The 139,890-nt window shown below is 38.6% G+C and overlaps 1 protein-coding gene and 2 long non-coding RNA genes across 9 annotated transcripts; 1 reads left to right on the top strand and 2 right to left on the bottom strand.

Annotated features, from left to right (window-relative positions):
• Positions 1-56,520: 56,520 nt before the first annotated feature.
• LOC123651392 lies at positions 56,521-59,406 on the bottom strand. Its single transcript, XR_006740070.1, has 2 exons — positions 57,863-59,406; positions 56,521-57,631 (listed from the first exon to the last, which is right to left on the bottom strand). It is a non-coding gene; the product is annotated as an uncharacterized LOC123651392 (long non-coding RNA).
• Positions 59,407-79,435: 20,029 nt separating this feature from the next.
• LOC118705407 (WAS/WASL-interacting protein family member 1-like) lies at positions 79,436-104,502 on the bottom strand. Of its 7 annotated transcripts, none has more exons than XR_006740041.1 (7): positions 103,594-104,502; positions 99,985-100,038; positions 87,479-87,553; positions 87,196-87,255; positions 86,939-87,040; positions 84,505-84,624; positions 79,436-80,226 (listed from the first exon to the last, which is right to left on the bottom strand). XR_006740041.1 is itself a non-coding variant. In XM_045573008.1 (4 exons), exons 1-3 carry the CDS (start codon positions 104,302-104,304, stop codon positions 87,491-87,493), a joined length of 828 nt encoding a protein of 275 aa, XP_045428964.1. In that variant the 5' UTR covers positions 104,305-104,502; the 3' UTR covers positions 85,739-87,255; positions 87,479-87,490. The 7 variants fall into 7 exon arrangements, 1 of the variants encoding a protein (XP_045428964.1); XR_006740044.1 differs by having other exon boundaries at positions 84,505-84,567; XR_006740045.1 differs by lacking the exon at positions 84,505-84,624.
• Positions 104,503-104,614: 112 nt separating this feature from the next.
• On the top strand, positions 104,615-122,849 carry LOC123651376. The gene is made up of 2 exons (XR_006740047.1): positions 104,615-104,673; positions 121,575-122,849. It is a non-coding gene; the product is annotated as an uncharacterized LOC123651376 (long non-coding RNA).
• The last annotated feature ends 17,041 nt before the right edge of the window (positions 122,850-139,890 follow it).

Genomic DNA, 139,890 nt, shown 5'->3' with positions numbered 1-139,890 from the left:
TTCACAGAGAGGAAGGGAGAGGGACAGAGAGCCAGAAACATCGATGAGAGAGATACATCAACCAGCTGCCTCCTGCACACCCCCCACCGGGGATGTGCCCGCAACCAATACACATGCCCCTGACCGGAATCAAACCTGGGACCCCTGAGTCTGCAGACTGACACTCTACCCACTGAGCCAAACCGGTTTCGGCTAACCTCCATTCTTTATTAACATTTCTAAGAGAGGCTATGTTATATGCTCAGAAAAATATTTGAACTAAAACAGACTTTGTGAATAGGGTGGCTCCTTATTTTGTTTGTTCTACTTTAGCTTATGGTAATGAACTAAAATTATAAAAGTATAGTAAGTTCAGACACCTCACATAGCAATATGTTTACAGATACATCTCATAGGGCAAGTTCACAAAATTAAACTAACCTCAGATGTATAAAGAAAATATGGCACTTTTTCTTTTTCTTTTTTTTTTTAATAGGTTTAAGACTCTATTTTAAGATAATTTTTAAAACAAGAAAAATTTCTTGGGTTTCTTTTTTCAATTATAGTTGACATACACTATTGTATTAATTCCAGGGGTACAATCCAGTGATTAGACATTTATATAACTCACTAAGTGATACCCCGATAAAACTAGTATCCATCTGACACCATACAGCTCATCTTATCTTCCTCATGAGTTCCGCCTTGCTGATTGGTTGCAACATCTTGGAGTTGCCAATGGGAACTATTTCTATCACTTCATGTCTCTATTTACCCTTTTGGTTTAAACATTCTAGACTATTCAAAATGTGAATCAGGGTTGGACTAACAGCCTCTTTGGAACAAGTCTGTTTCTTTTGGAAAATTACTAGCCATTCAGCTTTTATCCTCTGCTCTCTGTTTTTTGCCCAATGTGATTTCATGACATATTGAGGTGGCTTCACGGAACATTTGTAGCAGTGGATGTTCTCTGGGCACAACTGTGGATTGGCCGGGCTAGGCTGCTTGTGAACTGGCAACTGCTAAAGTTCAACTGGTCTCATCTGGCTATTTGACTTAAACCTGATGGTGCCCGTGTGGAACTGACAGCCAGTCTTGAAGTTCCTACCAATTCAGCCACATTATTTAGACTCCAAGCCTCTCCAAGGTCACAATGTGGACTCCCCTGGGTCTCATGTCTATGGGAAACCAGAAATACTGATGCATGCTCATTTTTTGATCTACCTCCTAAAGGGTTACCCAAGGAAGTATTATACCTGCCTTCCTTATACATCTAAGGATATTCCTAATCTGAGTTGAAAAGGTCACTTCTATAGAAAATAAAAAAGAAAACAATATTACCCCTATAATAATAGACAATTTTTTTCGGGGGGGGGGGGTAGAATCTCTAGTTGGAATAGGCTTTAGAAATCATGAAGTCCAACATCTGCATTCAACTCATCAAGAAACACGTTTAAAAAGGTTTTTTTCTACTTTGTGGCAATTAGCTGTTTAGATTTAGATCTAATCTAGACCTCCCAGCTCCCAGTTCCCTGCTCTTTCTATGATGTACTAAGCAGGTATCTGTGTAGTTTCCTATAAGATGCAGGTGAAAAGATCTGTTAAACTATATGCTAAAGCAAACCTGTATAGTCATCCTTTGATCTGAATTAATTAAACAAACATTGTAGTTTTGCAGGCACCTGTGTGATAGAGAAAACTTAGGTTCTGTGATTTGAACCCCATCTCAGAGACTGAGTCAAGTGGCTTTGGCAAAGCTTACCTACACTCCATGAACTCCAGTTTATTTGTCTGTAAAGGGGAACCATAATATGTGCAGTCTGAAAGTTAAAGAATTGCCATGCTTATTCTTGACACAGAGTAGTTAATATAACTATTATTGTTGTTGCTATTTTTGAATATTTGTGGTTTCTAAGTGTTTCTTTTAAAGCTCAAAATTTACAAGAGAGGAGGAAGAAAGAGAAGAAAGAAAAGACACAGAGCCATATCTCTATATATCTTAGATTATACTTTGATTTTTCTTTTTTTTGCAGTTTTTTTTAAATTTAATAAGTCTTTATTGTTCAGATTATTACAATTGTTTCTCCTTTCCCCCCCATAGCTCCCCTCCACCCAATCCCCACCGCCCTCTATCATTTACCTCCCCCCACCCAATAGGTATATGAGTTTTGTCCAGTCTCTTCCCATACCCTCTGATTTTTCTTTAGAGTTTGTTTCCTGGTTAGATAATAATAACACCTAATCCTTCTTTATCTAACTTAATGGTTATGAGAAAAAAATTGATATATCACAAATAGAAGTTACTGTATAAATTAATATGTTATTATATTTATAATATAGTTATTTGGGGAATCTTGAATAATCTACTTTATTAAATAAAGAAAATCTATAAACTACCTATAAAGGATTTTAGTGAGAGAATGTAATATTTAATGGTTCAGAAATTTAGTTTCTTCTTTATCATCAATATTTTTATGTGAAAAGCAAAAAGATCAATAAGGTAGTTAGATTTCCCAAAAGTGTTTTTAAGAGAATTTTGTCCATCTAGGTCTGTGGTTGGCAAACTGTGGCTCTTGAGCCACATGCGGCTTTTTGGCCCCTTGAGTGTGGCTCTTCCACAAAATACCACGGCCTGGGCAAGTCTATTTTGAAGAAGTGGAGTTAGAAGAAGTTTAAGTTTAAAAAATTTGGCTCTCAAAAGAAATTTCAATTGTTGTACTGTTGATATTTGGCTCTGTTGACTAATGAGTTTGCTGACCACTGATCTAGGTAAAAGTCTGCTTATAAACATTTCTCTCTGCTTTTAATTTTTAGGCCTCCTACATGTGCTCTGTAATTACACAAATGTTATTGCTGATTTAGACTAAAGTATGGGAATTCTAATAAAAGAAATATCCTGCCCTAGGTAAAATTTTCCAAGTGCCCATTAATGTGATAAATCTGATAATATTTGATGGGAATTATATGTAGATCTGTAGACTGGGTAATCCATCATAAAAAAGCTGCTTTCAACTTTACCTAATTATCTTGTTAAGTAACTTCATTATTGTCACCAAGGAGACTTGTCAGTCTCCCTAGTATATGTATGCATTCTAGTCTCCCTAGTATATGTATGCATTGATATTCTTCTACAGTCTCCCTAGTATATGTATGCATTGATATTCTCGCAAGTTGGGTGCAGCGCCATTTCATCAGGAGATGTTTTCTTCTTATATGGCAGAGAATTATAACTGAAATGGTTTGATTTGGGAATTATTCCTCCCCAATTACCACTTCTCTTTCCACTACTACCAATTTAAATACATTGTTATTCTAGATATTAAACTAGTAACACTAATAAATAATAGATGAGATTGCTTTCTGCAGTAGTCAATTTCTAAGACAGGCTCTGAAATACTTAGGAATAAATTTAACATATTATGTGCAATATCTGTACATTGAAAACTATAAAATATTGTTGAGAGAAATTAAAAAATAAAAAGGAACAATACCATATTCTTAAATTAGAAAACTCATATTGCTATGATGTCTATTCTCCCCAGTTTGATCTGCAGATTCAGTGGAAGCTCAATGGAAGCCCCAGAACGTCTTTGTAGAAGTTGACAAACAGATTCTAATAGACATATGAAATGTGAAAGTTTTGGAATTTCAAAAATAACCCTTTAAAATAAAAAAATAAATTTGGAGGACTTATTTCCTGATTTTAAACCTTACTTGAAAAATACATGACCAAGACTGTGATCTTGGTGTAAGGATAAACAGGTCAGTGGAATGGAACAGAGTTCAGAAATAGACCAAAGTATAGAGTCAATTGATTTTTCACAAGGTGCAAGATAATCTGTTCAGGAAAGGATAATATTGCCCATGGATAGTGCTGAGATAACTGCGTACTCAAACAGAAAAAAACTTAGCCTTGACCCCTAACTCATACTGTACACAAAAATAAATTCAAAGCAGATGATAGGTATGAGCAAAATCTAAACATAAAACTTCTACTGTAGAAGAAAACAGAAAATTTTCAAGATTTGAAGATATGTTGGTAGATAAAACATAATCCCATCCATATTAAAATTAAAAACATTTACACTTTCAAAGACACCACCAAGAAACTGAAAAAGTAAGCTGTAAATCAGAAGACAATATCTGCAACACTTATATCTGGGAAGCTTGCAGCCAGGATGTGTAAAAAACTCTATAACTAAAAAACAAGAGAAGTGACAGGAAAAAACTCTACAACTAAAAAACATCTGAATAGACACTTTACAAAAAACACATACAATAGCCACTAAGGACATGAAAAAAAGATATGAGCAGATCATTAATCATTAGGAAAGTGTAAATTAAAATCATAAGATACTGCTAGAAATGTACTAAAATGTTAAAATTAAAGAAAACTGACATATTGAGTGTTCGAAAAGATGTGGAACAACTACAGTGTTTCCCCGAAAATAAGACATCCTTCGAAAATAAGACCTAGCGCATGGAAAGATAAGAAATCCCCTGAAAATAAGACCTAGCGCAACTTTGGGAGAAAAAATTAATATAAGACACTGTCTTATTTTTTGGGGAAACAGGGTAGAACTCTGATACAGTGCTGTGTTATATTTTTTGCTTCATCATTTTTAGATTGTGACATCTTTAAGCAATTGCATGATGTTCAACACGGAAATAATTTCTTGAACTTGTTCCTTATTGATAATCTCTTTCACATCTGTCCTTTTGCCCTGGCTTTCTAATTAGTTTCTAATTAGTCTCCCTAGCCAAAATTATTTTACAAAACCACCATGTGAATAATCCTTCTAATGTCTTTCCCTAATCAAATCACCTCCCTTTTCAGAACCCTTCACTCTGCTGAGTAACATCAGACTCATTAGACAGTCATATCCTATCTTCCCTAACAAATATCCTACTATTCCCTTGTGAATGACACATGTGCTAGCTATAACTGACCACCAGTCATTCCTTCATTATCTCCTTTGCTACTTCGACTCTTTACTTATGCCTTCTTTCCACTTGGGATGCTTTTCATTCCATCTTTGCCTTTCTAGATTTCAGTCTCATCAATCTTACAAACCAGTTTGCATGTCCCCTTCTCTACCATCATTTGCAACTGATGTGATCCCACCTACTTAAGCACTTGTCCTTTCTCTTGCAGTTGCTTCTATATTTGGTTATAAATTCTTAGAAGGCTGGGCTTGGTCTCTGACATCTTTATTTCTCTCACAACAGTGGCTTTGAATCTAGTAGGAAAAATACACAATTGAATGAATATGTAGAATGACTCATACAAGATGACATGATTGAGAAGAGTGAGAAAGGACTATACCCTTTATCTCCCTATTCCTTGCTCTATTACTTTTTATACCATGGGTGTTGGGAAAATCTCTCATAGGACTTTGAATTGCCTTCAAAGGAGAGAGACAAGGAGAGCACATTGCTCCAGACATTTACAATTGAATCCAGGAAGCTAGTAAAAGTTGCTGCAGGGGTTCATCTTCACAGAAAGATTAGCTTAGATGCATTTTCTACTTTTAATCTCATATAGTAGTAGGGCAAATGGACTGTAAAGCCCCCTATCGAAACTGTGACTATTCATTAGATCACATGTGTCAAACACAAGGCCCGCGGGCCAAATCCGTCCCGCCAGGCCTTGCAATGTGGCCCGCGCTGCGCTGTCATCACTGCACTCCACTGCGTTTCCATCACAATGACAGTTTATGACTGTTCAGTAAACCATTCGGCCCACGATTTAGGCTGGATTTTAGATTTTGGCCCCTTCTCTGATTGAGTTTGACACCCCTACATTAGATCTTTACATATATATTGTTTTTTTCTTTTTAAATGGAACCTGATTGTAGGCTTACAGAATATTTTGTATATGGTCAACACTTTATAAATGGGTCTTAAAATTTTTTGTGTGTGAGGAAATCTTTCACAAAACAGATGGCACTTTTTGAAGGCATTAGCTTCCACCAGAATTTATCATGGTACACTCCCTAGGACACTGTTTAGCACACATGTGTCAAACACAAGGCCCGCGGGCCAAATCCGTCCCGCCAGGCCTTGCAGTGTGGCCCGCACCGCGCTGTCATCACTGCACTCCGCTGTGTTTCCATCACAATGACAGTTTATGACTGTTCAGTAAACCATTCGGCCCGCGATTTAGGCTGGATTTTAGATTTTGGCCCCTTCTCTGATTGAGTTCGACACCCCTAGTTTAGCACCATAGTTCTGTTTAAGAAGAGCCACATACAATCTTGACCAGCTTGCTCAAATCATTGTTTTAATAAAAACAATCTCTCTGTAGACTGGCTTGACACTCACTATAAGATCTTAGACCTTTCATCAAATTGTACCTCAACAGTCTATCTGACACACAGTACTATAAAGAATATTGGCTTGGTTGTAGCACACATACATTTCTTGTATGAATAAAAATGTGAGCATTTGTCTATGACATGATACACATATGAACTTACGCGAATTCAAATGATCAAAGTGGAAGAGATGGACAAAACAAGCACACCAAGTGGTGGAGGCTGGTGGCTGTCTTCCAAATACCATTCTACTTTTGTTTCATTGGGATGAAGTTGTTTCTGGGCACATGGTTGTTCAGCCACAGACTCATTTCCCAGCCTCCTCTCCACTATGTGAGGGTTTGTGATTGAGTCCTCATTGGAGAATATGAGAAAAGTGACGTGCGAGGGGCTTTGTATAATAATATGAGTGTGTGCTCTTTTCCTTCCACAGGTGGAACTTAAATATGCCCACAATCCAGCTTCCACCACACAGCAAGGTCAATATAGACCAGAGGTGGGCAAACTTTCTCTGAAAATGTTTTCAGCTTCATGACTATACAGTCTTGGCTTTACAGTGTGAAAGCATCCGAAGATGACACATAAACAAATGGGCATGCTGTATTCCAATAGAATGTTATTTATAAAAGCAGGTGGTAGGCCAGATGGGGGTCACAAGCCTGCAGCTTTGGAACCTCCCTTTCCTATGGCAAAGACACTCTATGGGAAAAAAGAGGTGCCTAATTAAGTGCATGGAGCTGCCCACCAGACCAGACCAAACCACGCACCTCTAGACTATCAATGAGAGAGGAGTAAACTTCCTTTTCTGTAAGCTGCTGTATCCCAGGGCCTCTTTGTTTAGCAGTGGGGTTTTCCCCTAACCAGAACACATGAGCAGACATTGTTGTCCTTCCTCAGATGCAACTTCATATTTGAAAGCAGAAACTTTCAGCTGGACTCTAGCTATTAGAAATGGACTCACCACTGTGTCCTACTTCTCCCAGAAGACTCTACGTTTTTCATTCCTTCCTCCCCATCCATGTGAAAGACACAGTTTTCTCAGTGGCCATCTATCTATTGAGCCTATTGTCTTACATTTTCTTGAAACTGACACAGGTTTTCCCAGGGTCAATATTGACATCTCCAGAGCTGTCGGGGGAGCAGAGAGAAATCTAGATAGTATTATATGTGAAGAAGGTAAAATTTTAGCAGGAGTCATTTCTCATCCCTCCTCCACCCAAAGGCCTCTTTCCTCAGGTCTCTCTTCTATATCCTAGTCCTGGAGCATCACTTTTTCATCACTGAATTAAAGTGATAGATGTAAAACTTAATATGTATGTCCTTTTCCCCAATTTGTCTTGTCTTGTTTTGTTTTCCCAATCATAAATTACATGGCCTTTACAGAAAAACTTGAAAATATAAAGTTAAAAGTTTTGCACAGTACAACTCCCACACATAACCATGTCTAACAATTCTGGTGTATTTGCTATTTATGTTTGACTTGTATTTAGGCATAATTTAAGAAAACTCTTCAAAATCCAAGGGACAATATTCAGTAATTAAAGTAAATGGAATTGGTGAATAATAGGCAGCTTGGTCAGCGTTTTCTGCCTGAGGATCAGGGAGGGCTTGATGGAAGAGGTAATATTTCAGTTTGTTCTTATAGTATAAGCAGCATTTTGAAGGAGAGAAATAAGAAAAAAATCCTATGATTAAAAGAAAAGCATGAAGGAATTAAAATATACATGTGTATGAATAATTTAATGGCTGACTGTGTTCTTGAAAGATTAAAATTTTGTGCTCATTTCCTTGTTTATGCATTGGGGGTAGTCCTATTTGCCTTATTATCCTAGGAAATGGAATATGTTAAAATAATCCATTTTGAAAGATTTTGAACTCTTGAAAGGAAAGGTGCCTAAAAATCTATAGAATAATTGAAGTATCATCTCTTTGTCATTCTTACCATCTATAATGATTTTATTCACTATAATATGAACAAATAATTCTCAAAGTGGTTTCTATTAAAATTTCATAAGAAAAATATATTGCAAGTTTTAAATATCTGTATATCTTCTAGACTTTTATTTACATGGAAAAATTATCAGAAAAATCATACTTATTCTAGGTTGAATGAGAAGAACATTAACTTAATTTTTCTTATGTGTTTTTGGATGTTTCTGACTGCTGTAGTAGTGCCTCACAATAACTTACAAAATTAATTTTTAGTTTCAATCATCATTAATTTGGCTGTCTCAAAATCAGGTTATATATAATTCAAGTACCATTCTTTAGTGTCATAAAAACAAACCACTACTGTGTGTGTTGAAAAATAAACATTTCAGTTGCAGACCCTTGCAAATAGTTCAGAGTATGTGTTATTATGACAGCAGTTACACTTCCGATATTTCTGCTTCTCAGGTAAAAAGAAAATCTAAAAAGCAATAGGACAAAAACATATTAACAAGTAGTCTGCCTAAATACCCACATGAATACTTGGAAATGTCAGATCTTTACTCACTGTAATCTTGAATTCCCCATGTTTTATATGATGAATATTACAGCCTCTAGTTAGATACCATCTATACATATAAAAGGCTAATATGCAAAGTGTCCTGTCGGGAGTTTGACCAGGAGACTGGTTGTTCGATCACTCAACAAGGAAACAAAGAAGTGGTGGCTTGTGGGTGGTGAGGGAAGGAGGAGGTAGTGAGGAGGCGGGGAACCTGATTGCCAGCCAGGCCTAGGGACCCTACCCATGCATGAATTTCATGCACTGGGCCTCTAGTATCATATAAAATTGTACAGGATTACATTTAAATTTAAGATTATAGTCTAATGTTCATGTGGACTAAATAAAAAAAATACCCTATTTATGCATACCTATGCAAGAGTAATTTCACTGTCACATTGCAAGTTGAGTTGTATAGTTTCATTTATCAAAATGTTTATTTCTTAAAATTTTATTGAGAGTCTTACAGAGTTCCTCCCTTCTCTGCCTCCCCCACCTTATTATCCCCTTCCACCAGTTCCCATCCTGCCCCATGCCTTCACCACCCTATTGTCTGTGACCATAGGTAATGCAAATATGCATATAATCTCTTTATTTAATCTCTTCCCAAGTACCCCCAGCTCCCTTCCCTCTGAGATTCCTCAGTCTGTTTCATGTTTCTATGCCTCTGGTTCAATTTTATTCAGCAGTTTATTTTGCTCATTAGATTCCTTGTTCATTTATTTTGATTTTTAGATTCAACTGTTGATAGATATGTATTTATTGCCATTTTATTGTTCATATTTTTTACATTTTTTTTCCTTCTTCTTCTTCTCCTTCTCCTTCTCCTTCTCCTTCTTCTTCTTCTTCAAGAATACCCTTCAACATTTCATATAATACTGGCTTGGTGCTAAAGGAGTTCAACACCATCAAACCAGTATTACATGAAAAACAGGTTTATTTTTAAAGGGAACTCCACTTCAAGTATGACAAGTGTAGAAAATAAACTCAAGTGTACAAGAAACATCCTGGTTCTTATTTCCTTTAAATCAAATTAAACAGGCTCTGACTTAAACTTATCAGACTAAAAAGATATACACTGTCATTACTGGGGTCCTTGCTTCCTGTAGAATCATCTCAACATCTGGGAGGTCACAAAGTAGGATCAGGAAAAGGGCTTCTACTTGCTGGGCCATCATGATCCTTGCTGATATATCAGAGTTACTGGTAAGCTTCAAAATTGGTGCTTCCTTGAAGTTTCCCGGCCTTCTGTTCCATAGCAAGTGGGGGAATAGGGATTTTTGCTGAGACTGGGGCTGCCAACACCTAGGGTCTCTCCTCTCTAGGGGCACCAAGGAGCCATCCTTCTGTAGTCTTGCTACCTTTTTGCAGGGACACTGTGCACAGTGGTACACTTTTATGGCAAAAGACTAGATTGAGGGGGTGAGAGGACTCAGAGCCAGCCTGCATCCTGCTTACCAGGCCTTGTGCCTAAGTATACGGTGGATTCATTTTACTCTGGACCTAGTACCACCTGTTCATAAGCCATATTCCTTTTGGCCTGCATCTGCCTAGAGGGGCCCTTTCCCAGTGGCACAAAGGTTTCCTGAACAGACTAGCTACAGTCCTGTCCTCCTTCCAGCATTGCCATAGAACACAGCATGAGTTGCTGCCCCTTGTGGAGTCCTTCAATCTCGTCCTCTTCTCCCTTCATGAAGAGTGAATGAATCTCTGCTCTCAGCATGCAGCTGCTTCTTCTTCTTCTTCTTCTTTTGAATATTTTTTAAATTTTATTTATAATAAATCTTTATTGTTCAGATTATTACAGGTGTTCCTCTTCCCCTCTTCTTCCCCCATAGCTCCCCTCCTCCTGATCCCCAACTCCACCCCATGCCCTTACCCCCTGCCCCTGTCTTCATCCATAGGTGTAAGATTCTTGTCCAATCTCTTCCCTCACCTCCTGAGAATTTAGTCCAATCCTTTTCTATGTCCCTGATTCCATTATATTCACTAGTCCATTTTGTTCTTCAGATTTTTTATTCACTTGATTTTTAGGTTCGCTTGTTGGTAGGTATGTATTTTATGTCTTTTTGTTGTTCATAATTTTTACTTTTACTTTTTTCTTCTTCTTCCTCTCCTTAAAGAATACCCTTCAGCATTTCATGTATTTCTGGTTTGGTGTTGATGAACTCCTTTAACTTTTTCTTGTCTGTGAAGCTCTTTATCTGACCTTCAATTCTGAATGATAGCTTTGCTGGGTAGAGTAATCTTGGTTGTAGGTTCTTGTTGTTCATCATTTTGAATATTTCTTGCCACTCCCTTCTGGCCTGCATAGTTTCTGTTGAGAAATCAGCTGACAGTCATATGGGTACTCCCTTGTAGGTAACTAGCTGTTTTTCTCTTGCTGCTTCTAAGATTCTCTTTTTGTCTTTTGCCCTTGGCATTTTAATTATGATGTTTCTTGGTGTGTCCCTCCTTGGATTCCTCTTGTTTGGGGTTCTATATGCTTCCTGAACTTTAAGTCTATTTCTTTCACCACGTAGGGAAAGTTTTCTATCATTATTTCTTCCATTAAGCCTTCAATATCCTGCTCGCTCTCCTCTGGAACCCCAAAAATCCAGATGTTGGTACGCTTTAAGCTGTCCCAGAGGCTCCTTACACTGTCCTCACACTTTTGGATTCTTCTTTCTTTCTGCCTCTCTGGTTGGGTGATTTTTTTTCTTCCTTATATTCCAGATCTTTGGTTTGATTGTTGGGGTACGTTGATCTATAGTTGAGTTTCTGTATATTTTTTTATTTCAGAGATTGTATGCTGGTCCTTTTCCATTTTTTTTTTGGTATTCTCTTTAAGGTCTTTGGAGGTCTCAACAAGCTTGGAGCTCTCATCAAGTTTCTTAAAGGTTTTTAGAAGATTCTTGAGTAATCTTATAAATGTGATTCTGAACTGTGTGTCATCCATTAGTTTATTCTCCTCCATCTCTCCCATTTGTGTCATGCTTCTGTGTTTCCTCATTTTGGCTGCATCCCTGTGTTGATAGAGTGGCTTTATGTGGTTGTTGACCAATAGGGGTCAGTAGTTCAGCTTCCCCAATCACCTGAGGTGGTCGCTTTTGCTATCTCCCTTTGTGGGCTTGGTGCACAGTCTTGGTGTAATTAAGCATTGATTTTTGTTGGTACACTGGGAGGAATTGACCTCCAGGCCAATTGTTTGTGAGGATCCGCTGTGTCTATAAAGGAAGAACTGCTGCGCTGGACACACACCTTGTTTCAGTGGGGCTTTGGTGCTCACTGAGAAGGTCTCCCTAGTGTGTCACTTATGGGTGTGAGAGATTGAAACTGAGCACTAGAACTCTGGTTTCTGGATCTCAATGAGGTGCAGTTCAGCTACTGTCTGAGGCGAGTACTGTCACAGAAGCTACAGCTGGAACTATAGTCCTGTCCTCCTTGGATCTGTTTGCCTCAGGTTGCAATTTTGCTAAACTGCAACAGAGAGGGCCATTCATATGCAAAGTCCACTGCTTGGAGCTTGCATGTGCTGTGAGGGGCGGAGTCTCAGGGTGTCACTAGGCTGGGGCATGGCCAACAGCAATGGTGGGCTGGCCGCCTATCGGATGGTGTCCCCATGTCTCTCCGCATCAGAGTAAACAATCCACAGCAGAGTAAACAATCTCAGCTCTGCAAGCAAGCCAGCCCCACTTTCTGACCCAAGATCGGGTGCTTGTCTCTCTTCAGGTTGAAGAAAGCACCACCCCCTGTGCTAGGGACCCTCCACCAGCCCATGGCTCTTCCTCGCCCCCCCACCTCAGTTTTCCGGTGCTTGTGCCCTGGATTCTCCTCTTTCTCTTTCAGTCTAGATGAAAGGCTTCCTCTCAGCCAGCTTTCATTTGTTTTTTGGGAGAATGATGTTTGTTTTATTGTTTTTCCTTGGACTTGTTGTGCTCAGAGGCCTTTTAGGTGTGTTTACCTAGTGCCACCATCTTCCTTCGATCAGCATGCGGCTTCTTAAAGCAACTCCTCAACTCCTCTCCCATTCTCTTCCAGGTATCCCAATGAAACCTGAGGATTCAGGATTTTGCAAGAGTGAAAAGGTCTTTAGCTACAGGTGTTTTGGTTTTCTAGCAGAGCTATCCATGGGAAGAAATGACCAGAGCCTGGTGCCCAGCTTGAAACAGGAGAAAGGTGCCAGCTAACACCAATGTCTTAAAATCCCCCACCATTCAAATGTTAAGGGGAATTATTAAGTTATAACGTTTATGACCTGCCACTCCTCCCACCTCTAAGGAGAAAGGACCATCTATCTTGAACTTGACTGCTCTCAGGATAATGACTGAGGGAAAGAGAGCTCAGAAGTCAGCAGCTGGGCATGAAGAAAGGAAGGGAGATTAGGGCAGAGGGAGCCCCAGCAGAGAGGAGAACAGAAAGGGTTGTCCTGTGGAAGGAGTGGGGCAGCTGACATGATAGTGGGATATTAGAGACACGCTGTTGTAAAAGTATCCTTGGAAAGTTCTGCTGTGTATTACGTTATTACTAGAGGCCCGGTGCATGAAAGCACAGGGGGGAAGGGGTACCCTCAGCCCAGCCTGCACTCCACCCTCTCCAATCTGGGACCTCTTGGGGATTGGGCTTAAACTGGCAGTTGGACATTCCTCTCACAATCAGGGATCACTGGCTCTTAATTGCTCACCTGCCTGCCTGCCTGGTCGCCCCCAACTGCCCCCTTTCTCCCTCCCCCCGCTGGCTAGTTGCCCCTCCCTGCACCCTCTGCTGACCTGGTCACCCTTAATGCCCCCCTTGCCAGCCTGGTTGCCCCAAACTGCCCCCACCCCCCTGCTGGCCTGATCACCTCCAACTGCCCCCCTGCTATCCTGGTCACTCCTCACTGCCCCCCTTTGTCAGCCAGGTCACCCCACACAGTCTGCTGTTAGGTAATTTGGCTGTCCCTAACTGCTCCCTCTGCCGGCCAGGTCACCCCATGCAGCCTGCTATTTGGTCATTACTGTGAGGGCATCCTGATCAATTTGCATATCACCCTTTTATTAGTCTATATTTTATAACTGGAGGCCCAGTGCTTGGAAATTTGTGCATTTGGGTGTGTGTGTGTGTGTGTGTGTGTGTGTATATATATATATATATATATATATATATATATAGAATTGGGAAATAACAGTCCTCATCTTTTTAATTGTCATTTAAAGAAAATTGTTAAAAATTGAATAAACTATTTACATAATGCTTATTTTCTACTGTCTCCTCTCTTTGAAGGATGATAAAACTCATGGGCTTGAAATACAGGAAGTACAAAGGGGTTTCTGGAATGTTGATAATGTTTGTTATCTGGGTGCTGGTTATACAAATGTATTCAGTTTGTGAAAATACAATAAGCAATATAGTTATTGTGTGTGCACTTTGGGTACATTTCTCACACTTCCATACAAAGTAAAACAACAACAAAAATAAGATTACAATTGGCTACACTTTATAACTGGCTTTTCTTTTTTACAATAAGGTTGTAATTCTCTCATATAAATATTGAGTAAGAGGAGAATTGAATACTGAATTATTTTGTATTCATCAAACTCTGATACAAAAACTGAAAAATATCATTAGTCGAGGAATTTTGGAAATGGAATTATCTCTTCTTAAAGATATCAACACGAGTTAGCATTTTTTTGTGTGTTTGTTTCTCTCACAGAAATGCAAAGATAAAAAGCAAACATGACATGGGGTCAGGTTACAAATGACAAGCACAGTGCCTGGCATAAGGTAGCACTCAAGAAGTGAAGCTATCTTTATTTCTCAGGGCTGTAACTATACGGTTCAAGCAGACAGGCATATGCTTATAAAGATGACATGTCTACTATAGCCTGTTGATCACCTGTACCTGAGGGACTGGACTGGATGCTAATTCTGGTGTGTCTTGAGGTCCCAACTGTGATCTGTTTAAATTGATTTGCTTTTAAGGAATCCAGATGAGCAGCTGATGTCAGTCAACAATTATTGAGCATTTATTTGATGCCAGGCATTGTTCAAAATAGAACTGGTTGCAGGGAGATAAGTTCATACAAACCAGTAGGATTTAGTGGTTTGGAAGAAGGCCTTGGCAGTATTAATATTGTATATCAATGCAAGTCTTAGACAAAGGTTGTTTTTTTTTTTTTTCTAAATAACTGGATGGAGTCTCCCTTCCTTTTTTCCCTTCCCTTCCTTTCCCTCCCTCTTTCCCTTCCTTCCTTTCTTCCTCTCCTTCCCTCCCCTCTTCTTTTCCTTTTTCTTAACCTTTGAGATAGCTAGTACTGCATTTCACAGACGGGAAAATAAAGTCACAAAGAGGTTAAGTAATTAGTGCAATGTACCACAGCTAATAAGAAATCTAGCCAGGATCTGAATCCAGAGTGTGATTTCAGAATCCAAGATGTTAACAATAAAACTATGCTGAGTTATGGTTACTTGCTCATGTTTATGTCATCAAGTCCAAACAACACAGAGCAAGATGGGCCAGCCATAGTGCAGAGAGAAGGATCCGGATGTTAGAGATTAATCTGAACAGCAAATTATGTGTAGGCCAAAAAGTCCTGGAAATCTCTGGCAAATGTTTTGCTGGAGGTTTAAAGCATAATTCAGTTTATTTAAAAGTCTAAAATAAGTTTCTTACAAACAAGAAAAGCTCTATTCTAGTCAACTGGATGCCTATTAACATCAGTCACTGTAAGCTATTCTATCTTATTTGAAGGATTTTTAAATCAATATTCTGAGATAATATACTTAAGTTATCATAAAATTCCTTTTTGCATGTTTTAGTAATATAAAAGTATTTTTTTCCCTGTCAACCAACATTTAAAATACATTTTTTCACATTAGTGGAATTTTATGTGCCTGTTAAGTACCATGTGGAAATAATCAAGTTCCATTATGAACTCAGTACCAATTCAACACCAATTTCAAAGCAGTTTACCCACTTAGTAATAGCAGCTGTGTACTTTTAAATAGAGTTTAAATTTTGAAATGCCTTTGTTTTAATTTTGAGTTTGGTTATTGGATATAAGTTAATTACTCTGGCCCAATCGGGACCATGCCCGAGTCTGCAGTGCTGGAACCAGCACTCCCTGCAGCAGGTGGCCAGCTGTGGGCTGCATGGAAGATGTCTGGGAGGGAGGCTTTGAGTTTCCTGGCAGATGACTAGCTTTCTCTCTGTCATTATGGAATTTTCATGAACGTTTCCTGCTAACTTGGACTCAGGTTAAGGAGTTATTGCTGTTTGAGAACTAGTGCAGATTCCTACTACTCTCCCAGAGCCTTTGCCAGGGGAATCTGGCCCTTTGGTGTGTGTGGAGGTTATGACTCATGGCAATCTCCAGCTCACTTTCTTCTTCCATTCCTGACCTGGGCCCAGATTAAGGGACTGTTTGCAAATGAGACACTAATGAAGGTAACCCTGAAAGCCTCTCCGGGGCACCCCCAGTGAGCCTATGAAGGCTTGAGAAAGGAATGACTGAAAAGGTTTAGAATCACCCAGATTAGGGTCGCCTTTAGGTGTGTACTACTCAAAAAATAGAAAGCAACAATCTAAATGTGGGGACCTCACACCATAAAACACTATCTTTTGAAAAAAGGGCTCAATCACTTCATACCTTGTTTTTAGAGCAACTGACTTGCTTACCTTGCATAGAGGAAGGCTTGCTGTGCCGGGCACTGGCCTCCAGCCTGTCTTACTGGCTCAGGTGCCATTCTTTATCTTAAATTTGAAGAGCACTGTCATCACTTACAAAGCTCTTAACTTGCATTGTCAGCATGAGCCTCTTTCCACTGTTCTTAGTTCTCAGCCCAGAAGCCAGCTCCTTGTCTGCTGACATATGGTCTTTGTGACTTTAGCCATCTGGATACCTGCCCTAATGCTGTCTGTCCCCGCCAGCTGGCCTTCCATGCTGTCTGCACATTACTCTGCCTAGACTCTGGGCACACCTAACTTGGTCCTGCCCACATTATATTTTAGAAACGAGGTCTCATTTTGATATCCAAAGATGCCATCAAAGGGCAATAAATTTTCCAAGGACCTAGTGTTAGAACAGAAGAATTTTTGTTGTTAATCCTCACCTGAGGATATTTTTCCATTGATTTTTAGAAAGAGTGGAAGAAAGGGGAAGAGACAGACACAGAGAGAAACATCAATGTGAGAGAGACACATCGGTTGGTTGACTACCACATGTGCATGTGCCCTCAGGGCCAGGGATTGATCCTGCAACCTAGGTACATGCCCTTGACTGGAATCAAACCCAGGACCCTGCAGTCTGCAGGCTGATGCTCTGTCCACTGAGCCAAACTGGTTAGGAAATGACAGATGAATTTTTCAAAGAAATAATATTTCCTGGTTAAAGAAAAGTACCTTCTGTTTTTCCCTATTATAACAGTAATTCATGATCCCTGAATAAAATGAAGGAAATGCTGGAGAAAATGAAACTATGTTAAGCACTGCATGTGTTAATTCATTCATTTATTCAGCACTGGACATAAGAGTGGTAAACAAGTTAGACATGTCTCTGCTTTCATCTTATATGCTAATGAGGTAAATAGGCAAAAAACAAACTGAGAGTTATGGATAGCTATTAAGTAATTTGAGAAAATAACTCAGCATTAATGAATAAAGTGTGGTGGTCTGGGGTCTACTAAGGAAAGGGTCGCTAAGTCTGAGAAGGCAGCATTTAAAAAGACTGAATGATATGAAAAGGAGAATAGTGCCAAGATCTGGAGGAAAAGCCTTTCAGCAGAGGGAGGAGCAAGCAGGAAGATCCTGAGGCGGGAATAAACTTGGTATGTCTGAAGGACAAAAAGAAGGCCAGTGTGTGTGCTAGAGTTTGACTGGTGATGAGGATTAATGGAGGAGAAAGGAAAGGCAGGCAAGAGCAAGGACATGAGAAATTGTAACCGTTGGTATTTAGCTTCATTTTTACTCTAAATGCCTTTGGAGATTTTAAACAGGATGCAACTCTTACTATGAAAGATCATTTGGTATAGTGTACTATGGATTTTTATGGGGAGAAGAATGGAACTATTAGAAGCACGAGGCTTGGATTATCTTATTGAAACCTTATCAACACCCTCTGAGGTAGCTATTATGAGACTTAATCTATAGATAAAATTTAAATAACAATTAATGGAACTGGGGTTTTCACATTGGAAATTCCATCCTAGAGTTCCCATCTTAAAAACTGTATTTTCATTTTGAAAGCTCTGGAAGAGTATAGCGGGGCTTCTAAAAGTAATGAAATTCCAGAAAAATATAAACTGTCCTGGGAAATAGGGTTTGGAATTGAACCACCATCGGGAGCCATGCCAAGCCAGAGGTTTCATAATTGGGTGCCAAGCATAACTGCTTCTTTCTGTGATTCCTATCCCTTTTCTTACCCTGTGAGTCAGCCTCCTCTGTTCCTCCTTCTCTTTGACTGGTGCATACAAGCAGCCTACCCTCACTTTCTGTGCCTTCTCTGACACAGAGAAGGGATAGAAAGTTAGAAACATTGATGAGGGAGAAACATCTATCAGCTGCCTCCTGGATACTCCCTAAATACATGTCCTTGACTGGAATCGAACCTGGGACCCTTGAGTCCGCAGGCCAATGCTCTATCCACTGAGCCAACTAGTTAGGGCTGACCCCGATTCTAATGCATGACATCCTTTCCAACTCCACAGTACACTGTGCCCTCTTTTGGTGTTCCATTTCCTCATTTCTTACGTATTGGCCTAGCATAGTTGTTAGGGTGTGTTCCTTGAAAATAAAAGAGACTAATTCTATTAAGTTCTATTAAAAGTCAACTCGTAAGAAACTATAGGTAGATCACAAGAAACCTGTTTGGAATTTAGGGAACCTAGGTCTCTCTAGAAAGTGTCAGCAGGCTCTGACAGACATCCATGTATGTGCCAGCCCTGGAATGTTCGTGTGTTTTTCCTGCCTTTGCACAACATGGCCTGAAATACAATGCCCTTGAAGAGAGGATCTGATTGACGCAGAGCTAGTGATGTGTCGCCCCTTAGCTGTGCCCGGCAATAACAAGGAAGTTAGTTGATGCTTAGCCTCACTTTCCCAATAGCACTGCCGGAGATAATTACCTAGATGGATATTAGGAAGCTACAAGAAAGTGGGGATGAATGTCGGGCAGAGAAAATATCAGAAATGTTTCCCATGCCCCTTCATCCTTTTTCTTAGCCGGGCACACCACTCATCGTTTCCTGGCTAGTCTATAAACAGGCTATAAACTTATGGCTGGCCTTAATGCATTTCAAAGTTACAATATAAATGACTTTCCAATTATCTGCTGTTTTGAATTATTTATGCCACCACTTCCTTCTGTTTGCACATGCAAGATCTGATCATGGAAAATGATTCTATTATAACCATCTATCAGACAAAACTCTGGCACTGCATTTCTTTATTTACAAATATTTCTTTAGCATTGCTCTTTTATTTACTACTGTGGCAGGTGCTATGAGGAGATAGAGAGGCACTGGATGTGATTATTGCTTTTGAGGTGCTTAGAATCAAATGTAGGAAACATAATACAAAATAAATAATATAAAATAAAATGGTGCATAATAAAAAAATAAAAAGCATGCCTCTGTGTATAGAGGTACTTGGATGAGAACACAACTTGTGCTAATGTAGGAGTTAGGTGCAAAGTGTAATTTAAATCTTGAAAGAACATATTTAATCTGGGAAAGAGATAAATTTATGGTGCGGCAACAAGATGATCTATGTAGGCTGTGTTGATCTAAATTACGATGTTTGCTATTCATTTGTTTCAAAAGATGGGACACTTCTTCTGTGTGTTGTATACAGATTTTGTCCCCGGGTCATTCCTCTTGGCCACAGTCCTGCTACGCAGCCTTTCAGGGAGGTGCTGTTGTTCTGCCGTTTGTAAATGGCACCAGCCTGGGCTTCCTGTCTACCGCTATCTTTCTACTGGAATGTCATGAAATGCCTCTGGCAGCATAAATAACTTTATTACCAAGCTGTAAAGTAGAGCGAGTTATTAATATTGTATGAATTGCTTTCTATTCAATTTTTTTCTCTAATGGGAAAAGATCTCACTATATTCTGGAAAATACATCCTTAAAACTGCTGAGTCGCATGTATTGAATGAACTGAGTTAGGAAGCAACATTGCTGCTGGAAATTTTGACTGGAAGCTCCTTTTAATAAGTTGAGTTTGCTTCTGAGATGCTCATTTTCTTTAGGAATTCAATTGATTATGGCAGCCTAACTCTCAGCAGTAACTACAAGAAATTAGATTTTACTGTGAATCGCAGGCCTGCGATTGATGATATGACACTCTGAGCATTATCAAGGGGCTCATGGACTGCTTTGTTGTGGGAGGTAATTGACACTAAAAGCTTTTGAAAATTGAGGTTTACAGGAGCAAGTCCAAGTCAATGATGTTTTGTTTCATCCAAGGTATTTGAATAAGACATGAATAAGGCAGGCTCTAATACCACGTTACAAAGCCCAAGTTTAGGCAAGGTATTAATTTCCTCTCCAGCAAGCTAAAGTTAAGCTAGAAAGGATAAAAATTAAATTCCCTCCAGATCAGTGTGACTGCTCTTTGAGGAACAGAAGAAGAAAGGGGACTGCAGATATCACAGACTGAGCTCATTTGATACAGGTTTATTTCCCTTGGGCTGCTAATAACCACATTTCTCCTTTTTTGACGTTTAAAGATTGAGAGTCTGTCTATACTTTATTTTAAATGGATTTAAAAACAAAACCCTCTAGAAAACCTCAGGATGCTAGGTTCCAGTCCTAGATTCCCCACCAGCTCACATGATTTTCAGGTGTTATGTCCCCAATGTCAAGAACCACCTGACTCATAATGTTGACTTGCACACTCCTTCCCCAGAGAGTATGCAGGGTGTGTGCAATTCCTGGCTCACTAGCAGGGACTGGACTTTCTCTCCTGCTATCCAAACATCACTATTTTATTAGTAGTTAACTAACTACTATGACACTTCCAACCGACCATGACCTACTCTGTATCTTAATTCGTGGCTGGGATCTGCTGCACTCATAGTCCTGCTGTGAATGAATCACTTAGTTATTCTTACTTATCGGCCCCTTGTAGGTATGAAAATCTACAAACACCCCTGTATAGCAATAATCAAGTCAATGAGGCCTCTTTGTATATTGATATCATACTAACAACAACAAAAATCATCATATTTATTAAGTCGTAGATCTTGCAACATCAAATCCTGAATTTGACAGTAGCACAAGGAAATGATTTAGGATATGTAGTGTATTGTATTCTGACTGGCATTCATCTACAGGGTTATGGATACTTCCTTGAAAATAATCTTTCTTGAATATCTACATTGGATTTATTAGCCATTAATGCATAATGAATACAATCATGATGTTAATATTAGTGTAGTAAAGATGTATAATTTATATTTGCAGTCCATTCCAGTCATTGGGGCACTGATCTATAGGATCCATGAAGCCTGGCCTTTGGTCTGGTTTGTTCATATCCTCAGAGTCTGGCACAGAGGAGATGTCCACTGATATTTGCTGTCAACCAACAACTTCCATAGTAATGACAATATATAAAATAGTGATGTGTTTTATATTTTTTTTATCTGACTCTTTTTGTTTACATATGAAATACACCCAACTTAACTGAACTTAAGCTAAAACAAGATGCTGTTGTGTGACCAACCCCAAAATGGGAGGTGGCTGTCTGGCCTTAGGAGTAATACTCAGTGACCCAAATCAACATCTTTTTCCATCTCTCATTTCTTTTTTTTCTTTTTTTTAAAATATATTTTATTGATTTTTCACAGAGAGGAAGAGAGAGGGATAGAGAGTTAGAAACATCGATGAGAGAGAATCACCGACAAGCTGCCTCTTGCACACCCCCTACGGGGGATGTGCCTGCAGCCAAAGTACATGCCCTTGACCGGAATCGAACCCGGGACCTTTCAGTCCGCAGGCCGACGCTCTATCCACTGAGCCAAACCGGTGCCGGCTCCATCTCTCATTTCTGATTTGTCCAGCATCTTCCACAAGGTGACTCATGTCTGCAGACTCAGTTCAAATTTCAATTTTAGCATCAGAGAGGGACCACCTTCCTTAGTTTCAGTCTAGCTCCCATTTTTTACCCACTGTTACTGGCAAATAGGAGCAGGGCAAGGTTCAATAGAAGATCTTTTATCAAGGATTTGTTAGTTCATACATAAAAGAGTTTATAGAAGAGAAAGCTTAAGGGGTTATTTGTTAAATATTTTATTTTAACTTAAATTAATTTGCCAATCTTTTGATGTAAAGCCAAGACTTTTTCTTTAGTTTGGGACTAGTTGGAACTGTATTTTGTTCTGAAAAAATAAACAAACAACCAGAATGCATTGTACTTTCCAACTGTGATTTCTTTAAAACGGACCAAAGATTTAAAGGTACTATAGAATCCTTCTAGATGTTTAATATTTCTCCCTCAAATGTTTATAGTGGTATTTCTCATGATGTTCTTGACAGCTCTGTGTGTGTGTGTGTGTGTGTGTGTGTGTGTGTGTGCACGCGCATGCGGGCATCTTTACTTTTTCCAAAGATTTCTGGGTACATTTTACAAAATTAAAATTTTCATTTATGATGTACTCATTTTATGTTTAATATTTAATGACATTACATACTTACAATAACTAGTAAAGCTGGCATAAAGGTGTGGGAATAAGTGAGCTGACTCTTGAAGAGTGTTCCACTCCAAAGGGGCCACTGAAGTTTGCATATGTTCTGAGAGACGCCAAGGAGCCACAGCATTTTGTGTGTCCTGGGTGCCAGCTGCTCTGAGGAAGGGACTGAAGGACACATGTTGTTGTGGTGATGAACTTAGTGAAGGTAACATCTCTGCACTGAGTCCTCACAGTGGATGGAGGGATAGATATGCACATATAAAATCAGGTAAGGTAGAATGTGAGGGTCATAATAAAGATTAGTACTAGGAGGGCAAAGAGAAAGGAGTTCTTCATTTTGTCCAAGGGTTTGAGGTCAGTTGGAGTTGTTTCATTAAGAACCACCAACGGGCCGAAACCAGTTTGGCTCAGCGGCAGAGCGTCGGTCTGCGGACTGAAAGGTCCCGGGTTCGATTCCGGTCGGGGAGCATGTACATTGGTTGCGGGCACATCCCCGATAGGAGGTGTGCAATAGGCGGCTGGTCGATGTTTATTTCTCATCGACGTTTCTAGCTCTCTATCTCTCTCCTTTCCTCTCTGTAAAAAAATCAATAAAATATATTTAAAAAAAAAAAAAGAACAGCCAAGGGGAGAAAGCACAAGGCAAATACCAATGCAGGAATTTGTGAAAGAACAAAACAGAGCTTGTGTCACTTCCAGTGGCTGAGGGTCCTAGATTATTAAAAACGGAAGAAATGCCCAAATATTTTAATAAAAATTGTGATATATTTTAGTTGCTTACATTTAATAAATTAAAACTACCAACACACAAAATTATATTTACAAGGAATCACAGTAAGCCATCTAAGCCAGTGGTCGGCAAACTGTGGCTCGCGAGCCACATGTGGCTGTTTGGCCCCTTGAGTGTGGCTCTTCCACAAAATGCCATGTGCAGGTGCACACGTACAGTGAGATTGAAACTTCATGGCCCATGTGCCAAAGTTGGTTTTCGGCCTGAGCGAGTCTATTTTGAAGAAGTGGTTCTAACACCGAGCCACACTCAAGGGGCCAAAGAGCTGCATGTGGCTCGCCAGCCGCTGTTTGCCAACCACTGATCTAGGTCATAGGAGCTAGAAATGGGCGTGTTTAAACTGTATCATACACAGTTGAATGATGCATACCCCCTCGCTCACATGCACCTGGAGTAAGGTATATTAAAATGACTGCAAACTGACAGTGGTTAGGGATGGATGATGTGAGGGTATGCTTTAAAGAACTACATTAACTAAGCAATATTGGGAGACAAGAAACAAATCATGAAGGACCTTGCAGCCATGCTCAAGAATTTGGAATAAAAGTAACAGATAACTGCCCAAGCTGATTTGGCTCAGTGGATAGAGCATCAGCCTGTGGACTGAAGGGTCCTGGATTTGATTCCTGTCAAGGGCACATGCCCAGATTGTGGGCTCAATCCAATAGGGGGTGTGCAGCCAATCAATGATTTTCTCTCATCATTGATGTTTCTATCTCTCTCTCCCTCTCCTTTCCTCTCTGTAATCAATAAAAATATATTATATATATATAAAAAGTAACAGATAACCTAACAGATCTCACTTCTGAAAAAGAGCTCTTGGTAGTCAGAAGCCAATTCGTGCACTTTCCCATTCTTTACATCATTTTTCTTATAAGATTGTGATCCACTCCTAAAAATATTGAATGGGTTTAGAATTAAATACCAATTATTATGTACCTATGACTCTGGATAACAAAAAACTGAATAATACCCTTAATTGCATAACTGGGGACATGGAATGATAAACTTTTGGCTCAGGTTGAATATGAAAATGTTCAAGAAAAATACTCAACATCAGAGCTCTGCACTAAAATTCTGATCTGGATAAAGCACCCTAGAATCTCAGAGTTTCTGCTGTTCTTCTACAAGTTTGCACCATCATCATTTACTCTGACACAATCTACATAGGATTTGGCTGGCGATGTCTCTCCCTAGGACACCATACCTTTACCCTAGCAGGCAGGGCTGGTGATGATGGATGTCATAAACATGCACAGACAGCACGGACATGAAAAGGTTGTGGTGACTCAAGGAAAAAAAAAAAAAAAACAGTGGCAGAGTGATGCTATCTGTCAAAGAATGTGATGAGCAAGTCTATTTTCTCACGCTTGTTAATGACTCCACACTTTTAAAGAAAAAAGGAGTATGCTTTTGGAAACATTATCAGGGAGAATAACCTTTAATTGAAGGAAGTGTATCTGACAGTAAGTCATGGATGGACTTTTAAGAGGGACGGATACTGCTATAATGAGCACCCATAAACTGGAAGAAACCATGAGGTAGTTGACAGCTTTTCATGCATTAGAACTTTTCTTTTAGCCCTGAGTCAGAGTTTGATTTTTTCAGGCTTGACCAGGCACTGACAGGGCTAACATGTTAACTTCCAACACGATTGGCTGGATTAAGGAAGATTTTAAGATGTACTTGACATTTCTAAGAGTTATACAAACGTAAAATTGTTTGAAATTCTGATTGTTTTTACTTATTTATCTTAATTCAATTTCCATGTGGGATTAAAAGATCTAATTAAAGTGGTTAAATTACAGCATTTTATATTTCAGTTATTGATCAATAACATGACCGAATTTAGAAAGCCAGTACAAGATGGTAACTGGGGTAGAGGAAACAAAATGAGAAGGTCAGACTTTGGGATCTTTGCATTCATGATGAGATTCTGATCTCTAAATGGGCCCTGAGGTGATAATGTCTGGCTGTGGTTGTGAGCTGAAATTTAAGGATATGTTTCCATTTACAACTTCTCTGTTTTGAGCCTAGAGTTTTTAGCTCTACTCAGTTAAAAAAAGGAGAACATGTCTATTTTGTTTATTAGGCTCATAAATGGATTATGGAATGTCAAAAAATGGTATGAATGAAATGATAAACTCCCTGTTTATTTATACTTTTGTTTCTACCTTTTCTAAGTTGTTTTGATTTAGGTAAACTTTACCTTGTATTATTGTATATGTTGCTACTGCCATTTACCAACAGTGGTTTTACATATATTAATCTATTTTTAGGTAAAGGTAGTAGTTCAGCAAGGGCATTATTTTTTACTGAGCCACAGTAAGATATTACATATTAATATACATTTATAATATAAACTATATTTATAAAAACATTTGTGTGTTAAGATTATGTAAATAATATTTATACACTATCTATGAAAATTATGTAAGTATACATCTGAAACAAAAGTCTCATAAAGCAAATTTTATCCTTACCACTAACAATGCTCTCTGACAGGGACCAATGGGATGTGTAGGGCTCCAAGACCAGTGTATCAGCACCATCCTGGCAGCCCAGTCTCTCATAATTCCACAAAGGAAATGCTGTGTCCAGCGGAGTACCTCCTACATCAGGCCACCCACAGGAACCAGGGTCCAGCCCTGGGGCTCTGGGATGACTCCATGAGTCTCAGAACTCTTCAGGAACATCTGGTTGACCCTAGGTTGGGGGTATAGGACTATAGAAGGAAGAATCTCAAAGAGAATAAATGGAAAGGAGGTTGGGGAGGAGGGGGTCTCTCTATAGCATGGCAGGCCCTGGCTAGTCCACAGCACTCTAAGGAAACCACTCCAATGCGTGTGGGGAGGGGCTGAAAGTGATGTCCCATGAATTATTCTATTCTATAATTTCATTTTAAAAATGTCTTATGATGCTCTATTTTGCAAACCTTTGTGTCTCTTTCTGTGTCTCCATTTGGTGTCCTGAGAGAAAATTTGATCAGCTCCGTTTGAATGAAGTATCTATGTCTGTACTATTCAGCTCTAGGCAAACGGAATAAGATATGACCATTTTCTGTCCCAAGTTTTCTGCATCAAAGGGACTAATTCCAGTGGGTGGTGATATTTTGAGCCAGGGCAGCCACGCCAGGTGGAATTTATGAAAGATACAAATATCATTGGAATTTTGGACCCTAATCCTAAGCTGCTCAAGCTCTCTAGCCAGGAGATATAGACAAGTAGTAAGTATTGTTTGATTTTATGAGAGGAGAATACAAGAAATAAAAAGATGAGTGATTTACTCGGTTTCATGAGGAGTCCATAGAAGAGACAAAGCTAGATCCATGCATTCTTTCTCTCCATCTATGGCACCATGTCATGTAGCCTGTTTAATGCAATGGACTCAGAAACATGTTGCCATTAAAATGGCTTTGTTCATGTCTTTTCTTAAAAAACACCTATAGAATCCTAGTTACTATGTTGCTTTAAAAAAACTTATATTCACTATTACATATCTTATGCAGTATTATAATGGCTTGTTTGATCATGAGTACTCTGTACTCATACATGTCCAGCAGTCTGTAATTTCCTGTGGCACTTCTTTTTCTTTTTTATTAGATAGGGAAAGCATTTCACTTCTTTCATCTTCAGAGGTTTTCTTTGTGTCCTTTATAATTCCTCAGAAAGATTGAATAGTGGGCTCTGTAGTGACAGCAGTAAAGCAATTTGTGATCCTTCAAAAAGATGCAGTGCAAGTAAAAATTATTACTCTGTGTTAACAAAGTAACACATGACACCTAATAATTTTACTCTGGTCCTCATGTCCATAACTCTGGCTTTTCTAGAATTATGTCTATTGAAGTACACTGAAGTACATTTTTAAAATGTGCAATAGACATTGGTCAGACTGGAAAAAAAGATTTTTATTCTTTTTTTAAAAAAAAATTTAGAGCCAGTGGGATTTTACGCCCATGGTCATTTTGGGGAGCATTAACTACTTTTGATTGACTACACTGGCAGCCCCAAGCTGAGAATTTATAATCCTTTTTGGGTTTCTGTCAGGGTCTTGATGTAAATATTTCATAGTAAATAGATAAAACCCCAAAGAAGGACCCTCATGTGGTCAATCACTGTGATGAGAGCCTCACATCTTCTGACCAGCCCTCTAGACTTCTACATTGAAGAACAGTGCTCTCAGTGTGTGTATGTTTCAGAATAGATGTTTGAGGTCAGAATGTAGTGAGTGTTCCTTTTATAAAAAGAAGGTTCTAGTAGAGGAAGAAATATAAGTGAGGAACACAGCTAGTGGCCAGGAAGGAACTTAGGTTTGGATAACAACTCTGTTTTGTCAGAAGATAGTATCTGGTTGTTGTTATAGAGCACATGTGTCAAACACAAGGCCCGCGGACCAAATCCGTCCCGCCAGGCCTTGCAATGTGGCCCGCACCGCGCTGTCATCACTGCACTCCGCTGCGTTTCCGTCACAATGACAGTTTATGACTGTTCAGTAAACCATTCGGCCCGCGATTTAGGCTGGATTTTAGATTTTGGCCCCTTCTCTGATTGAGTTCGACACCCCTATTATAGAGGAATCTCTGGTTTCTGCGCAGGAATCTGAGCAGATATGTTTAAACTCTCCTCTGACATTTATTCCCACTACCTGACTCTTCATAGAATGGGTTTCAAATGATTCAATATTTTCTAAAACTTAGGGGATTCAATTCTCCCCTTGGTGACTGAAAAGATAGTCATCTATCTCTTCTAGTTTTCCAAGAATGAACACAAAGTGCTTTCTAAAATTAACATTCAGTACTACTGGAAACAGAAACTGAGCACAACTTTTTGTACCAAGGTAAGGGCCAAAGAACATTGCAAAGCAGAGGGAGCGTTCTGTATCTGTCCTGAGGCTTGGCTGCTCACGGATCTCCTCTTTCTTCATGGGAACTTGCTCTCTCCTCCAAAAGACTCATGAAGGGTGGGCTGCAGGGCTGTTCTGTATATCTGTTGGTTCTGGTTCTCTCTCTGCAGAAGCCTCTTTATCATATTTAACTTGAGCATCAAAACAACATAACCCCGCATAGGGAAGAATTCAGAGTGCCTGGTGGAAGTTGGTATTAGCAGAGCACAGCCAGCTGGGGGTGTCTAGACAAATTATTCACCCAACTCAGCATAAATACACTTGGTTCAGGGGTAGCGTTAGCACTTTCTGAGAATAGTTTGCTTTAGGGAACAGGCCAGGAGGGTTTGGCTTTTCATCGACACATATATTATTCTCCATGGTGGGCAGGAATGTCCCCTTAGGAAGCCATTACTTCCAGGCCCAGCTATCAACAAACCACTTCTTATTTTTGGTCTAATTAAACTACACACATTTTCGGAGGTGGGGAATGACATAGAGATGCTGACATGCCAGCATTTATGTTGCTGACACCAATGTTCTGAGCAGAGTTGGTGTAAGCGGTGCTGACATAAACCTTCTCCTTGAGAACAGCTGCAGGAGGTGCTTTTCCAGATCTGCCAACAGATAACCTTTCAGCACTGATTGGTCTGAGTGTTGAAGCATCTACTATTGAGATTTTAAAAAATTAACAAAAAATTAACCCATAGGAAGCTCTGCCCAGGCACGAGTGCTGTGGCAGATTCCAGGTGCAGCTGCTGGAGGCTGCCAGCCAAACAGGCTTCCCAGGCAGCCTTTCGGGAAAGGGGACCTAACCAGCAGTCTCATGGCCCCACAAAGGCATAAGAGGTCTTCACAGGTGCAGAAGTGTAAGTTCTTTTTTCTCCTATTTTCTTCCATTTTGATAAATGCTTCCCTTTGGCCAGTGTGACTCAGTCAAAGCATCACACAGGGACAGGTAAAAGGATATGTAAATTTGTGACAGAGTTTCTCGTCTTCATACAATACTGTAGCCATGTTTGTTTGTTTTTGTTTTGTTTAGTTTATTTTCATTCAAGCAATGTTTTATGCCTGAAAATAATATAATATCATATATCAACAATACTGGAATCAGTTAACTGTTCAGTAGGGAATGGGGTAAAGGGAACATTATCCACAGAGGTCCAATCTATTGGCTTTTTACCACAACCTTTACCTTTTGTCCTGGGGCAATAAACATCATCATCAAAGCAGCAGCATGCTGTTTAAGTAGAGTGCCCAGAAAGCTCACTAGAATCCTACAGAAACCATGCTAATATCCAAGGTCTTTCTCCGCTTGTAGTCCTAAAATTGGTGACTAGTTTTTGTTTTTTTTAGGTCCCTTCCCCTATCAACTAGCACCAGTGGTCTACAGGTCACCTCTCCTCATTTCTACAAAAGTCACGTGGAGTATTCCCCCACTAACCAGTGGAGCAGAAGACATATGACCCTCTCTGGATTGTGTTCTCCAGGGGAGGGAGATGTATTTGAAGTGCACCAGGTAGAAGGAAAGGGATGTTTCTGAGAGGGACAGAGGCAGGGAGAGGGTGGGGAAATCTGAGAGGAAAAGAGATAATAGGAATCAGAGAAAACAATTAGACTTAAGCATTAGTTTGTTGATTTTGTTCAAAGCTTGTTTTTAATTAGATGTAGGCAGTGAAACCAGTAATTCCAAACTGTCTATAGAACAAAACCCACACATCTCCTTGGAGACACTTCATGATCTGGCCCAACTCACCTTCCAGTCTCCTATCCTGCTACTACCTACTTGTCAATACCTTAGGATTGGGGTCCTGTGAGGAACAAAGTGAAATGCTCACAGGACTGAGGGATTCTTACATAATTGATTCACTCATGCAATACATGGTCATGGGACAGGTAGTGTGTGCAAGACATATCACTTAGGTGCTTAGGCCATATCACTGAACAAAAAATGCTGACCCCTTTGTCACTTACATTCTAGTGGAAAGACACTAACACTTACATAGCAATAAACAAAATATATGAATAAATTATACCTAATTAAATATATCACATAGAAAATAGAGCTTTTCTTAAAACTGGTTTCCAGCAGGAAATGCCTCCTCTGCTGTTACCGGAAGCAGCCCCTCCTCTCTGTTTCCACAGCCCCTTTTAGGTTCTTTCAACTTGGCTTCTTATTTCTTCCCCTGGGAAGGAGCCACTTCCTCTGTAGAAATTCATCAAGGGTAATTTCCAAGAAACCACTAAAAGAGTGAGATGACCTTGAATGTATTATTTAGTTAATATCTTTGATCTCTGAAAAGCCTCCCTTTTAACTAGGGTTATATTTCTTAAACCTGTTCAGAAAATATATTCAAATTATAATTGACTAACACCAAATTAAAACACCCAGGTCTTCAATTATGAATTCAGTGAAGTCAACCTACTGAGCTGTGCATGGCACTGGATAAAGACAGCCCAAGTCTCATTGATTCTGATTTAAACCCCACAGATCTCCTCAGTAATAAACAGGGGATGGGATAATAAAAAGTACTCAACTGTGAGGAAGGCAGACCTTTCCATTCTCCCTTTGCTACATTAAACAATACAGCCTGCAATCCAGAGTGACAGGAGGAGAAAGCCAAGTGAGAAGTAACGGCTTCAAGTGGATAGGACTCACAATTAAACCCTGGCCCCCTTTCAGGACCCAGCTCTGAAGTAGTTGAGCATACACAATCCCAGTTGTATTTAATAAAGCCCTTTTTTTTTTTTTTTTTTTAATAGAGCGTTTTCTTTCTTTTTTTCATGGAAGGGACTTTTTCAGGTCGTCTGGGTTCATCTTTTTAGAAAAAAAAAATCCATTGGTTCATACTTAGAAATAAATGTTATACTTTAAAACATTGTACATGAATAATCAAATTACTATGCCACCTCAACTCCAGGCCTATACACGGATTCTATTTTTACCTTCTTAAATTATAAAAGCAAAAATTATCCTTGTAGCCGTGCGCAGTTGAAGCTTTAATGAACCTGATTAAGCCAACATTCAATTAAAAGACAATGTAGGTCACACTCAGAAAAAAATTTACAGAATGTGTGGGAAGCACCCATCATCCCTGTTATGATTAACATTTTAAAGAGCAGGTCATACTCCCTTCCTCATGCCCTCGCCCCACTGGCTCCATTGACATACTGCTGCCACTTTTTTGGTTATTATGACAGTGGCTTCAGCAGTCCTGTGCCTCATCCTCAACATTCTGTGTCCTTCGCTCCTATTCCCTTTGAGTCATTCTCTTTTCTTGGCTCCTCAGACACTGTGCTTTCTTGGATTGGTTCAGCTGGCCTCTCAACAGATTCTGTCACTGCCTTCTCTTCTGTTCCTTGTTTCTTAAATAGAGGAAAATCCCCAAATTTAGTCATTGGTCCTCTTCTCTTAAATATCATCCACTCCATAGTTTCCACTCCCAAATCCTACTCTTCCCTTCATCTTACTCTTGTTATGTTTTCATTATCCTCTGTCCATGTTCTCAGTCTCTTGGGCCATAAAATTTGGTTGGAATCATCTTCAAGTCTTTCTTCCCTTTCACTACCTTTGTTTAATCATCTAATCTAGGGGTGTCGAACTCAATCAGAGAAGGGGCCAAAATCTAAAATCCAGCCTAAATCGCGGGCCGAATGGTTTACTGAACAGTCATAAACTGTCATTGTGATGGAAACGCAGTGGAGTGCAGTGATGACAGCGCGATGCGGGCCACATTGCAAGGCCTGGCGGGACGGATTTGGCCCGAGGGCCTTGTGTTTGACACATGTGATCTAATCTATCCTATTTTCATAACTTTGAATTTCCATTCCCAATGTCACTCCTCATATTTGGGCTTATGTGATAGTTTGTCTGGATTATTATAATAATTTCTTTACTGAAATTTCTCCCTCCCTTTCTTTAAGAAATATGTATGTATTACTTATTATATGTCCACATTGTGCTAAAAGCTTGGGAGAGAAAAGGAACTAGACAACACTCCTTCAAGGAGCTCACACTGCAGTGGGAAAGGAGGATGTTTATGATACTCTGGTCAGCATTACCCATGTGAATACAATTCTAAGTGGAACAGAGAGATGAGTTATTTTATATATATTTGCATGAAGTGGGCAGAGGGAGTTAAAAAGGGCTTTAAAAAAAAGGTGCTTTGAGGTTGGGATTTGAGGATGGGTAGGATTTCACCAAATGGAGACTCATAGGGAAGGATATTCTGGGCCAAGGTGACAATGTGCACAGACTTACAGAGACATCAGGTGTGGGTGTGTTTAGTAGTTGGGTGTCATTAAACATGGACTGAGGTGAGCAGTAACAGGGCAGGAGCTGGAAGATAGGTTTTGTCTACAGATGGTTTGGAACTATTGGTTTCATTTTCTACATCTAACTAAAAAACAAGTTTTGAGCAGAATCAATAAACTAATATTTAAATCTAATTATTTCCTCTAATTCCATTGGTACATTATTCCTGGCCCTATTCTTGGGGGCTCTAGGCCAAATTTTCCTTTATATGAATGAGAATGTCTCTGTACCCAATTATCACCATTTAATTACCGGTAATATTCTTTCTTATAGGAAACAAATGGGAGTTGGCAATTTGTTCCAATAGCAAAATCTATGAGCAAATCTATCTATCTATCTATCTATCTATCTATCCATCCATCCATCCATCCATCATTAAATTTTCACTACATTTTTTTTGAGAAATGTCTCTAGAAATTTTGCTTGCTAGTTGTTTTTGGCTATTAGAGAATGGAGAGATACTTCCTCATTGTCCAGCCTCAAATAACATCATGAGTGGCCCATCATTTCTGTCACTCATTCCTGCCCCAAGGGATGTAATGAAAAGGGACGGAGCACCTGTTCCTGAAACTGGATGTGCATGTTGAGCAGAGCCCTCCAGGTCAGCCTGAACCAGAGTATACCACCCTCATTGGAAGGTTTAAGATGCTTAGGCTGCTGACGTGTTCCACTGAGGCAGAATGCAAAAGCAGGGCTGCTAGTATCCACCGCTGCCCTGAGTAGAAAACCAACAGAATTTCAGAACACCTTGTCTAGGTTCAGAATGTCCCTTGGTGTTTGAAAATTCCCGACTCATTATATCACAGAATCAAAGTAGGCCTACCTTAGATAAGGAAACATCCTTAATATGAAAGGTTTTAAACTCGTTTTCACTATGCCTCATCCAGTTTATTGTGTGGACAGACTGACTGATGATCTCCCTGATTCCTGTCTTTTTCTCTTGCTTTTTAAATATTTTCTGTTTAAAATGCATAGCTTTTACTTCTATGTTTAAACACTTTAGTTTACTTCCTGTTGCTTATGGAAAAAGTCCAAAATTGGTTGGCATGACAAACTTCCCTCTCCTCACTATCCATCTTAACCCAACAACAACACAAACAATTTCCAGGAATAATTCCCAAATTATGTGGGAGCTCTATAACTTATGCCTCTATCAGAGATTCTGACAGTGTTTGTAGTTCACTAGAGAGCCTGTGGATTGATTTCTGAAGGTCTTTGAAATGATCTTACTCATTTTGAGTAAGCTATAAATTAGAGCACTTTTCAGAGGGATTTTAACATTACCTGTCAAATCTTCAAATGGGTCTTAACCTCCAGAAGGTTAAGAATCATGGTAAATACCTTGAGAGCTTGGGCACTAAATAACCAAATTTAACAGAACTCTGTACAGAAGAAAAAAAGAAAAAAAAGGATGACAGCATTTTAGTCAGATAACCAAGAACAGAACCCCATCATCAAATGTAAAAGCTGAGGCCCAGAGAATTATAATGATCTGCTGAGAACCCGTGCACACTGAATGTCACAATTTAGACTTAATTGTGCATTGTCTTCTCTATTGTTTGCGGTTTCATACATTATTCTTATTTTTTTCCCAACTAGAATAGAGGGGAAGTTACTTAAAAAGCAGGCACCTGTCTTTGAAATGCTGACTATGATGATGATAAAGATAATGTTGGAGAAAACTGTGATTAAGCAACACGACTGTTAGTAGGTATCAAACCAAGATACAAAAAAATATACACTGTTATGTAATGCTATTTCTTATATATTTAGGAAACTCAATCTACCTCTTTAAAATATTGGATAATGAGAACCTACTCATTTAAATAAAGTAAATTCAATATATCTATTTGCAAATAAATGTGAGTTCAAAAAGTAAAATACTCTGGAAATGATAGATCTACAAATTTGCAGATGTGAGAACACTTTTGTTTTCATGTTACCCAGTTGATTAATGGAATGATTGGAGAATGAAACTGCCATCTACCTGAGATCTTTTATTAGGTAATGGGAAGCAGAGGCACTTGCTTCACATTTTTATTTAACCTTTACCAGATCAAATCTCATTGTCTGTTTTACTGATTTACAAAAGGTCTTATGATGGTTTTATTTTATTAGAGAACTAAAGTGCCCTCTACTGTTTCTTTTCTGGCATTACAGTAAAATATCTATTAAAATAGTACTTAGTAGAAAGGTTGTCCATATAGATATAAAAGCAATAAACTAATTTCTGATAAAGCTAAATTAAAACTGTAGATTGTACTTATAAAAAAGAAATTATCATTGACTAAGCATTTCTATTCATTTACATATTTTATAATTTGATTAGTAAATAAAATCTCAAATATTGGTCTTAAAACTATTTTTGTCACTTCTGTTTTACCTTAAAAATGCAAATTTCATTTTATAAAGAATATTTTTAACTTTTGTCATTGGATTAAATTCATTTTATAAAATATACTTTTTATTATGTTAACTAATACTTTTAAAAGATGAATCAAACATATATTTCTCATTTAAATATCCAGAAGAATACATTTTAAAAGGCCAATCATGGTTTTGTTAATGTAATTAATTAAATTTGCTACTGAGAAAAAATTCCATCTTATTAAGATATCATTTGGTTAATATTTTGAATAAATTAAAAATAGAATCATCTTAAAAGTTTACTAGTAAATATTTGCTTACTAAAAACTTAAATTTTAACTAATAATTGTGCATATTATTTCCCTTTACTAAAAGATTTTAAATTAGGTCAAATTCATTTCAAACACTATTACTAATTGCATCATTAAAATAAGTAAGTAAATGTCATCTCCCTGCCTTAATATTCCAGTTATCTACATGCATAGAGGCCTGGAATCTGTAGAGAATACTTTTTCACAAGTTCCTATATATAAGCATTTCAGAAATGTTTCTCACTCTTTTTTGTATGAGACTGTTCCATCACTACCAAGGTTTTGTAAATTTTCTAGCTGTTGGTAGATGTTCAGTCCTTGCACAAAAACACAAATCCTGGCAGCTGGCCTTTGGCAGCTGCTAATATTTTCATAGACCTCAAATGAACTTTCAGTCTGTTCATGGAACTTCAGAGGCTGACAACAGAAACAGCTTCTACTTGTCTTTTTACCCTTCACTTTTAATCCTCCTTTCCATAAGCCACTTGAAAATATTGTGTTAGGCAATTCAGAAATCAAGAGAGAAAAGAAGAAAATCTATGTTCTCTCTGTATTGTTTAAGTATCCCTTCTCTTTTTATCCAGAGAAAAGCAACTTAAGCAAACATTAAAACTGGGGACAACATGGTTCATGTAACTAAGATTAATATTGGATGAGTCTCAAACATATAGCACAGTCATTTGAGCAGAATTAATCAGCAGCAGAAGCCATCAAAGCACATATGGAAAAGGGAAAATGGCTTCACAGTGTGGACCAGAAGCAAGAGGGGCTGCCAAAAGATACTACTGAGCTCGCACTTAACGAAGCTACACAACTCAGGCTTTCCTGGGCCCCATCAATAAAGCACGCTTGTCTTTTCTGAAGCCCTGGAAATAATAGTTTTCAGTTGCTTTTCCTCCCCCTCACCAACTCTTCTCCAAGGGAAGGCATGCTCTATTTGGTAGGTGACTGCTTTGCCCTTTCTTCTCAAAATTCAGCACATTCTGATTGGAGCTCAGAACACCTCAAGCTGAAAGGCCAGTCTGCGTAGCAGCCGTTTTGGGTGAGAGGACCTTCTTGCCTTCTCTCAGGTAGACTGCAACTTCAGGTGAAAGCACACCTGATGACATAGCTGTAGTCTCCAATAGAATCTAATTGGTAATAGAAAGTTCAGATGGATACTTGGAAAATGAAAAAGGGCCAATGAATTATGATCCAATTTGTTTGATGTATTTATCCTATGCTCTGAGGACAGCTATATTGTCAGCCAATGATCCTGGAGCACAACCTCATTACAAACTCTCTCAACATATAATATGGTATATGTGTGTACGTATTTATATATTTACCATGTGATACTAGATGCCTTCTGCAATGTATGCTGTTTAATTTACTGTGGCCAATCTTTCTGACATTTATGTTCTTTCTGGCAAACCTTTTAGACCTATAACGTCAAAGAAAACATATGGGAGTAGAAATGTGAAACCAACTGCAAATGAGGGAAGTTTACCAGGATAAAAATTAAAATCTGAGTTTTACATGGCCTTTAGAAAAATGTTTATAGAAACACAAGATAAAAATAAGAGTTTGGAACTGGTTGGAAGTTCTTTAACATCCTGAGGATCATTATAAACTTGACTAAAGGCCCGGTGCATGAATTTGTGCACCAGTGGGGTCTCTAGACAGGTTTGCAGGATAGAGCCAAAACCAGCTCTCTGACTTCCCTCAAGGGGTTCAGGATAGCAGATAGTGAGAGGGTGCAGGTCAGGCCAAGGGACCCCACCCATGTGCAACTGGGACTGGGGAGGGACATGGGAGGTTGGCCAGCTGTAGAGGGACCGTGGAAGGGTCCTAGGGCGTGTCCAGCCTGTCTTGCTCAGTCCCAATTGGCTGGAACCCAGCAGCAAGCTAACCTACCGGTCGGAGCATATGCCCCCAGGTGGTCAGTGCACGTCATAACAAGCGGTTGAGCAGCCTTAGCATATCATTAGCATATTATACTTTGATTGAATGGCTGACCAGACGACTGGACATTTAGGATATTAGGCTTTTATTATATAGGATGACATAGGTTGGTCATTCTGCGTTCCCTCCTGCCCTTGCTCTTTTTAGTATGGCTATGACTTTCATTTGAAATACAATACATTCATGTGTTTCAGTTTGTTTTAAATTTTAGTATCTCCTTATTCTTGATTTAATTTTATTTTTGGAATATATGGAATATCTGCATGTTTTCAAAGTCAGACTATAAAAGTTATAATCAGAAATGCATCACTCCTTCCTATATTCTTTCTACCCAATTTCCCCCCACTCCTGTAGGTAACTGACTTCATTGTTTTCTGGCTTGTGCTTCCTGTGTTCCTTTTTGTAATGATAAGCCATTATATGTATTTTTTTAAATTTCCCTTTAGGCTTTGGCCGAGTAACTCAGTTGGTTAGAGTGGCATCCCCATGTCATGCACAAAGTTATTCACAGAGTATCACAGTATGTCCTTGTCAAGTGTAGAGCACTGATTGAATAAACCATAGTTCATACACACAGTGGAGACCTGTGCAGTTATTAAACAGAATCAGGTGTTCTTGGTATTGATTGGAATATTTCTCAGAGATATTATCGATGAAAGAAAAAATATAAGTGGAAAAGAGCATATTATATGCTACTTTTGTGTACAAAATAAAGGGAAATTAAAAAATGTTTTGCAGTTGAAAACAAACCTTTTATATCATTAGTTGCTCTTTTAACTAAAAAAATTTTATTGTTTGTATTTATGGGCCCCAAAATGACCTCAAGGCAATTGCAGTCCTCTGTGTCTGCCTTGGGATTGGGGCTATGCTACAGTGCTCCTGCAGAAGGACAGAGAATATTAACCACTCCTGATTCTATTATGGTAATTCATACTGGTTTAAATCACAACAAGCAAAACTAAGGTCAATTGCAGCTGCTTCAAATCTGTAATTCAAAAATCATTTCTGCTGACAGCTCTGATTTATGAAACTTCATTATGTCTTAAAAATTCAGATCCTATAGAACTTATGCTTATAATCAGGGTACATTTTCTTTTATTTCTGGCATAAATTAATATTTAAAATTATATTTTCATGGGTTTTCTAAAAAGACAAAAAGAGTGGTTATTTCCATTAATTCTAAAAATAGTTTGTAATCTCAAGGTCAATCTCATATTATAGATGATCAATAGAATTTTACACTCTATTAACATAGTTCAAAGCTTTTAAAAATACAGCTCAAAAGATATATCACATACACATCAACTTAACTTGATTTTATGTGGTTCTGATAAGCCAATGGACCATCTTATGAAGTCTTAACTTTTTAATGAGATTGCCCTCAGTGTTTGAGAACTTTCATTTTAGAGCCTTTGTGATTATTCTTGATGTTGAAACTTTTAAGCATTTTTACCAGTCATTTTAATGTCTTATTTTGTGATTATCATTTAATACTTTTCCATTTTTATTTTAAAGTTTGTTTCAATTATTTAAGAGTGTCTCATATATTATGACATTATACTGTCATAAGTTTTACAGATATTTTCCCAAATTACATTTTCTCATATTTTGTTTGCACATTTTGATATATGATGTTTTAATTATTTCTTCATATTGTGGATTTTTGAAAATTGCTTTAATGCTTAGTTTTCTTCCATCTTCAGATCACATAAATAGTCACCTATTTGGCTTTTAAAAAGCATTTTAACTCTTTAATCAAGCTACAATTTATTTTGCTGTACAGTATGGGGAAAAGAACTTATTTTCCCCCTGATAACCAATTGTCCTAGTATTATTTAAAATTTTATTGGTTTATAATGACCTTATAATTACATAATTTTATATGCAGATTATCTATTTTATTTATGTATTTGTCTGTTCTTGAGATACTACTATCCCATTTTAATTATTCTGAAAAAATGTTAAATATCTGGGTAAGGCTAGTCTCTTTCATTATACTTCTTTCAAAATCTTCTTGACTATTCTCATCTATGTTTTAAAAGTAGATGAATTTAGTGTACCTTAATAATTTTTTTGGTCCTGACCAACCACATTTATTCATTCCCTGTTCCTCAGCAGACTTTGTTTTCTTCCTGGTGGTCTGCATGTAATACTTGTATGCTTCTGTAGGTCACGCATCTGGCAGCCAGGCTGGGTCTCTGCTCTGGTTTCACGGGGCTGACATCCAGGTGTCAACCAGGCTGCTTCCTTTTTTGGAAACTCTGGGGATGAATCAGCTGCCAAGATCATTCACTCCATTGGTAGAATTTAGTTGGCTGTGATTGTAGAACTGTCCTCATTTCCTTGCTGGCAGAAGATGGTTGTTCAGTTTCTAAGATCTGCCTCCATTCGCTGTTCAGCTACCCCCCAACCCTTTCTCCATCTTCAAAGACAGCAACCAGCAGGTCAGCCAGTCTAATGCTTTGAATCCCTCTGACCTTTTCTTCTCATTGTTCTTCTGCTCCCCATCCCCTAGATTTCTCTAACTCTGTGTGTTTATTTTGCATATGAAATTTAAGACCAACTTATCTAGCTCTATAAAAATATTCCAATAGCCCATTGGAATTTTTATTGGGATCATATTTGTAAATTAAATTAGGAAAAACTGACATGTTGATGATGTTGATACGTGTTAATAAAGAATAAGAGATGTCTTTCCATTTTTTCCAAGTATATTTTTTGGCCTTATAGAAATGTTTTAGTTTTCTTCATATAGATTCTGAACACTTCTTGTGAGGTTTGTTCCTAAATATTTAATTTTTTTTATTACCATTGTAAATGTTTGGTTTGTACATTCATTTTATCTTTTAGCTGGTTATTATTTATTTTACATGTTAATTTTCTTTTATTTGTTTAAATTAATTTTATCATTGCTTCTCTAAGATTTCCCATGTATTCTTACTTGTCACCTGCAAACAGAAATAATTTCTTATTACTCCTGTTCCTGTTTGTTTTCTATGGCCTGGAGGTAAGTACTATTTCTTGAAAATAAAAAAAAAATTAAAAAAGTGAAGACCTTAACTATTGTAAAGCAAATAGAGTGTAACAATAGAGAAGGTAAGAAACCCCCACCTCACTTTTTCATGATGACAACTTCTTACTCCCACTGTAAAGGGAACCACTAAACTGATTTCCATGATAGTCAATTTTTTTTCTTTAGTTTTACTTCTAAATCTTTCTAAACAATATAGTTTTGTTTGCCTATTTTTTATCTTTATTAAAATGCAATCTGTTTTTAAAATAAAATATTTCATTTTTAGATAATTGAAGATTCAAATGAAGTTTCACAAAATAATACAGATTCCATGTACTCTTTTTGCAACTTCCCATAATGGCAGCATTTTGTAAATGTATGGTCTAATTATCACAATCATAACATTGACATTGACACAATTAACTGGCCTTATTCAGCAAGATCTTTCATTTTCTCCTTTTATATTTTTTTCCCTCTACCACTTCATATCCAAGGAGCACAATCTTTTTTCTCTCTCTTTACTCCTCCCCAAGAAGCACTGCATTTCCTAGGCTGCCACTTCAGGCCCTGTACACTTCCAAGCCTCTTCCCTGTAGCCAGGTCTGTGAGCTACCAAATCCCAAACTGTATTTGATATTTTTGTGTTATTTCATTCCTCCTGGTCTCCTCACTCTGACTCTCCATACCCACAGGTGCACTGGGATGGTTTGCAGGTATAAGAAACATTAAAACTTACTTCTTTTGTTCTTCTAAGTCACTTGAAGGTTGTAGTGTTTTCTGTTTCCTAGAAATGCTTAAGTTACAGGTCCTGGCAGTTTTATTTGTTGATTGTATAGCTATTTTGGGACTGTGGGGAGATTTGGAACCAGGCTACTGCTATTGTTCTCCAACCTCATTTGATCTCTCTAACAGCTTAATAAGTTACCATCACCCCTAAGTCCTTTGAATAGGAGGAACTGAGGCCCAGATAAGTTAATGATACCCAAGAAGTTAAGTGGTACACCTGGGAATTGATAAACATTTAAAAAATTATAGAGTGAACAGATTAGTGGTTGCCAGGAATTAGGGATGGTGAAGGGAAATGGTAGGTGTGGCAATAGAGAGAGATTTTTATGGTGATGGATAGTCTGTATATTAATTGCAGTAGTGGTTACATGAATGTATACATGTTACAAAATGGTATAGAATAACCAATGTTAGTTTTCTAGTACTGATGAGATGCTATAACTTTGTTAGATGTAACTAATAGAAGAGACTGGGGGAAAGGTATATAGGATCACTCTGTATCTGGAAACTTCCTAAAAATGTACAACTATTTTAAAATAAAAAGTGAAATAAAAAACAACTATACAATCTATTCATTGTATAGATTATTCCACAAGTTCTCTCAGTATAATTTAACAGATATTTGTCTAGGTTAAACATATACATAATAATTTCCTCTAACTTCTGGAATAAGGTAATATTATAAATAAGTAAACAACTTAAAATAGCTCAAAAGAGCTTTTTAATCAAGGGTTAGGAATTTGGTGATTACATGAATAAAGTAACTTTACAAAGTTAAAGTAATCAAACTGTCTATTTTCAGCAGATAATAGAAAGAGAAAACCCCAAGTTTCCCAACAGGTAACCCTGCTAATTTAGGGGATACAGTTTCCTCCTTATCCTTCACATCTTACATGAACACCATGTGCCCCATAAATCATGAAGTAACTCAAGTTACGCAAAACGCAGGGTCCCAGGGACTTCTATCCACTGAGGCTTCAGGAGGAGAATCCTCAGAGAAGAAGTTCAGAATCTCCTGTGGTTCTCTGTTGTTTGTCATGGTGGTTAGCTGCCCAGCCAAATTTAGTGCATTCAGCTGGTGGATTTGGAAATCCCCAAACTCTGAGTCTAAAAATGAGAACCTGGACCGTTTGGGGTTTCCATATACAGACATGGCAATATATCCATGGATGATGGTATATTACAGAGTCACAGAGTTTGAGTGTAGTTAACCCGCAGAAGGCTGAAGTCGTGAAGTAACTTGCACAAAAACTGTAATAGTAAGTGCAGAAAGAAATTTGAATAACATTCCGGACAAATTTGCATTCTATAGCTAATATGCTCGCTGACAGTCTATTGCCAGAAATTAAATGTCAGAATTAACAAAGGCAGAAAATATTCGCAAGAGACAAGTAGATCAAAATATTAAGTTCAGACCAAATAGGTAAGGCAGAGAATGACACTTTCCTCTACGTGCTCTTAATCTTGGACTAACTGTAGACACTTTTTAAGCACTTTCAATACTACACATAATAAAACTAAAAGGCAAGGAAAAGAACTAAGTTTAGGATTCTGAAGGTCATGCAATACCAGGGAAATAATAAATGATCGAACCATGAACTGTTGGGTCAGAAAGTCCTGGATTAGAGACACACATCTTAACCCTAACAAGCCATGAGTTTGGGCAAGTTATTTAGGAAATTTTTCAAGATCTGGCTAGATTACGTTTTGGTTGGTTACACTCTCCTTCTCCATCTTCACCCTGAAGCATAGGCATTTACCAAAACAAAAATCCTCTGTATGTCTAGCACCCGTCTGGCAGAGGGGCACTCTCACAGCCGCTCAATGATCCGGGTGACAAAGGCTCTGTTTTGACAAGTATTTCACCAGGAGGGGGGGGGGGGGGGGGGGGGGGACGACGACAACGACGACGACGACGACGACATGGTATATGGTATTTGGGCTCTTAATGTTTCCCTGGCACTCCTGTTCCCATTTCATTGACTGTAGCAAGTCCCACCGTCACGCCTGCCTCACAGGATGTGGAGAAGTACAGCTTTTTCACCTGCCAGAGCAAAGAGAACTGGAATATTTGTAAAGAACTCCAGTGTCTACTATATTAACGCTTTCAACTTCCATTTCCTCCCCTGGAAAGTTGGGGCAGTCACACTTAACTCACAGGGTGCTTCCCATATCACTAATGGTTTGGAGCAGATCTCTGCCACCACACGGTCTAGGTTGCAGACCCAATTCTAAGGCTTGTTGGGGTAGCCTTGGGTAGTTTTCTTATTCTCCGTCATCTGAAAATTAACCGTGATGCTTATTATCTGTGAGGATTAAATCACAATATAAGCAAAGATTAAATAAAATCAATTAATATAAGCAAAATGTTTAGAATAATGTCTGGCATCTAGTAAGGGCATTAAGTATTTGCTTTTGGCCTCTACCATGGCTTCTGGAACCCAGAGACCCCCTTGGTGACACTTAGTAGTTATCGTGACGATGATTATGCCATCACAGAAGCTATGCTTGCTGTTGCCCAGAACTGACTTAATATATTTTTTGGGGAGGGGCGAGTCAGTAAATATTTAGTCAGATTCCACTGAATGAGCTGGAGTGGATTAGGTAAAATTTTAAAAGGTTCACTGAAGCACAAGTATAGCAGTTAGTGTAGCAAGCACAGTCCCACAAAATTAGAAGTTTCCTAAAGATGGGGACATACTGGTACATCCATTGCTTGCCACTCTTGTCCACTGCCATTGCAGCACTGGCTTGTTCCAGAGATAGGCGTGTGTGCATGGAGTGGGAGGGATGGAAAGGCCCAGCACTACTGCAGTGACCATACTGTAACGTAACTGACAATGTCCCATCAGCGCTCACAGGACGGGGAGACGGCCTCTTCAGCACTCTCACATGCCTGGGGTACAGCAACACTAAAACCAAACCCACTTAAAATTCAAAGGTGGTTTTAAAGGACCTTTGTTTCTGTGTCTAAGCCAGGTGCTAGAAGCTTTTTAGCATGTCTATAAATTCATGGTTTTCCAAAAACTAAGTGATACGTTGAAGTCCTGGATGTTGTCAGGTTCTCAACTAATGAGTATTAGCAAAATGCAGAAATAACTGTTTATCCTCTGAAACTTAGAGGTTAAAATAGGATGGATTTTCTCTCTGAGCCAAAAAGGAAGAACTTCAAGGCCCTACTTTTGGTGGCTTTTTGGTGACAAAGCTTTTGATGAACTCTGCATTACAAGTGTTTGGCAGTCACTCTATGATCAGAGTATTTCACTAGTCAGTCTGAGGTAATTTTTACTCTTTAATTATGACTGTAATTAAGATCACTCAGATTATCTGTCAGACTTGCAGGCTCCTAGGTAATGTGTTACACTAAGGACTCTAAAGTGTGTATAGTTCAATTTTCCTAAAAGTTAATTTCCTTTAGAATGTAAGTTTATCTATGAATGGGGACTGGTATTATTTTGGCCAAAACTATTTTTGTTGTTGTGTGGGACTGTCACAGGCCTCATAAGAATTTTTGTTACTGTGAAAATAAGAAATGCCTGTACACATTTCCCACACCCTCACAGGGCCCACTGAGTGAAGCTTGTTAACACATGCGACATGATGTGTGAGGGAGTCCAGGCTTTTTAGTTTGGATTGAATATTACAGCATCCTGAAGCTGAAGCCTTTTTCTTTTCTTAAAATAAATAAAATTTAAGACAATTCTAAAAACTACAATTCATTCTTTTACTCAAAAAAAAGACAAAAATTCAATCATAATAATCATCCTAAAAATAGAGAATAATGCTAAATTTGCAATCTATTTGTATTCTTCACTCTGAATAGTAGAGGTTCTGCATTTTCCTAGCCTAACCCTGGGTTACTGGGCTATAGAATTGCTTTGAGACATCACAGAGTGAAGGCAGCAGTGTTTCCTTCAGTCCTCATGTGGCTACTGATGTCTACGTAAGCTGAGTAAGTTGATGAATCTCCTTCCTGCACACATGTAACAAGCAATGTAACAACACAGCAATAACTGAATGCCTTTCAACATCAGCCTTTTGCCTCTGATCTTTCAGAAATTTGGTAATTTGTTGGAAAGCAAGGATTGAACTGGTACAGCTTTTGAGGGGAGTAGAGTTGTGTGAAATAGAATAGTATCTTTTTAAAAAGATGATGTTAATTTAAAAGTCAGTTTGCTATGTGAACTTATGAATGCTGAAACAGTCTGTGCCAGTTACAGAGAAGGTTCCACAAGATATGTACTGTTGCTGTATTTCAAGAAAAAAACGTGGGAGAAAGAACTTTTCTTAGTGACTGTTTGAATAAGAGTTCTATGTGCCTAATTAAAGACTGGGTTTTATAACTTTTTAAAAATATTTATTTTTTAAAACGTTTTAAGTATAACAATCAGAAAAGTGTTTGAATAAGTTTCAGCTTGAAGACTTCATAAAGCACCTGTGTAACCAATATTTAGACCCAGAATCAACACATTGCCAACACCCAAGAGACCTGAACCTCATGCTGATTTCCAGTCACTGGTCCCCCACCAACCAAGGTAACCATATCCTGACTTCTATCTCATAGACATTAATAAGACATGCCTGTTTGAAATTAACATAAATGTCAAACATATAGTATGCTTACTGTGTTCAACTTCATGCTCCTGAGATTCACTTATAATTTCATGTGACGTTGTAAATCATTCATTCTTGGTGCTGCATTGTATTATAGTGTAAAACTACACCACAATTTATAAATCCTGTTAATGGGTATTTGGATAGTTCTCAACTTGGGGCAATTACAAAGCATGCTATTATTCATTTCTTTTGGCGAACATTCTGAAGTTTATGTGGAGTAGTAAACAAGAGTATGGATGTATTCAGCTTAAATAGGTATCACCTAAGTTTTCTAAAGTGGTTGTCCCAACTAATTCTTCCATCTGCAGTGTTGATCCACATGTTTTTCATTTAATTTACCCATTCCAGTAGTCTTGGCATTGAGCTGTGATTTCAATTTGCATTTACTTAGTAACTTTTGAGGCTGAGCAACTTTTCATGTTAAATTGGTTATTTGCATACCCTCTTTTTGTTCAAGTCTTGGCCCATTTTTCTACTGAGTTGTCTGTTTTATTAATTTGTAAAATTATTTATATATTTCTGGGTACGTTTGCTAATATTTGTTGAAAATAGCTTCTCTTCCACGCAATGTCTGTGTATTTTTTAATGATGTCTTTTGATGAATAGATGCTCCTGATCTTATTTTTCCAAATTGTCATTTAAAATTTTTTTAAAAATTTTCTGCTTAGTGTTGTAATTTTTTTGCCCATTCCAAGGTCATAAAGATGTTCTTTATTCACCCCCCTTCCCCCCCCCCCCCCCCCCCGGAGCTAATTGTTTTACTTAATCCAGCACTGCTAATTGAAAAAACCATCTTTTCTCTAATGAACTTGGTGTCATCTTTTTAATAATATGTCTCTATTCAGTCACCTATTGTCTATCTGATTGCTGCTAAACAAATATCATAATATCCTTTTTTATTATTTTTTTTATAATATCTTAATATGTAGTAAATCTTGATATGTGGTAGGGTAATTCTCCATCTTTTCTTCAAAATTGCCTTGGCTGTTGTCATTTGACTTACCACATTTTATCAACATTAGGAATTATATTGAATCTACTTGATTGATTTGGAAAGAATTAGATCCTTAACACTATTGAGTCCTGTTCTCCCTGGCCATGGTATATCTCTCCTTTACATTCAAATCTTCTATTTCTTTCTATATTTAATTTCCAGTGTACAGGTCTTAAACAACTTTGGTTAGATTTTTCCTTGGGGTATTTGATAATTTCTATTGCCATTATAAATGGTATTTTAATTTCATTTTTATTTGTTTACTGCTGATATATAGAAATATTAATTTTTATAAATTACTCACATAGCTTTTCTTTTTTATAATTAAAAAAATTCAATTACAGTTCACAAATAATATTATATTAGTTTCAGGTGTGCAACATAATGATTACACATTTATAGAACTTACAAAGTGATCAGCCTGATAAGTCTAGAACCCATCTGGTACTACACAGTTACTACAATATCTTTTTCTTTTAAAAGAAATATTTTTCAATTACAGTTCACATTTATATATTAGTTTCAGGCATAGAGTATAATGATTAGATATTTATATAACTTAAGAAGTGATCCCTGATAAGTCTAGTAACCACCTAATACTATACATAATTATTACAATATTAGAGGCCCAGTGCACAAAATTTGTGCACAGGGGGGAGGGGGCAAGAGAGGTGTCCCTTAGCCCAGCCTACACCATCTCCAATCTAGAACCCCTTGAGGGATGTCTGACAACCTGTTTAAGCTGGATTCATTCAGGATTCCACCGGGATCAGGCCTAAATAGACAGTTGGACATCCCTCTCACAGTCCAGGACTGCCTGCTCGCCAGCTTCTGCCTGATTGCCCCTAACTGCTTCTGCTTGCCAGCCTGACCACCCCTAACCACTCCCCTGCCAGCCTGATCGACGCCTAAGTACTACCCGGCTGGCTCAATTGCCTCCAACTGCCCTCCTCTGCTGGCCAGGTCACCCCTAACTTCACTCCCCTGCAGGCCTGCCCCCCCCCCAACTGCTCTCCCCTGCAAGCATGCCCCCCACAACAACAGGTATGTAGTTCTTGTGCCCCCCAACTGCCCTCCCCTACTGACCTGGTCTCCCCCCAACTGCCCTCCCCTGCAGGCCTGGTCCCCCAACTGCTCTCCCCTGCAGGCTTGGGTCCCCCCCAACTACTCTCCCCTACAGGCCTCGTAACCCCCAACTTCCCTCCCCTGATGGCCTGATCGCCCCCCAACTGCCCTCCACTGCAGGCCTGCCACCCCCCCAACTGCCCTTCCCTGCTGACCTTGTCCCCCACAACTGACCTCCCCTGCAGGCCTGGGCTTTCCCCACCCCTCCCCTCTGCTGTCCCAACAGCCCTCCCTTCCTGGCCTGGTCTCTCCGGTCACCCCTAACTACCCCCAACTGTCCTCCCCTGCTGGCCATCTTGTGGTGGCCATCTTGTGTCCACATGGGGGCAGCCATCGTGTATCTTGGAGTGACGGTCAATTTGTATATTACTCTTTTAATAGATAGGATTATTGACGATATTCCCTATGCTGTTCTTTACATCCCCATGACTATTGGGTCGGCAACTAAGTAATTGCGGATTCCACACATCTATGGCTTCAGTTGAATTTTTAGGTTTGCAGACGTAGTACAAATGTAAAACACATTTTGTTATTTGATAGTTGGCTATTCAGCTGTTAATCAGTAAAAAAAGTTTTTTGATCTGTTTTGTAGTTTTCGTTTGGCATTCCTTGAAAAATGAAAAATCAAAAGGAACATTTTCGTCATATTTTGCTTTTTTATTTCCGCAAAGGGAAAAACGCATCGCAAGCTCATAAAAAGTTATGTGCTGTTTATGGTGACAAAGCCTTAAAAGAACGGCAGTGTCAAAACTGGTTTGCCAAATTTCGTTCTGGTGATTTTTCACTCAAAGATGAAAAACGCTCTGGTCGTCCAGTTGAAGTTGATGACGCCCTAATCAAAGCAATAATCAATTCGGACTGTCACAGTACAACACGTGAGATTGCAGAGAAGCTTCATGTATCACATACATGCATTGAAAATCACTTAAAACAACTTGGCTATGTTCAAAAACTCGATACATGGGTTCCTCACGAACTGAAAGAATCACAGTTAACGCAACGCATTAGCAGCTGCGATTTGCTAAAGAAACGTAATGAAAATGATCCATTTTTAAAACGACTGATAGCTGGCGATGAAAAATGGGTTGTTTACAACAATATCAAGCGGAAAAGATCGTGGAGCAGGCCAGGTGAACCAACTCAAACAACATCAAAAGCTGATATTCATCAAAAGAAGGTTTTGTTATCAGTTTGGTGGGATTACAAAGGAATTGTCTACTTTGAACTCTTACCACCCAACCGAACGATCAATTCTGATGTCTACATTGAACAACTAACGAAATTAAACAATGCAGTTGAAGAAAAGCGGCCCGAATTGACAAATCGAAAAGGTGTTGTATTCCATCATGACAATGCAAGGCCACACACATCTTTGGTCACTCGGCAAAAATTAATGGAGCTTGGTTGGGATGTTTTGCCACATCCACCATATAGTCCTGACCTTGCACCATCTGATTACTTTTTGTTTCGATCTTTACAAAACTCCTTGAATGGTAAAAATTTCAATAATGATGATGATGTCAAATCGTACCTGATTCAGTTTTTTGCTAATAAAAACCAGAAGTTTTTTGAACGTTGGATAATGATGCTGCCTGAAAGATGGCAAAAGGTCATTGATCAAAATGGGCAATACATTACAGAATAAAGTTATTTAGTTCCATGAAAAAATTGTCTTTGATTTTCTTTAAAAAATCCGCAATTACTTAGCTGCCGACCCAATATTTTGTAACTACCAATTTGTACTTCACTAATGCCTTCCGTTTTTTCACCCATCCCCAAAACCTTAATCCCATCTAACAACCATCAACTTGTTTTCTGTATCCATGAGATCATTTCTGTTTTGTTTGCTCATTTACTTCATTTTTTAGAATCCTATTTAATAAAGAGGTAATATACAAATTGACCATCATTCCAACACACAAGAAGGCCACCAGAAGATGGCCAGAAGGGGAGGGCAGTTGTGGACGATCAGGCCTGCAGGAGAGGGCAGTTGGGGGTGACCAGGCCTTCAGGGGAGGACAGTTGGGGGAAACCAGACCTGTGGGGGAGAGCAACTGTGGGCGACCAGGCCTTCAGAGGGCAGTTGGGGGCGACTGGGCCAGCAAGGGAGGACAGCTGGGAGGGGGGAACCAGGCCTGCAGGGGAGGACAGTTGGAGGTGACCAGAATGGCAGGGGAGGGCAGTTAGGGGTGATCAGGCTGGCAAGGGAGAGCAGGTAGGGGTGACTGGGCCAGCAGGGGAGGACAGTTAGGGGCAACCAGGCAGGCAGAGGAGGACAGTTAGGGGTGACCAGGCCAGCAGGGGAAGGCAGTTAGGGGCAATTGGGCTGGAAGGGGAGCAATTAGGTATCCATCATGCTGGCAGGGGAGTGGTTAGGGATGATCCAGTTGGCAAGCAGAAGTGGTTAGGGGCAATCAGACAGGCAGGCAGGCAAGTGGCTGGGAACCAGCGGTCCCAGACTGGAGAAGGTGTAGGCTGGGCTGAGGCACACCCTCTCCTGTACACGAATTTCATGCACCAGGCCTCTAGTCCACATATAAATTATATGGTATTTGTCTTTGTCTTCTCTCTGCCTTATTTAACTTACAGTAGCTTTTCAATGACAGAGTTAAACACACTAATATCCAAGAACCACTGTTGTGGATTGAAGTCTTAAAATGAAGAGGAGAGGGGAACTATATTTAAATTCAGAGAAACCTAAGCCAAGTTGTTTTGTTTTATAGATCACTACTAAACATAAAAATATTTATATTATAATGACTTACTAATTTAAACAAAGAGACAAGGAAACCATGAATTTATAAATGAACTAGAGGCCCGGTGCACGAATTCGTGCATGGGTGGGATGCCTTGGGCTGGCTGAGCGGGGCCCATCAGGGCCAGCTGACCAGGTGGAGGGACTGCAGAAGGTTGGCTGTGGGAGCTCACTGACCACCATGGAGCAGCTCCTGCATTGAGCGTCTGCCCCCTGGTGATCAGTGTGCATCATAGTGACCAACTGTTCAGTTGTTTCATTGTTCAGTTGCTTAGGCTTTTATATTTATAGATAAAGTAATGCATATTAGACTTTTATTTCTGTTCAGTTTTTATAACATAATTAAGCTTTCAAAAATTATTGTTTAAAGTTTATGTTATTTCAAATATAAATAGATGTTTACATTTTAAAATAGCTTTTTCTTTTAAAATATTTGTATAGCATTCAACAAATAGGTAAATAGTGTAAAGATTAACCATCCTTATCAGTATCTGGAGAACTTTAAGCTTGAAAAGAGTAGTTAAAGTTAATGCATTTATTTATACTATGATAATTTGGATATATGATTAATGTAATATATAAGCATATATAAATATATATATACACTTAACCTTTTATGTTATATAAATGTTTACTGTCTTCTCAGTAAATACAAATACATAACAATGACCTCACAAGCATGTTTATTAATACCACTTACCCATGTCATCAAACAGGCTAGTAACAATAAGAACATATTTAGACTAATGCAAAATACAAGGCTAACAATATTATATGGGTTTATATCTAGAGGTATTTAATAGACAATAAAATAAGCATTCCATAATACTTAAATTCATTTAAAAACATTAAAAATATATAAAAAGGCAATAATACCATTGAATAAAATGAGGTATTTTGGATACTTGAAATGAATAAAGTGTTTATATCCTGACACATTATATATATTTATTGGTAGATTTGTGAGAGTAAGGATTTTGTTTCTGTTCCCTGCTATATCTCCAATGTCTAGAACTGGCACACAGTAGGTGCTCAATAAATATTTCTTGGAGGATGGAGTGAATATCAGCACATATTTTAATAACTGAAATAGCTACATTCATGACTAGGAGTCAAAAATCATCTTACATCAGAAATAGCTGAATGTTCTTCCTTGTCATTTAGGCAGAATAACTAAAGAACTATGGAAAGGCAGATGGGTCATTCTTCTCCTTCCACTTTCAGCTGCTTTTGTATTTACCCATAGACTCTGCACCTCCTGGCAGAAAGTAAAATTTCTATCCACAATAACTATTTCTTTGGGAAGATTACAAAACATTGTATCAAAGAGGTCTTCCTTAAGCCTGTGGGCAGAATCTAAAAGGGTTAAGGACTCACCCAAACTGGAGTTGCTCAGCAAGCACTTCAGCAGTGTAGCACTGCTGCAAGGCCAGGTTGTTCAAATACTTCCTAGAAATCATGAGCTAAGGTAATCATATTTATACACTTTTTTTGGCAAGAGAATCATGAAACAATTGTTCCTATTGTCTCAGCAAGCAGGTGAAATTAAAAGTTCCTTTAATACTTTTAAAACAGTAGTGTATTTTAGCTTAAATGACTGGCATATGTTGATATGCCAATATAATATAGGTAAGTCATTGTGTCCAGATTTGCTTAATATTCAAAGCAGGCATTAAGTTAATTATCTTACATTAGATTATACCATATTCAAATATCCCCTCTGAAAAAAAGAATTTTTCAATATTAATTAGAAAAAAATCAGAGGGATTAAATTTGGATAAGTCAAATTTTAGACAAATATTAAATAAATCTTCAATTTAATTATTTACACAAAAGAATAAATGAAGTGCTATGATTTTTCTGGTCAAGTTCTGCTGCATCATACCTACCTGCCCCATAATCCTATCTTTTCTCAGGATGCGTAACTATATTCTGCTTTTATATTGCATGCATTTATTCATACTGTTCAACATTATAATCTTTAACCATGAGGCTTTAAGTGGAATCTGATCTTCTGACAAAAAAACAAGCCCTAGGACACCAGACTTTTCTTTAAAAAATGCTAAACTCGGCGTGAAAATGCTATTCAGATTAATGGAGAACTGCTCAGCATATTATTTACATTCAATGGTTTTTTGCTTTTATAGACCAGGCTACAACAATTCATAAAATGTAGCCTCATAGAAGTTACCAGGACTTTCATCTGTTGCATATTTGGCAATCTTTTTTTTAAAAAATGATGTTAGTTCAAAGACAAGTGATCTTCCAAATTATTTTATATTTGTTAGCATGACTCAGTTAATTTACTTTCTTTCCTATTAGAACTGACCTCATAAAATACTAGTTAGGATCAATTATAAGACATATAAAACACCCCAAATCCATGTCTCTTTGGTTGATTTCCAAGGCAGACAGAGTAAACAGCCTTCTCCCAGCCTTTCTACTTTCCACAGCTGAGAGTGTAGGATGTTTACAGTATCTGTCCCTCAGTGCTCTCTAGGGTGGGGTTGGAGTCAGCAACACAAGCCTCAGGAAACCCAGCATCATTTAAGATACCACAGTGTGCTACAGGAAAGATCAGAGAAGTACACTTGGACTAGATTATGGCTCTTTCAGTATTGGCTGGGGGTAGGTAGGGAGGCCACATGACACTACTTTCTCAGTTCTTGTTCTCTTTCTGCTCTGCACATCCTTGAATTTTCCTGGTGTCTCTAGATTTGGCCTTGCACACTTATGGATTCTGTTAATGTTGGATTTTCAATATTCTATGAGTGTCAAAAGATTCACCCACCACTTAAATGGCACCCCTTTCCTTTCTGTGTGAGTTGATGTGAAATCCAGCTTCACACACTCTGAGATTATATATTTTAGCAAGGCAAATATCTTTACTTCTGCACAGAAAGATGAACATGCACATGGTTTGGGAGCACAGGTGGTCTGCTCTGCTTTTTAATTCTGACTAACCTGTCTCTCACTCATGATTGGAGCTCAGACACAGTCTTTTGTGATTGGCTAATTCAAAGGGAGGGTTTGCCCTTTGTTGTTTCATGATAGTGGCCCCCAAGGAGCTGTAAGTCATGCAACCAACATGGTGGCTGCCAAGTCACATAGTCCAAAATGGTGCCTGCCAGGTCATGCAGTCCAAAATGGTGGCTGTCTAAACTGTTCTTTGACAGGAAATATGACCTGTTTATTCTCACAATTCCCACTTTTCTTTATTTAAACTCCTTTCTTCAAACTGAGTTGACATTCATTGACTTTTATGCTCTACAGCACATGTGTCAAACACAAGGCCCACGGGCCAAATCCGTCTCGCCAGGCCTTGCAATGTGGCCCGCACCGCGCTGTCATCACTGCACTCCGCTGCGTTTCCATCACAATGACAGTTTATGACTGTTCAGTAAACCATTCAGCCCGCGATTTAGGCTGGATTTTAGATTTTGGCCCCTTCTCTGATTGAGTTCGACACCCCTACTCTACAGTGTCTAGGAGAAGACTATTTTGCTGTTTGGTCAATGCGGTTTCAATTAGCCTTTGGATAATACATGGGATGATGTAACATCCCATCACTGCAACTCCTAATCAGAGAGATGAACGTGGATAAGGGAACGAATGCCTGGGTGGAATGGATAAATATTCTCTATGTGCCCTAACTAAAAGCGACTGTTACGCTTGCATGGCAGGAAGGCTAGAGGGCCCAGTGGTTCCATTTCCATTTGGATGGACCTCAGACAGTAATGAGATGAAATGTGTGCTTGCCTTGTACCAGGAGGAAACTGCCTGGAGAAACACTTCCTATAAGACTCTTGCCTTTATTCTCATCCAACAGAGATAACGAGCAAGAACCCCCAAAACGATCTGGCCCCATCCTCCGATGTAAACTATATCTCCTGCCTCTCAGGGGGGAAACAGTGCTCAGAGTTTATGAGAAATATATCCATATGCATAAATGGCCGAGTATCCTCAGAAGCCAATCATGCTGCACTGTCGCTACCCCCTGCTGGTGTCTGGTGGTGGTGTGGCCTTGCCCAGCAAACAGAGTGAACTTGCACTCTGGTACAACTGGCTATCACGTTGGCATATTGTAAACCTTTTTCAATGGACAGACTAGGAAGAGGAGAGACTCCAGGGGGCTCCTTTGATTCCCCATATACACACAGATCCCACTGGGGTTCCAGGAGGAGTGCCAAGGAGTTTAAGGCTAGAAATCAGATTGCCACAGGATTTGAATCTGTCCTGTTCTAGTGGCCCACTGTAAACAAGAATGAGGTTGGATTAATCATCCTAAATAAAGAACTAATATGCTAATGGTCATCATGCCATCACACCATAATGACCAATCAGCAGGAGGTTACATGTGCAGCAAGGCGTGTGAGGGTGGCAGCGCAAGAAGGTGGGAGGAGGCTGCCTCCTCAAATGATTTCAAGAGGCATGCTGGGCCTCTAGTATTTACTATAATGAGCTATATAACTTTGTTCCAGCTTACTCCTGCATGTAACTAAAAACAGTGGCTCAACTGTGCTTGCAGATGGAAGACTATCCGTCACTTTAATTCTATCAAATGAGCAAAAAAAGTAAATATGATAGGAAATAATTGATATGCATAAGATGGTACACTGCAAATTGCTAACATAATGCTGAAATCATAAAAATCTAATATTTGCAAGGAAGTAAATCTTTAATTAGAAGCATATACATGAATGGATTGGTTGATACCTAAAGTTATTTTCTCATGACTTACTCAAATGTTTGTGTTTTTTTTTGTTGTTGTTTTTTCTACTTCATTTGTTAAATTGATTTATGGGGCACAAAACACTTGGCTGAAAAGAAAGTTATCAATATTATACAATACAAGAGCATTCATGATAAGAGAACACTACAGTCTAAACCAAGTTGTACATAATTTCAAACTGTTACTGGACACTGTAACATTCCAATAAACATTTATTATGACTGTCCTATGCCAGAAAAGTTTTTAAGTTCTGATTGAGGAGAAATGAATGGTATCATTCTTGCCCTCAAGAAAGACATGGCCTAACCTGCAAGACAGGCACACAAACCATGGCTACAAATGTGAGAAGTGCTATCCTGAGCTGAGTCTTAAAGACTGAATAAAGTTAGCAGGGTGGAGACTCTGCTAAAGGGAGTTTGGAAGGGGTGGGAAGGGAGAGAATGTAGCTTGAAGTGTGTCAGGAAGAACAGTCACACACTTGGAGAAAGACAATGTATGCTGAGACCTTTAGGAATTTGGCAGAGTTTGAGCCAAAGATGCTTGAGGGTGAAGGGAGGTGAGCTGTGGGTGGGAGGGGGGTGGGGGAGACTGATAGAAGTGGTGAGCTGTGGGTGGGAGGGGGGTGGGGGAGACAGACAGGAGTGGTGATGGTCCTTATATACCAGGCTAAGAAGTTTGGAGGGCCTGGTTGAGGGGAAGGAGAAGTCATGGTGAGGTCTCCAGTCTGGCTTGGGTTAATGAGACTCTTCATGTAGGAGGGAATGGATTTGGAGACAGATGGTGAAGGAAAGAGCTCTGAAGAGAAGCAATGTAGCTTTTCATGGATCTGGGCTGGAAAGTCTGTGAACTTGTGTTTAAGGAAAATAATTTTCATAACTGAAGGGATGAAGACATTTTGAAGGACTACATCATACAAGGCCATTCTTATTTCACTGTTTCTGTGCTTCCACTCACCCTCTATCTGGCAAATGCCCACCCATTCTTCAAACTCTAAATCCAGTATTCTCTTTTCTGAAGCCTGCTCTGGTGTTCACATCCCCAAAACCCACACCTCTCCCACAACCTGGCAAGGAACTGTTCACTCCCCTCATTAACCATCAAGTTACTCTGCACATTTCTCTATCACAGCACTTATACATTATTACAATTATTTGCTTACCTGTCTCTCTATAAAAATACCATATTTCATTTCACTAAAAAAAATTTCACACATATAACCAGGGTTTGTTTGGCACCACAGGTTCCCAGGAAATGCTGAATGAATATGTCATGTCATCTACCACCTGGCAATTTGTTAATAATTTGAAGATGATTATTCAGGTTTTAAATAACAAGTAATTCAAAGTTAAACTGTTTTGCTTTTCTAAGGAACTCATGGTTAAAAAGAGAAATTGCTGCATCACAAGTAATCTTTCCTTAAATGGAGCAAAACTTTTTGGAAAGTTAACTTTTCACAAAGGCAGTTTTATTGATTTTATTTATGTAATGTCCTTGGTGCTGGATTTTAATTGAAGAAAAACCAGGGTACAAACTAAGTGCAGAGGGAAATGCATGTAAATAGTTTATAAAGGAACATGAAAGAAAGGAAATGGCCTTAATAGTTGGGCCTGACTATTGAAAAATCATTTAAAAGTTTAAATGTTCTAACTGGAAAGAACTGCACCATGACTAAATACAGTCATTAAAATAATTTTAGTTACATAAAACGATCACTTTCACCACTCAAAGACAAGTCTGAGAAGTTCATGTTGTAACATGGCATCTACTATTTTTGTTTAAGTAGGGCTTCTGATTTATTAGTCACATAAAACCAATCACATAAACTATTAATCTGCTTACTCTGGATGCTAAATGAAAAAATACTTATTTCAAGTGTGTAGTATATCTGATTATATTTGGTACATTCTATATTCAAAAACTTTTTATTTATTCTTATTTTAAAAAGCACATCATCTTTTAAGATATGCAGTAGCTTTCTTCAAATTTCAGTTTTTAAGTTAAAAATGTAGCAGCTTTATAGTAGCCATAAATGATTAGCTGGAGAAAAACCCTTGTTAAAAACTTAATGTATTTTGTGTAGTCAGGATTTTCAGCCTTCCCCAATCATGGGTGTTACTACTAATTATTAGTCAGGCTCCTGGTCACCTCCCATTGTTGTAGCTTCCTGGTGAACATGCCTGCTTGCATCTTATTCTAGGGGCGTATCTCCTCTAGCCACTTTGCCACCTGCCCTTTTCCCTCATCAAGGCTATACATTGCCATTCCACTTTCATTTTGCCCATTGTGCACCATGAATATTTAATAGGGAACCATTACCCTGTCCCTCCCTTAGATGAAAACAACATTTAAACTCTCACAATTTGACAAACATATTGTCAATGAACCATAAACTATATAGTAATTTTCAAGGAACAACTATGAGAAAATCACAATGAAAATGTGACAATACACACAGAGTGTAACTTTAAAGGTTCTCACTCTAGTTTGTATTTACCCCAGATTCCGATGGAAAACTGCAAGTATGGTGTGCCTCACAATAATGTTACAATATATAACCAACAATAATGTGACCTTGCCAAAACCGGTTTGGCTCAGTGGACAGAGCGTCGGTCTGTGGACTGAAAGGTCCCAGGTTCGATTCCGGTCAAGGGCATGTACATTGGTTGCGGGCACATCCCTGCTAGTTAGTGTGCAGAAGACAGCTGGTCGATGTTTCTCTCTCATCGATATTCCTAACTCTCTATCCTTCTCCCTTCCTCTCTGTAAAAAATCAATAAAATATATTTAAAAAAATAATGTGACCTTTACATAAATATAAGTACAGAATATGTTCACAAAATTCATGGAGCTTTACCCAGCTGAAAAATTCCATGGTTTTATTTGCAAGTAATTTGCTCTTAGAAAGTCCACTCCCTCTCTAATTAACCTTTTCATGGCTACCCTTGGGAAAAAGCTCTACTTCCTGACCTTAAAGTGCTGTACTTTAAATCTGTGCCTAAAGGGATTCTGTTGCAAGTACTCACTGTAGGCACAGATCAACATGCTTAAGTCTAAAACCTGATAAAATCTTTCATGTGAGAAATATCCAGAAGTCTGGGTTACCTTTGGGTAGAATGCTGTGAGGAGATTCAAAGGGAGTTAGGAGACCAGTATGATGTAACCTATTCAATCATGCTTTCCTTCGAAGTTCTTTGGGCTCTTGATTCCTTTGATCTTTTTTTTTTTGCTTACATTTACTATTTTGAATAAATTAATGTTCCCAGAAGAAAATAATATAACATGAATAAGTATTTTTTTTTTTTTTTTTTTTACTCCCTATCAGTATAGTTAGTTTTCTCTCTCAAAATTAGAGATAAGGTTCAACTGGAATTCTGGCTTTTCTGGAGATTTTAAAGTTGGTTAACTCTATGACCTTGGGTACTATCTAGAGCCCTCTCTGTGCCTCAGCTTTTCAAACTATAAAATGCTAAAATAATACAGTATATACCTTCTGGAGAATGCCAGGAACAGTCAATAAATATACATCTGCAGAAACACTTCATAACATGTCACTAGTCTTAATATTTCCAATTTTAGAATATAACAGTGTCTTTATTCTTTCTGCCTTAAATTAGTTTTCTCTTGTATAAGGACATGGATTTCTTTCTGAAACCCAAGGCAGAAATGTAAAGGACATTGGCTGCTCTTTCCAGCAGGGCTTTTGGCCCAAGTATTCCTGCCACATAAAGAGATGTGGGGCGAGGAAGGGAGAGAAGGCTCCCAAGGCACATTCTAGCAGATAAAATGATTACTTACAAAAAAGTTTGAGACAAAACAGTTCTAATCAGAAAATATTCTAAGAAAACAGTACCACCAGGTGTCACTATAACCCAAAGCATTGCTACTTGTTTCTCTTCAGTTGGAAATGTACAAACAAGTACTGTATTATTAGGCATTCCACACCAGTAATTTACACTGTCATAGTTAATATAGTTTTTGAATTCTAAGTAAACAAGTCACCACTAGCCTTAATTTAAAAAAACCTATACATAGTGACAATGAATGCTAAATGATTTAAAGTACAATAAAGTAGATCTTTGGTGATTGAAGATTATAGATTTTAAGTTTTGCTTTTTGGGGGCAAAATTGAAATCCATTATTATAGTGCTCTATCATTTGACTGAGGCAGATTTATTAATAATATGAAGATTACCAGTGTAAGTTAATTAGGTCAAACAAATTCATAAAAATGCGTAAGGTCAGTTTTGGGTACAATCAAAAACTTTAATTTTGCTTTTGGATATTTTAAAATATATTTTATTTCTATTGATTTTGGAAAGAGGAAGAGAAAGGGAATGAAAGATAGAAACATCAATGAGAATTATTGACCAGCTGCCTCCTGCATAACCCCAAATGGGGATCAAGCCTACAACACGAGGATGTGCCCTTGACCGGAATCAAATCTGGGACCTTTCAGTCCACAGGCCAATGGTCTATCCATTGAGCCAACCCAGCTAGGACATAAAGTGTTCTTTAATAAAACATATTCTTCTTCTTCTGAGATTCAATGAGGTTATTGTGAGTCACAAAGTGAATAAGTGATGAACTTCAGACTTGTGGGTCTGCCTGACTCTATAGCTCACACTCCTAATATATAGCAGGATTCCTGAATTATTTATTGCTTTTCAACCTCTGTGGTCCTCTATGGCTCCTATTTCATTTAATCTGTTCAGCTTATTTTCCAGCATGATAGTTTATCTCTTATTAAGTGGAGTCTCCTCCAGTTTATTCATTTCAAATTATCATAGATAGAGCAACCGTCTCTTTGTCGCTGTATTGCTTTCTAAGTTATAAAGTTATAATTGCCAACGTTCATATTTAATACATTACACTACCTACTGCACAGTTCTTCAGTGGATGGGCATTATGTGCATTTCATGGTGATAGCAGCATGCTTTATCACTTAGATTTGCTTTAAGAAATACATCTGGTACAACATGTTTCCTGCTGTAATGCCATCAATTACTGTTAACAGTCATATTATACTGAATATTACAAATTTTCCAAATAGAAAAATAAAATGCATTTTTAAAATTAATTACATCAACTTACCTAAATAGACCATATGTTTTAAAAGTTCTGGTTTAACACAATTGATCAGACTTCATAATAATAGTTAACATTTTGAATTCTTTTTATATTCCAAGTCATATGTTAAATGCTAATTACCATAATGCCATAAAAAAAAAACATACAGATGAGGAAATTGAGGCTTAAAGTTGCTCAAAATTATGCAAGAGTTAAGTCAACTCCAGTTGACTTTTCTCAGCATCTATGTAAACTCACATACTCTAAACAGAGAAAGTATTAATGAGTAGAAGTATTCTCTGTTTCTGACAACTTCATATTAATATTTATTAATACTAGAAAAGCAAAAGAGGCTCAGCTGTATCTGGATACTTTATAGTCTTAGAACATCATGGGGAGCTATATAAAATTTCAAGTTAATTCTCTGGGGATTATGCAATGTCTTGATCATTTATTGCCTATCAATGTTTCAATATGCAACAATAGTGTGAAGAAATGCCTACTTCCAAAGCTATGAACACATAATTAACATAAAATATAGAGATCACTGCTATTTTACAATGAAAAGATTCAAGAAAATAAATTTGAATTAGCACTTTACAACTACTAAATTAGCAACATTTAAACATTCAGGTGGGGCAAAGTAGGTTTGCAGTTGTGAGTACATGAAACAAGAGTTTATTCCTGTATTATTATTTATTAATGATTGTATTACTTTCCATACAAACAACTCTAAACCTACTTTTAGCCAACCCAGTATAGACAGTATAGGCATTGCTTCAGCAAGTGTTATAATCATGTATAGCTAAAAAGCCTTCATTGATTTGGTGATATTGCTTAAGGTAATTCTATCTAATAAAAGAGTAAGATGCAAATTGACTGTACTTCTACTACACTCACAAACCATGCCCACCAGCCAATCAGGAGCAAGTATGCAAATTAACCCAACTAAGATGGCTGTGGCCACAGAGAGAGCAGAAGGATAGGAGGAAGCCAAGCTTTCCTCCTGTCCTGGCCTACCTTGGTCTCTGCTTAAAGCTACAAAGTTTCAATTATAGAAGATAAATAAATCCCAACAGAAATGGCTGGGGCCATGGAGAGAGGAGGAGGCTTGGCTCCAATCAAGGCTACAAAGTTTCAATTATAGAAGATAAATAAATCCCAGATACCAGGGCCTCCGCTTGGGTCAACAGGGGGCATGGCCGGTCTGCAAACCACCACAGGCCCCTAGCCCAGGCCGCCCCATGCCCCAAGGGAACCCCCACACTGATCCAGGACACCTTTCAGGGCAAACCAGCTGGCCCCGACCCGTGCTCCAGGCCTATATCCTATCTAATAAAATAATATGCAAATTGAACATCACTCCAACACACACAATATGGCTGCCCCCATGTGGTCAAAGATGCTGCCCCCATGTGGACACAAGATGGCCGCCACAAGATGGCCAGGAGGGGAGGGCAGTTGGGAAGGACCAGGTCTTCAAGGGAGGGAAGTTGTGGGCATTCAGGACAGCAGAGGAGGGCAGTTAGGGGTGACCAGGCTGGCACAGGATGGAAGTTGGGGGCGACTAGGCATGCAGGAAAGGGCGGTGGGGGGGACTCAGGCCTTAAGGGGAGAACAGTTGGGGAGGACCAGGCTTGCAGGGGAGGGCAGTTAGGGGTGACCAGGCCTGCAAGGAAGGGCATTTAGGGGCAAACAGGCTGGCAGGGGAGCAGTGAGGCATCAATCAGGCTGTCAGGGGAGTGGTTAGGGGTTATCAGGTTGGCAGGCAGAAGTGGTTAGGGGCAATCAGAAAGGCAAGCAGGCAAGCAGTTGGGAGCCAGCAGTCCTGGATTGTGAGAGGAATCGGGTAGGATCAGGCCTAAACGGGCAGTTGGACATCCCTTGAGGGGTTCCAGATTGAAGAGGGTGCAGGCTGGGCTGAAGGACACCCCCCACCCCTGTGCACGAATTTGGTGCACCAGGCCTCTAGCATATTTTTAAAAAGCTTAATATGACTTTCAATGTATAAAATAATTCTCTCTGCACAAAAATAGGCAGGCACTCAAAGTAAAAGGCTAAAATATTTGGGTGTAAATAGTAAGGTAATGAATCATTTTTCTTTGGGGATTTTTTAGTTACTACTTTCTCAGTGTTTTAACAATTTTTAAGATAAAGAAGGACATGAGCATCTAGCTTCGTAAGGATGAAATTGAAATAATTGATGTAATGCTTCTTTTAGGCAGTTCAAATAAAATGTTTGCTCACCACACAAAAATATAAAAAGTCCTCAGATGGCTGATTATATTCATTGGAATCTGAGTAGGTGACTTCTTATATTTTAAGAAAATGTTTGAAAATGCTTTTTAGCAGCACTGAGGATGGTATCTTTATGCAGTTTTTGCTGCTATTGTATATTAACATGACAGAATGTTTTCTCATGATAGAAAACAGAACCCAGTAAAATAAGGCTGAGAAGAAAATGTGCTGAAAAATTTAAAGCAAATTGGTTTTAAAATATTTGAGGACTCTGTCACAGTACTTAATCTTTATATCTTTATAATTATGTTTACACACATAAATTTATCACAGATCTTTATTTTCCCATTATATTAAAATTGAAAATATGTTTCACATTGGAAAAAAAGAAATTAATAAAAAAAATCATATGATAAAAGAATATGTTGTCTTGTTAACTTTGCAAAATAAAATCTTGTAGCCAAGTCCACTTTATCTCCTTCCCATCAAGAAAATCTTTGATAAAAAGATAAAATGTTATTATGTAAAAATTAATCTGAGAACTATACATTTTCTTTCCAACTCATCTGAAGGCCGAGGAGTTTGCAAGAGAAGCAAGAAAAAGTCTGAATGCTTAAACAAAAATCTGGCTTGAAATCTAGTTGCTTAACCATCAGTGCTCAAGTGTCTCTAAGGAAGCAAGAGACATCTGTGGGGCTTCAAGGTTCATAAGTTATAAACGTGAAAGATGTATTTCTCCACCGTCTTTCTCATCTTCCCAAAAGAGAGGAAAATAAAGCAACAAGAGTTTTCAATCTTGAGGAATGAGCAGCCACTTTAGAATTAGGCAAAATAAATGAAAAATAAAATTGGCCATTTCTTTTTCTTAAAATTCCATATTAAAAAGTTTGCAGAGAAAAACTAGTGCACTTGATTGATATGCAACCTTCATATTAATTACAATTGATATTCTGGCCTTGTACATTCTTTTTTTTTTTTAAATATATTTTATTGATTTTCCACAGAGAGGAAGGGAGAAAGATAGAAAGCTAGAAACGTCGATGAAAGAGAAACATCAAACAGCTGCCTTCTGCACACCCCTTAGTGGGTATGTGCCCGCAACCAAGGTACATGCCCTTGACAGGAATCAAACCTGGGACTTTTCAGTCCACAGACCGATGCTCTATTCACTGAGACAAACAGGTTTTGGCTGGCCTTGTACATTTTGATAAGTAGTTAGCATGTTCTAATAAGCAGTTGCTTATAATAAAGTTTAATGCATTGCCTGCTATGTTCATTATGCTTTAACTATAAAGATATACTAATATATTTATAAAATTAATTTATCTTTATATTTTTGGTATTTTATAGGGTCATATGAATAAATTGTCAGCAGATTTGAGTTTGGATATTGGTTCCACTTACCACTTGTGTGACCTTGAGGAAGCTCTGAACTTTAATATACTGTACTAAGCTTTAAAAGATAAACTTCAAGGTTCTTAATTGGCATAATTGAATATGTATTTCTTTAATTAAATTTTTTTAGGGTTTACCCTGTACCAGACATTGTTCTTGACTATAAAGATGTGGCACTGAGGCCCTGGTCTCATGGTGTTTGTGAAGGATCAAAATCAATTAAGAAATTAACACATAGTTGACAAGTATGATGAATGTTTCAAGGGAAAGTATAGTATGTCAAGTGATCATTTGGGAGAGAAAGCTCTTTGAGACGAAGATGGGGTAAGGTACAGCCTTTCTTAGTAAAGTGATGTTTAACCAGGAAACTCAATGAAGCAATAGAGTGAGTCATGTGTATATCTGGCATGACATATCTGCCTAATTTCATTTAGGCAAGATTTCCATCTAAGCGGAATACACATTTGTACAGGAAACTATCATATAAACAGGGATTTGAAAGAAGCCTGGGAAGTAAAGAGGCTAGCAAGAAAATATATAAAGGAAGGGGGAAGGGGGAGGAAACAGCAATAGTGAGGAAAGGAAACATTTCTTTCTCATTGTTCAACTGGAGAGGTCTTGTACAGAGTTTCTGGGTTTGTGCACCAACACCCTGGCCTACTAGATCCTTACAGGGTGGAAGGTACCTAGAAAGAAGTAAGTTCCTGCAGGGAGCGAGCTCCAAAGGAAGAATGAATACTGCTTTTCTGGTCTTTTCAAATGAGACTACTAAACTTTTCTCAGGAATAACCCTTCATGGGAAAAAGAAAAAAAGGAACCGAGCTAGGATTAAATAGGGTCCCTGGGCCAATTATATACAGTTGTTTTGATATTTGTGCATGAAGTATAGTTAATCTGGAAGTCTGTATAAGAATCAGCCCAGGTGTACACATACCTAAACAAAGAAATACTTTCAGAAAATGATTAATATGAGTCCTCTGAATAAACAGTGGGAGACATGGATATTGCATATGCAATTCTCCAAAGAACATTAGACTTGAGCAATGTAGTAAAAATTGATTCATTGTTCTGCTAGGTCTTTTTTTTCTCCCTGTGGCAAAAGAATCAAAATTCTCATATGGCAGTTCTAAGTTCAAAGACAGTTACTTCAGATGAGAGTGCCAATTTTATAGCATGCAAACTAGTGTGTGTGAAAGCTATTGCTAGTATGCACTTGAGTTACTGGAGTGAAAGTCTATTAATACCAAATGTTTTATAAAACAAGCTGTGCCAAATTTAAGCTTCTTTGGGTTTATTTGTTACATAGTTCAACCAGTTTCCCAACCTATCTAGACCTTGACACCATATTTTTATGTTACAATCTTAGTAACTTGAAAAGCTTCCACTTCTACACATGCTATTTCCTGGCTCTGGTCTATTCATTACAACAGCTGCTTTATGTTCTAGCCCGCCCTTCAGCCTTTGACAGCAGCCAGGCAACAACTGATATATCTAGTGAGGGCAGGGATGATGGCTGGCTTGTTCACAGCTATAGTCTAAACTCTTAGCACAGGGTCCAGTTCAGAGTAACTGCTTAAGAAATATTTAATAAATGAATAAATGGATATCTGAGATCTTCTGTCTTAGAGCTTCAGTGATCCTTTATCATTTCTGATAAGGATCTGGAAGAGAAGGCAGGCAGGAGATCATATTTATACAATATGGTATTGATGTTTATTTCTGCCTTTTTGATAGGATTATGGACAGGCAGACAGAAAATGTGTTAGGCATAGTATACTTGACCAAATCTCTCAAGATGTTCTTATGCAGAAAATTAGACTGGATCCCAATAGAATTAGGAAGATTCACAACTTGAACAATTGTACCAAAAAACAAACAAACAAAAAAACAAAATAACACACCTACAAACAAACAAACAAAAAAAAACCGATGAGCAAACAAATATCAACTTGGAGGAGAGTGTGTCCTTCCTTGGACCTTTCCATGCAATAGCTTTATTTTAATCTTTATCAATATCCTCAATTAAATTAGTGAATAAAAGCTTTCTCAATGTGACCAAAAAAAAGTCAAGAAGTTAGTAATTATGTTGGATAACTGAATCAGCACCCAAAAGGACTCTGACAGATTACTGCAATGGGAACAATCTAACTTAAGAATTAGGTAGTTGCCCTAGCTGGTTTGGCTCAGTGGATAGAGCGTCAGCCTGTGGACTGAAGGAGTCCAGGTTTGATTCTGATGAAGGGAACATGCCTGGGTTGTGGGCTTGATCCCCAGTAGGGGGCGTGCAGGAGGATGCAATGACTCTCTCATCATTGATGTTTCTTTCTTTTTCTCTCCCTATCTCTTCTTCTCTGAAATCAATAAAAAATATACTAAAAAAAAAAAAAAAAAAAAAAAAAAAATTAGGTAGCATTTCTAAGAAATTTCTTATGGAGAAAAAGGTGAAATAATTGCAGCTCTTATAAAGTCTTCAGGATAAATGTAAATATCTAGTTAAATTGAGGTGATGGGCCAAACAAAAGAGTAATTCATGTGAAAAAGGAATGAGTTTTAATTGACATCAAGTCCAACTTAAATAACACTGATGACTGCCCCCAAAAAAGATAATGTGATTTTAGCCAACTTTAAGATACTTGTTCTATCTTTAGAAATCAATTAAGTACTTATGTATGGGTCTTCTATCTGCATTGTTCTAGGCCAGTGGTCAGCAAACTGCGGCTCGCAAGCCACATGATGCTCTTTGGACCCTTGAGAGTGGCTCTTCCACAAAATACCACAGCCTGGGCAAGTCTATTTTGAAGAAGTGGTGTTAGAAGAAGTTTAAGTTTAAAAAATTTGGTTCTCACAAGAAATTTAAATCATTGTACTGTTGATATTTGGCTCTGTTGACTAATGAGTTTGCTGACCACTGTTCTAGGTGCTGTGTGGGATAGAGAAGTATCAGGCATAAAATCTCATTTACTTATCTGGAAAATTAAGTTATGAGGGTCATCAGCTTACTCCTGAATAGTACCTTAACTCTACAATCAGGTACTATTATAGAGTTAAGCAATGAAGTATACAGGTTGAGAAAAGACAGTCATAAGCATAAGAAGTCAAAGAAATGATGCATTCCATTCCAAACTCTCTACTGAGCCAAGCCAGATCTGTGAGCTATTAGTACACTGAGGTCATGGCACAATCAAACTTTGTGGAGTCTTGATAGCAGAGAGGGGAAACAGCTGCTTCTATATAAGTCAAATGTATAATTTACCAAAATACCCAAAGGTTGCATATACTACATCAATTACTTTTACAGTGATGGTGCACTACAACACTAGAACAGTCACATTTCCTTCTCAGGTGGAGTTTCCAGGGCACCATATTCTTCCTCCTTTGTGCCTGTCTTTGAATTTTTAATTTAAAGCTGGAAAAAGTCACACTAGTGAGTGGATACACATTCCTCCAAATTTACGGCTCTAATTTCAGCTGGTCCTGTGAAGTGCAGAATAGCTTCTAGTTTTCATCTCTATAACTACTGCAGCTTTTCCAAACCACCACCTCTTCCCTAGCTACATCCCTCTCAGACATGACCTACCCACCTCACTTTCCACCTCATAAAGTACATTCTGTTCTCCACATACTGCATCTCAACTCAAATCTGTTCTGATGTCCACTCATCCTTTCTTCTTCATAGGAAGATGCCTTTCCTTCTGCTAAAGGCCAATCTTTCATCTCTTTGAAGCTGGTGATATTGTTGAGTTCTCCCTCCTTGAATTTTCTATTATCTTTATGCCTCTAGCCTCATTTTCCTCCTCCTAGCTCCTTTTCAGGCATCTTCCTCTGTCCACATTTAAATGTCATGTTCCATGAATCTGTCCATGGTTCTCCTCTCACATTGACTAAAGCAGCATGATCCACTAGTCACTCTTCCTGAGCAGGCTCTTGGTCTCGCTGATGTATCTGCTCCACTTGTCTGGGTCCATTTGTCCCTCAATATGCTCAACATTTGTCTCCTAAAATAGATCTAAGTGAAATAGATCTACTCTGTATGCCCTCTTCTCTTGAAACTCTCAACAGGACCCTACCATAGGTTCTCTCATGTAATCACTGATTTCCATGCTCTTATCTTCTGTTAAAGTGCTAACTTCTTGTAATAAGAGGCTGCATTGTTCTCTGCCATATCTCTGTGTGGAAAGGGCTTAATAAACATCTATAAAATAAATGGATTAATTTATAAGTGTAAAACATGATACTGGTAATGAGGTTCCTAACTCGGGAGATATCCAAACACTGTCTGAATGACCAATTGGTGAAGTTGCCATTTGATAGAGATGCGGACCAAGTGACTTAAATGGCCCTGCCAAGAGGAGGAATTTATGATTCTATAATTCTGTATCAAGTAAATCTTCTTAAAGATTCTTTTTTTAAGACTAGAAAATAACCAAGTCTAAACAGACTGTATTACAAATTGAAAAGCACATTGGTGGTATTTTGTCCTTTTTCTTAGCAGTCATTGAAACACTTTTGGGTAACTATTGCTATGTGTTATGGTGGCACGAGCCACTGGCTAATGAAGACCATTCTTGTACCCTAGATCTAAAAACAGCAGGCCTTAAGGAAAGGAATCTTTGTTCCTCAGCAGATGGCCTCAAACTTTATATTGTAACTGCTAACCAACCATTAGACCTTATCTGATAGGTGTGCTTGGCCTAGGAAACTTGTGTCTTCAGGCTCCCTTGGAGGCTTCATGTAGTCGAAGTGATGACAAGAACATCTTTTCCTCTACTTTGTGCTATTTTTAATGTAAAGCTATTTGTGTTTCAGGTTTTTAAAGAATATCGGGCCTTATGGTGAGAGTATGAAAGAAAATAATGTTATCATTTCTGGCATGGTTGAAGACATTAAGAGTTCTGATTGTTGAATAAAATCACAGCTTTAAACCTTCCTGAGAAATTGTTACTTCCTCACTAATTCCCCCAAAGGAAGATATTTTTAAGATCAGTACAAAGTTAAGAGGCTACAGCTTTTTCTTCTGGGGATTACCCTTCTTGAAAATGATAAAATGGAAAAATCATTATTTTACAAAGTCCAATAAAAGAGACAAATCCTTCCAACAAATCCACAGATACCATTACCCTTAAATACCCTCCACTTATCAGGGGGGAGAAAAAGAAAACTTCCTTAGATCCATTCAAATATAAAAACATTCTTTACTACATTGAATTTTAGAAAATCCCATTGTTAAGTACTTCCTCTCGAGCTCCTGCCAAATGGGAGAATTGCTGCTGAAACAGACAACGAATATGTGACCTCCTCCCCTCCCTGATGAACATCAGGGTTACACTTTGGCACACACACAGATCTATTTTCTACAAAGGATGCAGCTTTTCAGAGATGTGAAGGATCTGGAATGAGAACACTGGCCCTCATCAACCCACTTCCTCTATTGGAAGGGAGTCTCCCAAATAGCCCTCTAAAGGAAATGCTGGGATGAAGTCACCCATGTTTAGAAAAGTAACAGTAGCCTGATGATGTGACTGTCTCTGAAGTCTCTAAAGTGATACAAAGCACAGAAATTAGCCTGAAAGTTCACTGGGACTTTTAATAATGCAATTTTAGACAAATATTTGCACAGATGCACACACATATTTGTTCTGCTTTAGGAGGACTCATCCAAGTGCTAGTTTAAAAATATAAACACGGGGAAACTGCTGTAGTAATGACTAACAAAATAAAGAAATTAATTGCAAGAGCTGAATACTGTTCATCTAATAAAAAGTAGGAAGCTATGTGGGAGGAAAAGGAGTGAAATTCTCTAGCAAGTGAGGCCAGTTGGAATTTAATAATTCACTCTGGCAATCATATTTGTTTAGTCAGCAGGCCAATGTTCCTACTGTGCTGTACAATGACAGGGTTAGTCTTCATCTTACCCACCATGTTAAGAGAGGGACTGCTTCTAACCAAGCTACGTAAATACTATCACTGCAGCAGTCCTTAAATATCTACCATTTACTAGTATTACAGATCTCTGAGCAGATCTGTGAAGCCCAGAAAGGACTGTTAGTTCAGAGATGAATTTGGCTGTGATGACATCAGATTATTTAAAAATGCGTTATTCAGCAATATTTCCCAAGTCGCCTATGTGTCAGCAGATAGTTGTGGTCCAGTTATAGGACAGAAAATAGTCTCCAGACTGTATTTTTAATATTTCCTTAGTAATAGAAATAGAGAAAAAGCAATGGAAAACTCATGGTTTTCTCTTTTTATGAAGCAATGTTTTTACTGTTCAATGATATTTTCATCACTTTTCACTGAAATTAACTTCCTCTTCAAAAGTTAAGAGATGCAAGGGTGAAGAGATTATGACAACATGTATATATTGTTATAGCATCAAATGCAGATAGATTTAACTAATGATCAGAATAACAACTAGATTAATTAACACCTATTATGCAAACAGCTCAAATTTAGAAAGAGCAAAACAAATGGAAGATTCATATGGGCACTGAGAAGGCAAAGACGTGGGAAGTATAAGAATACGTAGCTGCACATATATCTTTGTTTTCTGTGCTTTTTCACTGGTTAAACTATACTTCATCGAGATTAACTCTTTATTAGTTATTTATGGTAATAACCCAGAAACCATAGACCTGGTTTTTCATACAGCATATGTAATAGTTAAATACTATCTAGCAAATATTTTTGGAAATATTTGTGAAAAGAAATCTAAGTATTGTTTCAATGGAGGACAGAGAATTAGGTGTTTGGAAAGAGGGGACATTTATGAAGAAGCACCGAGTTTCACAACTCCTGTGCAATAAAAAGAGACTTGTGCAGTTAGTCCCAGAGTGAGGTTACTTCCTTTTTACCAAAAAACATCTGACTGTAACCAGTCCCAGCACCAGAGCAGGCAGCAGATCCCCACTGAACACTGCCCAGAAGAGGTGAGCAGCTGTATATCAGAGCGCCAGAGTGGATCCTGGTGGTGCCAGAATGAAGAGGGACTTCCTAGCGGCACATGGAGAGTTGGCAATTTCTGGAGTACACAAGAGGATGTGATTATCTCAGGGAGACAGTGAGGAAGACTAGATGTGAAAGTCTGAATTTAGAGCAACAATAGATTGGGAGACTGAAAAAATTTTCAGACTTATACTAAAAGCCATGACCAGGAAGCTCCAATTCTGATAGGTGTGGAAAGAAACATCATGAAGGCAGAAAAGAGCCAAATCGGGGTGGATCCCCTCAGCCACAGCTGTCTATGGAGTTGGTGAAGTGCCCTCCTTGGAAAACTGAAAGTTAGTGTCTGTGTATAATTTGAGGGATAATAATTTTGCTTAAAATAACCTTTTCAGAAAATTGTGAATAGTTCCCCTCTAGTATTCCTCACAGTCCTTGCCGAGGAGGGCAGCTGTGATATGGAAAAATAACATCCTATTATGGCTACCTTTGCCAAAATAGCCTCTCCTTCTGAAGGCCTGCCTAACCCAGACCACAGAACCTCCTGAACTGAGAACAAGCCAGGCCATTGTGGCTTAGAAGTATCCCGGTGCTCAGAAGACACCAAGACGGCCAGGAGACAATGGCAGCATAGAGGGCCCTAGATGAACAGAATATGTAATTTCATTTAACAGCTGCGGAAGCTCATTAACTACACTGGCATGAATGATTCTTTACAACTACAAAAAGAAAGAAAAACAGCAGCCTATTTACAGAGGCAGCCAGAACCAACCCTTGTTTTCTAAGCTTTCAAGAGAAACAAAACATTTCTGCATAACTGTATCCTATAATTCAACACCATTTAAAAGTGTAGATATTTTTGCACCACATATGTAGGGCCTCCACAACATTCCAGCACAGTTTCTGACTACATGGTTTCCAGGTTCCCTCTGACCTGCTGAGGGGTAACCAGGCAGCATGGAGCAGGCACCTCTATAGGCACGTGCCCTCCCTGCACTCCCCAACACACCCTGTGCTTCCTCACATCCTCAACTTGAGGAAAGTATGACTCAATGCCTTTCACTGTTCTTCAGGATTAGATTGGCTGTTCTTTCTTATGTGATTATCAGCACTTTTTATTCTTAGGTTCTCTTCCACGTACTGAGTGACCTTGAACGAGTCATTTAGCCTTTCTGTGCTTCACTTACTTAATCTGTAAAATTATGATAGCACCCAACTCCCCGGGCTATTGTGAGAATTAAAGTGAGTTAATACAAAGCACTTAAAACAGTGCCTGGCATATACTCAATAAATGCCAGCCAGCATTTTATTATTACTTCCATTATTCAAGACATCATGTGCCAATATAACTTATTTTACATGTATTTCAACTTCACCTCAATAAAAATTGTTTGAGGATAGTGCTATCTAGAATCTAAGGGGAATGAATACAGGTGCATATCCGCACCTTTTGCCCTCTTTCCTCCCTGACTCCCCTGCTTCTATCCCAGATACATACACAAAGAGGAGGAATGCGGCTCTTTGGTGGGGCAGGTTTGCTGACATTTCTGGGCTCAGCTGAAAGGCATGGGCACAGTTTTTATCCCATTTGGGTAAACTTTCTTGTGGATGTTCTTCCTCCCAAGAGTAAGCAATATGATATACTCATCTCTTCAGATATTCTATCCTGCTCAAGATCTCTCATAAATATGGGGCTCTAGGCTAAAGGAGTATGAAATGGTTCAGCCTGTTTCATTGACAGTCTATGTGGGGATTGGAGGGGATGTTCCACTTAGTGATGTTATTATGTTTTCTTTTCTTTTCTTAGCATGTATTTCCTGTGAGACCTTTTCGTGAAGGGATGGCTGGACTCCAGCGGAATTCAGGTAATTCTGGGTCTCTGGTCCACATGCCATTATTTCATACCACCTTTATTAGCAACCACAGGGATCAAGTCTTTTTCAACTTTGTATCCTTCAGTCCCTAACATTTACTATTCTGTATACAAGCGGCAATCAATATTTATTGAAACAATTCATTACACATCATTTAAAAAAATTATTACCCACATTCTGATAGGGTCAGTCAATATGTTTGAGGTCCTTAAATTTCATTTAATTTAACTCAAAATACAAAGAACATTTTATGATAACAAGTACTAATCTGTCGCTCACGAGTAAAATTCAAACTTGTCATCATGGTCTACAGGGCCCTGTATTTCCTGACCCTGTCTTGCTCACCTGAACCAGAACGCTTCATAATTTTTGCCTGATCCAACTTCTGCATATTTACACTTACTGTTCCCTCTTCCCGGATTGCTTTCCTCCTACCCCATAATTTTGATGGGCTGCTTCTCAAGACAAAGGGGCCCATATCATGAGGAGAAGGGAATAAAGACAGACTTTCCATGAAAAAAAATGACATTAAGTATGAGACCTAAAGTATGAGTGTGTGAGGATTTATGTTTAGAAGCAGAGATGGGTAATAAGAGTATTCAATTTATACAGAGGGCAGAGCTAAGACAAAGGCTTTGAAATGCAAAGGAATAGGGTAAGATGGTTTGGAGAATTGAAAGTTGGTGTGGCTGGAGCTTAGAAAGCTGGAACAGAACAGAAGATGGGGCTGAAGCAAATAATGAATAGCCTCTTTAGAAACTGTTCCCATAGAGGGGCAGTGCAGCATTTATGTGACGTAGCCATTAAGTAATATCTTAATCTAAGATATAATCTATCTATATAAAACCCTAATATGCTCATTGACTAAACAGAACGACTGATCGCTATGACATGCATTGACCACCAGGGGGAAGACGCTCAACACAGGAGCTGCCACAGCCCACAGGCCCTGACCAGTGGTGGCAGCAGGGGGTGGAGCCAGTGAGCAGGTGGTCCAGTTCAGCCAAGGCAGGTAAAAGCGGGGCTCCCCTGATTGCCCTGCAGGTTTCCACACAGAGGGAGGCGACTGGCAGCAGTGGTAGGGGGTGGGGCTGGCGAGCAGGCAGCACCAGGCCAAGGCGAGTGTGAGTCGGGGCCCTGATCACTCCACTGGTCGCCCCACAGGTTGGATCTAATCACCAGCCAGGCCTAGGGATCCCACTCGTGCACAAATTGCATATATTGCATATACCAGGCCTCTAGTCATTCTTAATAGAAAAAATCCTGCCTTCATTGGTATTTTCCTATTCTTCTTTAACCTAAAAATAATTGTAGTTAAAATTAGTCACTTCCAAGTCTCTTGTGTTCCCTTCAGAAAAAGATAGCTTTATGTCAAGAGTCAGAGTATGGCACTGCTCACCAGGCCCTGGGACTTATTTTCCATTCCTAAACATAACCCTGACTTCTCCCAGCACTGGTTCTCATTAATACTGGCTTTAAAAATTAAATCAGAACCATGCCGAAGCCAGTTTGGCTCAGTGGTAGAGTGTTGTTCTACGGACTGAAAGGTCCCAGGTTCGATTCTGGTCAAGGGCATGTACCTTGGTTGCGGGCACATCCAGGTAGGGGGTGTGCAAGAAGCAGCTGGTCGATGTTTCTCTCTCATTGATGTTTCTAGCTCTCAATCTCTCTCCCTTTTTCTCTTGTTAAAAATCAATAAAATATATATATTTTTTAAATTAAATCAGAACCAGCAACCAAATATTATTTTCTAGAGAAAAAAGAGGAATTATATTTTATTCTTGAGAGAGAGAAGAGAGGAATTATATTTTAGTAAATTGCATTCTGACAAATAGGATTTATGCTATTAAAATAGCCTAAAATTGAGGATCCAAGATGGCTGCACAGGTAAAAACACCTAACTGCAGCCGCACATAACAATTTCAATAAAATACAACTACAATAAAATACAAAATGGATATTACCCAGAACTACAGGAAAGTCGACTGACTGGAAATTCTACAACGAGAAGGAAAGAGAAAACCAGAAGGAAAATCAGAGGAGCTGTAAAAGGCTAAGGTATTGAGATACGCTGCGCGCGCGGAGAGGACAGAGCCAGAGAGGAGGGGGAGGCTGAGTGCCTGGCTGGCGTTCCCTAGTGGGAAGGAGGTAAAAGCTCCGGACTGTGCTGAACTTCAGACCCGACAGCGCTGAACCCCAGTTCTAGGCCAAACCCTGGGGATCCAGGCTCATACAGAGGGAGCCTGAGCTGTGAGGCGGAATATCAGGGGAGCTGCGAAAGGCAGAGCCCCTGGAGGCGCACACATTGCGCACAGAGGATGGACTGTTGACTCTGCTGCTAGATTGCCCTGGCGGGAAGGAGACAAAAGCTCCGGACTGTGCTGAGCCCCAGTTCCGACTGCACTGAACCCCAGTGCTAGGCCAGACCCCGGGGACCCAGGCTCATACAGAGGGAGACTGGGCTGTAAGGTGGAAACCCCGGGGGAGCAGGGAAAGGAGGTCCCGGAGGTGCGCACATTGTGCGCAGAGAAGGGACAGTTGGCTGTGCCGCAGGATTGCCCTGGCAGAAAGGAGACAAAAGCTCCAGAAGTGCTCTGAACCCCACTTCTAATCCCACTTCCAACTGAACTGAACCCCAGTTCCGGGCTCATTGTGGGAGAGCCTAGACTGGTAGCAGGTGAAACTCGAGGGCATCTAACTCTCAGAGGTGCTTGCGAGTACTGGAGGACCCTGAGGAACACTGAGACTCAGGAGCCGAATAGGGCGTGACTGACTGAAGCCAAGGCTGTAGGCTCCACCCTGAAACTTGCTCCATCCAAGCTAAACACAGAGACTTTTAAGGCTACCAACTCAGGGAAGCTGCGAAAATGCCAAGACAAGGAAATAGATCACAAACGAAAGAAATGGAGGACAAAAAAACAACTGGATATAGAGTTCAAAACCACACTAATAAGGTTTTTCAAGAATTTCCTAGAAAAGGTCGATAAGACCTATGAGAATATGAAAAGGGATCAACTAGAAATAATAAGGGGTCAACAAGAAATAATAAGGGATCAACAAGAAATAAAGAATACATTGTCTGAAATAAAAAATATTATACAGAGTCCTAAAAACAGAATAGAAGATCGCAAGAATCAAGTCAAAGATTTGGAACATAAAGAGCCAGAAGACACTCCTCTGCAGAAGCAAGAAGACAAGAGAATCCAGAAAGTTGAATATAATGTAAAAAACCTCTGGGACAATTTCAAGTAAACCAACATCAGAATTATAGGGGTCCCAGAAGAAGAGAGAGAGCAAGATATTGAAAACATACTGAAAGAAATAGTGACAGAAAACTTCCCCCACCTGGTGAAAGAATTAGACTTACAAGTCCAGGAAGTGCACAGAACTCCAAACAAAAGGAATCCAAACAAGACCACACCAAGACAAATCATAATTAAAATTCCAAGAGCAAAAGACAAAGAGAGAGTATTAAAAGCAGCAAGAGCAAAGCAGGTAGTTACCTATAAAGGAGCACATATACGATTGTCAGCTACAGAAACCATGTAGGCCAGATGGGAATGGCAAGAAATATTCAAGGTGATGAATAGTAAGAACCTACAGCCAAAAATAATCTACCCAGCAAAGCTATCACTCAGAATCGAAGGTCAGATAAAGAGCTTCACTAATAAAATAAAAAAAAGCTAAAGGAGTTCATCACCGCCAAACCAGAATTATATAAATTGCTGAAGGGGGTTCTTTCAGAAGAGAAAGTAAATAAAGATAAAAACTATGAACAACAAATATGTAACTATCAACAAGTGAATCTAAAAACCAAGGAAATTTAAAAAAAAAATCTGATAAACAATATTATCTGGTGAATATAATAGAATCAGAGGTATGGAAGGGGAGTGAACTGACAATTCTTGGGGAAAAGGGGAAAAGGGGGTGTGGGAAGAGACTGAACATAAACTGTGCACCTATGGATAAGGACAATGGGGGGTGGGGAAAGGGCAGAGGGTGGGGTGGAAACCTGGTGGAGGGGAAAATGGAGGGGGGGGGAAAGAAGAACATTTGTAATATGAACAATAAAGATTATTTTTTTAAAAATAAAATAAAAATAAAAAATAGGAGGATCCAAGATGGCTGCTCGGGTAGACACCTAACCGCAGCAGCACACAACAATTTCAATGGAATACAACTAAAATGTAGAGTGGACATTGCCCAGAGCTACAGGTAGTCGACTGACTGAAAATTCTACAACAAGAAGGAAAGAGAAAACCAGAAGGAAAATCAGAGGAGCTGAAAAAAAGCCTAAGGTACGGAGACCTGCTGCGCGCTCGCACGCACGCACGCACGCACGCGCGGAGAGGTCGCAGCCGGAGAGGAGGAGAGGCCTGGGTGCTGCCCGGCGTTCCCTAGCAGGAAGGAAATAAAACCCCCAGTCTGGGCTGAACCCCCAAACCGGCAGCGCTGACCTTCAGTTATGAGCCAGACCCTGGGGACCCAGGCTCCAGCGGGGGAGGCGGGGCTGTGAGGCGGAATCCCAGGCGAGCAGCGAAAAGCGGGGCCCCCGGAGTCACGCGCACATTGTGCACACAGAGGACTGAATGTTGACTTTGATGCTGGATTACCCTAGCGTGAAGAAACAAAGCCTCCGGCAGCGCTGAGCCTCAGTCCAGACTGCTCTGAACCCCAGTCCTGGACCAGACCCTGGGGACCCAGGCTTGGGCAGGGGGAGACGGCTGGGAGGAGGAATCCCAGGGGAGTGGCGAAAAGCGGAGCCCCCAGAGACGCGCGTACTGCGCGCAGAGGACAGTCTGTTGACTCTGATCCTGGACTCCCCTAGTGGGAAGGAGAAAAAAAAAAAAAGAATGCGACAGGGAGCAGGAGCCCCTGCAGGACACCAGCCAGCCGGGCGCCGGCAGGGAGCCAGGCGTCAGGGCCCCCAGGGGGAGGGTGCCCCTGAGCCATCGACCTCTGAGCGCGGGCAACGGAGCCAAGGCCACGGGCTGCTTCCTGGGCGGCGCCGACCCCAGCAACAGGCTGGAGCAGTGCGGGAGCCCGCGGAGAACAAAGGAGTGCCACAGGCCAACCTGCTGAGCTCCCAGGACAAGGAGGAAGAAACCAAAGTTCTCAATGAGAAGAAATCAAGTGAGAGCAAAAGAGAGTAAAATTACTTAAGAAAGAATACAAAGAAGATCTTGAAAATTCAAAGACTAAGTCAGAACTCAACTCACCAGCCAACATTGCAACATAAATGCGTTTAAAAAAAAAAAGGACAGAATGTTGGAACAGCGGCGGCCAGGCCTAGAATGCCCAGGCCAAAAGCAATGGCAACCGGGCCCGGAGCAGCAATGGCCAGGCCCCAGAGCAGCAGCAGCCAGAACCAGAGCAACAACAGCCAGCACTGGAGCAGCCAGACCTGGGGCAGTGGCAGCCAGGCCTGAGGCGGACGCAGCCAAGCCCAGGGAGGCCAGACCAGGACCACCCAGACCCGGAGCGGCTGGGCCCGGGGCAGCCGGAGCGGCTGGGCCCGGGGCAGCCGGGCCCAGAGCAGCCGGGTTGGGAGCAGCCAGGTCCAGAGCAGCGGCTGCCAGGCTGGGAGTGGCCAGGCCCGGAGCAGCCGGGTCTGGTGTGGCCAGGCCCGGAGCAGCGGCTGTCAGGCTGGAAGCGGCCAGACCCGGAGCAGCCGGGTCTGGTGTGGCCAGGCCCGGAGCAGCAGCTCTCAGGCTGGAAGCGGCCAGGCCCGGAGCAGCCGGGTCTGGTGTGGCCAGGCCCGGAGCAGCGGCTGCCAGGCTGGGAGCGGCCAGGCCCGGAGCAGTTGGGTCTGGTGCGGCCAGGCCCGGAGCAGCGGCTGCCAGGCTGGGAGCGGCCAGGCCCGGAGCAGCCGGGTCTGGTGCCACCAGGCCCAAAGCAGCGGTTGCCAGGCTGAAAGCGGCCAGGCCCGGAGCAGCAGCTGCCAGGCTGGGAGCGGCCAGGCCCGGAGCAGCCGGGTCTGGTGCGGCCAGGCCCGGAGCAGCGGCTGCCAGGCTGGGAGCGGCCAGGCCCGGAGCAGCCAGTTCGGTTGCAGCCAGGCCCGGAGCAGCCAGGTCTGGTGCGGCCAGGCCCGGAGCAGCAGCTGCCAGGCTGGGAGCGGCCAGGCCCGGAGCAGCTGAGTCTTGTGCGGCCAGGCCCGGAGCAGCGGCTGCCAGGCTGGGAGCGGCCAGGCCCAGAGCAGCCAGTTCGGTTGCAGCCAGGCCCGGAGCAGCAGCAGCCAGGTCCAGAGCAACTAGGTCGGGAGCGGCGGTGACCAGACCCGGAGCAGCTGGTTGTGGAACGAACCAGAGCAACAGAGGCCAGGCCCGGAACAGCCAGGCCTGGAACAGCTCGCTCTTCGCCTGCCCCTGCCCCACGGCTGCCTCTCAGACATGGCTGGAAACTTTTGTGGGAACTTGAGGGTCTGCTGAATCAAGTGATGAAGGAATGAAGGCTTAGATCTGGATGTGTTGAGTTAGTACAGGGCTGGGGTGTTGATCTGTGAGTGCCTTGGGTGGGGCCTGGATGAGGCTGGTTGACCTATTTGGAAATATCTTTTGTGTGAAATGTATCATTGGGCATGTGGTGGTATTATTGATATGAGAAAATGCTAAGTAACTGATTTACTATCTGAAAAGGGATTTACTATCGGGGAAAGGGAGGGAGGAAGAGACTGAACATAAACTGCACCTATGGATGAGGACAATGGGGGATGGGGAGGGGGTTGGGGGTGAGGTGGGAACCTGGTGGAGGGGGGAAGAAATGAGGAACCTTTGTAACAATATGAACAATAAAGATTGATTTAAAAAAATAAATAAATAAATAAATAATAAAATAGCCTAAAATTTTTAGAATTTCTAACAATTCAAAATTATTTATTTTTAATTAGAGATTTAAGAAAAAGTTATAAGAAATTAATAAAGTCAGCCCAGAAACTAAAGCTAAAGTACAGAAAAGTTAGATAATTGGTTCAAAATACCACTGAAGATTATTCTTTCTGTGAATAAACAGTGTACAAATTTCCTAGATTTTTATTCAATATTTGACTGTCAGAACTTATTTTAAATTCTTACTGGAGTAAGGGAGTATAATGAGAACTGGAAAAAGAACAACTATATTTTTTATATGGCCAGGAAAGCCACTGACAGTGTATGAAAAAGAATAAATGTTTCAAAATTAAATTTTCCAGACAGTCCATAGTTGAAAGATTATAATTCCAAATATAATTTTAATATAACATGATAATTAAATATTTAAAAATTTAACAAAATCACTTTCTTAATATGTACTTAGAAAGATTTATTATGTGCAAAATATGAATACTGCAAGTTGAATACCCAAATTTGCAACTTTCACCAATTTTCTGTCTCATTTCAGCATACTTATACCCAGAGTTCAAATAAATCTTCATTTAAACAGGGCACCAATGCTTCCATTCATTAACATCACAAATCCTGTAAATAAATGTATTTCCACTGTGGGAATCTTGACTGTGCCATTCTTTTATGGCATTAGAACATTTATTTACATCTTTAACTGCATGCATTTCTTTAGCTTTTACATATATTTTCCTTCATTGGTATAAGCATCTATTCAAGAGTTTAACTCCTTAGCTAAAAAGACCAAATCCAAAATTCAGAAGTGGTAGTTCAGTCCCTGCAAGGAAGCACATTGAGAATGACAGCTTATAAATACATCAACCTGCTGTAAGATATCTCACATCCTGAAATATCATGGTGTCATTTTTTAATTGAGAGCTATGGAGAGATTCTGATTTTACTCAGTGTTGTTACAATACCTGAAGGAGCTCATTCATTAATTTGTTTAACCATGTGGGGCAGTGAAGCCTTTGGGGACAGTAAGTTCACACTGAGTGTTTTGTGCTCAATGAATCCCCAGTCTATTTTATGTTAATTTGCATTAAAAGCCTCTACTCTCAAAGTACTGGATCATTAAGTTTATACAATAATTAGATATACAAATTAGGAAAAGCAGGTTAAATATCACTTGGCAACATTAACTTGCCCACCACATTCACAATGATGATTTAAAAGTGTGTATTAATTAGCGAGATATACTTGTTCATGCATAACAACTAAAGAAGCCTATTAAAGAATATTTATTTGATTGAATACTTTTTCTAATAAGAAGCACATTCACAGGATAAGGTTCCCTCCCCTCTTTTTCTGTACTGGCTTTTCGCCATTAAGAAGAGTAAAAAAATGTGAAGGGAAAAACTAATCATAAGAAACAAATCTCTTAAATGATTTAACAGCTTATCTCATGCACAGAACAGCTATAGTCTACACTATTAAGCACATCTTCCATATCTACTTAGGATGTTTATTCTGTTATAGTGCAATACAAAGCATGTCTTTTCCATTATTTTAGTGAGACCAATAAACTGGTTAACAAAGAACTTCAGTAAGATTTCAGTAAGTCACTTAAAAAATTAAGACAAATAATTAACCTCTGGTTACTCTTCTAATACAGAAAAAATAACTGGCATCTTTGCATTATTTTTAAGCCACCACAAACTGACACCACTTAAAGAGAGATTTTTCTCCCCTGCAATAGTAATATCTAACTACAATTTTAGTGAAAGAAAACAAGGCAATTCTGAGAGCAATCTGTTTGGGCAGAGCCAGATTTCATAAGTATATAATTCTAATTCCCATGCAGGCCTTCATGCAGTAACCTTTGCCTCCACAGTCCTTGCTCCTGGTTTTAGGTATTCTTTAGTAGAGGACAGGTTTTATAGATAGCATCATGACAGAATGCAGTGCAGGTTCAAATCAGAGTTTTAAGGTCAGGAAATAAGTATTATTTAAATGAGTCACCAATGCCACTTTTAGAACCTCTTGCACTTCCTTTAAAAATCTCCCTTCCAAGAATGTGCCAATTTTTATTTTGGCAAATTATAAATAAAAATCAAGCATACCATAGCTATGATGATTACTCAGTGAGGTGCTATTTTTTTTAATGTTACAAACTTTATAGCTACATTTAGGTTACATTTATCTAGCCCACATTTTTACTGTTTTATTCTCAGTAACTGACCTACTGGGGTCCATTTGAAGAATTTTATGTTCTAGATCATATGTTATATTTTATTATGCTGATAAAAACATGAAATTTCGAAGTTAGGTCAAGAAGAAAAACCACATGAAAATACTTAGCAATAAAGAGTAATTTATGCTAAATATTAATGTATCTTATTTAAGTACACAATAACTTAGTCTAATATAGTTGTAAAAATGTAATACTGTAAAGTTAAAAGTTGGATATTTTTGCAAAATAAAAAAATCTATTCAGAACTTATTCCAAATATATATTGCATACTTTTGTTATTATCTTAAAATACCACTTTAGATTGTTACTATGGAAATATGGGGCATAACAAATAATAGAATTTAAAAACTATCCAGAATGTTTTCTAGAGGTTTGTATTTGTTGGTTGAAAAATATTTAAGAATGTTGTAGTTTTTATAAAAAAAACTCTTGCCTTTACTTTTTTTCTTTCCAAATAATTTAACTTCATTAATAAAAATGTTAGTGAATGGCTCTTTAAAAATACTTATTTTGAAATTACAAAATAATTATCAGAAATTAAAATATTCTAATAAGCAATTACTTAAATGAAAAAAATAAATAGAAATGGGAAATGGAAAATTTAGAGGTCAGTGAAGAAAGAAAGGACATGTGAAATAACACAGAAGAACCTAAAGCAAATGAAGGTCAAACAAAAGTTTACCCATTTCTCCAAACTTATAGTTATTTACCCTGGGACACAACTGAGTTATTTACTCAAAGTGTTTTAAGTCTATCTATTAAAAATCAGGCCACATTCTCAATTCCAGACAGCAGGCCTAGCACAAGGAAAGCCCTCACCCGTTTCAGTGGAAATCTACTAACCTCTCATGGCCCAGTATGACTAATTTGAGTTTTTTTTCACTTGATGGCTTTATGTACGAAGGAAATTTAAAGGTGTGTGTGTGTGTGTGTGTGTGTGTGTGTAACACACACACACACACACACACACACACACACACATATATCTCCATACCAGCTGAGTGTTCAACTGTAGTTTGGTAAAATTATTTTAAATGGTGGTACGGTCACACTGTTTCAATATCACCTCTTATCAACATCATCAATACGTATTAATGGGGGAACAGAAACTATAATTTCTACATTAATGACAAAACCACGTGTTTAGAAGATACAATGTGTTAGAGCACATGTGTCAAACACAAGGCCCACGGGCCAAATCCGTCCCGCCAGGCCTTGCAATGTGGCCTGCACCGCGCTGTCATCACTGCACTCCACTGCATTTCCATCACAATGACAGTTTATGACTGTTCAGTAAACCATTCGGCCCGCGATTTAGGCTGGATTTTAGATTTTGGCTCCTTCTCTGATTGAGTTCGACACCCCTATGTTAGAGGATAAAGGATGCTGCCCTCATCTCCTTTTAAAGTGTCTCACTTCTACTATTTAAGTGTTTCATATTAAACAAATGTTCCATAAGACAAATATAGATTTACAAAAACACACACACACACACACAAAAAAAAAAAACAACAACAAAAAACAAGTTAGAAATTAGATTTCTTTCACAGAGATCCCAAACCAGGTTCTTTTAAAAAACTTAGCTTGTTTTCATATATTTTAAAGAGATATATCCTATTATATAAAGCAAAGTTAAGAGTTCGATTGAATAGGGGCAGTATCAACAAATGCCTAAAATACTATCTCATCAGCTAAAACCAGGACAAATAGATTTTTCAAATAAGAGTTAGTTGAGTCAATATTAGTTTAAGTATCTTATTAAACTGAAAACTACTTTATTACTTAAAAACCGAACCTATGAAAAAATAAGAGATTTAATCCAAACAAACTAAATTAACTCTTCACTCTAGCCTTTACTTTTTTTTCTTTCCAAATAATTTAATTTCATTAATAGAAATGTTAGTGAATGACTCTTTAAAAATACTTATTTTGAAATTACAGATAAACAGTAGGAGAACACAAATCATTTTTTAGAGTGATTTGTAAAATATTGTCTTAGTACACTTTTTATAAGAACAAAAATACTATAATACATTTCCTTCCTCCTTCAGGAATACTTTGCTGTTTTTAACAATTAGTTTCTATTATTGAGAGTATTACAGATGCCTCCCATTTGCAAATTCTATGCAGACACAGAGCACTTCTCCTGCCCTGCTAAAGTCCTCTAAAAATGTACAGAAATGGTTCAAAGTTATTTAATTTAGACCACTTTCATCCAAGCTTTGTAAAAACATATCAAAGAGAAAGCAAGGTATTCAGTTCTAGTTAACAAGATAATAGCCCCTAAAGCAGCTCCTTGAAGTCTGGGGCAGTAGGCAGCTGCAAACATCCGACTGAAAGCCCATCTGTGGCCTCACAGCTTCCAGTCGAGGATGTTTACAGTTGCTCACTGTCAACAGGGATCTGCTTTCCGAAACTGTTAACCTGAAGAAGGTTCCCCAGCAGGTGTTTCTAAGATGTATTGGCAGCAAGTCTGTACATCACTGAAGTCTCATTCAAATAAAAATATTCTTAAAAGATATCTCACATTCAAAACAAAAAGCTTCGTGAATGTCTATTATTCAATTGCCAAGTTCCTATAAAAGTCTATGATGTACTAAGATGATATATGCAAACAGATTTTATCCATTACTGGTAGCTACAAGGAACAAACAGGCAAAGGCAGAGTTACTTAAAATGACTCCAGCATGTATTATGTAATTAAAATCCTTCGAGTGAAAGTGACCAAACATGGAAATTAAATCATGTTAACAACATAAAGTGCACATTTAACATTAAATACTACATTTAAGTGAAGTTAGACTCTCAATGAAAATAAGACTTATTTCAAATACTGTAAATTCTGACAAGAACAAGACTTACGTGCTGCTTTTATGTATCACTTTTGCTCTGAAATATGCTCCCAGAAACAATTTGTATAGTCAGCTGGTTTTTGAAAGAGTAAGCAACAATCAGGAGAAAAGTAGAATGGAATAACAAGGTCTACAACAGGCATATATCAGTTTGTGGATCACAGTTTCCCTCTGGAAAAACACCGAACCTATTACTCGCAACAGTGACGCACATTAACTCTAAATCTGAATGTTTTGAATTCCACTCCCATTCTTTTATGAAAATAAATGAGGAAAACTGAAGGTTAAGCTCTATCAGTCACTACTTTCCTGAAGTAATTCAAAACCCTTCCTAGTCCAGTGAAAGATTAAGTTGATACAGAAAAGAGGGTGTGCCTTTCCCTGAGATTTGTTTGCAGATGAAGTTACCATAAGGTTCTTAAGTTGCAGAAGTCTTAGTAGTTTGTAACACCAAACCCAAAACATAAACAAATCCACACAAACAGTGTCATGCTTACTGAAACTAACAAATGTGAAGAGCTCTATAAATTACTTTTTCAAAGTAAAGGGTAACTCTATCCCATTAAGGTTAAAAAAGTTAATCTTTGAGGCAGCAGGTGAAAACAAGCTGTGTTATGTTGTGGCCTTTTTCTTTATTAACTAAGGGCTTTGAACTATTAAAATTTCCTAGGGAACCACGCTTTCTCAATGGGTCAAGTCACAAAGAGGAACAAAGCAAACTTTATCAGTGCTGTGCGATTCTACATTCCAGAAATTCTTAGTACTTGGCATGCCTATATCACTGCTAACTAGAGCTTGAGTCAGTTCACCAAACCCAGCTACAGAACCAACCTTGTGAACTTCTCACCAAGACACTCACTTCTTTAAGTTAGTCGCAAATAGACAGGCAGGGTACTCTTTAATTAAAACAGATAAATAACAATTCTTACACCCCGTGAAGACATTGTATAGCATTAACTGTTTACAAAATGAAAATATTTTCACTCCCATAAATTTTCCTCAAAATGACAGATCTCTTACTTGCTTTGGAATCTTAGCACTTTTAAATAATAACTTTATATAATACTAAAAATGAAAAACCCTAAGTGACTAGTACTGTGTTTCCCCAAAAATAAGACATCCTCTGAAAATAAGACCTAGCGCATGGAAAGATAATGACATCCCCTGAAAATAAGACCTAGTGCAACTTTGGGAGAAAAAGTTAATATAAGACACTGTCTTATTTTCGGGGAAACAGGGTAGTACATCCTACGCAAACAATCTCAAGAACAATTCTGTGAACAAGTGAAAGATATTAAACCTTAACACAACGTTGAAAATCCAGCCTTTTGCTCAGAGCTCTATGAATAAATGTAAAAACTTCTCCAAACAAAGCATGAAAGACCACAAGATCTTAGTTATAAGAATTCGTAAATAGAAGGGCATTTAACAAACATCAATATAGTACTTCAGTGTCTATATACATGGGTTTCCTTTTTAGCAAGTCAGCTAGATGAAATCCATGTGAAAGGTAAAGCAGATTCATTCATCTCAAATAGGTGCGGAATAATTCTGCCAGTTGGAGACTCAATATTATTTCGTTTAAACCATTGGCTGTTTTTGAGTAATTGACCAGTACCAGTTCTATTTGGAATAGCAAACCCTCAAACGAGTGTGGCAACAATTCCCAGGACGGTTTATTTTTAGTTCCACATACCTGGACTGCCTCTTGTCCTATGGACTCTGCAATTCTTATTCATATAGGAAGGGAGTTGAGTATGTGCATTTCACAAAAGCTATAAAATGATTTTGCTATACCTTCTAGGCAGAAAACCACTCATCTAGAAAGACAAAACTAAATAAATTTGCTTAATATCTTGCCACTACCTGAGAAATGTGACCAGTAAATCTATTTCAAAAATCATGAATTAAAAACAAATATGGCAGTATAAGAATCAATTGTGTCTAATATACCAGACCCAGGTTTGTGTTAAAGAACAAATCCATAAAAGTATCCCTACCCAAAGTGCAGTTCTGGATGTCTATACCCTAATCATATTTTGTAATCTTCCCCATATCATTTTGTTTTAACTGTTTGAAGGATTAATTCCTTCAGGCAGTGCAGTTTAGGACTGGTCAATAAAGTTTTAAAAATTTCCTTAGCTCTCCTAAACTCTTCAGTCTTGAACCCTCTTATTGACTCTATAATCAGGTTATTTCCTAAACTCTGCATAATTAAGATCAGCTTAAATTATTATAGAGCTCATGCTCCCCCACCTCCCTCCTTTCATATACCTAAATTCTCCAGATTTTAGGATATCAGAGTATTTCATACTTGAATAGTGAGATTTTTAGACACTCAGCAGCAGCCAAAGGAAGTTATTACTCTCTTTGTTGATTTATGTCTTTATACTAGGTCTGTCCTTTGACCATGAAAATGCAAAGGTACATGTAAGTGATCTTACCTATTAGAGAATGATGCTTCGTCCTATGGTTCCACCTTTCTTTTCCTGCATGTTCATCTAACTTCCAGCCCCTCTGGTCTCTGAATGCTGCACTGACATCCTAGGAATGGAAGTGTTTCATGTTAGCACAGAACCCAGTGTCCAAGCTCTGTTCTGCATCTTTCCATCCACCATCTCTCTGGAGGCCAAGGTTCCAGGCAAACTGTATCAATAGTACTGGCATTTGGTCCCTATCCCTTCCTTCAGAAAACCCAACCTAAGGCAAGAAACACAAGTAGTCTCTGCTTCCTTCTGTAGAAAGCATACCTAGAACTGGTCTGAAATGAAAGGAAAATAAATGAACAAACAAAATTCTGCTTTTTAAAAGTAATCTTCATCTTCTTCTACTTATACTTTACACTTAGTAGTTCACAGTGTGTTTAGCTCACTCCACTTATAATTCTCATTATACTTTTTACTAATGACAGTGATGAACTTTCCATTGCTTTAAAAATAAAAATAAAAATAAAAATAAAAATAAAAATAAAAATACAGACCTACCTGGTCTTTGTATCATGAAACTGGCCATGGGCTGTAGAAATTTACTGGAAAAGTTTTCCCATGGATTGTGCACACCTGGAAGATTAAGAAACTCAGATTCTAGGAAGCAAAGCAGTATCTTGGATAGTATACCCGAGCTTACAGACTTATAAAGAATAAGATCTCTCCTACTCCAGAAATCAATATATTTTGTTCAATTAACACTCTGGAGTAAAATTACAGTGCAAATAAGTTGAGAATAAGTTAAATAGTATATACTCAAGTTTATAGACGTTGCTTGACATACAACAATTTTTGTTGTATGTCAAGCAACGTCTACGCACAATCTCATTTTATCCTTGCCATGGTTTCATCATCACACAGGCTTTGAGAGTTAGAATCACATCTGTCCCTCACTGCAACATTATGATTTTTGTTTGTATGTTTGTTTGTTTTTTGTTTTGTGGTGTTTTTTGGTTTTGTTTTGTTTTGTTTTTTTGCTATTCTAACCTCCTCTGAGTCATCTGTGGAGCTGGAGAGGGTGTAGGTTTAAATAAATATGATATAGTTAATGATGTCCTATAAAAATGTGTCTTCACTATAAATTAGACATAACAATAAAAAACTTTTTAGTAGAAACAAATATCCAGATCCATTGCTGATACAATTCATTCAATCATTCATTCATTCTTCATATATTTTATTCATTTGCCAAAATCTCCTTTAAGATAATACAATGGAGGCCAGGGCTACCAAGATAGGATCTATTCAAGCTTATCAGAGTTTTGTGGTTATTATCACCTGGCTTTCTCATCATCCTCTCCTATGTTGGCTGGCATTCTCACTAGGGAGGGGGATTCCAGAGTGTTAGGGCATCTCAATCTTCAGGCTAATGAGGGACTTTCCATCCCTCTCCTCCCATCCCTTCTGTCTCTCTTCCTTCAGCATTACTGTTAGCAGTTCCCAGGCAACATTCCTCAAACCACCTGCTGGCTCAGCTCTCCCTACTCAGAAATTCCTGCTCCATTAGACTTCACACAAAGAGCACTCTCACCCAGGTCCTATTTCTAAAGGGACATTAGAAATTTAAGATTAATTTCATTGTAATCATCACATGGAAGAATTACAAATTCAAACAATCCTTGTTTTTTAAAATCAAAGCTATTAAATTATTCCAAACAGTAAAAAATCAACATGTTAAGTATTAGAAATGCATTTAAAAATATTTTTTGTTTATACATTTCACAATTTGTTTCTAATTTATGGCAACTGTACATAGTTGATATTTCTATGGATATTTTAGCCAAGCTAAATGATTTTGATGCCCTTAAAAATTTGAAAGTAATTTGCCACTTAGTGCATTTAAAAAATACTTTAAAAAGTATTTCTTAGATTAGCTAAGGTTATAATCTTAATCATTTTGTGTAAAATAACATCAATAATTGCCATAGAAAAGCAGCCAGATTACTGACATACTCAGAAACTGACTCCTTCTGGAATTATCTAATCAGTAAAACAGGTTACAAAGCTCTGCGGTGATACAAACATTAGATATCCCATCAAATTCAAGAAAAGAAAATCTATAGGTATAATATAAACAATACTGTGTCAAAAATTTAGAGCATGATGTTTTTCCTTCCTACTTTTTTATATTTTATAAGTTTTCTTTGAGTATTTTAATATAAACATTTAGAAAAAAATGACTGACCTATTATCCCAGATATAAGAATTAATTTCTCCCATATCTCAAGAGTAATATGTAGATAGTACCAGCCATTTCTCAGGAACAGTTCTCCACCTCGCTAAATCTTTGAAAAGAGAGATTACATAAGCTCTGAAGGCCATGATTCTGTCTCAGCCATTATTGTATCTCTTAGAGCAGCGTTTTTCAACCGCTGTTCCGCGGCACACTAGTGTGCTGCGAGATGTTGCCTGGTGTGCCGTAGGTGCAGACAAGACAAGAATTTTATAATTTTTCACTATTTTGTTTACTTAATATTTCATAATAAAGTAATTATAAAATACTTTCTTTGTGTTTATTTGATTCCTATTCAAGAGAATTACTTTATATATAGTCAATATAGGCACAGAGTTAAATTTTTGAACATTTTCTAATGGTGGTGTGCCTCGTGATTTTTTTCATGAAACAAGTGTGCCTTTGCCAAAAAAAGGTTGAAAAACACTGTCTTAGAGTATAACGGGCTTAAAATAGTAGATACCCAAATTGTGCGGGCTGAATTTTTAAAACGTTGATAAGGAGAGTCTTAAAACACACCTTATTTATAATTATGCAGCATCTTTCCTTAGAAATTTATGAGTTTATAGCTCTTAAAAAATAGGGTCCCTCCCTTTTAAAGTAATGAAGTAGACTAAAATTAATTGGTTCATGTTTAGAACCAAAGCTATAGTATGAAGATGTGATTCCCTAGCCTGTGGTTTATGAAATTGTCTTGAGACCAGCTGAGGCTTCTGTCAAGGTGTAAAACAGGGAGCACTGGGCCCTTTTGATAGATGACTGGCACTGGCAGGTTTCTGACTAACACTGAGCCTATTTTCTCTGTGGTTGGACACTACTTTACTTACACCTCACAGACCTCTTCTGAGAAATGACTAAGATAAGGAAAAGCACCATGCACAGATTAATTATTCCTCTTTATTATTACCTTCTGATTATGAACATGTTAGGGCAGATTAATCAGAAGAATTTTTACTAAGGGAAATAAACTAATAATGTCACTTGGGCTTTTAAACTTGCTACATGGTCTCATTTGACCTCATTGGACATCAATTTTCTCGACTGTAACAAGAAGGTTAATCAGATTCTCTCTAAAATCCTTCCAGCTATAAAATCCTCTGACTCTAATCCCTTCAACTGTTGGAATTTATGAGATAGGGGTGGGAACTGGAATGGGAGAGGGCTGTTTAATATTTTCAAATATTAAACATACACGAATCATGGACACAGTCTTCCATTATTAGTGCGATTTTTTTTAATACAAAGAAGCACAATTTAGCCAGACTTCACTCACCATCACTTCCCACACCCACACATTTTTTTTAAAAAAAGCAGGACTATAAGATAGTTTGAGAGTATATTTATGAACACAGTAGTTAGTAGCTAACTTATAAGTTTCAACAGAACTTAATTATCTCCAATAATGTCTGGCATGGGAATTGGGTTATAAGTAGCAAAAGAGGTTCATATAATTTATACTTGTGGCAAACAATGACACAGCATACAGAAAAAGTGACCAAAAAATTCATATTCAGAGTTGAACCTTGAAATCAGGTTGCAAGACCTCTACCCTATTTCATATAGAGAAAGGCAACTTAACTTGAAATAGCTCACGCACCTCCAAACCAAACACTTTAGCAGCACTTTACTACAAGTTAATGTATGACTTACACTATTTTGGGCAATCAGCAGCTTAGTTGTTCATGTGAGGACTTTTTCAGACTTTCAACAAAATAACTGTAAACTCACAAGATAACAACTATACTTCAAGTCAAAGAATAGTTATTAAAAAACTCACAATTTCATCCTATTATATTCACCTAATTAATATGTACTCAAACAGCAGGTTTGTGCTAAATTTGAACCACTAGAGATAACTGATGATGGAAATATAGTGTGACTGGCCCTAATTTTATTTGTAGGTTTAAGTATTAAGAATGGAGGTAAAAAAGTTTAGGTCAACCAAATAGGGCAGCCACAGAAGCAACAATGACAAACTACCATCTACTGTTTTGCTTCTCTTTCCTGTAAGGAAGAAAGAGGGTCTGAAAACTATGGAATGATTTCCATTAGTTTCTAAAGATGTAGATTCCATTTCTCCTTAAGAAACCTTGGTGTGCTGGTAATCTAGGATGTACAAATGAAAAACATTTGATGAATAGTGGAGGAAATGAAAAATTTCCATGACTATAGGGAAGGATGGACAAGTGGGAGAAAAATGGATAAATTTAAAAAGAATAAACAAGAAAGAAAAACACCCTTTCTCTCTTTCTATTCCCTACAGGTAAATTTATTAGTGATTCTTGAAATGTCTGAACAGCCTGATATTGCCATGCAATGATCAAGAAAACACATTTTCATTTTACTCTTTGTTTCACTGATGGGGATCTAATCAAACTTGTTAAGACGAGGCCCCTCCACCTGGAAAATGAATAGCTATTTAAAAATAATTTTTTCAAATCAATACTTTTATCATTAAATTAGCTCATTTATTTTTTATTATTTAAAGCAAGTATTTTTCATAAACACTACTGAATAATATACTTACCTACAGAGATTCAAAGAGCAGATAAAGAGAGAAACTTCAGGGGGCACTAAAATTAATTAGTAAGAAGTTTAAAAGTAAAATTGACCATATTATTTTGGATGTTCGGGAAGCATCACAATTCCAATGATTCTATCCCAATCTATAATAATTAAAGCATAATATGCTAATTAGACTGGAGATCCTTCCGGACGACCTTCTGGAAGAAGCTGGGGCTGTGAGGGAAGCCAGTGCTGGTGCCTGGGGAAGGAAGGCCTACTCTTGTACAAATTTCATGCATCAGACCTCTAGTACAATCATAAATCAGTAGGAAATACTTTCAGATTAGTGATCTGAGCAAGAAAAGTCAATAAGCATGATTTAAGCAGCATCCCAAAAGAAATCCTAAATTCCCTAAAGAATTAACTTTAGTCTTATAATCTGTGGAATGAAAGTGCCACACTTTTATTTCACCTAAACTATTAAGAAAAGGTAATTTATATACAATAAGAGTACTTTACACCCATCTTAAAAAATAAGTGATGACCTCCCACCTGTCAGAATGACTATCATCAGTAAATCAACAAACAACAAATGTGGGCAATGATTTAGAAAAAAGGAACTCTCACATAGTGTTGGTGGGAATGCTGATTGGTGCAGCCACTGCAGACAGCGTATAGAGTTACCTCAAAAATTTAAAAATGGGACTGCCTTATGACCCAGCAATTCTACTTCTGGAAATTTATCCAAAGAAAACCAAAATACTATTTCAAAAGAATATATGCACCCCTCTGTTCATTGCAGCATTATTTACAATAGCTAAGATTTAGAAGCAGCTTAAGTGCCCATCAGTAGATGAGTAGATAAAAAAACCTGTGGCAATTAACATAATGGAAAACTACTCAGCTATAAAAAGGAAAGAAATATTACCTTATGCAACAGCATGGATAGACCTGGAGAGTATTATGTTAAGTGAAATAAGCCAGTCAGAGAAAGACCATACGATTTCACTTAGATGTGGAATTAAGTGAACAATAAATTTATAAACAAAATAAATTTACAAACAAAATAGAAACAGACTCATAAAAACAGAGAAAAGACTGACAACTGTCAGAGGGGATTGGGTAAAAAAGGTTAAGGAATTAAAGAAAAACAAAACCTTGTAGACACAGACAATAGTATGGTGATTCCCAGAGGGAAAGGGTTGGGGGAAGGTAGAAAAGGTTTAAGGGGGAATAAATGGATAAATGGTGATAGAATGAGACTTGATTTTGGGTGGTGAGCACATAATACAATATACAGATGATGTATTATAGAATTGTACACCTGAAACTATATAAATTGTATTAAATGTCACCTCAATAAATTCAATAAAAATTTTTAAAAGAATTGATAAAACTACCCTAAACCACAAAACTTACCACATTAGTTGGAATCCCAGAGCCTGATACTCCTAACTTTTCTTCTTCTTCTTCTTCCTTTCTTTCTAAAGCACTCTTTAAAATTGCCTGTTGTATTTTTTAATGTACTCAGAAGTCCTAAGGCTCTGGAAGTTTTTCAACTAGCAAAATAAACATAGCGATCGAGTACCTGCAGTTCTGCTAACAATACTGTTTGTATTCTAAACCCCGTCTACAAAGGCTAGAGAGAAAAATATCCAGTATAAACAAATATTACTTAGACACCAGTGGCATCTCAAAGCAGCACACCCACGTCTCACAATGTAAAAGGGAGAAATTTTCCACTCCTACAGGACAAGAACCTCGTCAGGAAAAGAGAATGAAATTGCCTCTGTTACTGTGGAGTTGGGGAGGAGGCGTAGGTATGAATAAAATCACTAATTCTCTTTCTTCATTTTTTTCACTATTATTTTTCCCTCATTAAATCTCTTCTTTTCTCTCTTTTCATGATGTCTCTCTTTTCTCCACACTTCCTCCTTTTAGCTGTTCTCTCTTCTTCTCCCAACAAAAATGATAGATTTGTCTTTTAATTCTCATTGCTTAACACCAGTCTCTAAATTTCATACAGCACACAAACACACACCACTGAATAATACTTTCAAAGTAATACACAAAGTAGGGCAAGAAGGGAGGATGAAATGAGCTGACATTAAGACTGACAAAAACATTCTCTCCTGGTACTGCAATGCCCACTTCCAGCAGAGAGAGGAGCTAAACCCTTTAGGGGGAAAGAAGTTTGAATCCTGAGAAATGGTAGGAGGTAAGACATAAAAGTTCCTGCATCCTTATGAGAATCACAAAGAGCCAGCATGGCCCACCCCACCAGGCTGACTAGGCAAATGAAACCCAAGGCAATGATCACTTACCAGGCTTCTGCCTCTATGGTCCAATGCTTAAAATTGAGGAAGGAAGACCTGTTGCTCTTTAAGACTAGGCCAAGCTGGGTCCCTGATCCTTTCCATGTAGATTCATTTTTCCCAAAACTCTTGAACATCTTTTTGTTGATTCTTAGCACTACTGTGTTATCCACTCTGACTGCACTTATCACTCCCTGCCCTAACTTAAAGCCCTACCCTAAAACAAAACTCTGTGCCTTAGTGTTCTCAAATGTAAAATAATAACTATACTATCTAATAAAGAGAGATATGCAAATTGACAGTCACACCATGACAAATATGGCAGTGCCCATACCACAAGATGGCGGCACCCAGTCCCCTCAGCCCTGCTGGAGTCCCCCAGTCCTTTCAACTGAGCCGCAGGTGGGGGTGGCAAGCACACAGTGAGGCCTGACCCGCCCTCAGGCCCCCAACCACCAGGGCCTTTCCAAGGCACAAGCAAGCCTTAGATGGCGACCGCCCAGCCACCTAGGGCCAGCCCAAGGTGCAAGTAACTAGGGCCGGCTGAGGCTTGCGCTGCCTGCAGTGGCAGCAGCAGAGGTGTGATGGGGCATCGCCTTCCCCTGATCACTGGGTCTCCTCTTGCCCCTGAGGGCTCCCAGACTGTGAGAGGGGGCAGGAAGGGTTGAGGGGACCCCCCTGCCCCCATTCATTGCATGAATTTTCATGCACCAGACCTCTAGTAACTATATAATAATAAATTTAATTATGGCATTAATAAACTAATACTCATCAAGTGTTTAGGACAGTGAGTATAAGAATTAAATAAAATGAAAATAAAATAAGTTAATAAATCCAGATTCAAATGACAAAGTAATTTATGATGGCAAAACATTCTTCAAATAGAAGAGCAAATATACTAATTTTGTCAACATATATCATCTATCCAGTCAAGTTATCAAGAGAGATTACACAAGAAACCAGGCTTTAGCTTAACATTCTGTATTTAACTAGTTCTAGCCTTGTCCTGAGATACTTAATTACTGAGGAAGAAATAAATCTATCTGTTGAAATCACAGTGTGAAAAATGGAAATGTGAGAGTTCACCCTTAGTCTGGGATATCCTGCATCTGACTATTCAGGATTGAAGTCATTTGCACTATTAATGTATTATTTACATATTACTTAGAAGCTTCATCTATTCTAAAAAGGATAGTTTGAAGTTAAATGTTTGGACTAAGGGAAAATGATTCCTTTTCCTTTGGTTGGGGGCCACAAAATAGCTGCAATTTGTAAAATTGGGAACAGAAAAAGGCAAAAGAAAAGATAGGACAATATAGAAGAAGATATGATAATGAGAAAGTCAGCCTCATGAAATGAGACTATCGGGTCTAGTAATAATTAATGTCGGTTTTTAACATTCGTTTAAAATCTTGCTTGGCGTTGACTTGTATTGACATAACCTTCAAACACGTGGTATCTACAGAACGTGTGAAGTGCAATTAACAAGTTTTTCTTGAAAAAGTTTGTGTTTGGTTTGGTTTTTGTTGCAAAACTAGGGCTAAGAAGATGGCGGATGAAGAGCATATTCGGCACTGCATGCTTTACGAGTTCCAATTAGGAAGAAAAGCAAGTGAGGCTGCAAAAAACATCTGTAGTGCTCTTGGACAAGATGCAGTTAGCGCCAGAAAATGCCAGCGTTGGTTTGAGAAATTTCGCGAGGGAAATTTTTCGTTAGATGACAAGAGTGGTCAAGGCCGTGTGTCCAATTTTGATCAAGAAGCTCTTCAAGATCTTTTGGTGCAAAATCCTCAAATTACCCAAGAGCTTGCGACAACTTTAAATTGTTCACCAAAAACAATTTCCAATCAATTGCGTGCACTTGGCAAAGTCCAAAAGTTTGGAAAATGGGTTCCTCATGAGTTGACCGACAACAACCATAATCAAAGAGTCACAATTTGCAGTTCGCTCCTCTCTCGTCAAAACCGTTTGCCGTTTTTAGAGCAAATTGTTACCGGAGATGAAGAATGGGTGCTGTATGTTAATTTGAAAAGGCGGCCTCAATGGTTGGACAAAAATGAGGCTCCACAGCCCACTCCAAAACCTGACTTGCATGCGAAAAAAGTGATGTTGTGTGTTTGGTGGAATTTTAAAGGAATTCTTCATTATGAACTTTTACCATCTAACCAAACCATTACAAGTGCAGTATATAGTGCCCAATTGGAAAGGTTAGCCCAAGCTTTAAGAGAAAAAGAACCCGCGCTGATTAATCAGAAGGGCGTAATTCTTCACCACGATAACGCACGACCACATACTGCAAGAATCACTGCTGAAAAACTGCACCAGTTGGAATGGGAAGTTCTCCCTCAACCTGCATATTCTCCTGATATTGCCCCTTCCGATTACCATTTGTTTCGTTCTTTGCAAAACTTTCTTCTTGGAAAAAAATTTAATAGTGAAGAATGCCTCAAAAATGCATTGACCGAATTGTTTGCATCAAAATCACAAGAATTTTACAACAGAGGGATTAAAATGCTTCCTGAGCGTTGGGCACAAGTAGTAGAAAACAACGGCAACTATATTGTTGATTAAATTTTGTTGTATTGTTTAAATAAATTCGATTTTAAAAAGGTATTAGAAAACGACATTAATTATTACTAGACCTAATATCTACCATACTTGTAATGTATGAATAAATAAATGATATAATGACATTAAAACTTATAAGTAGGAAACAAAATGTACCACAAACATTATATATTGTTGACTGATTTTGAGAGAGATGCCTAGAGCTATATATTTGAAAGTATAAAATTACTTCATGAAAATAAAATTTCTGATTTAAACTTTGTTTACCCTATTTAAAAATTGCTTTTAAGACAAAAGTATTTTTTAAAAATTGAGTCTCAGCCGAAACCAGTTTGGGCCAGTGGATAGAGCGTCAGTCTTTGGACTGAAAGGTCCCAGGTTCGATTCCGGTCAAGGGCCTGTGCATTGGTTGAGGGCACATCCCCAATGGAGGTTGTACAGGAGGCAGCTAGACAATGTTTCTCTCTCATTGATGTCCGTCTCCCTTCCTCTCTGTAAAAAATCAATAAAATATATATTTTTATATTTTTAAAAAATCGAGTCTCAAGATAAGTTACCCAAAATTGGTAATTATAAGTTTTTATTTTCTATCAGCAAAAAGTGTTGGAAATATTAACTTAGAAACCTGTAAGAGAGCTAAACTATCCATATTAAAAATTATTTCCATAGACATGCTATAAATTTAAAACTCAAAAATGTTTAAACATTTCAGCAAACGGTCTCTAGGCAATAGTAATAAAATGTTAAGCTATGAAAAATAAATATACTTGACTTTTTAAAAACAAATACATCATTTGTAATAAAATTTCATTAACAGCAATTAAAAGAATTCAGAGTTTGCTATGAAAACAGATCCTTTGAATCTCTGCTTAATAAAAACTAATAGAATGATAGTTTAATTTATACAAAAAGAATTGAAAGATTTTCAAAAGTTTATGTTAAAAATGTGTAATCAAATTATTAAGCTTCTCCATATTTTAGCATTATATAGTAAAAAGTTCTAACTGCTGCCAGAAGAAAAGTACGCTTAGCAAAAAATTTCCATTACTCTTATATTAAGAAGCCACACCCCATACAACTAATGACAGGAAAACATTTCAATTCAAACCCTTAGCACTATCCAGCCTGCAGCAAAGTTGTTGTGGTGGGTTTGTTTTTTTTTTTTTAAAGATACAAAAATAAAATACAACTCGCATTTTCAGTGAAGAAAAGAAACTCTGGCTAAATAAGTAGCAATTATGCTGAAGAATTTATATGCTAGGCACGGCTGAATGTAAAAACACCAGAGCAGTCAACCATAGCGTTAGCACTGTGAGTATGATTAACAGAATGAACTTTCAAAGGTCAATTAAATGTCAACACACTTTAAAGAGATATTCTTCTTATGAATGGTCAGAGTATAGTAACACCTTATAATTTAGGGGTTCCCTTCTTAATACACAGGTAATATGCATGTGATACATGTACATACATATACACACTTATAATATGTCACCAACCAGGTTACTATAGAAAGGCATCTAATATTTATTCTACAGTTTTGACTATTTATTATATAGCATCATCTAATAAAGATGAAATGCAAAGTACACTATAAACACCAAGACTAAACTTTATCCAATAGTTGACCCTATTTATCTATAATAATAAAAGTGTAATTTGCTCATTAGACTGGACAGCCAACAACCTTCCGGATGAAGCTGGGCTACAGCTGTGGGATTGAGGCAGCTGCCTTGAGGGAGGGATCAAGGCAGCCGCAGCAGCTGTGAAGGCCTACTCTTGCACGATTTCATGCATCCGGCCTCTAGTTCTATTATAAGAAGTCATTCACAAAGACAACCCTTTACTATCCTTAATACATCATCCTACTCTTAATGCATCTCCTCCACTAATCTTCCCTGAAAGCTTAGGTTTAAAAAGCTTACCAAAAAAGTACATGCCATTCAAAAACTGCGAAGTTTAGCACGAACAATCTTTGGGATAGACCAAGTCCAGAACTCAATTAAGAGCCCCTATCCTATCCCACATAAGGAAGACCAAGTTGTCCTAGAACCTCAGAATGATAACGGACCATCAACATCATCTAACCCAGTGGTAGGCAAACTCATTAGTCAACAGAGCCAAATATCAACAGTACAACGATTGAAATTTCTTTTAAGAGACAAGTTTTTTATACTTAAACTTCTTCTAACGCCACTTCTTCAAAATAGACTCGCCCCAGGTCTATTTTGTGGAAGAGCCACAGTTTGCCGACCACAGATCTATCCAAAACCTCTCTACATTTACAGCTTAAGAAATGTAGAACCATAAGGGTAGAGCAACCTGGCTTACCTCCCAAAGCTCCTTAGTAGATGTCAACTCTTTAAAACATACTTTGTCCACTGCTTTCTTCTCTATATAAAATCTACCATATACTTGCTCTTCCTTAGGACTTTAAGACCAAGTTATAACTGACCAAATAGTTGTGGCTACCATTGGAATTCAGAAGAGGAGAGAACCTTTAAGATGTTAATGATCTGGGAAGGCTCCAGGGAGGAGGTGGAAATTGAAGAATGGGTAGAATCTGGTTGGTTTGAAAGGAGGCATCCTTAATGAGGGAAGCAATATGGGCTAAAGCACTATAGTGAGTGAGCCAGCCATATTCCAGGAACTGCAGAGTACATAAGCCAGGAAGATGAAGTTCAATTTGACTGGGGGGGTACACAGGAAATAATGAAAGGATTTTGATTTTAGAAAACTGAGGTGAAGACAGCAAAGACTACCATTGCAATATGTTTGCAAGACAGAATGGAGATGGAAAAAGAGAAACATTTGTGGTGCCTCATTGGGGTCTGTCTACTAATATTAATAATTTTTACAGGGTTATTGGAAGGAAAATGTAAGTTGATGTGAGAAAAAGCACTTTGAAAAATATAGATATTTTTACTCTAGAAAGAAAAGGTATTTTTAAAAGTCAGGTAGGGGTCTCTCTGATCATGTCTTGATGGCATATATTTCTCTGAAAAGGCAAATTTGGAGTTGAATTCTGGATGGGGTCAGAGAAAAAAATCTCCTCCCTTCAATAATTCTAAAACCTAGATCCCAAAAGGAAAGACAGCTTCCACACTAAGCCCCTGCAAGTTTGAGGATCATCAATACTAAAATACAAAACCAGGATTAAAACTGTGAGGCAGAACACCTAGTATTTCTTAGAGTGAGTCAACAAAGTATATAAAGTGTTAAATAAGGTGGTACAAAAAGGGAGGAGGGGAGAGGAGGCAGCAGCTGAGGCAGCCCCGGTTATTAGCTAGCTGGCACTGCAGTCTGCATCCTCCTGTTCCTTTCCCTCTGCTCAACAATTACTATTTAGTGCTCTGACCTTCCCTGTGTCCAGAGCTACTTACCTCCTCCGGCATTGTCTTCCTCTTTTGTCCTTCTTCGATAGCAACTCTCCAGAGCTAAAAGAGAAATTTTTAAACGTTACTACAATAAACCAAAAGCTACATAAATGGAATATATACTGAGTGCCAGTTATTATCTGTCACTATTTTGTATCTTACATAATTTATAATCTTATGTAATTTCCAAAATAACTCCTATGAGGCAGGTACTGTTATCCTCATTTTTCAAGTAAGACTCAAAGCTTAGGATCGAGGATGCAGCTGAAGGTCATGTAGGTAGTAAAAAGTAAAGCTGAGATTTAAATCAAGTGTGTTCAACCTCTCAGCTTATGCTTTGAACCTCTCTCCTAAATTCTTCCCTTTCATTTCAATAAACATGAAAAGTCCTCACTTATATGTCAGAGAGTTTATGGATACAGAAGTTATAGGACCCATTATATAGGATTTTAGTCAAAAGTTTTGACAACAGAGGGCAAGGGGCCTGGTTTCAGCCAGATATTTCTCTTTCAAATGATCAGATTTAAGACAGAAATCTTTAAATGTACTCACTATGTTTAACTATATTGAATAGCTTTCCATTTGGCATTCTTGCTCTCTCTCAGGCCTCTGTCCCTTGGGATCAATTCCCAATTATTAATATTTGCTTGAAACCTTATCTCCCTTGTTGAAGAGGAGGAAGTGGCTGGGATTGCCACTCCCAGGGATCACACACAGGCTAGGGGTGGTGGTCAGAGTATCCCACAGTAGGAGGGGTCTCTTAGATCTTGTACCTCAGAGCAGCCTTAACTCTGCTTGTAGGTGGTATCTTGGTTAGCTTGCCCAAGCAGTTCATGAGGGGGTCCCTGGTCCAACTAACAGATGAAGCCAACATGTCTGGTCCTGGAGGGGAAGCGATCTGAGCAGTGAGCACCTCAGGATGCTTTTCTAGTGCTCCTAGACAAAAGCAACAGTTGCTATTAAATACTGGCAAGACAACTCTAACACTATTTTTCAAAATGTAGGGTGATTTGGGAGAGTTTTGTTAATAATACAGATTCTAGGTTCTGCTAACAGAAACTCTGATGTTTATAGGAAGGTGCCCAAGAGTCTGAAGTTTTCTAAGTGCTACAGAAGATTCTGATACAGATGGTCTCAGATAACACTATTCCTCTACAAGACTGTCTAACCAGCAAACCTGCTTTGAGGATTACATTCTACAAAGACAGTTTGCTTGTTCAAATATCAATGCAGAGTGGTCACTTTTAAATAAGGCTACTAGACTTTCCAGAAGTTTCCAAGCTTACAACTGTGGGGGACTTCTTTTCCTGATATCACCAAATAGACAGGTCCTTCAGGAAAAATAAAATTATCTCATTCATGATGCAGTCCACATGGGATATCTCCAGACACAACGTTTGTCTAGAGTAGGGGTGTCGAACTCAATCAGAGAAGGGGCCAAAATCTAAAATCCAGCCTAAATCGCGGGCCGAATGGTTTACTGAACAGTCATAAACTGTCATTGTGATGAAAACGCAGCGGAGTGCAGTGATGACAGAGCGGTGCGGGCCACATTGCAAGGCCTGGCGGGACGGATTTGGCCCGCGGGCCTTGTGTTTGACACATGTGGTCTAGAGTGAAGATTTTCTTGGCAAGATGCTATTTCCAGTGCTTATTTTATATTTGGTATAAGATTTGAGACAATATTCTCATTGGAGATTTAGTTGATTTCATATATACATTTTCCTTCATGCAACTGCATTGAAAGGCTTATTTCATGCTATTTTAAAACCAAGTTTAAAAGACAGCACTGATATAAAATATTATGGTATGATTAGGCCATTTAATTAGACATTCAATCACAATGAAAACAGCTACTTATTCTATAAGAAAGATACCTTTTAAAAGGTTTGTGTTCTTCAAAGAAAGCTAAGTCATAAACGATATTACATTAAGTCAATATTGGTATCTTTCTCCCAAAATCCCTATCAATTGTCTTTGTCTCTTTCTAAGTCTGAATCCCTATTTTAATTTCAGGATAGATACTAGAAAAAAACTCACTTTTTCTGACAGTTTTTTCTTTAATATTCTCCTTCTTTCCCATAAAGCATGATAATACGTAATTCTCTTCAAGGTTGGGCAATTTTTAAAAATTACTATTATCTGAACACTAGGTATTCTTTTTCAGCAAATATTTGTTGGGTATATTTGCACACACATATTTTTTTAAATCAACTTTTGTTGTTATAAGCTCCATGAGAAGATTAAATGCCCAGGAGCACTTGGCACCTAGAAGGCACTCTCAAGAATGACAAAAAAACTGAAGGAACTAACTCATCACTGAGAGGACGAAATAACTTCTTTTGTATTGAGTACTGACAAGTAAGTATTTAATAGCTGAGAAAAGTTTGGTTAGGGGAAAAAATGTCTGACTTCACTTTTTATGGAAAAAAGGGCAGGTTTACCAGAATAACCAAAAGTTAACACTCCACTGTATTGCAGCACAACCTGTGATGACAATTATTTCAATACCATTACTAGACCAAAGCTTTAACGTTAATAACTTATTAAAATTATACATGCCCCTAACACATCCCAACTAAGATTATGTAAGTGAGCCATCTTGGCGTCGGTGATACTGAACACAGCAGCTATTTTCAAGTCCTTCATTAAAATTAGATCAAGCTGTACTTGCCTTACGAAGATTTACATTAGTTTAAGGTTTCTTTGGATACAAGTGACACTTTCTTTTCCTTCTTTGTCAGAAGTTAGAGCCCCACCCCCCATTGCCCTCCACGAGTTTTCAAGGGGAAAGAATACAGGGAAAAAAACAGGGGGGGGGGGGGGGTAAAAAACACCTGCCCCCTGTTTACACTCTCCTCTGTAGAATAAAAACCCTGTTCTTCCCCTAAACTGAGGGCACCTGTCACTTCACCCTCAAGCCTGGTTCTCATATTCCCAGCCTCAGCCCCTAAAAACTTTTTAAGCGGGTGCAGCAAAACAGACAGTCTCGAGAAACATATATTTATAAAAACAAGGAATGAGTAGTAACTTATTTTTTTACATCAAACCCCAAACAAAAACCTTGAAATACTCCTGCTTGGACACAAAGGGCTTAAAAAAAAAGTTACTTCTCGGCGGAATGAAAGGTGAGCCCGGGCGCAGGTAGATAGATCCTGGGCCCATCGCTTCACGGGGATGGAGGCCCAGGGGAAAACCTCACACTGAGATGCATTTAAAAAAAGGGGGGGGGGGGGGGGAGAGACGTGCAGCTCGTGTAGCTCCGGCCTCCTGGGCCTCCGGTGTCACCCGGGAGGATCGCTAAGGGGTTAAGTCACTCGCCCAAGGTCAAGCAGGGGAGCCAGTCCTCGGCAGGCCGGGCCGGTGCGCGACCTTCTCCTTCCCCTCCCTCCCGCACGGGCTCCCTCCCGGGGGGTTCCCACGGATACGGTTCACCAGCCAGTGGCGTGTCAGCGCCCCTGAAGCCCTCGCACTTTTTAATGTGTCCTCCCTGCCTGCTCTTAAAAAAAAAAAAAAAAAAAAAAAAAAAAAGTATGAACCGCTCCGTCCACGCCTTCCTCCCCCAGCCCAGGTGCCCCGCGCCGCCCAGACCCACCGCGGCCGAAGCCGACTCACCCGCAGGCCCGGGCGCAGAGCCCGCGCACCGGCTCCGGCCGCACGGGCTCCGGCCTCCCCGCCGCAGTCCCCGCGGTCCGCGCAGCCGGACGCCGAGCCCACGGAGTCCCCGGCCGGCACCGCGTGCGCCGGGGGCCGGGGCCGCCCCGCGAAGACGCCGCCACAAACTTTTCCCGGCTCGCAAGTTGCCGGGCTGGGCGGCCGCGGACCGCGACTTCCTTCCCCGGCCGCGAGAGCGAGCGAGGGGGCGCCGCTGCCCCGGGCGGGGAGCCGGCGGGCCGGGAGGGGGTGGAGGGGAGGTTGGGCGAGCCCGGCCCCGTCCGGGAGGCGCCGGGAAGGGGGGGCGCGGGCGCGGGGATGGAGCGCGGCCGTATTGTCTCCGCGGCCTCGGACCGGCGGCGGTGGCGGCGGCGGCGGCACGAGCGGGCGCGGCCGGGAGTAGCCGTCCCGAAACTGACGCCCCTTTCCCGCAGCGCCGCTCGCCGCCGCCTTCTTTGTGTGTCTCTCTCGCCGCCGCCCGCGGCCGCCCCGCCACACTCGCCTGACAGCTGATGGGCGCGCCGCGCCGGCTCCGCGTCCCCCGCCGGCCGAGTCCGGCCCGGCCGGAGGAGGAGGCGAGAGGAGGGGCGAGCGCTGACAGATGCCGTCTCCGAGCGGTCCCCGCCGGGACAAAGACGGGACTGCTGTCGGGAGACGCGGCCAGGCACCCATCTCGGCACCGTAACTCCCCCTGCGAGCCCCTGTCCGCGCCGGGACCCTCCCGCCCTCACCACCGCGGCCGCCCGGCCGCCCGGCCGCCCGCCCAGCTCCGGTCCGGCGCCCGGCGCCCGGCTCCGCCGCCCAGCGCGCTCTGTCAGGACTCCGGGGGGACCCGCCCCGCCCCCTGGCTCCCGCAGCCTCCAATGGCCTCGGCCTATGGGGGCAGGTCCGTCCAATCAAGTGTCGGGAAGCCCGGCCAGTGCCCGAGAGGGGAGCCAATAGAAAGCGACTCCGGCAACACACCCCGCCCTGCTCCAGTGGAAGCAAAACCTCCCGGAGCCGCGGCGGCGGACCCGGCTGGCTCCCGGCTCCCAGAGCAAGGTGAGTCCGGCCCCGCCACGCTGGGTCCCAGAGAGAGAGTCTATGGAGGGAAGTTCGGTGTTTCCATTACTGTTGTTCTAGGGAGTTGTGGACCGAAATGGGAACACTGGACGCACTACTTTTGTAGGTCATTAAATGCTTACCTGCACTTGAACTCCTTTTTTTCTGCGAAAGTTCATGCGTGAAGGAAAGCTGCACAAACACATAGTAGCACTGTCAACTATTCGAGTTAAAGATTTTCCTTTTAGGACATCGCATTGAAGTGTTTAATTAGGCAGCTCTCAGACTGGTACATCTGCTGTCCTGAGCATGTGTACTCTGAATAAATGTGCCAGGACACCATGTGTCTGAAACAGGTGTCTAGCTTTCTAGCCTTCTTCAAAAAGCAGGCCAGTCATCACACTGACAACGTTTTTTCTTTTCTTTTCTTACTTCATTCAAGAATGAAGATACAGGAGTTTTGTATTCAAGTCATCTGTATTGTGAACTTTATTTCTGCAATAAAGTCTTATACTAATATCTTAAATAGAGATTGGATGAAATAGGTGAGAGGAGCGGTACTTAGTAAACCACCCTAGCATTCAATCACAGTACCTTGCAAATAGTAGACACTATAGTTTATATGATACTAATAGGATTTGGTCATACAAGATTTGTAAAATGTATTGAGGTTTTTACTGGAAGTGGACTACACTTCGAAATAGACAGTTATTGCTGAAAATGTTAACATAATTTGGATAGTTGATAAACAGATAACACTTATTTGTATTTCAAATAGCTGTCACATTCAGTTTATTTCTTTTGGCAATAAACTTTGCATCTAAACATTTTGTACACTTGCCACATGTTCCTTCTGCATAAATTATTTTGGTGACCAAATTTATTTTAAGATGATCTTTACAATGAAGAAGAAGGAGGAGGAGAAATCAAACAAAAAAAATGGCTTGTGTTACCATTCTGCTTTTGCAATTGAAACTCGCCACATCTTATTAAATTAGCTTCAAGAGAGAACATGGGCCCTAAGACTAAGTTTGACCTTGAGCAAATTTCTTAGGGACTAACTTTAGTTATGAAAGGACAGTATTCCAGACTCTGTCAGCCTCACCCAGATGCTGTGAGATCCAACCAAGATAATGATTATAAAGAATGTGAGTTGGTGTACCAAGTTTCAGCAGTCTTAATATGTTATTCTCTATCTCTGCCTTTCTACAAGCAAGTGTCAAGATACTTGCCCACTAGCAGTCTATCAATATTTCCTCTGACTACATATTTTTCTCAATCTGAAAGTCTTCCCTCAAACTAGACGTAAATGAGACTCCTCCCTCTTAATTCTTTACTCTCTCTCTCCCTCACCCCTCCTCTCTTCCTTCCTCTGTTTTCCTCTTTATTTTTTAATGGAGAAGGTATTAGGGTAGACATTTAATTAACATAGCCTATGGCTGTCAATGTGCATAATTTTACATGGAAGTTGTTAGTGGCTTGGTCAGGTTTATATCCACATCATAAGATAATTTTGCAGCCAATTATCAGGGATTCACTTAAAATATTGGTGCTTAATTTTCAAAGAGGAAAAAAAAAGCAAATATGCATTTTTAAAGACATTTCCATGTGTCTTAATATAATTTGTTTACTTCGAAAATATACAATCTAGTACAGAAGTATAATTATTACTTCAAACAAATGTACATATGGTAACACTAGAATGTGGAATTTGCTAAATTTAATTGAACCAGCAGTTGTTATTTTCAACTAATTAACTGAGTGAAAACTATGGAAGAATTGATTATTATGAATCCAATATGCATTGCTTATTAAGTATATTTAAGTCAAAGCCAGTATTAGGAATTAATAAGTCCACCCCCATTTATTTCAGGGAATGAATATTTTATCAATTGTTTGTGTAATATGGGTGACGCCATTGAAGAAATCATCATTGGAATCATCATTGATAATTTCTTCATCAGCTTTTCAACAAGGAAGAGGAGAGCAGCCCCTCTTTTAGAGAGCTATTGGTTTTAACACATATTTAAATGTTTACTAAACAAATTGACTTTGGGGGTAGTTTTAGCATTTGTAACAATAGTCTTTAAATTTTTTAAAATATTCTTATTGATTTTTAGAGAGAGAAGAAGGGAGAGGGAAAGAGAGATAGAAACATCAGTGATGAGAGAGAATCACTGATTGGCTGCCTCCTACACACCCCACACTGGGGATTGAGCCCACAACCTGGGCATGTGCCCTGCCTGGGAATCAAACCATGACCTCCTAGTTCATAGGTTGATACTCAACCTCTGAGCCATGCCAGCTGGGCCAGAATCATTTTTAAATACACAGATATAAGGTGTTTTCTTTGTGTGTGTTTTTTTTAAATCCTCGCCCAAAGATATGTTTTTATTGATTTTTAGAGAGAGAGGGAGAAGGGGAAGGGGAGGTGGAGGGAGAGGGCAAGTGAAAGGAACATCAGTTGGCTGCTTTTCATATGTACCCCAGTATGTGCCCTGATTGGGAATTGAACCCAAAATCTTCCAGTATATGGGGTGACATTCCAACCAATTGAATCGCCCAGCCAGGATCAGACAGAAGGTTTTTTATAAGTTGAATTACATGATCTGACCAATGACAATATTATTTTTTTCTGAATTTTACATTTTCAATACTTTTATCTCAACATTTCTTACCAGTGAATATAATAAACTAGATGCCCAATGCATGAAGATTCGTGCAGAATGGCCTTTCTTACCCTGGCTGCCAGCACAGCCTTTGCTCCATCCTGGAGCGGCCTTTCTGCCTTCCCAGGCTGCCCAGAGGCCTGGAGTGGCTGTGGTGGTACAAAATGCCTGACTGTGTATGCAAATTAACCTGTCATATTTCTTGGGTTAATTTGCATACTCACTCCTGATTGGATGATCGGCATCTCAAAGGTATATGGTCAATTTGCATCTTTCTTTTTTATTAGTGTATATAACTGGATTCACATCTTGCTGATTCTGACATTGGTGTGCCTCTGAATTTCTGTGTGTCTTGGACAAATCAAACTTCCATGTGACTTCTCTGCAATTCACTGAATCCAATTCACTCATTTGAAAATGATGTTATTAGGAATAGTGAGATACTATCTGTTAGAGAGAACAGAAAAATAATTCCCTCATTTTCCTTTCTATTTCTGAAATGGATGTGGGAGAATTTCTTTTTTGAACCACAACATCAGAGTTTTTTTTAACTCTCCTTTTCTAAAACATATTTTTTTCTGATTTTTTGAACCCAACCATGAGTTTCTTCACTGTGGTATATTTATGGCAAGAGTCTTTTATATGTATGTGAAGGAACAGAGAGAAAATTTCACAAAAACTAACCATCCCTTCTCATTTGATCTTGGGCCACAGTTTCAAGAAAAATTTCTTTTAGTGATTACTATTAGAATACATTTTGTTTCCGCTAAATTGACATATTTTAGTGTCTCCTCTTTAGTTCCACTACTAGGCAGCTCTGAATTAAATTTACAGCTCAATTTGGGAGTATATTGTGGTCTGCCTCATCGTGACGTTTTTAGAAATGTTTTTTCCTTATCTTGGTTTATTATTTTTACTATACATTACCAGCTTATATTTGCATGTAAGCATTTTACTTAAGCTATCTAAAAGACTTTCTAAAGTAAGGTGAAGTATAAATGCATGAATAACATTTTGAGTCAAACATTAACCTGGGTATGATTAGCTGAGCAGTGAGAACAGCATGAAGGAGATTGCTATGGGTTTTCTTCACAGAGAAAGAGGATTCCGATTCACCACTTATCTCAAAACCTTTTTCAAAGAGGCAGAAATATATAGAGGTACAAGATGGGGAAATGCATTTACATTTATTTTTAAAGTTAAAGTTATAGGAAATACGCATTTATGACTGATTTCTGCAATGTCAGGAGTTTCACTCAAAAATGGAATATTTGTTTTCAATTTAAACTGAAATGCATATTATAAATTATCCTTAAATCATGGTCACTTCCCATGTTACCCTTTATATTTAAGGGTAGCCTTTTACAATTAAGACATTAACTGCTAGAATATTTTTCAAATGCAATATATCTTTTCACTAAGATTACTATACACCTATTTCCTTCAATTTTAGTAGTCTCTTTTAGAAAATAAACATTCCCCCTTCTGTTTTTAAATAATATTCTACAATAGTTTTAGTTTTTAAAGACTTTTCCTGAATAAGATTCTATCTTAAAAACCATTGCAAAACCATTTTGTTTTGTTTTATGAGATCTATTTTAATTAACTGTATCTTTAAAAAATCATATCTCATTTAAAATTAAATCATTTACACAAAGTAGACAGTGTAGCATCTCTTTATGGCCAGCAGGTCAGCATGTAGGAGGTGCTCAATGAAGTTAGAGAGTTTCTGCAGTTAAGTAGTATCAAAAACTTAACTTAAATATAAAAACATTTTTGCCAGCTCACATAATTAACAGTGCACTTTATAATCTTGACAAAGTAAAATTAAATGTAAGAAAAGTTTAAAAAGCTGACAGAAGGTGGAAGATGAGAGGAGGGAGTAAAAGTGGACGGCAAGTAGAGGCATTAATAGCCTTATTCCACCAAGAGGGGTTTCACAAACCCCACTCAAATTTGTTGGACACGAACAGGAAGTATGAGTAGATATTTCTAAATTACAACCAACAAAACTTAAAATAATAATACAATTATCCAAATTATAGAGAGTTGAGAAAAGAACTACAGGAATGAAACTAAAATCTCATTTTACATAGCTGAGGGTCTAACAAATAGAAATAGTTGGATAAAAACAAATTTATACATATGTTAATTATTTCATTATTAAATTTTATATATTTTTTCAAATAACTTTATTATTTAGCTTTCTAAAAGCAGACATGATTGAAAGATGTTTCCTTTTGTGTTGGGGTTGGGGTTTCAATTTGGTGTAAGAAGGTTTGTAGTCTTATTTAAAAATTTTAAACCAAGTGTGAATATTTTTTAGATGAAATTTTTCGATATTACAAAAAGTCTTAACACAAAATTTGTTTAAAAATAAATAAATGCAGGTTATGCTGGGAAAGCACAATTATAAATATTTTGGATAGAATAAAAGGGTTTGGGACCTCAGTGTGCTAAAATGCAAACATTAATCAGGAATATACATGCTGGTTTTAAGAAAGCAATTATAACGGAATGTATAGTGCAAATATTTTATTTTCTTCACAATCAGTTCATAATATAGTAGATTATCTTTTTTGTGCTTGAGAACAACTGTGCCTTGGAATCCCACAGATTCTAGTTACAGATTGGAGGGTGTTTGTTAAATGCCTGTTTTTGATGAAGTAATTGTATTTCATTGAAACTGTGAGACTCAGCACACAGGAAAACTCAATAGAAAATGTGTTCAATTGTGAGCTTTATAGCTTGAGAAATGAATGAAAATTATGGAGAGAAGATTCTGTGGAGTTACAAAAGAATTTAGAAATCTGGAACAGAGGATATTTGAGTAATTAACATTTTTGAGCTTTCGGGGTTCCAGATTTTTCAGATATAACTCATAGATAACTTTATGTGCCAGTGAGGAAGCATATTGGGGCCACCGTGAAATACTCCAGGGGGTCTTTTAGAGTTAGTTCATCTTGGAAAAGAGGGAAATCAACCTCTTGGATTTGCAGTCTGCATTGTAAATATTCAAAGACAATGGGGGAAAAATCATTAACAGAATCCATGGAGAGGGGGAGGGAGGGAGAGAGAGAGAGATAAAGAGTGTGTGTGTGTGTGTGTGTGTGTGTGTGTGTGTGTGTGTGTAAGGGAGTAGGCTGGATGAATTATTTGGTCACCAAACCTTTGGATCATCTGCCAGTTGATAAGGAGCAGAATAAATCTAAAAAGAAAATCCAGAAAACTTAAAGAATTATGGTGAAAGTAAAAATGACTTTTAGAGTATAATGCTTTAATTCTGTTATGCAAAGTTTTATTTTATAATGTACTAGAAGCCCGGTGCATGGATTCGTGCATTGATGGGGTCCCTTGGCCTGCCCCTGTGGGGATCAGTGGATCTCTGTGCCACTGCCCGACCTTACCTGCCTGCTTGACAGGCTCCAGCCCACTGTCCATGTAGATCCCACACAGCATGAAGTAGTACATGAAACTGCAGGTGGCCGGGGAGAAGCCCAAGCCCGGGCTGGGCACCACGCTACTCCCTCTCATCCTGGCCCTGCTGCACCTGCCGCTGCAGCCACTCAGAGGCACAGGGAGATTGTCCACAGGAGAGGCTTGCACTACAGCTACGCTCGCCAGCCCTGAGCCCTGCGTCTGGGGCAGGTCTGTCAGCTGAGCAGCATTCCCGCTATGGGAGCTCACTGACCACCAGGGGCCAGCTCCTGTATTGAGCATCTGCCCCCCTGGTGGGTCATGTGTATCATAGCTACTGGCCGGTCCTCTGGTCATCTGGTTGTTCCGGTCACTTAGGCTTTTATATATATAGATGGAGGTTGCCATTTGGGGAGAATATTTGCGGAAACTACCTGAACTCTAACCAAAGCATTCTCATATAGGTGCCATCTCTCCAAACTTGTCTGGAAATAATATAACAATAAGTGTTGAATTTTCATTCTCCTTTTTTTTTTTTTTTCTTCATTTGGAAAGAACCTTCACATATGTAATATCATTAAATCTTCATCACTTTCTCTCCAGATTATGAGAAGGCAGTCTGGGGTAGTATTTGGATTCAAAGACATTTTTTAGTCTTGCTACTGTTATGGGACTCAACCAGGTCACCAATTCCTCTGGGCCTATAAATGAGGATGATAATAATTTTAGATGCTTTATCTCTCTTGCTATATTGTTTTGAGGATGGAAGAGGCCAATTTGTTAGAATGTGATTTTCAGACTGTTATGTGGGTCACCAATGTGCTTATTAGCATAGGTTCTATTCCTATATTTGAGAGAATGGAAAGGAGACCGATTGATTGAGATGCATTTTCTGTTACCCATTTATTTTCTTTATTTTTTAAAAATATATTTTATTGATTTTTCTTACAGAGAGGAAGGGAGAGAGAGCTAGAAATGTCAATGAGAGAGAAACATCGACCAGCTGTCTCTTGCACACCCCCTACCAGGGATGTGCCCGCAACCAATGTACATGCCCTTGACAGCAATCGAATCTGGAATCTTTCAATCCACAGACCAATGCTTTACCGCTGAGCCAAACCGGTTTCGGCTCTGTTACCCATTTAGATAAGGCTCTGTTCATGACCCTAACCCCCGGGTCTCTTAATTATTCATGTTCTTTTAACTACTCTCATGCATCCTTTGAACTGTGGGCATCAGCTATGACATTGGAATAATCTGATGTTTCCTCAATTTCTTTCTTGAAGAGCTTGACTAATTGGTTACTAGGGCCTTTCTGACTAGAAACCCTACGATAATCAAGAACTTGGTTCTCAACTCTCTCAGGGCTTTCTATTAACTTAAAGGGGATGAAGACAACCAACAAGGTGGATAAAGAGCTCTGTGTAGAAAACAGGAGCATGTCCCTTGCTCCCGAGAGAGAAAAAAATGGGTACAGAGAACCAGGGACATGGTGTGAGTTGGAAACTTCAAAACATGAAACAGTTCCTGAAGATATCCTGAATATGGGGATAGAATGAACATGGAGAGGAGATTTCTAAGGTTCAAGGGCAAATGTTCAGCGGCATCTTCTAAACATGTAAATTGCCTTGTTTTGTTTCAATGGATCCGTATGGAACTAAGATGACCATGAAAATGTAAGACCCTTTCTTCCTTCCCCCAGAATTCTCAGAAAAATTGGTAGAACTTTGGGTATCTTTAGCTAGATAGAACGGAAATAAAAGGAAAGACAAGACCTAATCTTATTTGAGTACCCACTTCTCTTATTATTGCTAAATTTTGTCCTTATTGCCCAGCAAACATTATGTTTAATTCAAATAAAATAGAATATAAATTGTGATCTGTTAAGGATATAATACACAATATATGAATAGAATAAAATCTAGAAAGATCAATACCTAAATGTGGTTATCTCCATGTAGTAGGATTATGATGATCTACATACATTTTTGTATTTTCTGAAAATTTTCCAATAAACATGTTATAATTAAAATTACAAAAATCTTTTAAAGGTATATAACTGATAGAAACTCACTTCTTCATTGCTGCATTAGTTACAAAGTTTTTGAATAAAAAGAGACGTGTGTGCAATGTATGAATTATATTAAATTGTTTCTTATTGAAAATCTCTTTACTTGGACTTTTAACCAAAAGCCTGAATATTCATTGTGATAAAATAATTTAGATGATTTTCACAACCACCTAAAAACAAGGAACTCATATAAAAAAAGAAGTGAAATTTTCAGTGTGACAGTTACCTCTAACATCTAACTCGAGTTTTTTGGTCAGCTGTTTTTCTTTGAAGGATATGGAAAGTCTTAGTGGCTTATTTGTTCACTTTAGGTAGAATATTTAAGGACTAGAATATTTAATTTTTTCAGTGAACAAAATTCGTGCATGGGGGGATGTCCCTCTGCTCGGCCTGTGCCCTCTCACAATCCAGGATCCCTTGGATGGGGTCCCTAGGCCTGGCTGGCAATCAGGACCTATTGGGGCTTTCCTTCTCCAGGATGCTGGCAGTGGGCCCTGCCCCTGCCACTTCCACTGCTTGCCATCGTATGCATTGCTGCCCCCTCCCCACCCCCACCACCAGTTGCCTCTCTCTGCTAGTGACAGGCATGAGGTACCTAATTTGTTTGTTGGCCGGTGGCCTGGGCCTCCCTCTGTGGAGTGATTGAACACGGGCGCCCCCAGATCAATCGCCCAGCAGAGGGAGGCCCTACCCACCCAGCCAGGAGTCCGAAATCTATCACAGCCCAGAGGGTTGTCCTCCCTCTTTGGGGTGATCGTGGAGCCCCCCCCCCCCCCAATAGCCTGAGCCTCCCTCTTTGAGGTGATTGATCACAGAGGGGGCCCCCTCCCTCAGTTGCCCTGCAGAGGGTGGCCTGAGCTTTCCTCTGTGGGGTGATGGTGGGGCTATGGTGGAGCGATTGCGGCCCCCTGACAAAATCTCATTGCACCTGCCTTGGCTGGCCTGGCCCCAGTGCATATCATAGCATGGTTATCCGGAAGGTCGTCTGTATGGTGGTTCTGCTGTTCGGTCTTTCGGTCGATTTGCTTATTATGCTTTTATTATTATAGATTACCAAAATAATAGAGAAGCAAGCAGTCTAACATTTGAAAGACAGGAATTGTCACTTTTTGAAGACATTATAGTAGATACCTTAGGTAGTACATGGCTTTCTGCGAATGATATAATTTAGGCCAGAGTGCTCAACCAGAAGATATTTTGCCTCTCCCTTCCCCCAAAGGGCCTTTGGCAATGTTTGGAGACATTTATGGTTGTCACAACTGAGGGATTAGGGGTGCTAATGGCATCCAGTGGGTAGAGGCCAGGAGTGCTGCTGTACAGGCTAAAATGTACAAACAGACCCACACTGCAAGAATGTATTCAGCTTAAAATGTCAATAGTGCATAGGCTAAAAAAACCCTGCTTTAGGCGCCTTTTTATTTATAAATAAACATAATGATATCATCAACTTCAAAACTTGCTAAAAGGAAAACGATTCTTATTTATGATTTATTTTTCAAGCCATAGAAAATAGAAGTGTTCCTCCCCCAAAAGTAAAAAGTAGAAAATTTCCTAGTACATTTTTTGTCATAAAATAGTATTTAAAAGTTAAGGTAGATATTCATGGTGTTTGAGAAAGCAAATTGGAATAGTACAACTCATGGAAAATGTGCTCTGGCAAGTTGGTTGAGAATGCCTTTTTTTTTTTTTTTTTTTTTTTTTTTTAAACATTCCCCAAAGACTATTTTAGGTAGTAATTCAAAATGGTTGGGAAAGTGAATCCAATGATATGTCAAGAACATGCATTAATAAAGACTGCTGTGCTCCCAAGAAATAAATGAAAACACAGAATGCACTTATTACAGTGTTCTGTGTGCCCTTCAGAATGATGGGTTATTGGAAAGGCAGTTCACGGGGTGCAGGCCAGAACCCTCCCTCCCCACCGTCCCACTGCGAAGCCCGTGTTCTCATAGGAAGATTCTCGGGTTAAGAAAACACAAGGACAACACAGGAAGTTTGGCAGCATTTCGTATTGTGCTAACCCCACAACCCTGCAGCTTTTTTCAGGGCATTTTAAAATACACTTTCAGTTGGTTCGTGCATGGAGTTCGACGAAGGTCACTGCGTGCTTTTTTATTTTTCTCCCTAGAGAGGGCATTAGCGTAGTTCCCTGTAAATAAGAACGAAGATTGTTAACTAAAGCCTACCCATTTGGTCTTTATTACTCCTTCCATCAAAGAACAGGACCCGTTCTCAGGAGGGATGAGATGGGATGTCGTGATGATATTTTGTTTTCATTTTTAATTAAATGTGTAATGCTTATGGAGCCACAGATTGTGTTTGGCAGCCTAGATGAAGACATGCTGAGGATCAAGTTACTTTATGCTGTCAAAGCCTTTTTTTTTTTTTTTAATGATAGAAGAGATTCTATGACTTTAATCAGAAAAGCATGAGTCCCCTCTGTAAATATTTATTATGTGTTTTAATTGGTATAGTGATCAGGAAGAAAAGAGGATTACAAGATTACAGAATCACTTTGTAAACATTCAGTTTTCTTTATAATTTTACAATATAATTTGGTGAATAACTTTTTTTTTCTGGTCCTAAAATACTACTTTATACTTAGAAAATTCAGGAAGGCATAAAAAAAGAAAAATACCAATACCCCTAGAGACCACCACTTCCAACACAGGTCTACTTCCTCCCAGTTCTTCCATAAAACAGGGGTCACTGTGCCCAATCCTGCTTCCGCAGTGACCATTTGCCTGTCTCATCAAACTTCTTCCAAAAGATAACTTATAATGTCTGTATCCTATATCTTAAATGGCTGCACCTAACTCAATCTTGTAAGTGTGGATTTCTTCCTTCTGCATAATACATATTGATGTATAATTGTTCAGAAACCAATGATTTCTGATGTTCACCTAGTCAGTGGTCGGCAAACTCATTAGTCAACAGAGCCAAATATCAACAGTACGACGATTGAAGTTTCTTTTGAGAGCCAAATTTTTTAAACTTTAAACTTCTTCTAATGCCACTTCTTCAAAATAGACCCTTCCAGGCCGTGGTCTTTTGTGGAAGAGCCACACTCAAGGGGCCAAAGAGCCGCATGTGGCTCGCCAGCCGCAGTTTGCCCAGCGCGGACCTAGATGACAGAGGCTCTGGCTTATGCACATTTCCCCGGGCATTTGTCACTGCTCTGCTTCTTTCCTTCCAATACACTCACAACCGTGTATTGTTACAGGAGTAAGAGTAACATTACAGATATAACCTTGACAGTACTCTAATTTATTAACTAGTGTTTAAAGTTTGACACTTTTACTATTAACTAACAAATTACTTGTGACCTCCCTCCCAACTGATGTTGGATATTTTGTGACATCTCAGGTGATTAACACTAAATTTAGCTAATACAGATGTAATGCCATAATGAATGTCTCTACCCTCATACGTTTCCTAATTATAAGATGAATGGCTAAAAGTAGATTATTCAATCTAAGGGCATTAATTCTTAATATCGATCATCAAATTTACCTTCCAGAAAAGTTGTTCCAGTTTCTAATCTCACATCCAACAATCCTGGGCTTTAGAATTAAGTTTCATTAATTTAAATGTGAAAAATTCAGCCTCCAAAGCAGAAGTATTTGAAATAAAGTGACTTAATATTTTTTTCATGTGTAGTTTTTCCTTTTTCCTCACCTTTCCCTGCTCTCTCTCTCTGTGACATATAAATTGAGTGACTGTTGCTTTCCTATGATTTGTATCTTTATTAGTATGTAAAACTTCTTTAGCCACCATTAATATCTTTACCCCTTTCTCAAACTAGTATTTTCTGTCTTGTTTTGAAACTGTCCAATGGATACTTGTCACTTTTTTATTTTTACCTTGTCTGTATCAGTTTGTTTTAGAATCTCTCTTATAAGTTTCATAAGCTTCAGTGTTTTTAAACTGGATATGAATTTTTTCCTTCTATTAGGAAATTTTCAATTATTACAATACTTATACCTTATATTTTACTTACATTTCTTTTATCTTGCTTTGCAATTTTTTCCTGTTTTCTTAGTAATATTTGTAATCATAAACTTTTACACTGACTAGTATTTATTAATTGTATACAGATTACCTTCAAAACTACTTTAACTTGCCTGAATATGGGGAATACTTTTGATCTTAATATTCAAGTCTTAGGGGTGGTATTCATATAAAGTTTTTAATTATCAGGATAATAACAGAAAAGATAGATTTTTGACTCCCTTTATACAAAATGAGATATTTAGCTTAGTTTCCCTTAGGTTTATTGTTACCTCACTTCTGTGTTTCCCTTGCTCTTACCTGCAAGATAAGAAACAGATAATTATCAATTTTTACTCAATATGTTTACCTTCTGTTTTGTAACGATATTAGCGATAGTTTTTGAGATTACCTTTCTGTTGAACTGGTTTGATGTATTATTCTGTAACTTCCTTTGCTTGAGGTCTTTAGTAGGATTCATCTCTAGGTCAACTTTAATCTTTCCAAGAATCACACATGGATAGTTATTTTTTAAGTTCTTAAAAACCTGAGAATACCTTTCTTTTTCCTTCAAACCTTAAAGTTATATTCTCTGGGAACACAAGTCTTGAAATTTTTACCTTCACAATGTTTTCCGTAAGAGATGTTGCTGCATTGATTTCCATAATTTTGTTAGTGGAAAATGTCTTATAAATAGCATGTGGTTCAATTTTATTAGAAATCATTAACTTTTTACTTCCAGGATGCTTAAAATAAACATCCTTAATGTTTGAATTTAAAGATGTGTGAGTTTTTTTTCCAGAACATAACTCAATGTGGTTCTATTTCTTTTTTTCTCTCTAGTGAATATTTGCCTGAATATGGGGAATACTTTTGATCTTAATATTCAAGTCTTAGGGGTGGTATTCATATAAAGTTTTGAATTTTCTCCCCTATGGGATATCTTTATGATTATGTCTACTCCATGTGTTTTTTCTTCTTGAGATTACCTATAACTTTTGGGTATAGTTTTGGTTCTCTGTCTTCTATGACTACCATCTCCGGTCTTAGCATTTTTATCATTTCATAATTTTCTTCTGCTTTCTGGGAAAACTACTCAAGTTTGTCCTTAATATCCCTGATTTGATTTCAGACAGTGCAAATTCTGGGGGTTTATTGCTTTTGCTGTGAATTTCATTTAACAATTGACTATTTTAAATATTCAAAATTATATTTACTTACTCATTATTTCTTTTAAAATATTTTTATTGATATCAGAGAGGAAGGGATGGATATATATATATATATAATATAAATGATGATATATATATATATATATATATATATATATATATATATATATATAAAAATGATGAGAGAGAATCATTGATTGGCAATGACCTCCTGGTTCATAGGTCGATGCTCAACCACTGAGCCATGCCTGCTGGGTATACTTATCCATTATTTCACTGATAGACATTAAGGTTGTTGTCATATTTTTGCTATACAAACTACTATATGATAAATATTCATATATATATCTATATCTTTTGGTACACTTATTAAGAATCTCTCTAGGGTTAGGTACATGCCATTGAGTAGAATTTCTGAGTTACAATTGCATTTTTAGTTTTATTTTATGTGTTGTTTACCATTCATGTCTCTTTTTTTCTTTCATTCTCCTTCTAACTTTCTATTCCTATTTTATAGAGAAAAATATTTTCTTGCACCTCATAAAAGATGACAGACATCATTCTAAAGTAATTAACTTTAAGAGGTTATTTTTGTTCCTTTTCCCTTTTATTTCAGTTACACCATTTTCAGTTTATTATGGCTTTTGGGTTTTTGGGTGTGTTTTTTTCTTTCTCTATTTATACTTAAACTAGAGGCCTAAAGCACAAAATTTGTGCAAGGGGCTGGGCTCTCCCAGCTCCGGCTGCCTCCTGACCCCTGGCACCCTGAGGCCTCTGCACCCCCGCGGCCCCACCCACTGGTCGTTCCTGAAGGTCGTTCTGTCCTCCAGCCTAATTAGTATATTAGGTCTTTATTATATAGGATAAGTAACCATTTTTTAAAACATATTTTATTGATTTTTTACAGAGAGGAAGAAAGAGGGACAGAGAGTTAGAAACATCCATAAGAGAATCATCTATCAGCTGCCTCTTGCACACCCCCTACTGGGGATGTGCCCGCAACCAAGGTACATGCCTTTGACAGGAATCGAATCAAGGACCTTTCAGTCTGCAGGCCGACACTCTATCCACTGAGCCAAACAGGTTTCGGCAAGGAACCATTTTTTCAATGCAAATGGTATGTCAGTAGATTTTAACAGCACCATTTTTCTATTGTTAGGCCTATACTTTGGCTTTTAGAGCAATTATTACCATATATTTTAATTGACAATTGTATTGGTTTATGATGGAGTCTCCTCCCTAAATCTCAATTCCTGACTTTCTGCCCATCTGGAAAGTTGTAGTACATGAAAAACTAAAATTCCCATCATGCCCTATCCTTAGCGCTGATCTCTCTCTGCCCAGTTGTTTGACATCCCTGGACAGCCCTCCCAGATTCTAGCATGGGTTTGCCTGAGAGTCTTAGTTTCCTTGCTTTGCATTTTTATCTTTTCCTTTAACTTTAAACAAATTTGGGTGAGAAGTTGGGAAAGCTTCATCCTAGGTTCTTTAAAACAGACAGATCTTTCCAAGCCAGAGAGACTTGCTTGTTATCATAATATCTTGAATTCTGGAGAGCTGTTTTGGATTTTTGTATCCATTTTACTCAGTTAAGCAATCAACGATGAGAATGAATAATTCAAAGAACTGATCATCCCACACTATTAGTGCTGTGTTTCCCTCACCCCTCACCCCCCCCCCCCCCCATTTTCTCTTCCAGCTTGGAGCTTCCTGCTGACCTACTTCCTTATAAAATAGCATAACAATGAGCTGCTGGTCTTACTGAAACTTACAGAGAGTGCCATCTGTCGATGTGCATGCTGCACTCTACTGTCAGTCCTTGCTCTGTGAACTCAAAGCACTTTGCAGTTTTATTTTGTTTTTAATTTTTAAAAATATCTCAGGGTCTCTGTAAGGAAAATTTAACATTCCCATTCTTTGATGGCCAACAAGAGCCAGAGAATAGTGTTATAATTACTCCTAAAACTAATAGTGAGATAAAAGTCACATGGTTTCTGGGTAGATGGTTTTTCCCATTTTTTCACATCTGCTCAAACTTTTCTTTTGCAATGGGTATTTAAAATAACCTGTGAAGTGCATGCCTGGCCACTGCTGCTCTTTCTGGAAAAGCGGTTTTCTCTACAAAACACACCTTTGCAAGTGTATCAGAGGAACAGTGAGGAGGAAGGTTTACTAGTCCAATAAGTGTGACATCCTCACATTTATTGTTTTAAGAATAAATCAATGATATTGATTAAACATTTTCATTCAGTAAGCTAGCAGGTGTTTCAGTGATCTTAACATATCTTTGATTAGAGAATTATTCAGAGCAACCTACCTTGTCCAGAAAATTACAGAGGTCTTGATGGAGTTCTGTCATCTCAGAGAGAAAAAATGTGCAAAATTATCTGGCTTTCTATTACATTTCTAAAAGTTTTAGTATTTTTGGGGTGATTTATGCTTCTTGAGAGCTACATGTATCTTTTGTAATTTGTGGCTCACACACACTTAGTCTTCATTAGCAAAGAGGTACTAGAAAAAGACATAGAAAAGCACAGGGTAAAAAAATTAATTATTATTATTATCCTATCTAATAAAGAAGAAATATGCTAATTGACCATCACACCCTCACGAGATGGTGGTGGCAACAGCCAATAAAGAGAGAATATGCTGACTGCTATGCCCTCTCAAGATGATGGTGCCCACAGCCACAAGATGGCAGCACCCAATCCCCTCAGCCCTGCCTCATCCAGCCAGAGTCCCTCAGTACCCTCAGGTTAGGGAAGTCAGGTGGGGGCAATCGGACCGGCAGGGAGGGTAGTTGAGGACAATCATGCCAGCAGGGGAGCAGTTAGGCATCAAGCAGGCTACCAGGGGAGCAGTTAGGGAGCTATCAGGCTGGTAGGCAGAATGGTTAATGGCAACCAGGCAGGGGAATGGTTAGGAGCCAGTGGTCCTGGATTGTGAGAGGGATGTCAGACTGCCAGTTGAATATCCCCCGAAGGGTCCCAGATTGGAGAGGGTGCAGGCTGGGCTGAGGAGCACCCCTCCCCCCATGCATAAATTTTGTGCATCGGATGTCTAGTTACTAGTATAATAAAAGCCTAAGTGGCCATTATGGAGGAACAACCAGAACAACTAGTCGCTATGATGCACACTGACCACCAGGGGCAGACGCTTAATGCAGGAGTTGTTTCCTGGTGGTCAGTGCGCTCCCACAGGGGGAGTGCCACTCAGACAGCAGTCGGGCTCATGGCTGCCAAGCACAGCAGCAGTGGTGGCAGCCTCTCCCGCCTCTGCTGCAGCGCTAAGGAGCAGTGAGCTAAGTGGTAAGGAGCAAGCAGGCGGGCGGTAAATAGCAAGGGGTCCTGGACTGCAAGAGGGCACAGGTCAGGCTGAGAAACCCTCACTCCCTCCACCCGTCTCCCTCCCACAGTGCATGAATTTCAGCCTCTGGACCTCTAGTAGTATTGATGATAATATCATAGAAACAACTCAAATTTCCTGTGTTATTATTACATGTCAAGTTCTCTTCTATATACATTAAAACTCATCTTCAGTATACCATATGAGGCAGCTAACATAATCGTCTTCATTTTACAGATGAGAAAAATGACAATAAGAAACCCTCCCAAGTTCTTACAGCAAATGTATTGTGGAGCCAAAATGCATACCCAAGCACTCTCAGACCAGTGCTCACACTCTTCCAGCCCTGCCATCCTTCTTGCAAAGAGTGCGGCAGGAAATTTTTTCAAACTGTTTTATAAACCACACGATAAATGTAGCCAACTAATCCTCGGTGGATGAAGCAGTGCTCAGTTCATATGGGAGAAATTAGCAAACCATTTCCCCAAAGGACAAATTCAAGAAAAGAAAAAAATAATAGTGCTAAAGGGCACATGCTTATGGAGATTAATTCAAAAGAAGTGTCTCTTTGAGACATCTCTCCGCATTCCTTCATTTGTTCCACTCCTCTGGGATTTGCCCAGCCCCCCAGCTTAACCTTTGCTTCCCTGGCTTACTTAGTAGTCTCAAAAGTTGGAAACATCATGAAAAGAAGCACAAGTGTCAGAGGCGCCAGCTGGCAGAGGGGAGTTCCAGTCGCGTTGTGCATCCCCTTGCGAGCTCTTTATTTCGGTTGTTCCCTGGCACACACACACGTCAGAAGCTCCGTTGGCTGCCTGCTTCTTGAAGGATGACAATTCTGCCATAATCCAAATGTCCAAACGCAATTACCCAGATCTGGTCTTCAAGGACTTGGAGCAAACGTCAGTGAGTGGAAAAAATTATAAGCCAGTGCTTGGGTCATAGGTTGTTAAGAAATAAAGTGACAAGAATGGAAAAGAACAATCCTCTTTATGCTGTGACGTTGGGTCTCCAGTAGGCTAAAGGGCTGAGAAACAAGTCTCCGATCATATTCCTATTGTGTCATAACCGTGCTCAGAACAGCTCTGTGGTTCAGTGGGGCTTAGAGAATAAAGTCAAGGCACGTGACTTGGCATTTGAGGTGTCCCCTGCTCTGGCTACAGCCTTCTATGCAGTCTTGCCCCTTGAAGGACAGGCAGGGCCAGCACAACCCTTATGGCCTGCCACACGACACACTACACACCACATGCATTCCAATTGGTCAGTGTTTATATCTTGATAGGTTCTTCAATCTTTTTAATATCACCCCTTATACACATATGTTTCATATTCCATACTTTAAAAAGTGAAGAGATCCTATTCATTTCTTCCAGAAGACTGTACACTTCTTAAAATTACCAGTTCTTTCTTATTCCATTTTATATTTACCACAATGCCTAGCACTTTCTTGGCTCATAGTAAGTTCTGCACACATTTGTGGTATGAATAAAAGAATGAAGCCCGCTGGGAAAATAGAGTTGTGTGTTTCTTATCTTGCCGTGAGAAGGGAAAACAGTCGTGGGTGGGCTAGCTGGAGAGGAAAGCATGTATATATCTCCTAATTCTGTTGGCACAGAATTTCCCAAAGTCTATGGGAATGTGAGGATGAATTTTGAAACTGTGCTCTGCTTCTCTCTGCAGAGAGCAGAGAAAATCTCCTCAGAAGCTCAGATAGTATCTATGTTACGGGAAACTGTTAGGCCAATATTTAGGGCCCAAGGAAGGAAAAATAAAGGGTTTTCATGACTAAGAAATATTCGAGCTTCACCCAAGGAGGATATTCTCGGAGTCACAGCTCTAACCTGCCATGATTTTTTTTTTTTTTTTTTTTTTTTTTTTTTTTTTACCATTCACTTGCTGTATTATCTGTGCCTCTATTTCATCATAAGTTAATTTGGAATAATAATAGTATCTACTCCATAGGTTGATCAGTAGGGTTATAAAAATAAATACTTATAAAGTACAGAGAATACAGGCTAGTATGTAGCAAATAACATATGAGCACTTATTAAACAGAAAATATGAACACATTATTTCCCAAGAACCATTGCTTTATGTGGTAGTTTATTGTAATTTTATAGGCACTGGAATGTTCATAGTAGCCCCAAACTGAAAGCTACTCAATTGCTCCAATATTAGAATGGGAAAACAAATTGTGGTATATGTTCACACAATAGCATGCCACAGAGCAATGAAAACAAAAGACTTACTACTATTTGCTAGAATATGGATGACTCTCACAAGCATAATATTAAATGAAAAAAGCCAGATACACCAAAGAATACACACTGCATGACTGCATTTATATAAAGTGCAAAAACTAACCTTTATTGTTGTAAGTCAGGATTACTCATGTACAGGAAGGCTTCTAGCGTGCTGGCACTATTCTGTTTCTCAGTCTGGGTGCTGGTTGCACAGGTGCGCTCATTGCAACAGTTTTAAAAATGGTATTATAGCCAAAACCAGTATGGCTCAGTGGGTGGAGCGTCAGCCTGCAGACTGAAGAGTCCCAGGTTCGATTCCAGTCAAGGGCATGTACCTTGGTTGAGGGCACATCCCCAGTAGGGGTGTGCAAAAGGCAGCTGATCAATGTTTCTCTCTCATTGATGTTTCTAACTCTCTATCCCTCTCTCTTCCTCTCTGAAAAAATCAATAAAACACATTTAAAAATGGTATTATAATGGAACAATAGTAGAATCTATTGTAATAATGAGTTGGTAAATGACCATAAATTACTATATCAACTAGAAAGGTGCTTAGGTAATCATTACCATCTTTGGAGTATGCAGATGGAGACCTGCTAGTGGATAGAACCAACCAAAGAAGGATTTGCAAGGTTTTGGCTGCTGAATTACAACAAAACCTGTAGCTGACCCATTAGGTGAGTTTTCTTTCTCTCCTTTGTGGCCATCTCAAATTTGTATCACCTTTACTTCCTTTGAATAGTTTGATTTTACTTACCATAAATTCAAGTGGTATGATGGCACTGGAGAAGGTGTCATCGTGGCTCCTCTTTCTTCCACTTCATTCATTATCCTCACTCCGCACCTGCACGCCCCCCTCACAGGCACTCTCCCTTCTCTCCTGCCTCTGCCTTCCCTGACTGTTCTTTCTGTCTGAGGGGCCTTCTAGCACAGCAAGCCCTATGTCCAGTCAATAGCCATTCTACCTCCTTACAATTGTTGTTTCCTTCCATAGAAAAAGAAGTATAGTTGAGGAGTTAGTATTTATTATCACAAAAGCAACTAAATAACTTTCATATAGCAGCATTGTTTATTTTACAATGAGAAAGTTAACAGGTAGTCTCTTTCTAAAAAAAAAAAAAAAAAGCCATTGATAGCAATGCAAATGACCCAGACACCCAGAAACACCCTGAAAATATTGAATTAATTGGTAAAGTTATTCTGGTAACTACACAACTTACTAATATGTTCCAGAAAGCATGTGTCTATGAAAGAGTGACTTCAAGGATTCCAAAGGGTGTGTGATTACATGAAAGTGACAAGGAGAGTTTGCTGGTTTTGTACAGAAGTTAGATTCTTGGCGGAACAGATAATTCAGAAGAGGCTTAATTGGAGGAAGGCAGTTGGGTGATGGAAGGATATAAAGATGAAAGACCCCTGGCTTGTGAGATATTTGTTTCTTTAGTGACCAAATTAAAATATGGTTGGCTTTTGGTAATTCTTTAATTGAATAAATAACTGAGTGAATGAAAGAAATTGGCTAATTTAAAACAAAAGCTTTGAATCTGTTGATGATCTTTTTAAAAAAATATATATTTTTTTATTGATTTTTTACAGAGAGGCAGAGAGAGTTAGAAACATCGATGAGAAAGAATCATCAACGAGCAGCCTCTTGCACACTCCCTACTGGGGTTGTGCCCGCAACCAAGGTACATGTCCTTGACCGGAATAGAACCCTGGACCTTTCAGTCCGCAGGCTGACGCTCTATCCACTGAGCCAAACCTGTTTCGGCTGTTGATGATCTTGTATTCTAATTTATCATGTGTAAATCTTTAAGTCTTCAGAAAGTTAAACCTTGAACCCATTATTTTATGGATTCTAGATTTTCAATCAAGAATGTACTCAATGTTCACAAGACTCAAAAGACCCTTGTGAAGTGCAATGTATGTTCTTGTTGATAGATGTGGGTACATCTAGGTAATGATTTATATAAACAGCATTTAAACCAATTTTATAGCTTCAATAAAATTTAATTATGATGAACATAAATTTTAAGTATAATCAAAACAAAATAGTTTATTATATTTTAAGAAATTTTCTTTCAAAAGATTAAGTATCTGATTATAGACTTTTTTTTCATTTTTTTATAATAGCATGTCCAAAAAGATTTTAAAGATCCATAAGAGATTTTTTAAAATGTCAGCTTATTATCAGTTTACTAGTAGCAAAAACAATTTCTTATTACATTATGTTATTATTACTTATTTATACTATGCATCTTTAAGCAATTCTTTTAACTATTGCCTAGTAGGTATTAAAATTTCTATTTTACAGATGAGAATACTGAGATTCACTGAGTAACTTGTCGAGGTCAAGTATGAAAGTGAAAGAACCAGGATTCAAGTTAAGTTTATTGGTTCCAAAATTTGCTCTGTTTATACTGTGCAATCTTGTCTCCAGAGAGAGCCACATGAATGTCAGATGAAGGAACACACACACACATACACACACACACACCATAAATTTTAAATTTCTATCCTAATCCAAAACCTTGTATCAGCATCAAAACATACAGGTACTACAATAATTATACAGGTAAAAAAATGCAGCAAAAGCATATTCTGAATTGGATAAAACATGGTTTTTTATTATTATCACTTGACTGAAAGTAGTCTCTCTGTTGACTCGGGCTGCAATTGAAGCACAGTGCAAGTTTAGAAATGTTATGGTTGACGGTTCCTTTCATTTACCTCTTCCTTTGTAAATGTCACTGGGTGCTGGGAATCACTCCCCTCTGAGGGGTTCCCTCATTTCATGCCTCAGTTTCTCTGGCACTGTGTTTATTCCTGTGATGACAAAGGTGGGGGGCTCTTGATGAGCCCCGTTTTGCACTGATATGTGTCAATAGAATTTAATAGAACAACCTCTCTCAGGCTTCTTCAAACAACTTTTCTTTTGCAAACTGCTACCAAGTATGCCACCACTAAATCTAAATTTCTAGGGAAAGAAAGAAACCATATGTTGCCTTCCCCTTTAGCATATTTTAACCATATGGTACTAGAAATGGGAATGCAACAGTGCTAGTAATTTAGACTCCCTGGGCTGTCAACACCACCATTCCCCAGTTAATTTAGAAAGAATCCTTACAACTGGCCTGGAAAAAATGGTCTTTGCCAGATAATTACAGAGCAAGGTTAGGAGAGAAAATGTAACTGAAAGGTGCACTTATGATGATGTGGGCCTGGGCCTCAGGACACTACTCAAGGCCTGAGTTTACACAACATGCTGACTCCTGGGAGAGTTCTCTCTGTTTGTATTTAATCCTGGCATGGAGCAGAGCCCCCAGATTGTCACTGATACACTTCTCATTGTTGTTAACACAAGGGCTAAGCCTGTAGCATTATATTTCATTTGATTTACATTTACCGAATTCTTCAGAGGTGATAGGAGTTATTCTGGGTAACACTATAAAAATGTTTTCAACAGTGAAAGGATAATGACAAATATCTTTGACATAAAACGAATAAAATTTTAAGTTTTGAAGGAAGTATACATGAAATAAAACCTTGTTAATGTTATAAACTAGAAAAACTAGGACATTTTTTTGCTTGCATTTTATTTAGTGTTTTTGCATCTATATTTATAAGTGACTTTGGTCTATACTTGACTTTTCTTATACATGCTTGTCTAGTTTGGATTGTTATTTTGTGGCTATTGTTTTTGTGGTTTTCTGCAGCAATTTATATAAAACAATGGTTTTTTTTTTCCTGGTGTAAGGTTACCTGGAAAGTCATCTGGGCTTTAGATCTAACATAATCTAATACTAATCCAATTTTTTTAAAAGATTTTAAAATTGATTTTTAGAGAGAGAAGGAAGAAATATATAGAGAGAAACATCAATGTGAAAGAGAAACAATGATCAGCAGGCCCCCTACCAGGGATTGATTGCACAACTCAGGCTTGTGCCCTGACCCGGAACTGAACCAGCAACCTTTCCTTGAGCCAATGGCCAACCAACTGAGCCACACTGGCCAGGGCAGTAATCCAGTTTTTAAGGGTTCATTGCCTTATTGTGGTTTTTAATTTTATTTTGAGTTTTTCTTAGTGATTTATATTTGTCTAAATATTACCATTTCATCAAATTTGTAAACTTTATTTGCAAAAAAATTTTTTTCTAGTATATCCTGTTACTTTTTAGAATCTTTCTGGTATCTGTAGTTAGTTCTCTTTTAATTTCTACTGTTTTGGGTTTTTTCATATTAATTCTTTCTGTTTCTTGGGTAATATTTCTGGAGGTTCTAGATGGCTTTCTTGATTTGCTCTATTACTTATTAGCTTTCCATTTTATTAACTTTTTTTATTTTTCTTTCACTTTCTTTAAGTTTGCTTTACTATATTTTTTAGTTTAACACAGTGGATATTTTAAAAATTCTTATTTGTTTTATCTTATTTGTTTTCAATATATACATTCAAGTCTACAAATATACTGTGAATGTAGTTTAGGTTTATCACACACATTTTTATGTATAGTATGTGGAAAATTACTCTAAATATTTTATAATTTTCATTGCTGTTTCATCTTTGATTCAAAGATTATTTGGGAGTATTTAGTTTCTATTTACACATAAATATTTTACTGTATTTTAGTGGTAATTTCTAACTTAGTCTAATTATTATCCAAAAACATGTTCCGTATGATATAATTTCTTTACGATTTATTGAAACTAACTTTGTGGACAATATTTTTCTTTGTGTACTGAATATTTTTCTATTTTTATATTTATGATATCCTTACATCAATATTGTTAATATTGTTTTTAAAGTGTTTTATACATTTACTATTTTAGAGGGTCTACTTGATTCCTCAGTTTCTAATAAAAGTGTATTAAACGCTTACCATGCTTGTGATTTTTGGTGAGTTTCTCCTCGTTAGTCCTCTTAGTTGTTCCACTATCTTTGAGAAGTCTTGTCTACCAGTTAGGGCATGATTAATGAATCAGAACCAGTGTGAATAATGTTGAAGGAGGGATTTAGTATAGGGGTTGATGGACTGTATTTGTGGACTCTGGGTAAATTGTCTGTGCTGCTTCTTGTCTGGTATTGGGCCTGAGGACAGCAGGGTCAAGGCCACGAAGGAGAATGAACATGAAGTGGGCGGAGCAGGATAAACTGGAACCCATGGGATAAGCTGAAACCCAGAGAACGAACTGGAACCTTTGTCTGTATCTCACTGCCTTTGAGCCCTGACCTTTGATAATGCAGGTGACCTGCCAGAGAAGCTGGTCCCCTTTGCCACAGAACCGTGCGCACTGTGCCTACGGCAAAGCTTCTGGAGGTGAGTCTGGAGGAGACACAGTTGCTCTGGGCCCAGGGGCTGCTTCACGGGCTGCAACTGTGGAGCTGAAGAGCACACATTACTTAACTTCTGTGTTCCAAATCGCAGGCAAATTCCTATTGAGGACAACCTTAGAAACAGACAGGAAAGGAAATTCTGGGAAGCCTAGTTTCATTTAGCTAAACTGACAAAATGCAAAGCCCCCATGGGTTCCTTTTATTGTTATTTAGTTTCTTTCTTTATTCTTTTAAGTGCTGTTAGCCTTTCACTATTTTGTCTGATATTCTTATCTTCTTTCTTTTGTTTAGATTTTGCTTGATAGAAATGTCCAATCCGTTTATAGATAACTTGTGTTTGTTGTGGCCATGAAAATGCTTGGCTCAGACCTCCTGACCAGGAAGCGTAATTGTTGGGTGCTCCAGCTGCTGCTCTCTGGACCAGATTCACAATGAGGCCACACTTGCCCCAGACACTCCCAGGTGACTTTGACGCCAGGACTGCTGATGGGAGTGTCAACAGATTTCTTGTAACTGCATGGCAGTCCAAGAATCTTCCTCCTTGGTCCTTCCTTTCCCCTGTCCTTTTCAGGGGTCAGACCTATGTCAAGGACAGAAGACTCCCACCCTACTTTTCCCTTTTGTCCTCACAGGTGTTTTCTCTAACATATGCCCTACATATCTGATCTGGTCTTAGTGTCTACTTCTTGGGAAATGTGAAGTAATGCATTGTGTATGTATGTGGTTTTAGTGTGTTTTAAGAAGCATAGATTTCAATCCACCAAATATTTCTTTCTTTTTTTAAGTCCTCACCAAGGAAATGCTTAGCGAGAGGGAAGTAGGAAAAGAGAGGAGAGAGAGAGAGAGAGAGAGAGAGAGAGAGAGAGAGAGAGAGAGAGAGAGAGAGAGAAACATTGATTAGTTGCTTTCTGTATGTGCCACCACCCAACTGGGGATTGAATTCCCAACCCAGGTATGTGCCTAGGAGGTAGGGAATCAAACATGCAGCCTTTAAGTACTTAGGACTACACACCAGCTGGGCAATCACCAAAATCTTTCTTTTAACAAATGAGTTTAATCAATTTAAATTTCATTATGTCTTATAACATCTTTAATCTTACTATTGCATTCCCTTTGCCAGCCTTTCTCTTTATCATCTTTAATTTCCCCCTTTCATAATTTCAATTTGACTGCTATAGCCTATTGGTCAAGAAAAGCTTGAGATACTGGAATAACACACCCAAACTCTTGGTAGCTTCAAATCAAGGTATTTCTCATTTATTCTACCTGACCATTGTGGGTTGGCTTATTCAGTCACTCAGAAACTCAACCTGATACATGCTGCATCTCAATACCTGCTTCCATGAGGGAGACAGAAGAAAGAGAATATGCCAAACACCCATTTGGCTCTGAAAGCTGCCGTCTACAAGTGACACAGGTCACTTCCCCCTCCAGTTCATCAACCAAAAGAAATTGTTTGGTCCCATCTAATTTCAAACAGGTAGGGAAATGAAAAGCTATCATGTGTCATAGGATGTTTGTGTGTGGCCCTATTAACTCTACACCATTTATTCTTCTTTTGGATTGGAAGTTATAAAATATAAATCTTATTATTTTAATGGTTATTCTTAAATATGTCTAAAACATACTTAATTTTACTTATTTTCCTGATAAAGCCTAAAATATATGTAATATTTTTATCTCCTACTGAAATTCAGCAAAAGGCTTAATGTCTTTAACTATATATTTTTTGCCATGTTTAAAAAACAAACAAATAATTTATTGATTCTGTTTTGAACATTGTTCTATATCAATGACCATAGTTTTTATTTTGAGATTTCTAATTGTTTTTTTTTCTTTTTTATATCAACTAGTTACTATTACATTCCTACCTGTTATTTCACAATTTTTATATTTCTTTAAATGAAGAGTCTTCAACTATGGTTCATGGTCCATATCTGGTTTGTTCTCATTTCTATAAATTAAGTCTTATTGGAACACAGCCACACTCATTCATTTCTGTATTGTGTATGACTGATTTCTCTCATAACAACAGAGTTGAATAGTTACAAAAGAGACAGTAAGACCAGAAAAGCCAAAAAATACTTACTAGTTGGCATTTCATTTTAAAAACATTTGCAGACCCCTGCTTTAAACAAATAATAGGACTTTATTATTCATTTATTATTCATGTGTTATAGTAATAACAGTGATGGAGTCATTATAAGACAAAATAAGCCCTAGCTGGTTTGGCTTGGTGGATAGAGTGTCTGCCTGCGGACTGAAGGGTCCCAGGTTCAATTCCAGTCAAGGGCATGTACCTTGGTTGTGGGCACAACCCCAGTAGGAAGTGTGCAGGAGACAATTGATGGATGTTTCTCTCTCACTGATGTTTCTAACTCTCTATGTCTCTCCCTTCCTCTCTGTAAAAATCAATAAAATAAGTTTTTTTAAAAAGACAAAATAAATACCAGTTACTTTTTTTATAGGGTACATCACATTTTAAAGTTTTAAATGGAATTACCAAAATAAATCAAAATTTTAATTCAGCAGAAAAGAGCTACTTTCATAGAACACAACATAAAATTGATTTCAACAGAGAATCTTAGTTCTGCATTTGAAAATGACAAAAGAAAAATAAAATCTGTTACTTAGCAGAGTTTCAAGTTTTTCATCAAGGCAGACACAAAGGCAATTAAATGGACAAATAATAACTCATAACTGTGATGCCAGTAATATCTATGAATAGTTTTTCATTTCATTCAAAATCTTTAATTTTAGGGCTCTGATAATTAATGTCCAGCTGTTAGTTTATTGCTTAATAGCTAAGAAAACAAGAGAAGTGATCATTCTTTTGCTTTTAGGATTGGATTTCATTGCACTATATAATTTTTTTTTTGTTCTCATCTTGATTTCCTGATGAAACCCAAGTATCATATTTGAAGTACTAGTAGGTGTAAGGAGGCTGAGTCCCTGAGTCATTGACAGACTAGAAACATTCACATTAGACTGCTAGATGAGGGGGAAATAAACTTGTGTTGTACTGCTAAAATTTGGTGGATTATCTGTTACTGTAGCAAGCTACTTAATGACAGCCTTGCTAGAGTAATAGATAATCCACCAAATTTTAAAGGCATTTTAAACTTAAAAAAAATTATGATTTTATATAGTTCTAATTCATGTATATCAGAAGAAAGCAGGACAAATTTGTCTTATACTCATGCAAGTTAAAACCCATGAGTTTTTGCTACTGAAGATAAGCTATAACTAGGTAATGAGGTTTTATTTTTATTTTCCATTAAAGCAAAATAAGACATATTTTATTTATTAAGTGGTGTGTTGGTGATCTTTTTTCTATTAAATAGCTGCTTATTTAATTATTTAAAATTAAACTGAGTCTAATAAACTGAAATGGGGTTTTAATAAAGTCAATAGGATTTTAAAAGCTATCATTGGGATGGATATGCCGCACAGCGTACTAAATCCTAGTTAACCAAGAACTGGGCTTGCCTAGTGAAGCTTGAGAAAGACTATTTTGGAACCAATAAAATAAAGGAGTTTCAACACTTATGTAAACAATTTGCACTACACTCTCTTGAAATTGCTTATCTATGTCTCCTAACAGATATTTATAGAGCCATTGGCATGTTTAACCTACCATGTTGGGCCATGAAAAAGAAATATGACTCATGTCTCATAGCTTCTGCCCTCCAGGTTCTTAAATTTTGGAGGCAAGATGTACTCAAGTACATCACATGGCATAGTGTATGATAAGTGCCAAGAGTTATGGAGCAATAAGCGATACAGGGATGTAATCCAGAGAAGGATACACAACCTCTATGTCTGCAGTGGCTTTGTTTTTTCTCCTCCTGTGACCATGGATTTGGATTTCTTCTCTTTTAGGTTCTTCCCTTTTTGAAATTAAATTTATTTTTATTCCTTTTTATCTTCAGATCTCTAATGGAAAATCAGACATCCTAACCAGAAGCATATGTATCATTATAACAAAGTCTTTTTCAGCTTTAACCAGTCAGAATTATTTTGGATGTTTATAAATAAGAAACAGAATTGATATTATTCATTGTGTATTAATAAACAGAAACATGTAACTTAATCACAACCACATAAATTGAATTATAAAATTATTTACTTTTAGGTAATGTTTACAAATTATTAATTATTAAGAAGTGACAGTAACCAAATACACATAAATAAGAATAATGCTTCTACAAGATCTTAAATCTTTGATTCAACTAAATTTAACTTCTTTTGATTCTTTCCTAAAGCAAGATTTTAAAAAATATATTGTAATATCGTATAAGTAGCCTTCTTCAGAAACACATGACTAGAGTATTTTTATATAGCCGCAGACTTTTTATTTACTATATATACAGGATGTCCCCCAAAATGTGTGCACACTTTAACAGCTAATAGCTCATTTTTGAAAATGAAATATATTTTTAAAAACACTGCCTTTGTAATTATTCAAAGTGTATGTATACATTTTTGGGAGTACTTTACATTAATATATAATATGTAATATTTTATGTTCACACACATTTTGAAGTCACTAATCATTTTTTCTGCCTCTTTTCTGAGACTTCTATTGTTTCTTATATTTCTTTGATCAAAGGAAGACCAAAATGAGATATTGTGTTTAAGAGAAAGAGACAAAAAGAGAGAGAGAGAGAACAAGAGAAGAGAGGAAATGCAATATTTATCAATTTCATTATCTATATTAATAAAAGCATAATATACTGATTAGACCAGACAGCTGAATGACCTTCCAGATGTCATTCTGAATATCCTTCTGGACAAAGCCAAAGAGGCAGGCAAGCAGAGGTGGTTAGGGTCGATCAGGCAGGCAGATAAGCACTTAGGGGTGATTAGCCAGATCCCACCCATGCACAAATTCATGCACTGAGACACACACACACACACACACACACACACACACACACACACACACACTGAGTGGCCACATTATTATGCATTCAGAGATCATAATAATCTGGCCACTTAGTGTATATTCTTAAATTCCTAATTCTTGTACTTTTTATTGTATTCATCAACCTCTATCATGTATTCATCAACCAAAATCCTATTTTCTTTACATGAGACACACTTATCACTTGATAGGAATGGTCCTCTCACTAGTTGAGGGAATTTGTTTGCCACTTATGCTATCTAGAGAGACTGTGCTACTGACTCAGAGGGAGCACAGCACTTGGTCAATGAAGGACAATGAACCAGAGATTCAGAAGCTAAATGTGATAGATTTTACTAATGACAAAATTTGCTGCCTGTTCCTTATTGGGCACTACTATGTTCCTTATTGGGTCTTTTGTGTGTAAAGAAATGCTTCCATGATATCAAGTTTTAGCACATATCTTGCTTTGGCTAATGAAATACAATTAGCAATGTCATGTGCCAGTTCTGGGCAGACAAACTGAAAGCTATTGCATGGTTCTGCCATGATGCTCTTCCCTCTACTGTAAGGGCAATAAATTCCCACGTGAGGACGGCTCCTTTAGTCTGTATCAGAAAAAAAGAAGACACATGAACAGTCTATGTGTAACATGAGCAAGAAATAAACCATTTTTATTGAAAACCACTGAAATCTAGACATTGTTTCTTACTGTGAAATAATCTAGTAAAAGTTCAGTTTTACCCAGAGGGGATTTTGGAGGTTGAGAATTATATACTATTTGATAGCTTGGTTCCCAAAAGCAAGTTTAGAAATACAATTCTTCTGGAAGTGTTTGAAGTATTTATATATGTTCATTCACAAAAATCTTTCTCATGAGATTGGAGATGGCAACTTCTTTAAGAATTTTTCCTGATTTCCCAGCATCCTTTAGAATGCTCTTTTTCTTTTTCTCCTTAGTACCAAGTGCTAACATGTAAATGTTGGCGTGCTTAAATGTCTCATCAACTAGACTGTATGCTCCTTGGGAGGAGAAGTTTGTCATATTTGATTTTAGGCACAACATCTAGCACAGTAACTAGCCATGCAGGCGCTCATAGATGTTTATTGATATGTAGGCACAAATTCACAACCTCAGAAAGCCAGAGTCTGATTTGCAGGAAAACCTGACCTAAACTAAACTCATTTGTCAACAAAACCTGATCTAAATGGACATAAAAGTATGTATAGTCATTAACCCACACAAAATGGGTATTTATAAGCTTGGCTGAAGAAATATTAAACACTTCATTGTAGGGTGCTATTTAGGTCCCCAAGGTGATGTTACATGACACATAGGTATATGTATTAGATTACCTCTCCAAATTCTGGATTTCTAAAACACATCAAGAATTTATGATAAGAAATGGTGGACCTTTGTTGGCAAAGGAACATTTTCTGAACGGTGACCAATCCTTGTTTCTTTATAGTTTTGTCACATCCTTTTGTCCTTTATCAGATAAATGCCTGTTTGGATTCTTCATAGCCATCTTGAATTAATTTCTAACTTGCTAACTTAGGCAAGGATGTGGAGAAAAGGGAACCCTCATATACTGCCAGTGAGATTGTAAATGGGTACAGCCATTGAGAAAACAATATGAAGCTTTCTCAAAAAATTAAAAGTAGAAATACTGTATGACCCAGCAATCCAACTTCTGGGTATTTATCTGAAGAGATCCAAAACACTAATTTGAAAAGACATATGCACCCCTATGTTCATTTCAGCGTTATTTGCAATTGCTAAGAGATGGAAGTAACCTAAATGGCAATCAATAGACAAATGAATAAAGAAGTTGTGGTAGAACTCTGGCTGGTATGGCTTAGTGATTAGAGTTGGCCCACACTTCAAAGGGTCATGGGTTCAATTACTGATCAGGGGCATGTACCTGGGCTGAAGATTCGATCCTGGGACAGTTAGGGCCCTAGTGGGAGGCAACTGATCAATGAGTCTCTCTCACATCAGTGTATCTCTTTCCCCCTCCCTTCCTCCAACTCTCTCTAAAAACCAATTGAAAAATATCTTCCAGTGAGGATTAAAAAATAAAAAGTTGTGATACATATATATAAAGAAATATTACTCAACAATAAAAAAGAATCCAATCTTACCATCTGCAGCAAAATAGATGGACCTAGAAAGTATTATGCTAAGAGAAAAGTCAGACTTAGAAAGACAAATACCATATAATTTCACTTATATGTGGAATATAAAAAACAAAATAAATGAACAGAACAAATGCATATATGCAGAGAACAAATTGGTGGTCACCAGATGGGAGGAGGTATCGATAGAATGGGTGCAAAGGTAAAAAAGATTAAGGAGTACAGATTGCCAGTTATAAAAATAGTAATTGGGATTAAAAAGTACAGTATAGCCGAAACCGGTTTGGCTCAGTGGTAGAGCATCGGTCTGTGGACTGAAAGGTTCCAGGTTCGATTCCGGTCAAGGGCATGTACATTGGTTGCGGGCACATCCCCGGTAGGGGGTGTGCAAGAGGCAGCTGGTCGATGTTTCTCTCTCATCGACATTTCTAGCTTTCTATTTCTCTCTCTTCTCTCTGTAAAAAATCTATAATATATATATATATATATATATATATATATATATATATATATATATATATAAAGTACAGTATAGGGAATATAGTCAGTAATATTATAACTACTCAAAGAACATGCTTGCAATTTCAGCATCCACAGTTTGATAATGTGACTTATTAACAGTAGACATAAATGTTGCAGGCTCTTATTTATAAGGTCTGCCACGTAGCATCAGGAAGCATATGTACAGATGTATTTGCTGTAAGATTGAATCAAATGACATAAAAATCTAAGTAAATGGAGCTTCAAGTACACATGGCGTGCCACTCACTAATATTTCTGTCACTGTGTCAGCACTTGCTTCAAATCAGTTCAAGCAATTTGTCAACCAGAATCTCAAAACAATGACCTTGTACAAATAGTTTGCCAGTATTTCACTAATATCACTAAGACATATTGTCATTTGCCTATTTATTTGTCTGATTTCTCCATTACAACTCTTGGAAGGCGGAAATGATGTCTTCTTTCTTTGTATCTGAGGGAACTGGTAGAATTTCTTTACATAATAAGGGCTTGATACATGGTTCCTGTTAAATAAATGAGTCAATGAATAAAATAAAATATTAGACTAAAAAAAGAAACATGTAAAAGTTAAGATACTTTTAATCTATAAAGCAATCTCACTGGTAAAAGTAAGTTGTCAGTTTAATAGAAAATTAACTGTGAACAAGAATTTGTTTCTAGTGCCTCTATTTATTGTAAGAAGTAACAATCATCCTAGATCAGGAATTCATCACCAGTATAGTATTACACAGTGGGTAGGAGATCCCCCACATACACACATGGGCATGGGCAAGAACTATTAGAGAGTACAAATTAAGGGTTGCATCTCAGTTTGTACTAGTAATTCTGTGATTCCAATTTTCTCCTAATCTATAAGTGGCTCTGATAGTTTGATGCTGGTCATGCTTAGGTCTAAAGAGCTACTATATTTTGTACACAATCTTATCTAATCATAGGTAAAATGGCAATAAAATATACTCTAGCGTTTTAATGCAGTCCATGACAGTCATTGCTTTTTGATATGAACTGCTTTATATTCTGATTATGTTGTGGCTATAAAATGAACAAAGAATAAGGGGATTTGATAAAGACAAGAAAACTTTTATTAAACTTTTACAACAGTGAAATAAATTATTCATGCAATTGAATGAATAATGGCATCCATGCTGATTAAATCAGCTAAGAGGAGGCAAAATATTCACGTGCCTGGCATGAGTGCCATTTTCAAACAGTTCTGAAATGAAAATGTAGTATAAAGCAACACAGTGGTCGCTCACCAAAAATAGAGAGAGAGAAAACGGTGGAGTACAGTATTAATTCAAAAGAGGAGGGAAACGTTTAAAGCACTTGCAGTCCTGAAATCCACTAGCCAGAAGGAATTTTCAAAGACAGAAAAAAAATAATCCAGCACTTCAAAGGACCTTAATGAAAGAGAGGAATAGCAAAGATGACTAGGGTGCAAGAGGAACAGACCCGGGGCTTAGAGGGGAGAGAGAATGGGTGTTTGTGCAATGAACCACTGCATAGCTTTATTCCATCTGGGGCTTGAATAAAACAGGAGCCTCTCCAAATTGAACTGCTGGGCACATGCCAGCATTTGGGGATGATCTGAGAGGGGAGCTGTTGCTGGTAATAAATAAGGTGTCTTCCGGATCTCCTCTGCCACCTGCTTTAAGATTTGTGACTATCACTTGTTCTGTCATTGAAATGTTCACAAAAAGAAAGTGCCAGAGTTCATACTTCTTCCTTTCCACATCACTGAGCACATGAAATGGAGGAGGAACCCCCTGCCACTGCCACCCACAGAATTCCAAAGAGCTGAGTGCATGCTGCAAAACACACTGGAAAAGTAGGAGGGGAGGAAAAATAGCCTAGACCTGAGCCTCACAAAGAAGCAGGGAATGGGGTGTGTGTGTGTGTGTGTGTGTGTGTGTGTGTGTGTAATATGGGGGAAGAAGACTGCCCAAATGGTTGAATTCCTTACCAACCATGCACAAATCATCCTTCTGAAAAGTTCTTCACTGCAGGCAGGATGCTTTTCATTATTAGGCAGTCCCTCTGGTTAGAGCCGTGGCATCTGGGCCAATACGTAGGGAGAGTAGAGACCACTGGTGTCTGCGGGACTCCTGCTGACTTTCAGCCAGCCTGCACCTCACCTCCTGCCTGCTCATCGTCACCTTGGCCGTGCTGATTGGTTTGTTCACCTGTTCACCTGTCCCCCTTGGTCAATACCGGTGCCATGTTACCTATTCGCTGCCACTGTCACCACAATCCAAGCTGCAGAGGGCACCGTGAAGAATTCTCTCACCATCCAGAAGAGTTCTTCCATTTTCTCCTGTCTCCTCTCCCTTCTGCTATCCTCTTCTGACTAGACGTCTGGTTTTCCTCAGGCATCTGGGGGCCTCTGAGGCTTCTTTTGGTCAAGGAGGGCCTTTTATTACGTCTAGGAGTGAAGACGGAAAGGTTATGGACCCTTGCTACTAACCCTTTGCTCCTCAGGAGAGACTTTGGAATATATACCAATTTTAGGTTACCTTAAACTTTTTTTTTTGGGGGGGGGGGGAGGGGGGGGAAGTCAAAACTTTTTTAATCCAGCTTCCCTAGTTTCTTCAGTATTTCAAGGCTCCTTTCTTTGCACAGACAACTAGCCGAGCTCCCAGCCTGCCTGACCGAAGGAAGCCAGGGCTGTTCTCAGACATTCCTTGGGGCCCCTGGTGAGGGTCTCAATGCGGCACAAAGCTATTCAGGCTTTTGCTTGGCACATCTCACAGGCATCACTGCTTCAACGCCAAGCCCCACCAACTATATCATAATTCTTCTTCAGGCCACTGCCGCTATTTCCCAATTCCCCAAACTCAAAGCTATCGTGTTTGGCAGAAATAACAAAGTTCTGTAGATTACGAGAAGGGATTTATAATATAGAATGGGAAATGCTTTTAAGCGATCACTTTGAGAATCTATGCGCTATCTTTCAAAGGACCCCTTTGGTCTCTCTTCCTTCTTGCCCTGGTTGCTGCCACATGTGGCACCCACATCTATAGTTATTTCTTAGGCCCTTTCCTTAGAGTCCCAACCCCCAACCCTTTGAAAGGAAAGGAAGCAAATAACATTATTGAATGTCATAATAAGCTAGCCGTGTAATGCTATCCTCCAAGAAGGCAATCAATACTTTGAAAAAAAAAAAAAGAATATAGAGTGTGTGAATACTATTCCAAACTATGGGCATTTAGAGGTTTTTCTAGTCGGGGCTTCCCCGAGAACAGTGGTTAGGTGAATGCAATCGTGTGCATGATTTAAACTACAAAGACTCAGCGAGTGGTTTCTTTTACACAAAGCAAGAGTTTTCACCAAGGACAAATTTCAGCTAGACACTTAGAGCCACTGAAAGTGGGGTTTTTATTGATGATACAGCTGGTGAGAGTATGAGAGAAT

This window comes from Pipistrellus kuhlii, unplaced genomic scaffold (assembly GCF_014108245.1).
Source record: "Pipistrellus kuhlii isolate mPipKuh1 unplaced genomic scaffold, mPipKuh1.p scaffold_m20_p_5, whole genome shotgun sequence".
Lineage (NCBI taxonomy): Eukaryota > Metazoa > Chordata > Mammalia > Chiroptera > Vespertilionidae > Pipistrellus > Pipistrellus kuhlii.
This window is presented reverse-complemented; position numbering and strand designations above follow the sequence as displayed.

What these genes read in the sequence shown, in the direction of transcription:
- LOC118705407 (XM_045573008.1), bottom strand. Translation starts at nt 104,304, where the DNA reads ATGGGTGCCTGGCCGCGTCTCCCGACAGCAGTCCCGTCTTTGTCCCGG. An exon ending in CTCTGCGCCCGGGCCTGCGG is followed by an intron (nt 100,039 to 103,593) that starts GTGAGTCGGCTT and finishes TTTCTCTTTTAG; the next exon opens with CTCTGGAGAGTTGCTATCGA. An exon ending in GGAAGACAATGCCGGAGGAG is followed by an intron (nt 87,554 to 99,984) that starts GTAAGTAGCTCT and finishes TTAATCTTCCAG; the next exon opens with GTGTGCACAATCCATGGGAA.